The 144,179-nt window shown below is 41.5% G+C and overlaps 1 protein-coding gene across 1 annotated transcript; it reads right to left on the bottom strand.

Annotated features, from left to right (window-relative positions):
* Positions 1–94,825: 94,825 nt before the first annotated feature.
* Positions 94,826–142,933, bottom strand: TMEM182 (transmembrane protein 182). Its single transcript, XM_040994149.1, has 5 exons — positions 142,651–142,933; positions 142,384–142,483; positions 140,530–140,628; positions 111,723–111,860; positions 94,826–95,441 (listed from the first exon to the last, which is right to left on the bottom strand). The coding sequence occupies exons 1-5, from the start codon at positions 142,780–142,782 to the stop codon at positions 95,221–95,223; spliced, it is 690 nt and encodes a 229-aa protein (XP_040850083.1). The 5' UTR covers positions 142,783–142,933; the 3' UTR covers positions 94,826–95,220.
* Positions 142,934–144,179: the final 1,246 nt, after the last annotated feature.

Below are 144,179 nucleotides of genomic sequence, written 5' to 3'. Positions count from 1 at the left end.
GTCCCTGGAACCTGCTGCAATTTGAATTAGCATAGTGTTTGACTTTGTTCTGATTTTTTTTTTCTTCTCTGAAGACCTCTTATTTCCCCAGGCTTTATTTAGGCACAAACCACCTGCTGCTCTATTTTGTGGAGAAGCCATATGAGTAGCCCAAGACCAAGGTCAACTTTAAATCATTTGCTGATGCAGTAGTGAATAAATCTCTACTCGTATTGATGTTTATTTTTATTTATTTATTTATTTATTTATTTGCAGAATGAGCTTAAGAAGGAATAAGTAAAACTTTATGCTAGGTATGTGCTTACAATGAAGGAATCTCAACTGAACTTGAACTGAGGTTATGCAGCAAGGTGGAGGAATCCACTATAGGGGGAGGGATGTGGGAGGGGTGGGAGGAATCCCCAGTGCCTATAAAACTGTATCCCATAATACAATGTTAATAACAATAAAAAAATAAATAAATAATAAAAAAAGAAGGAATAAGTAACTTTATGTGTTCCAAATCAAACAGCATGACACCCAGGGAAGAATCAGCCTGCTGAACACTTTCTTAAGAGGACAATTCTTGACAGTTTCATCTTTTTTCTTTCCTGAATGCATATTTCTTTATTTGTCTTTGACTATATCTCTTCTTTCTGTCTTTGGGTGATTGCTTTGGCATTTTAAAATATGATTCCTTAATATAAGGTTAAACTAATACTTAGATACAATAGGAGCCTTGCAATAATATGCTGCCATTTTCATTTGCCACCTTCTGTGCTATTGTCACAAATATTTCCTCATGTAATTACTTTCACCTAAGGTAACAGTTCTTTTTAAATAAGTCTGCAAATAGAAAGAAACAGATAAGTTCACCAATATTTACCACCCTTTATTCTTTCTTATAAATCTGAGTGTCTTCTGATATTATTGTGGCCTAATCAAGTGCCTTTAGTTCTTATAGCTCAGGTATGTTGTTGACAAATTCTTTCAGTTTTTTTCTTCATTTTACCCACACTTAGGAGACCATTTTACACAGTAATGTTTTTATAGCATTTTAAAAGTGTTTCATTGACTCTTACATAATTTCTAAGAAGAAACAGCATGAGCTTTTATTTGCTTTTGCATAATATGATTTAATGTGTTTTTTTTTTTCAATTCATTACTGCTTTTCGGCAACTTGATTACCAAGAATCTTGGTATTCATCCTATTTAGGTTTATTGAACATCTTGGATCAATGATTTTATAATTTTAATTATGTTTGGAAATGTATATGCCACTTAAAAATACTATTTCACAATCTCTAATTTCTCCCCAGGACTCCATGTCTGCACATCAGAATCAACAACCTAATTCCTAGATCTGTTCATATTGTTCAAATTTTTATTCTTTCCTTTTTCGCCCTGTGTTTTGTGTGGGTATTCTTTCTGAAATCTTGCCATCAACATTGTCGATCTTTTCTCCTATAGTGTCTAATATGTGTTATCCCGTCCTGTAAATGTCTCACTTAAGATTTTTTATTTTTTCTGTCCTTTCATTTGCTATTTTTTTTGTATTTCCATATCTGTGTTCACCATGTTCTTTTATATTCCTGAGTCTATTTATATGAGAACATTTTAATGAAATCACTTATTATTTATTTGTTTCTATTGACTGAATTTTTTTAATTGTAGGTCATGTTGTCCAGCCTGGTTTTTTTTTTTTGAGATTTATTTTGTTTTTATTGGAAAGGCAAACTTATAAAGATACAGAGAGAAAGATCTTTCATCTGCTGTTTCACTCCCCAAGTGGCTACAATAGCTGTAGCTGAGCCAATAAAGTCAGGAGCCAGGAGCTTCTTTCAAGTATTCCACATGGGTGCAGGGTACCAGGACTTTGAGCTGTCCTCAACTGATTCCCCACATCACAAGCAATGAGCTGTATGGGAAATAACTAATGTAGCAACCAAACTGGCAGTGCCACCTTATCCAGACTGATCAGACTCCCCCAGGCTGAGTCTCCACTGAATCTGTGACTCCACCGAACAGACAAGCAAATCTGAGCAATATGGTATGTTGGCAGGTGGAAAACTTTCTCTCTGTTCTGCAAATTCCGCCCCCTCCCCCCCATGAGGCTTCCTCAACTTCCAATTCTCTATCTCAAAAGAAAATATTTCTCCTAAAAATATATCTCCGGGGAAACACGTTCCTAATATTGTTCAGCCAGTTTAGAATACCACCTAAACATCTACACGATAGTTTTGGAGGTCTATTTGAATAAAATCATAATGAGATTATTTGTGGAATATTTTACTTTTACATTTGAGTCAGCGGATGGATCGATTAAACCATTGCGCAGGCTGACTCAGAATTAACTCTAGTTAATGAAAATAAAACCAAAAGAGACAGCCTGATAACTCTGGTTTAAATGAGAGTTACAAGCATGGAATAGTCTTGTATGATGGGTATGCATGAAGTACCCTGTTTTGTAAAGGAAGTAGCTGTTTATTATAGTGTTAAATGCAACTCATTTTAATGCATAGTGTAAAAACCATATGAAAATGCAAAATTCACTGAATAATTTTTCTTCTGGCCCAAAGTCATTGATTCAAGAGTGTTAAAAAGGACCAAACCCTTTTAAAACACAAGCACCCAATTTACTAATGATTTGTACCTATGCACAAATCAAATTAATTGCACTATTTCTGGAAATATTACAAGAAGAGAGAGAAATTTCACATTCATCAAACCCATTTAAATCCATTTGGAACCCTTTTTTGAGAGGCATTAAGAAGATTTAACTGGTTAAGGAATGAGCAAGGCTATTTGGACACAATTATTTAAAAGTATTAAAACATGCTCTGCTCTCCCCTAAATTTAGTAGCTTGATGCCCTGGACCCCTTACTGCACTCTCTTATACAGCGAATGTGCCATATGTTTGACATTGGCCTCCGTTGTTTTATTTTAGCAAAGCTTCTGGCATCCTAAGAGCTCGAACCACTTTCCTCTTCAAGAAATGTATATTATTAAGTCTCTAATTAGAAAGGGATCAAGGAATAAGCTGTCAGCTGAAATTTACGATTACTTATAAAATGTGAAGGGCCACAATGGTTCATTTCAAAGTGTTGGTTGCCACTAACACTTCCTTTCCTCTTGCTGCAATCACTTAGCAAAGACAAGCGTTTCTGAGCCACCAAAATTACATCTAAAAACTCGCAAAAGTGATCCTCAGCAAAGTACTTTGCAGGACACAGTCTAATCATTCTGATGGGATTGGGTTTCAGTCTCGCTTACCAAGTCTCTGCTTTAGAGGCCCCTGAAGACCCTTTTGGATAAAAACACAACCATTTCCCCAAATTTCAAATGTCCTAGTTCAGTGGCATTAATAGACATATATGGTTGAGGCTAGGAGGGGGCAAAGTGGATGGGTGAGGGAAGCGAGAGATGCCTTGTGCACGGCAAAGTGTGCTTAACAGCATGCCTGCCATTTCCGTTAATAGAAATCATGCAGTTATAGCCCCCATTCACCCAGTGGACAAATACAGTACCCCAGCTTGTCCTATTATGACTTCTCATTAGGGAACAACCACATTCCTCTCCTTTCTGCTTCAGACACAGGCTACCTACTCTGTGAAACAGGAATACACAAGGTATTGGAATGATGTCCTCGCCACAGCTTCAACTCTATTCTCCACCCACTGCAATGCAGCTCTGCTCCATCACGAGGCTGACATGTACAGGCAACAGGCAGCAAGTCCCTGCATGCAGAGCCTAGCCTTCTGAGAAGGGCAGCCCCAAGGGTCCCGGCACAAGGAGCCTTGCCAGTTGCATTATTGCACCTGTTCTGGAGACTCTCACAAGCACAGCCATTAACAAAAAAGTTTCCTGGGAATGTTAAATTAAGGGGGCCCAGGAACTTTTTTCAGATATGCGTGTCCCTAAGTGTATATGAATCTGAACAAATCATATAGACAGATCTAATGTGTGTTACACAGAGAGAGTTTTCTTATACTGGTTCATCCCCCAGATGGCCACAACAGCTGAATTGGGCCGGTTCAATTTAAAATTCTGGCATTCCATCTGAGTTTCTCATGTGGGTGGCAGGAATTGAAGCCATTACACCTGAGCAATTATCCCCTGCTTCTCAGACACAACAGCAGAGGCTAGAAAGGAAAGCAGAACAGCCAGAGCTCGAACTGGCATTTCAATATGGAATACAGGCATCCCGATGGGCAGCTTTAAGCAGTTATAGCACACCACCCAGTCCTATTTTTCATAATATTTCAAATTTACTATTAAAATACATGTTCATGATTAAAATTCTATAGAAAGAGAATGAGATCTTTTTATATGCAGCAATGTCAGCTACACTGCTCATGTCTGACAGATTCTCTTCGATATCTGAAGTGTAAAGAAGCCATTAGTTTATCCTTAGACTGCGTTCAGATCCAAATTCATCTGTAGAGTCAACTTTCTTTAGCGAGAAACAGCTAGGCTGTCTGAGTAATAACTCCTGTTCTCTAGAGCTTTCAGATGTGGCTGAGGTTTTCACATAGCAAGCCTTAGCTCGTGAGTTTTCTGGTCACTGGGGGCAAGTGTCTGCACCCTATGGGCTGAACCAAATAGCATCTTGCTCACAAGGTCAAGAGATACTAAACTCTCCTTGTTCCTAAGATCTCTCCACCTGCACAGCCCAGATCCAGCTCAGGCAGCAGTTACTTTTCATCCCACCCTGGGACCTAATGTACTTCTTCTGCCCCCAACCCTCATGCCCCATCTCTACTACATTCTCCTCCTTCTTCGTTTGCCCACCCACACTAAACAGTCTGCTATTCCTCATAAGGGAGAGTGAACTTCCGCAGAACATAAATAAGTAAAAGGCTACCTCACTTCATCTCCAGTTTTTCCAATACACAAACCAAAGGTGAACAGCGTTTTCCATGGTCATTGATTCTTCAGGGATAAGTCTAACCTTGGACAGTCCTTTCCCTGCACCAAAGCTGGGTCTGGATCAACGCCCAGTTACTTGCATTTATATGTGAACCCAAGTACTTCATGATGATACCAGCTTGCTTTCCAAAACAAGGAGAGTTCCTTTGTGCTCCAACTGAATGAGGGATAGGTGAGTGTGCCAGTTATAGATGCCATGGCACACAGGGTTTTTGGTCAAGGACCAAAGCCACTCCCATCACAATACTCATTAGGACAATCATAACAAACAAAACGGATTCGCTACCAACTCTGTGTTCAGAGGGTTCATCTCCTTTAGGCAGAGTGTTGTTGTGCTTTTTTGGTATCTTCCACCATCCACTCAATCCCCTTGACAAAGGGATCAACAGGAAGACCAGATGCCTTGTGTGTCTGAAAGAGCTGAGAGGCTTAGGCATGCAAAGAAGACTGGAGGAAAGGAGCTGCCCGACGGGACATGCCCATCTCTAAGGAAGCCTCCGGATGGGGACTGTGGTGGCAATAGTGTAGCCTGGAGAGGCATTCAAGAGACCACCTTGCTCCTTCCTCCTGATGCAGCACCTTCACATGGCAATATCTCCAATGCCCCAGCCTGCTTATTGCTCTGTGGACATGATGCAGAGAGCCTGCCTGGGGGAAAAGTCTGTGCTGCATAAATAGGAAGTCTCCTTGCAGCTGCTCTGTGCTTTTCACAGAAATGATACTGACCACCGTTGTTGCCATCAGAAGAATCCCACATTAACAGCCAGCTAACCATCACCTGTACACCCTTCAGATGTGTATGCCACCTAGTAGGGGACTGTTGGTTTTCCAGACTTCTAGGTTGGTATCCATGTTTAGCCTTGTGTTCTTTCCCCTTGGGAAGTCAAAGGCAGGTGTCAACGCAACAGGCTAATCCACGGCTTGTGACTCTAGCCTCCCTTATCGGAGTGTGGTTTGAATCCTGGATGCTCAGCTTCTGCTGCAGCTCCCTTCTAATGCATCTGGGAAGGCATCAAAGATTGCCTAACTACTTGGGACCAGCCTCCGTCGGGGAGACACGTATGGAGTTCCTGGCTCCTGGCTTCTGCCTAGTCTAGACTCGATAGCTCTGACAATGATCTCTCTCTCTCTCTCTCTCTCTCTCTCCCTCCACACACACACACACGTATACATACAAATACATATATGTAGTTGAAAGGCAGAGAAATATATCGATATATGCATAGATATAGTTACAGATCTATATATACATAGATATAGACCTACACACACACACATACATATAGCTCTGCCTTTCAAATAATTACAGAATAAAGATTTTTTTTTTAATTGAAAAGGTGAATATACAGAGGAGGAGAGACAGAGAGGAAGATCTTCCATCAGATGGCTCACTCCCCAAGTGAATACAACAGCTGGAGCTGAGCCAATCTGAAGCCAGGAGGTAGGAGCTCTTCCTGGTCTCCCACGTGGCTGCAAGATCCCAAAGCTTTGGGTCGTCCTCGACTGCTTTCCCAGGCCACAAGCAGGGAGCTGGATGGGAAGCAGGACCTCCAGGATTAGAACTGGTGACCATATGGGATCCCAGTGTGTGCAAGGCAAGAATTTTAACCACTACGCTATTGCACTGGGCCCAGAATAAAGATTGAAAAAAAAAAAACACAGTTCAACAGTGCTTTTGAAAGTAAGGGTCAACTGAGCACAGTGCAAAAAAAATAGTAATATGATTTTCTCATCGTTTTTGTTGTTTTATATCAGGGGAAATGGTGAAATAAAACCTTGTACCTATTGACAGAAAAAAGGTGTACTTCTAAAAAACCAAGTTTAAGGGCATTTTACAAAGTTCATGCAAGATGAATTAAAAATCACTTAATTTTGGTGCAAAACAAATTTTGAAATGTGTGCGCACACAAATGGTTTTGAAGAAGCAGCTTACGGAAAATGCATAACATGAAGAATCAATATGTGGCTTTCAAAATGTTTGCACCCAAACTAACTTCTTTTGAATCTTGCTTTTCCATGAACATTCTGAATTCCCTGCATAGATTTTCTTTCCAAATACAAAGAGTAAATTCACTAATGTCATATCCCAACCATCAACATTAAGAAATGCAAAGATTTATATCTTTGCGGGATCAATTTCCAAAGCCTCCATAGTTAAGTATAGGAACAGGTGTAGATTACTACCTTTAAGACATAGGGACATAGTTTGTGGACACAAATGCTGTTTCTCTTATCCACACACATTTACATGTGAGACAGAAAGAAATCACACACATACACACACACACACACACACAGGCTGCTGTTGAAATCTTGGCCCAGAAAGCCGACTATATTTTCCCATCGGCCGAGGCTGTTCTTGCCTTTGAACGCATTGGTATTTTTACGCATTTCAGAAACAGTTGCAGAAACCATGAACGGTTTTCTCAAGAAACATAAAGTAATCATTTGCATTCAGGGTCTGAAACGAAGTGCAAGTAGGAGCTGGCCTCCCATAGTGACATTTTAATGAGATGGCCTTTCTTTTTTTTTTGTCATCGTTCCTAAACGCAGAAGGATATGCGATTCGCTTTCCTAGCTGGGTCACCTTTAGGGCCCAGGGATGGCAGTTGCCATTGCATTGCTGGCCAGCCCTTGCCAGAGACGTCTGCCCGTGCAAACCCGGTGACAATGGACTGAAATGACAGCCCTCTGACTCACTCCCACATTGTGTTTGTTTAGGAAGGTCCTAGAAATTGTATTTCACCAACCACATTCGCTATCAACACACAATTATCTGGCTTAATCATGTGGAACAGTGGCAAATTCACCTGGGGCTTAAGAACTAATGACATTCCCGTCTGAGCTGCTTTAGTGAAATGGCCTAGCACCTGAAGCAGGAACAGCAAGATTGCTCAAGAAAATTTGGTTTTCTGTTTTCATTTCACAGCATAGGGCCTCTGCTCAAATCAACAAACACTCCTGATTAAATAGCTGTGGTAGTCGACTTCTTCGCACTCGTGTGCATGGCGCTGAATGTACATTGAGCCCCCCCTCAACCTTTACAGGAAAAGAATTGTCTGTGACTCATGGGTGATGCATTGTCTTTTTGATGGCAAAAAAAAAAAGTAAATGAATTGGCAATGCATAATTTGGATATGATCACGGTTATTAGTGTGGCTGACCCTTGGATGGCTCGTGACAACTCCCAGACAGGAGCCTCTATGTGCACTAATAAACTCAGGTATATGTTTTCATTTCCCCTTGCCATCTGCAGCGAGGGCATTAAGATTTCGCTTACTCCTGAAAAATCCAGCCCCTACCCTCGGCCTTAAACCCCCAACGTGCAAGGGCTTTGTGGAGTCACTGCTGACTGCGACTAAATCCCAAGGAGAGGAGAGGCCAATTTTCAAAAGCTGGCAGTGGCAAGAAATTGAGTGTGCAGACTTCCAAACGCTTCAAAGAAAGGGTCAGGCGCTGTGTTCCTCCTGAAAGGCTGCCAGAAAAATGGCCTTCATTTATCAGAAAAATGATTGATTTTCATTAGCATGCAAAGGTCCAACACAACCACACATCAGATTGCTCGTTTCTCTCTTGCTGTGTATTCTCCATCAAATGTCTTTTTTTGTTGTTGTTGTTGCTATTATTTTTTTAAATGGTTGTATTATTCTTATTATCCAGGACCATGGGGCTCAAGACTGATAAGCAGAACCACAGGATGCGTTCACTTTAGCTGAATTGTTTGGTGTTACTCCAGGCTCTGCGCAGCGTTTGCTGTCCCAGAGCCCTAAGCCTGCTGCCTCAAGACAATTCTAAAGTTCTTAGGTTTGCCAGTCGCACATGTCGCTTGTGAGCTCTGCCTCTGGTTATCCGCCCCTAGCCTCACAACCCCTAACTCCTCCAACATCACCTTTCCCCTCCGCTCCCAGCGCAGAAGCAGAAACACAGAGGGGTCTACTGAAAGTTTATAGAAAATGCATATTAAGAGAACACAACGCCCAGGTTGCAAAATTCGTTTGTACCCAAATAAATTTATCTTCAAAGTTCAAAAAGTTCATATCACCAGTAAAAAGAATAGTAACACAATTTGAGCATCCCTAAGCTAAAAATCAGAAACCCAGAATGATCAAATCCAAAACATTTGGTTCATCAACATGATGGCGTAAGTCGAAAATTTCACAGTGTGCAACTTTGTTTCGTGCACAAAATTGTAGAAATGCCATGTGAAATTATCTTTGACTCTACACATAAGGTATGCGTGAATCACAAATGCACATCGTGTTGTAGGCTTAGGTTCCGTCTACAAATAGATGGTTATGTTTGTACAAATATTCTTAAATGTGACAACATTTACAACTTGGGAAAACTGCTGCTCCCAGCCACTTTCAGTAAGAGACATTCAATCTGTAATCGTAAAGCCCAAACCGTAAATATTCAAAAAGAAAGCACAAAAAAAATGTGGGAAAGATTAAAATTTAGTAAGATTTTTAAAACATACTATCACACGGATGTGTAATATTGCTCTTGTCTTAAAAATAGGGCATTTTTAGAGAAACGTTTTAGTCCTTGTTGAGCTAAGGATTTTTTAAGCCGGGCTTCAAAACTAACCTGCCCTATGATAAAACTCCTTCTTGAACAAACAGAGGCACTGTAGGACTCCAGGAGAGGCACATGTGCTGTGCTGTGGTTCACTGCTCAAGGAAAACACATGTGGTTTCTAGGTAGCTACCTGCCCATGAGGCTTTTTGAATTGCTCTGAGATAAACATAACCAAGCTTTATTGTACAGTGTATAAATACACACCTCAAACGGATTACATTGGCCAAGAGAAGCAGCTTTTAGCAAGCACCAAAAAATGGAGTTATGCGAAAAAAATAATAATACAACTCCTGTCATTGTGTGTTGGAAATCCACTGGGGAGATAGAAAAATATTTTTACAAATTAGATTGCTACAAATTGTGTTGAGTAATATAAAGGCAAAAAAAAGGGGGGTTCCATGAGACAGAGTAAGAGGAGCATTTGGGCAGTGCCAGGCCTCTCAGCAGAACAGGCCCACAAGCTCGGCTATCAGTAGGATGGAAAAGCAAAGTCAGGTGTCCACAAGGGAGAAGCATTGCAGGCAGCGAGCAAGACCCCAGCCCAGTAAGGCTCATTCAGCCACTTGATGAGAAGCCCAACTGAATCCCAGCAAAGGACAAAACCTTGCCAAGGCTAACACCACTTGGTGTTTCACACGGGACTGCATTCCATCTTCTCACAGGTTTGGGGAACATCCAGGCAACAAGCTACAGAAGCCCCAAGAAGTCATTTGGTCTGGCCCTGACAAGACAGCCTCTAGCCAGTCTTCAAATTTAACGTTATCTCTGGCAGGCTAGTTTTTACGTTGATAATTTTGTATAGTCCGTGAACGATGCTGTAAATATCCAATGACCCTTGACAGAAAAAAAAAAAAAAGGTCCCCCATCCCAGAAAGGAAAAGAATAAATAAGAAAAAACACTTTCAAATCTGCTCATCAAATTCTAACTAAAATTCAGTTTGAAAATAAAAAGTCTCTTCAACTATGGCTGTCTATTTACATCATCAAGCCATTTGTCCCCATCTTGGACACAATCCTGCAGCATAAATGATCTCTCCTGCTGCCTCAGAGTAAAAATTTTTTTCAGCACTTCCCACAGCAAGTTCTGCTACAAACCCCATATGATGACCACGCTTGACACAAACTACTTGTCTTAAAAACAAACAGAAATAAAACATTTCAACTCCTTCCTCTCTGCAACTGAAGTCTTTTGTATTGTTCTGTAAGCCACAAATCTCAAAAATTATCTTGTGTTCCCTAATTATAAATACCCACACGAATCCATCATTCTGCAGCTTCAGCAGCATAACTTTCCAAAAGTTTCAAAAGCAAAGTAGCACTCATATGTGATAAGCTAAGTCAGAACTGGGAGGTAGGCAGAGGGAATACATTATAAATGAGAACCAGGAGAAAAGTCAGTGTTTGGCTAGGTGAGAAAAATCTGGAGTTAAGATACTTAGAACTCTGGGCACTCTCAGTTACTCACCAACTGTACAGTCAGAAATAATCCACCTATATCTCATGGCTGTTTTGGCTACTGATTGCCCACCAAAAGTACAAGGTCTCTAGTTCCCCAATCTACCAAAGATTAACTGTGGTTAAGAAACAGATAACTCCTCGTATCCATCTCACCAAATCCGTTTAAGGTTACAATTTCATCATCACCATGAGGTGTGTCAAACAGTAAAAGATAACACAGACACTTCCATCCATCTATGTGACACTCAAATTCAAAAACTTGAAAATGTGCATGGTACTACACATAAATCCTTCCACATCTTACCAGGTATTCTCCTTCACAAATCAGTTCTAAAGGAACTAGTGTGTATGAAAAAACATCAAGTAGTCTGGAAAAATGGAATTAAAAAATAAGCTTGCATTGCTGCAACCATTTTTTAAACCCATGCATTTTTTCTGGTAATATTTGCATCTTCATAAACTTTTTAAGAACCCCCTTCTTCTGCGTAACTTTTAAAAATACTTTAAAATTTATATTTTAAATGGTCTCTTTGAGGATTTCTCAGATACTTCCTCATCCTTGGCCAACAAAAAAATATTTTGGTCAATTTCTTTAAATTGAAGACTATGAATTGTCTAAAAGTTGTTGACAAACTCTTTCAACTAGGAAATTATAAGAGCGCGTTATAATCTGACAATAGTAATTAGTCTTGCCTAGCTGGGGAAGGGTGGGGATGAAAGATGAGGCTGGGCTGACAGGAATTGGACACCACAGAAGGAATTCAAGCAATATGCCTTGCAAGAGTGTGAAAAGTTGCCAGATGTTCAGCATCACCAGGTTGCTTGTTAGAGAGAACTGCCTTCACCTACAGGTCCAGCTCCTGGAGATTCCCATTTGGTATCTCGAAAGGAGGACCTATAAATAAGGACATTAACAAGCACTCCAGGTGGCTTTTGCTGTTAGACGGGTGGGAGAAACCTCTGTGCAAGCCCTGCTGAGACACTGGGATCCTGGCATCATCCAGTCTATGCTGAAACTACTTTACAAATGGCATCACCTAGAAAGCATCATCATTTATAAGAGATTGATTTCTTAGAATTACCCAGAAAGATGTAAGAAGTCCCAGTGCCCAAGCCAAATCTATCCAGGGCAAATCACAACAGGCCATCTATAGGAAGGAGGCAGGCACAGTATCGTTAAAGCTGACCAGGGGATTCCGTGGATAGGCAGAACAGAGAAGTGATGGAATAGTAAGCATGGCCATTGGCTGGGACACCTTAGCATGCTGGACCACTCACCTGTCTGTTTCCCAGAGGATTATACCTGCAGTAATGAACAGTCAAAGTTCGTTAGCTTAGTTTTGCTTATCTTTTGCTTTACCTTTCTTCATGGAGTCTTCCATTACTTAAGATTTTGATATAAATAATATTTACATATTATATGTTTAGCAATGCACTCATAGGTGGGAAACTACACCTATACTACCAAGTCACTCTCTTCTGAGAACGCATGGTTGATTATATCCAGGGGTAATAGTATCTAGTACTGGAGTAGTAGTAACTAGCCTATTATTGAAAATAGCTTTGCGTTGCTATTGAATATTAATATTATCTTTGAGTATTTACAGTCTCAATTAGCTGGTGAATGGCAAACATTGCTAGTCCATATAATCTTTAAAAATGTGATAGTTTTTCAAGATAATATTGGAAAATGATTAAGGATTAAGAACTTGTTGGCAATAACAGGAAAAGAGAAGAGAGAGATCTTATCTCAAACACAGTCCTAATATTAATAATAATGCAGACATATTGGAAATTAATTCTACTCTACTTAAACAGAAAAATTCTCATAGATAACTAGTCATGATTAAATTTGTATACCAGAACGTCATTTAAATAATATTTATTTGCATCTAAATAAATGCTTTGCACTCACAATCACTAATACCTTTATAAAGCTTAAGTCAAACAAACACAAAACCTCAATCCAATTTTACTTAACAGAATTCAGTGTGCTGCATAATGCCATCTTGTAAAAACAAAAAATACCTATTCTTCACTTAAGGGCAAGGAGTTGTATTCATACTTTTATTTTTGTGTTGTCCATTTGTTTATTTTCATTTTAAGTATGACGGAATATCATTAGAATTACTTTATGTTGACATACTGATATTTCCTTTTTGAACAATAAATTTTATTTTAAATGCAATCTTTTTTAATGCATATTTAATATTGCATCACCCAATAAAATAATGGCAAAATGTAAAATGCCAGCTTAATCGAGCTTTTCAACATGTGATAACTATGATATTAACAGTAAGCATAAATTGTTTTCCACAGAGTGGATGCACTCCGATTCTTTTTTTTTTTTTTTTAAAGATTTATTTTTATTATTTTTTCATTGGAAAGGCGGACATACAGAGAGGAGAGACAGAGAGGAAGATCTTCCGTCCGATGATTCACTCCCCAAGTGAACGCAACGGGCCGATACTATGCCGATCCGAAGCCAGGAGCCTCTTCCGGGTCTCCCACGCGGGTGCAGGTTCCCAAAGCTTTGGGCTGTCCTCGACTGCTTTCCCGGGCCACAGGCAGGGAGCTGGAAGGGAAGCGGGGCTGCCGGGATTAGAACCGGCGGCCATATGGGATCCCGGGCGTGCTAGGCGAGGACCTTTAACCACTTGCGCCACCGCGCCGGGCCCTGCACTCCGATTCTTAATGTGATCCCAATAACAGGTACATTTGATTACAATATGAAGACTTAGGTTATCAAAGGGCATGGTAACAGATAACGTGTGTGTGTGTGTGTGTATGTATGTGTGTGTGTGTGTGGACAGATGAACAAGAAAGATTGATATTCCAAAAGACTTCAAAAGTACTTTTAAAGTACTTTAAAAAACTAATAGTGATGCTTTCCCAGTAGTCATGTTATGCATCAACTTGGAATTTTCGCTTTGTTTTCACATTACAAATAAATATGAAAAGTTTCTTTGGGGATACCTCCAACTGAACTGTGGATCTCAGAACTCCAACCAGGAAGAGAAGTGCAAGTTCTGTGGTCTGGCCATGGAGTGCATGTATCAAGGCCCAACCTCCTCAGAGGTTCAGACAGAGCAGCGGACAGCATATCCAAGTGCACATGGAGGAAATGGTGGTACATCAGAGCCTGCAGAGGGCACCTGGCACCTCAGCAGAGGACGGAGGAGAGAACAAATTGATCATCTGCCCCAGCCATGTGTTGGAAGTGAAGATCAGAGCACGTGGAGACTCTAAGGTGAACTATATCAGCCAGTGAATGCTACAGAGATTTCAATGTGCTTGGAATGGCAAGATTGGCAGCAATTCAGAACTGTTGACCTATCAAAACCACTTGAGCAGGACCCTCGGAGCATGCCCCACACCGGGGACCCTTGGATGAGGTGGGAGGTTGGGTAGGGCTTCTCCTTTTAACTTCCCCCCTTACCCCAGGTACAGAAAAAAAAATGTGGAAACAATAGTCTTACCCACTTTCCTGTAACCCTTGACCCTTAATAAATTAATAAATTAATTAATTAATATGCTATAGTTGAATAGTAAAAGCAGTGATTTTTACTCCATACCCCATTATCCATTGAAGGATTTCAAAATTGTGAAATTACAGGTGGCTTTAACACGCTCTTCTCTGTGTTCCATGGATGCGGTTGTACCTACAAACATGTCGGCCGGTGACTCCCAACACCCAGAAGTCAGGCCCTTTGCAGTACACTCCTGCTGGGAGTGAACAAGACATAACTGATCTGCTTCTGATGAACAAATTACAACAGATGTTTGGATGTGCCCTTCAACACCAGATTTGAAAAGATTTACTTCCAGCTCCAATGTCTTCTGCCTGTTTCTTGGGATGCTTGGGCTGGGGAAACCAATGTCATTATTTTGAGGCAGTGATAGGAGCAGTTGACAGAGTAAAGGACCATGATCCCTCAAGTGAGCTTAGACACAAATCCCAACTTCCTCTCGTCCCCCACTTGCCAGAGGCCACTGTCTAAAAGTCAGCTTGAGTATAGCCTTAAAAGAGCACAGATGTCAGACACAAACAGCAAAACTGAACCCAGATCCTTGTCTCATAAAAAGAGGTAAGAAATACTGATATGTGAAGATACTGAACCTAGAAGTAATTTGTTGTAAGTCAATAGCTCATTAGCTCTCCTTGTTGAAATACATTACCATCACCATCATAAACAGAGTTTGCGTTCATTGGTTGGCCTCCCCATATCTTAGTTTCACTATTTTTTTTCCGTTTGTCTTTGTCATTTTCCCCAAAATAATAAAGCTGAATATGATTCCTGTGGACGGCAAATATCTAATCCCAGTAACTTCTGTTGCATTCAAAGTCCTTGTCCTTTTATGCTGATTTTCACTGGGCCTTCCTTGATGTTTTTCACCGTCAACAATAGTTAAGATCTATATAATGTATACCTTATGCAGGCAGTATAAAGGAAGCTCATTTTCCTGAAAGCACTCTTCTATTGACTAGCAGTCTAATATTTCCCTACCAATACAACCCATCCTCATCGTAGGGTCACCTTGTGAGCAAATAAGCGAAAGAACCCCTGATATGCAGATTTTTGCCTTGATGTCAATCATAATAAAGCTAGAGCAGCATTTTCTTAACAAGTAACATAATGAATGGATTAGGTTCACCTGCAAAACTAAACAAGAGTATCTGTTCCTTGCTATAGTCAGAGACACCGAAATTGGCATTGTAAAGATGAAGTGGAAATGATAGAAAGCGAGAAGGAATCCATGTGATCAGACATCTAAATGGAGGTACGCAAGCATGTCCCATCATGGGTGCCACGTCCTGCACAGAAGCTCCTCCACACACAACACTTATCACCGACCCCAGATGCCATATGACATGTCTGAATCAGGAATAATACGGTAATTTTCACAGTTACAGAGTGGAAAATATTTATGGTGTAGCAGCTGAATGTGTCTTTATTTCACATTCTAAGAATCATGCCACAGCATAGAAGGAAAAACATTTTGAAGAAGATGTGGGCAGGCCCCAGAATTCCTGCGCAAAAGTGAGATAGCTTTTTGATAGAAAACACTCTCCTGGTTCATCAGGGTTGCTAGCCTATGGTGAGCTTAATTAAAATCAATGGAGAAAAAAATTGAATACTGAGAAGTACAATTGGGGGCTCATGAAATGTAAATGAGTTCAAATATGAAATACTCAAATAACCTTGGGTCATGGAGTTTGTTTAGGGATGACTATATTGATCCACTAAATGCAGACTCTCTCCTTTTTCCTATCTCCCACTATCTCTTGGAAGAACAGTGATGATGAAACTTTGCTCTTAAGAGCTGGAGCAAGTGTGCTGCCACTTTGGGCCCCAGTGTCTCCACCTTCCAGGTCCTCTGTGCTCTATTACTTGATCAGCATTTTCCCCCTTGTCTCTGCTGTTCTTTATTTACATCACCTTAGCAGAAGTGTGCCAGCAGTCTGCCAGAAAAGCTTGAGCTTTCTAGTGGCCTGGAGCTGAACAGATCCCTTGATTCCAATATGAGGAACATGCACATTTCTTCCTTTTATGTCATTTGGATACAAGAGTTCCATTTTATGCACATGTAATTCATAACCATAAAGAAATAAGCTGAACTCCAAGTGCACTCAATTTGATGTGACTGACATTCCTTTATATTAAAGGGTTCCAGTTAATAGCAATGTGTAATTTATTAAGATGACCTAAGTTTTTGTTCCTCCCTCTAGCCATGTCTTTTAGCACACGACTTTGGTGTTCTTCCCATAAAAGCAAAATCGATCCCTCTGAACCCTCTGTTTTGATTGGGGCAATAGAAAATGCAGTGAATGTGTTAGTTCTGAGCCCAGTCCTGGAGAGCTGGCAGTTTTCCAGTTGTGACTTCGCCATGAAAGGGGTCTCACTCAGACCAGGATAATGGAGGTTGAGAGGAATGTGGAGCAGAGCCATGTTGCCAGACCTGTCCACATGCAAGCCTTCCTGAGTCATGTCATCACCGATCCCTGGGCTTGTGACTGAGCCCAAGCAAGCTCAGCAGTGCCACTTGGCAAACCCCAGGTGACCTCAGGCATAAAAGCAGTATATACTGTGTGTTGGATTCCATACAAGGCTTTGGGGTTTGTATAATTTTTCAAAGTCGACTGATAAGGCGATTTCAATATCAACTCCCAGTAGAAATAGAGTCTATTGTAGAAACTGGTTTGAGAAATAAACTGATATATGTAAGTATGTCTCTCTATCTCTTTCTTCCTTTCTCTCTCTTTCTGTGTGTGAAACACAGAAAGGACATAGTCAACGTTTCTCTACCTGGAGGACTACAGGCTAAATTTATTTCTATAATTTCAACATGACCCTGGTCAATCTCCCATCAGTATACTCACTCATTCATTTATTCCCTTAACTATTCATCCGATTGCTACAACACGTTAGACATTAGGGATAGAAAGGTAAAGAGTCTATGGTCTCTGTTTCTGAGGATTCTTCTTTCAACCAATGATACATTAGGAAATGTAATACAATGGATAAACTTTCTATGATTTTTCTACATGATACACAAACACTAATGCTTCAATATAGCTAATACTCGACTTTGTAAGTGATACCTTCAGTGTAATTACCATTGAAAAAAGATAGCTCAAATAAAAAGAAAAAAGAGACAACTGTCTATCTCTCCATAGCGTTAAACCTCAAAGTAAGACTCCCTTTAAAATTTCAAACTCTTGACATTGGCAGTATGGAAAAATAAAGTACATGTCGCTCAGTGGGTGCCAGGGACCTATATTATGTCCTACTGTTGGTTACAAAATTTTCAATATTTTCTTATCCTTTTTCACTCATATGTACTGCAGCTTATAGCAGTGGTAATCATTTCCTGTGTTTGAAAAAGAGATGAAAGCATTCATGGATGAAAGCAAGTTGGATTTAATCTCCTTCTCTCTCATCCAGTGCACTGTACTGATCATTTTCCAAAAAAACAAGACTTAAGCTCATTTTTGTCATGACAAAACTAGTTTCATAATAATCAGATGGCAATTCCTAGTGTACACAATTCTAATATAATTACCAGGAGGAAATGTAGAGGGAGTTGCAGGTTTGAGATAAAGAAAAGCCTGTGAATTTTGTATTAATGTCTCAGACTCTCTTATTTGTGCAAGTAATCAATCTTTCAGGGAGTAGAATAGTAATTCTTTGTGAAAAAAAAAATGACAAGAGTCAGAGGAAGAAAGAAGATAATCTGAGTTCCATTCGGTACACAGCAGGTCAGCTGTGATTGACAAAACTCATCACAAAACTATAGCTCACAGAGTAATCCCAGTAGCAGAGTCTCATTTGCAGCCGAAGCAGTGTTAATGACATGTTTAACAGCTGCTTGTTGAAGTTTGGAATCTGCATTAACCCGCAGAGCAGTGAACAGAGAAATGAGGGAAAGTATTGAAATCAAGCCTTCATTATTCTGACAGCCCAGGTGAAAGGGTGTCCAGGGGTTGTGAAGAGGCGGGTGGGAGGGTCTGGAAGGTGGAGGGTTCAATTGCATGTAAGGACCATCTCAGAGATGACAGGCTGTGATCAATAAACATCGAAGACTACAAAAGCAAGTCAACATGTTCAACTCAGAGACAATGAGACAAGTCAGGTAGCCAGAATGAAGTCACGGCTTCGGACACCATATGTTACACGAACCTTAAGATCAACAGGGATCAGCTCAGGGTTAGATTCCAAAGGAGTGTGTCCCATTAGGAAGATCAAGCGTAGGTGTGTCTGCGGGCTCCTTTATCCTCAGAGGTAATGCTTATTCACCCAAGCTTCAAGAACAAAAAGAGCATACGTATCACAACGTATTTCCTAAACTTGCTAAAATAGAATGGGTTGAGTCAGCTTGAATGAACTAGCAACTAGATTTTCTTTAATGAACTACAGAGAAGGGCCCTTTTGGGCCCATGGAAGTGTACCCCTGACTGAAGGCATACAGCATCAAGGAACAAGGATGAGGAGAAGAGCAAAGGTCTGCAGGTTTGGACAAATTCCACCTCCTCCCTGCCTTTAAAAAAAAAAAAAAAAACTTAGACAGTGTGGGAAAATTTTGTGAGCCACAGTGCCCTTCTCTGTAAAACAGGAGTAATAATGCCCACAGCATGGTGTTACGAGGAAGAAAGCAAGATGCACAAATGCACGTGTAGCCTCTTCAGATAGCGGCCATTATTTTTACTAAAGATGCTCACTGATGGTGAGCCAGATGTGATCACTCTGTTCCAAAGATCTCATGGGCATATGCTGGCACAACATTAGCCTGTCTTCTGCTGGATAAACGTCACCAATATACTTTTGAAATCTACTCTGCTTGTTGATCAACCCAAGTATCTGGGATCGGTGACTGGCTCATAATAGCCTGTCAAGAAATATTTGCAGGTGACTCAGCCGGTTGGAACAATCTGAAGATCTTTGGCTGCATTGTCTCAACCTCTGTTGAAACACTGGAAAGAAGAAGAAAGCTAGAATTACTGAATTGTATAGCTCTACCCACTCTGCCCCAATGACCATGATTTTGCAAATAACAAACCAAGACCCACAGAGATGGATGTGTATCAGGCCAAGGGAAAAGTAGGGAGGTTCCCCCGCCCCTTAGGGTGCTTCCTATAAGATGATGTGGTATTTTTTTAAAGATTTATTTTTTTTTATTGGAAACTCAGATAAACAGATAAACAGGTAGAACAGAGAGGAAGGTCTTCTATCCAATGATTCACTCCCCAACTGACTTCAACGGCTGGAACTGCACCAATCCGAAGCCAGGAGCTTCATCTGGGTCTCCCAAGCTGATGCAGGGTCCCAAAGCTTTGGACCAGCCTCGACTGCTTTCCCAGGCCACACCAGGGAACAGGATGGGAAGCGGGGCTGCCAGGATTAGAACTGGCACTCATATGGGATCCCGGAGTGTTCAAGGTGAGCACTTTCGCCAGTAGGTCACTACGCTGGACCCAAGATAATGTGTTCTAACTGTGCCTTGGCTTTAACTGACATTAGGTGATGGGTTTTCCTGGCAGCTTCAGTCATTAAAACAAGCCTGCTCCCAAGGCATTCTTCCTTTAGATTCAAGTCATTTTACCTTTCATGTTTTTTATGTCCTCACATAAAAAGAGAGATGACTGAGGGAAAAGCCTCCATTTCACACCATTTCCCTGGAACTCAGTGGTCCTGGGGAAGATCTGTGTGGGAATGACTTAAACCTGCCTGCCATTTTTGTATTTCCAGTTTAAATAAAGCACCTCTTTTTAAACAAATACTTTACATACCCTTTAATGGAATATTTATTAAAGATGAAAAAATAGTTTCGCAAGTTAAATAACATGGCTGCATGGTTTCTAGAATAACTCCCCTCTGTCCTGAATGAGAATGGGAAGAGCAAAGTCAACCCATTGAGCAGCTGTGCGTACTGAGCGAAACATCTATCAGCTTCTCTCTGCCAAGGGACAAGGATCAAAACAGAAACAGCAGGAGAGGCGGAGGAGGATGGAGGGTAGAAAGATGACAAGAAGGGAAAGGCAAGAAAACCAAGGCAAACAAGTTAGAAGAAGAAAGTAAAGAATTATGTCATGCCGGAGACCAGCTCCAGCCGAGTCCGGAGCCTGGGGAGGGTGAGTGAATTGGTGGGAAGGAAGAAGAGACATGGACCACTATGGCATGATGCTCACAACGGACAACTCAGAAAAGCTGTCTTTTGTATTTATACACAAATCATCACAAGCTTTTGCACAACATCCAACTGTTTTGTTTTTACCTCATAGTTAAAAGAATAATTACAGAAACAATCCTAAAAAAACATTATTATCATTTTACTTCAAAGAAAATGCTCTTGCAAACCATGACTCATTCTAGCCTGCACTGAAGCCAGGAACTCCACGGTTGGCAGCACATGTGGTTACATAATGAAAGGTAGTTTACTTCTATCCAAAATCAATTTTCACTAAACCTAACAAATATTACTTAAGATATCAGGAATACAGAATTAAATAGAAAGCTTGTAAATGAAAGAAATTTATAAAGACATGTAGCATAGATTTTTTATTAAATCTTATAATCAATCACACACTAATTACCATCGCCTTCACTTAGTACTGACTCAATTGTGTTTTGGTTCTTTTGTTAAAGGGGACTGAAAAGAATTAGGGTAGCTCAGTCTTTCAATGGATGGAGGTTCCTTCACAGGAAACTTCTTTTTATCTTTTTAAACTGTTTCCTTTTCCTAAACTTAAGCACCAATATAAGGTAGAAGTTTCAAACCTTTTTGCTCTAAAAGCTCCCAGTACTTGTCTCCCTTTAGAAGATGCCCCATATACTTTCTGGTTTCATGGTGGGAAGCCAAAATGTGTCATTCCATATAATGTGACAGTTTGAGGCTGTGCAGTAAGTAAACCCTTTGTACCTCCACGATTGCCATCTGTTTCCAAGATACTGCCAAGCCATTTCTCAATGAGAACATTATGCATTTTAGACTAAGTTCCAGGATAAAGGTGGGCACATAATAAGATGTTTGGGAACGATGTGGGCTCAATTGTACTATTGTTTGCTTTTAGCTGTGTGTCATTGCCTTATGTTGCTAAAGACCCTTTTAATATGATTGATCAGTTTCAGGTGTTACAACAGTTACAGGAATCATTTTGCATTTACAGAAAAACAACAACTCAGAGAATTCCATGAAATATCAGAGAAGTGATCGAGTATCCATACCATGGGGTGAAGCAGCAATGAGGTGATTAGAGAGACATTCTGTCTTCTGTCGAGCCTTGCCACACAGCCAGAAACTCCTCGCAGCCTTGCTAGCCTTGAAGCTGTGCTTATTACTCCCTTGCACTGTCTGTCCAAACTGCATGACTTCCTGCAAGCTAGTATTTCCAAAACCTTGCATCCAAGTATTTCTGCATCTATGATGTCTTTTTTTAATTTTATTATATTATATTTTATTTTATTTATTGTATAAATTTTATTTTTATTACTTTTTACATATTTGATTAGGGTTCAAGGGGTTAAGGGCTAGAGGAAAATGAGTGTGACCATTGTTTTGACATTCTCTTTTTCCCTTCCTATATCTGGGGGAAAGGGAAGATATGAGAAAAGCCACGCCCAGCCTCCCAACCATCCCAAGGTCCCCGATGTAGGGCATGCTCTGAGGGCACTGCTTAAGTGGTTTTGATATTTCAGTAGTTCTGTATGCTGCCAATCTTGCCATTCCAATCACGATGAAATCTCTCCATACTCCACCAGTTGACATAGTCTAACTTAGAGTCTCTGCCCAGGTATTCACTACCAACTCTTGGCAGGAGTACTTGATCAATTTGTCCTGTCCTCCATCTTCCGGTGTGATACCAGGTGTCCTCTGTAGGCTCTAGTGTACTGCCATATCCTCCATCTGCATCTGGATATGCACAACCTGGGACTTCAACGTGGGCTGGTGCAACAGTGTGACCCCAAAATATATTCAGGTTTCTCCCCTCCAAAGCACCAGGTCTCACTCCCTTTGCTTACCTACAGCCATTTTCTTTAAATGTCATAAAATTCCTATAAAGTACCAAATATATAGATTACTGTTCCGCACCCCTTAATTATAGAGACAAGTTTTAAAAGACTTATCACTAGCTAATTCTAACATTGTACAAACATAGAGGATACTCACACAAACAAAAACAGGATAGCCTACCAATGCCTAGACCATAATATATTTGTGTGTGTGCGTGAGTATATATATAATGATAGAACTAAAAGATTGGTTATTTTGAAACACGTTTGATGTGTATTTTCATGGACTTTTTCATGAACTGCAGAAGAGCCTGTGTGTACCGTATGGGGCTGTGCATGGGTGTGCTTTCATGGCTGTGTGTGCACAAGCATGTGTTGTCACTTTGGTTCCCAGGTGGCATATCTGCATAGCATGTTACTGTGCTGAAAACTGTGAGCAACTAGAGCACAGCAGGACTTATTTGTGCATGTAAACAATTCTAACACCCAAAAAGATAAGCAAAAATGCCGTACGCATTCCACTGTTATGTCGTATTTGACACCACATCCATCTATCACTTAGGGAAACTGAAGTTCCAAATTAATGCTCAAGGTTCTATACACTCCCAGTCCCAGCAATGTGGGGTGACCATCTGGAGTTCTTTCACGTAAGTAGTGTGTCTTTATTCACAGTTACGCTTCGAGGATTTCAGCTATGTGCAGTAAACCATGATTTGAAAGTCATAGAGAAATTTCCAGAAATAGCCAATGCATAAGTAGTTGTTCTGAGTAGCGCATGTTCTGAGTTACATGGCAAAATCTTGTCCTGCTTCAGTCTGTCCCCTTCCAGAACATGAATCATGCCTTTGTCCAACAGATCTAGACAGTATACGCTACCCTCTCGTTAGTCCCATATAGATGTTTCCATTCCCGGATTGACTGTCACACTGCTTGTCTCCAACGAGTCCTTGTTTTCATTGGTCATGGTCCCAAAGAGCAATAAAAATAATGCTGGCAATTCATATATACTATGGAGAAATCACTAGTGAGACAGTACATGTTCTTAAATAAGGAAAGTAAAAAAAATCTCATATTTTTAAGTTGCTAAGAGCAATCTAAAAAACACATATTCTTACCTATGAAATTATGAAAAAAAGGAAAAGAAACCTTTGCTACTGTTGATATCTCACCTCAAACAGCAAAGCTACGTCTATAGTGTGTGATAAGAGCTTATCACTCACCTCACTTCATCATCACATAGACATCATGTCATCTCACACCATCACAGGAAGGATGAAGCCAGGCCAGGAAGGCATTTTGTAAAAGAACTAGAGAAAACAGGACAAAAACATCATTTTTGGTACGGTGCATTGTTACAATTGTTCTGTTTTATGGTTTATTATTTGAATATGTCACTCTGCCTAACTTTTTTTTTTAAGATTTATTTATTTTTATTAGAAAGGCAGATTTGCAGAGAGGAAGATCTGTCTGATGGTTCACTCCACAAGGGTCCGCAATGGCTGAAGCTGAGCCAATCCAAAGCCAGGAGCTAGGAGCCTCTTCTGGGTTTCCAACGCGGGTGCAGGATTCCAAACCTTTGGACCTGCTTGACTGCCTTCCCAGGCCACAAGCAGGAAGCTGGATGGAGAAGAGCGCAACCGGGGTGTCAAAACTCTTGGGGACACTCACGGGGACCTCCTTTCCCATGACTCTGGTCATCTTCGCCATAGCTGCCATCTTGCCTTTTAGGAGACCTAAGTCATATGGAAGAAGCAACATATTTAAGGTGATAACTCTTTCTCCTACATAATGCCTGGGATGTTGACATCACTCAAGAAAACCTATGAGCATCCTGGTTAGCCACAGGACACCTTTGTTTGCAACCTTCTTTCCTCTGCCAAATGGAGCACAGATCTTTTGCTTCATGCTGCAGTCAAAACAAATGCTTCTGGGTTTAGGTCCCTCTTCTTCACCAGTATGTATTCCTGGATAATCCTGAATTTGTCTTCACACTTTCATCTCTTTAACTACTTATTCACCAACTTCTCTGAAACAAATGTATACCGACCAAATCAAGACAACCAGTCACTTCACTCATAACTCATTTTTAAAAATCGGTTGTGTTGGGTCTGGCGTGGTGGCATAGCAGCTAAAGTTCTCACCTTGAACATGCTGGGATCCCATATGGGCACAAGTTCTAATCTCTGCAGCCCCCACTTCCCATCCAGCTCCCTGCTAGTGGCCTGGGAAGACAATCAAGGATGGCCCAAAGCCTTGGGACCCTGCAGCTGTGTGGGAGACCCGGAAGAGGCTCCTGACTCCTGGCTTTGGATCAGCGCAGCTGCAGCAGTTGCAGTCACTTGGAGTGTGAATCATTGGACAGAGGATCTTCCTCTCTGTCTCTCCTCCTGTCTGTATAGTTGCCTTTCCAATAAAAATAAATAAATCTTAAAAAAAAATAAACAGATTGTGTGGGGTCAATGCAGTGATATAGCATGCCAATCCTGTGCCTGCAGCACCAGCATTTTATGTAGATGCTGGTGTGTGTCTTGGCTGTCCCATTTTTTATCCAGCTCCATGTTTATGGCCTGGGAAGGTAGCAGAAGATAACTCAATGCCTTGGGCCCCTGTACTTACATGGGAGATCCAGAAGAAACTCCTTGGCTCACTGTTTTGAACCATCAGAGCTCTGCCTCTTGAGCCCATCAGGCAGTGAACCAGTGGATGGAAAAAAAAATCTTTCTTTTTCTCTCTATAACTCTTTCAAGTAAATAAAAAAATATTTCTTAGACAGTTGAAAAAAGATTGTGTTAACATATTTAGGCAACAGTTAAGGCTCAATGACTTCCATCACTAGGAGTTTAAAATAGGTAATTTGTGTCCCTGCCATTCCAAAGACCTGAAGATCCATTTTCAATGCTTAAAATGCTTTCAAATGCAAATGGACTTAATTTACTTTCTTGCATACATCTACATATATGTTATTGCAAAAATATTTGTTTCACCCATGCGTCCTTTAAAGTATATTTAAGAAGAAGTACACCCAACCTTTTATGGACACCGAATCCATAGTCATCTGGGATGCAGCAGGAAAGCTTTGGGGTCTCCCTTGGTTTCTTCTGCTCTTGTACAGTTTTTCCCTGTCCCTGAGGGCTGGTCCCACTATCACCCATTTGTTTTAAATCATCACTCCATCTGGTATTCATAACAATACCTACATATCATTGAGCACTCACTTTGTTACAGACACTGTGCTATTTGTTTTATATACATCATCCTATGATACTCCTAACTATGGCATCGTTATTATTATTATCTCCCTTTCAAAAGCAGAAACAAATTTTTTTGAGGTTAAGGACATAAATGAAGATATTTCTAAAAGGTGTGGGAGCATTGCAACTAAAAGGATTGTTCATATTGGTCCAAATATTATGAACTTTATCCACAGGCTTCCTTTAAGTTTTTTTTTTTAATTTATTTTTATCTGAGAAGACAAAAATAGAGAGCTCCCATTCATGGGTTCATTCCCCAAATACCTATAATGTACATTTTTTTCCAAGATTTTCTTAAGAACTTTTGATTTGTTCAAAAGGGAGGGAGAGAGAGAGAAAGAGAAAGAGAAAGAGAAAGAGAAAGAGAAAGAGAAAGAGAAAGAGAAAGAGAAAGAGAAAGAGAAAAAGAGAGAGCTATATCCATAAGAGCATTTCCATAAGCAATTTTATTTGCAAATTTTCACAACAATTAAGGCTAGTTTGGGACTGAGCGAGAGTAAAACTAGGAGTAATAACTTAATATAAGTCACCATTGTGGGTGATGAGATTCAGTTACTTGGGCTCCATGTAACTACTGCTGCCTAAGGCCTAGCTTCTTATTAGAATAAGCTAGAATCAAGAGCCCACGTTCAAACCTAGAGCCTCTGGTATTGGACATGGGTATCTTAGGCAACAGTTTAATCCCAAGACCAAAGACCTACCCCACCATTCCTTCTTAAAGATATCCCAGAGAAGGAAAATGATCAGTATTCAACTGCACACTAATTCCTTGAAGCTCATAACATTCACTGTTGCTCTGTGTGTCCTGCTACCACACTGCCAGGAGCTTACATGTAGACAATGTCTAAATTCATTCATTTAACAAAATGCTTATGCAAACATGCCTTCTGCACCAGATAATCCTCTTCCTTAGGTGTGGCAGTGGATGAGACTGACAGCAACACAGGCATCCCCAGAGCTCCCACTGCAGTGGAGAAGCCTGAGCAAGGAGGAAGAGTACCTGATGCGTGAGCTCTCATTTCACAGGGGATTAAGGTAGAATCTTTTACAAATGGAAGGATGCTAACATTTCATGTCGCCCCGGAAGCTCTTTTCCAGACAACAAGAGAATGACTTTTAAAGATGGGCCCAGAACACATTAGCCGATTAACAAAAGGTCTCCAAGAGAGCTCCCAAATTTATAATTTCTGCTGCCAACTTTTCCCTAAATCCCTGCCAAAAATGATTTTCCTGCCTCATAGTATATGTTCATCTTTACAGTGAGAATGTGTATTCTGCTATTTAGGCTGGTCTTGGATAAAGTTCACCTAAACAGGGCAGCCAACAGGCACCATTCAGATACATATGAGGGGCCCATGCAGCAGCACAGTGCGTTAAGTCATCATGTGAAACACCAGCAGCCCAGGAGCACCCAGCTGAGAAGTGAGGCAATGCATGCAGGATTCTCTCTGTATGTTGCCTCCTCCCTTGCTGCCCAGTGTGTGTGTGTGCGTCTCCTGCTGTCCTTCTCTCTCTCCGTAAGTCTAACCTTTAAAATCAATCAATCTTGTTTTGAGTAAAAGCTACATGTGAAACAAATATAGAATTCATTAAGCAGAAGGTGAAAGGCCAGCAAACACTCAACACTTGGCAGGGTGACCTACAGGTCACCAAGAGCATTCAGATCAGGTGACCTGGCAGGTTCAGAAGACAGATGCAACTGTTGTCTCTGAGACACGTGAAGAAAACAGGCACAATGTAAGCTATTTTACCAAAATAAGATAAAAAAAACAAGATGTAATTTACTAGCACCAAATTATTACCAAAACACATAAAGAATTAATTGTCAAGGGTTGGATATGCTGATACTAATTTTCACATAATAAGATTGCTTCAACAAGAATAAAATTCATATTCACTAGGGGTGTTATTTTCAAAATGTTAACACTACCAGCAATTACTGAGTTAGCTACTCACAAAATAGACACAGGTCATGCATATCTTGCATTATTGATGATGAACTACTAGCATTCTCATGCATAGTAACATTTACCAGTTCCTCATCAGGGTTCCAAGTAAGAAAATATTTAACTTCTAATCACCTCTCATAAAATGGAATAAAAATAAACTTGACATATTGACCACATTTCCATTAAAATTCATATTCCAATACTGTCTTCATACAACATAAGAATTCACCACTAGATATTAGTAAAAAAGAAAAATAATAAAGTGAGGGAAAGCTACCTTGTATGCTTAAGATAATCAATTATTTCAACTGAAGCTCCTTTTCTTATCCCAAGCAGATTTTTAAGATCCTCTTACTATGGCAACAGTGAATGCTGTTAACCAAATAATGCCCAGACCTCTGCCTTCCAAGCATGGGTGGGACTAGTTTTAGTCATTGAAATATAGCAATAATGTGACTTCCAGCCAAAAGCTATAGAAGCCTATGTGTGATTGAACAATGTATCATGCCTTTGCAATAATGATGCTGGGAGTCAACATAGAGAAAGCTGGGAGTCAGCCTTGGCCTGACTACAAGGAACTCAGCCCCAGGACTACAACACATTCGCAAAGAGAGAGAACTGTGGTAACATAGTCATGGGAATAGGAGAACTAACCAATTCAGCTGCCAAGTACTATGTGTCTTGAAGTCTAAGGACAAATGCAAAAGAAAACTAGTTTTTCATACTGTTGATGCTGGTCATATCCCTTCGATGCACTGGTTACTCTGATAGGAGATTAACTCTTGTAACATAGACCCTGTAAATGTAAAACAACTGATTTCAGAAATCTTATTCACATCTTGTTTTAATATCCTTGTCCTCTATTCCTGAGTTTCACCTCGTCTCTTCACTCATGGGACATTGGTATTGTAGCAGAAAGCCCAGCTGTATCCCACCTCCATCCCTCGCAAATAGCACAGAGATGTTATAAGCAACTTACAAACCTGGGACCAAAAGAAAACGTTGGTTAGAGCAAAACATTTTAAAATCTATTTGTGTGAAAGGATCTCAACAAGTTCATGTCAAATAGATCTTCTTCAAAAAGGCTTCATGTGCATGGAATGCAAACTACAGCAAAAAAAAAGGGGGGGATGACTTTTAATTCCATTTCATTCCATTTCCACGAAATGTTATTATTTTTTAAATAATAGAGGGAAAGAGAGAGAGTGAAATACAGAGAGAGCTCCACTCCATTGGCGAAGTGAACAAATGCCAGGGCTGGGACGTGCCAAGAGCTGGGAGCTGAGAATTGAATCCCAATCTCCCAGCATAGTGTGAAGAACCCAATGACTTAAGCATCACTGCTGCATCCCCTGCAAGTCGGAGGCAGGAGCTGGAGCTAGCAATTGGTCCAGGTATTCCTATATGAGGAGTAGATATCTTGACTATTAGGCTAAATAACCACTCCTCAGTCAAGGCTTTTGCAGAATCCTTGTACATAACATTGTCATTGGATCACTTCCTGCACTCAAATAGAAATCAAATCATTATACGAAGTCAATTCTGTATGCTGCCTCCTGCTGTTCTTAACCTTTCATTGAGGAGAAATAGAGAAATGTAAGTTGAGGGTTCTATGGTTGGTTCTGTGGTGGAATGAATTAAGCTACTGTCTACAGGGCCAGCGTCTCATATAAGCAATGATTGAAAACCCAGTTGCAGGTCCGGCATGACAGCTTAGTGCCTAAATCCTCACCTTGCATCCACCAGGATCCCTTATGTGTGCTGATTTGTATCCGGGCCACTCTATAGGCCTCCATATGAGGGATCTGGAAGATGCTTGAGGCTCCTGGAGGTTGCCTAGCACAGTCACCGCTGCCATAGTCATTTGGAGAGTAAAACCGATGGAAGATTTCTTCTGCAAACTCTCTCTCTCTCTCTCTAACTCTGCCTTTCAAATGAACTACAGGCACATGAGACTGCATAAGTCTGAGAAAGTTAAAAACTTTGGATTTTATATTCCCAAGTTTAGAAGTATAATTCCTGAACATAAATCTAAATCTTCATTTCCATTCTCTCTATATATGTACAGCTCAAAGAACAAAGGGAAATTGTGCTTAAAAGTGACCATTTTGCTTTTTCTTTGAGAAAAAGAAACACAAAACAAATTAATCCTGTCTCTTTCCTACTCTTCGCCCAGATTTCATCACATGTTGTTCATAGAGAATCTGCTTCCTTCTCTTAGATTCTGAACACACAGCAGTTTGGAAAGAGGAAATGGGTAACATGACATGAAGTGGGAGTTTCTTGTGGTCCAGCCCAAGACCCTAGAAGAGCCAGTTGAGATGGGCATATTTAATCTCAGAACAGTAAGTAGCTAAACCATCTGTGTTAATTTTCTGTCCTTGCTCTAACTGATCACATATTTCATATCGCAGTTTAAGAAATACAGATGTTTTACCTTGCAGATCTATAGCTTAACAATCCTAGTAGCTTTAATGGTTTGCTCTGCTTTGGGTCTCACGAAGCAGAAATGAAAATGGAAGCTGGCTTAAGTCCTCAGCTGGTGGTCCAGCGGAGAATCCACTTGCAGTTCATCCAGGATGATGGCAGAGTTCGGTTCTAAATGTTGTCTCCTTGCTGGCTGCAAGCCAGGGTCTTTCTCAGCTTGCTACAGTCATCTACATTCTCTGGCTGCTAGCTCCCTTTGTCTTCAAACCTAGCAACAACTGAGTGACTCTTTTTTTGCACTCAAATTCCAACTTCTCTCTCATCTCTCCTGTACATAGCCAGAGACAGATCTGTCCATTTAAGAGCGCATGCAATTAGACTGAGAACACTGGAATAGTGTGGAATTATACCCCTGTTTTTAGATTCATTATCTCAACTATGTCTTCAAAAATAGTCTTGCATGCATTGTGACACATTTACAGATTTTAGAAATTAGCACATGGACATTGGGGAGCTGGCACATTCTACCTATACCATTCCATTCATATCTTTCTTGCTAAGGGTCAGCCATATTCCCATTATGCAACTGTTTTAATAGTAAGCCCCCTTTGGTATACATAGTAGGAATCTAGATGGTGATTGGAAAAGGGAAGATATGAGGGACAAAGGGAGTGTGTGAAAAAGAAAGACACAGAAACAGAGATCTTCCAATCCTTAGAGCATTCCTTAAATGGGAGGGGTGTGTGTGTGATTGAGGGAGAGAGAGAGAGAGAGAACAAGAGAGGCAACAAAGGAGAGGTCTACTTGAAAAAATAAAGGTTGATACATGTCTACATTATGAGAAGACATAAAGTGATATTTATTCCCATTGCACATCAAACGATGAGGCTCTGTGATCTGAGCAATGATGAGAATCTTTTTGGAATGTTGATCTTTGTCCACGTGATTTGAGAGGATCAGAAGTGATGCCCCTGAAAATCTGAAAGCAAGAGTCGTGTATGGTCAGAGAGCGATGAAGAGAAGCTTCCAGGACATACACTTGCACCCCTAATGGTGGGCAGACCATCTTGTGGGCCTCCTGGGAGAGTGAAGTCAGGGAAAAAAGGAATTAGCAGGTAGGAGAAAGTTAAGAGTTTCACGGGAGTGAGAAAGAAAACATAGCGACCAAGTTGGTAGTGAGTGGTGTATAGGACGTTTCTCTGCTATGGCCACCACAGGCTCATAAACGTGTCCCATGAGAGAAAATAGCAGCGTTTGACACTCACTACACAGGGAACACTGCACTGTAATTGCAACCCAAGACAAGAAAGAATTTACCCTCAAGCCTCTATCCCAACCCTAGAAGAACTTGAAGCAGCAATGTAAGCACAGAAGCTTAGAGAAACAGAGCAAAACAAAGCAACTTTCCTTCTGTCTAATGCTCTAAGCTTGGGAGTTTAAGTCGGGGGCAGTGGAGGAGCTCTTTCTTGGATAATGAGTTCAAGGCTTGATTTGGTTCAAGTTCTGATTTGACGGGGCTGAAGTCTGAGGACAGAGTGCTCATACCACAAAGCAGCAAAGCAGAGACGAACTCACCCTGTGTGTTGACGCTGCTGTGCACAGGCAGTCCATCAGGACTCATTTGAATTAGTAAGGAGATGAATCAAGTTTTTTTCCCGCTTGCCTATTAAGTTCAACCCCGTCAGATATCTATTCACTTTCCTTTTTTTTTTAATATGAAGAGATGGAAATTCACATAAAGATATACAATGTTATATTTGAGCTTTGAGATGTAATATTTTATTGGGGCAATCCCAGAGAAACTACTCTATAGGAATACTTACATAATTGGAGAGGACCTTCTGGCACATTCCGCCCTTCCCCCCTACACTTCAACTGTTACATTACAGGGTCTGTACCCAACTGCAGGAAGGAACTCTTGAAAAACATTGATGTATGTCCATTGTTGAGAAATAGCAGGAGGCGTTGAATACGGGAGCTGTATCCATTGCCTTCACGTACCACTAAAATCTCATCTTCTTTCTTTTTGCAGGTGATCAGAAGAAGAGCAGTATTTATAGACTTTTAAGTTCTCCAAGTAATACCTATAATCTCACAGCCTCAACGTTATTTATTTCTTTATTTTTTAAAAGATTTATTTATGTATTTATTGAAAAGTCAGATATACAGAGAGAAGGAAAGACAGAGAGGGAGATCTTCCATCCATTGATTCACTCCCCAAATGGCCACAAAGGCCGGAGCTGTACTGATCCGAAGTCAAGAGCCCGAAGCCTCTTCCAGGTCTCTGATCTGGGTGCAGGGTGCCAAGGCTTTGGGACATTCTCAACTGCTTTTCCAGGCCACAAGCAGGGAGCTGGATGAGAAGCATGGCTGCCGGGATTAGAACTGCTGGCCATATGGGATCTCGGTATGTGCCAGGCAAGGACCTTAGCTGGTAAGGCTACCATGTCGGGCCCTACTTCTTTAATTTTTAAAGATTTATTTTATTTTATTTTATTTTATTTTATTTTATTTTATTTTATTTTATTTTATTTTATTTTGAAAGGCAGAGTTACACAGTGTGGAGCGGAGTCAGGGAGGGAAAAGTTTCCACTCACTGGTTTATTCACCAAATTATCAAAACTGCAGGGCTGGGTAACGCTTAAGCTAGGAGCCTGGGACTTCTTCCAGGTCTCTCCTATGGGTACAGGGTCTAAAATACTTGGGTTAGCTTTTACTGCCCTCCAATGTACATTAGCAAGGATCTAGACAAGAAGTCGAGCAGCCCAGACTCAAGTTAGCACCTGTCAACCTGCTATGGCACAATGCCATTTCCATATTTACTTTTAAAATATTTTTCCCCTCCTCATCATTTTTGAAAAGTTCAGAAAGTACTTCTACATACTTGTCTAGCTCCTGCTAGCCAGGACCAGGCAAGCCATGCCAATATCAGTAGCCCAGAACTTCATCCAGGTCTCCTCCATGAATCACAGGAATCGGAGCACTTGAGCCATTACCAGTAACTCCCAGATTCCCCCAGCAGGAGCAGGTATAGAGGCAGAGGAGCTGAGAATCAGTTCTTCCAACAAGGGAAGCATTTTTCTATGATACCACTGAACTTGAATCTTACTGATTTTTTACTTGATAAACTTCTTTTTTGGTGAAGCCTCAAGCCCTTTTACCATAATCCAAATTTAAAAGATGTCATGTCGAAAACTAAAGGAAAGAAAGGAAAAAAAAGGGGGGGGTCAAGGAAGATAGAAGAGAAAAGGGAGGGAAAGAAGGAGGCAGAGAGGACAGGGATATCATTATATTCTTAGAATTACATCTACAAACTATTTTAAATCAATTAAAAGCTAATTAAAATTTATTTTTTAAGAAATTAAAAAGATTCAGCCACTGTTCAAAAAACCTGCCCATAGATTTTATTTTTAACTAATAAAATAGTAATATTAGTGTCAAATTTATAGGGATAGTATATTAAATGCAATCAAAATATATATGAAAGATTGACTGCAGTGTATTGTAGGTGCTCAAAAACTACAGATATTTACATGAAAGATTCTGTTGCTGGAAATGTACCAATAGTGCAATGATCACAATGCAAGTAAATTGGAAGCAAATTCATTGTACAAACTTTTTCTGAGCATCAGTAGTCTGGGATACAAGTCTGAGAAGATGCAACCCCTATCCTAAAACGTACAGGTATTAACTTATACTGAAGAGACAAACATAGAATGCATTGTTAGTTCACCATTAGAGTCTGATGTGTAAGTAGACAATCTAAGGAAGAGTGACAATTATCATAGGCAAGTGTACAAGTCACTTTGAATGACTAACAGAGCTGGAACCGTGAAAGGGAAGATAAGGGAAGGTGAGAAGAGGCAAGGCAACAGAACGGAAGGGAGAAATGCATCTCAGAGACAAAGTTTTCCTGTGAGTCTTGAAGGATATGGGTAGCCAGTGGCCAGATGGGGAGCCACGTCTCAGTCTACAATGTGCCAAAGACATTCACTATAAAAAAGATTGTATTAACAGAAGAGAAAGTCCGGATCAAATTTCTTTGTTTGAACTTTTTATAAAGCTACAGGAAAAAAAAAAATCTACCAGTTGGAGGAACTTACATATGTCATATACATTTTAAATAGATTGAACATATTGACTCCACAGAGGTATTAAGAAGGCATGCAAAAACAGCCTTCTATTACTGATTCTGCAGTGGACATGTTGGTCCTCCAAATGGCCCCGGAAGTAAAAATGCTGGCCCTTCCCTGGACATGGTCTAGGAATGTTCTTTTGTCTCCTGATAGACAGAGGCCATTTGGGCTTACTTCCCTAACAGATTCTATCCTACCGGATTCAACGAATGTTACCTCAAACCATGTGGCCGTACAACAGTTGCGTTCAGATTATCACATGGGATAATTGGCTGTGATTAATACTGTGGAATGATGGAATATTGCTAGAGAAGAAAATATGTGTCCAGTATTGATGTTTATTATTACGTTAAGTGATAATAGTTCATTTGTATTTCTTAGGAATACTGAAACAAACCACTTTTAAAAATCACTAAATCCTAGTCACGCTCAGTCTGTAGCTTTATGCAGCACTCAGGCCCCTTGAAGCCTCTTGTCACAATGCCTGTAGCACAAATGGCTACTTCAGGCAAAGTATCCTCTTCTAGCCTCTTTATTAATGTGCAGGGCTTCTAAACGGTAGCACTTTTTAAGCAGACAAATTTATTTACACACACCAGCAATAGCAAGACTAATGTCAAAAGAACAGGACAAAAAATGCAGAGTGAATTTCAAACTTGCCACAGAAAAACCTTCTTGGAGACACCTTCAGCAACAGAGCGAAGCATCCCACTCACATCTCTTCACTCTTTCTAGTGATGTTTGACACACCTATTCAAGATTCTGCGTCCACCTGCGTGCCTTCCCTCTTGTGAGCCTACTGTACTCCAGCCACCAGGAAAATCCATATAAGCAACAGAATTAAGTATCAGAATAGCCCTTCAACTTGCACTGACTGGCAAAATAGTGCAATCCTTTTAAATTGTCTCTCCTTTATCTCAGAAACAGAGGGCATGGCAATGGAATTTGGTCTTGGATGCATTCCTAGTGGGGTAAGAAACATTTCTTCTAATTTAGCGGCTTCCCTGGAAGACTTGTTGTTCAGGTGCACCTCTTTGTTACTAAAAGTGCAAACAAGGATCTGGGCCAATGGAAGGGTTCAAGGCTGCTGCCATTTCGAATGTTCCAACTCTTGTGGTCAAGGACACGGAGCTTTCATCTTTGGTGTGGTTGCAAAGTTCGGGAAGGCAGAATTAGAGGCGTTCTTAAGGATGTTCCAAGACACTGAGCTAAACAGAATGGCTGGAGTTGGTTACACCTTCCTCCTACTTCTCAGAATTTCCAGCTTGGACTAAGGTTCCTCTGCCACTGATTTCTCCTGCCGTTACTTCCTGTAAGTCCACCCTAAAACTGTATGTTGATGTCCTAAACCCTAGGAAGCCAGAATACGAGTATATTTAGGGATAGAATTTTAAAGTCTTAATTAAGTTCAAACGAGGCCATTAGAGTGGGTGTAATATGAGTCTGTCCTTATTTGAAGAGATTAGATCGGAAGCACACACAGAGGCAAGACCTTGAGAGGACACAGTGAGAAGATGGTCATTTCGGAGCTAAAGGGAGAGACCTCAGGAGAACCCCTGAACTCTTGATCTTAGACTTCTGACCTCCAGAGCCCTCAGAAAATAAATTCCTCTTGTCTGTGCCACCAACTCTGTAGTACCTGGAGTGACAGCCTTAGCAAATATCTTTCTTTGAGCCAGTGTGACAGGAGAATGTTGTTTTCATAGAGATTTATTCTTTATTTAAAAGTCAGGTTTCTAGAAAGAAGGAGGGACAGAGAGAATGATCTTCTGTCCTCTGGTTCACTTCCCAAGTGACCTCAATGGCCAGAACTGAGCCAACTCAAAGCCAGGAGCCAGGAGATTCTTCAGAGTCTCCCATATGGGTGCAGGGTCCCAAGGTTTGGGGCGACCTCTGCTGGTTTCCTAGGCCACAAGCAGGGAGCTGGATGGAAAGTGCAGCAGCTGGCATATGAAATGTTGCATACATGGCATTCTGGTGGACACAGATGAGAACTTAGCCACTAGACTATCAAGCAGGCCCCTAGGAGAATATTTCCTTTTTTTTTAACATTTGTATTTATTTTTATTGTAAAGTCAGATACACAGAGAGGAGGAGAGACAGAGAGGAAGATCTACCATCTGTTGATTCACTCCCCAAACAGCCGCAATGGCCAGAGCTGAGCCAATCCTAAGTCAGGAGTCTCTTCCAGGTCTCCCACACAAGTGCAGGGTACTAAGGTTTTGGGCTGTCCTCAACTGCTTTCCCAGGCCACAAGCAGGGAGCTGGATGGGCAGTGAGGCTGCCAGAATACTAACCGGCGCCCATATGGGATCTGGGTGCTTGCAAGATGAGGACTTTAGCATTTAGGCCACTGTGCTGGGCCTGGAGCATGCGTTCTTAATGCAAATCCCTACCACTGCCCTTGATTGAGTGTTGACTAGGTGCTACAAGCTTCACCAGCAAGCTCTGTACCGTATGCTGTCATCTGCAGCATAGGGGAATGAATCATGCCAGTCTCACCGTAGTGTAGACTGGGCATCATTGTCCTGCATCACAGCTACACTGCAAGGAGCTTTGCCCCCATTTTACAGAAACACCATCCAGATTCTCCTGACAAACTGAATCCCAAACTTTCCCTAAACAATTAAGCAGCAAGTTCGCCAAAGAAAAGCCTCAGGCCCAGGGATAGGTAGAAGACTGACGGCACTGATCTGCTCCACTTACATCCCAGGGTTTCTGGTCCAGAGTCACCTGTCCTCACTGATGTCTCACGGCAAAACAATAGGAAGGTAGTAAAAAAATGTGTGATTGTTGATGTTTCAAGATCTGTACGCAAAATTTTAGCTCTTCGTCGACCTGAATAATAGGCACTGACATGGAGACATTTAAGCATGCACAGCCCAGATCTCTGGAATGTTCGATTGGTGTTAGTGCTAACCATTAAGCTCAATCTCGGTTCATTTAAGATGCATAAAGCATCGATGACAAAACCGGTGTTTGATCTGTTGGGATAAGTAAGCACGCTTTGATGAAGTAGACAGAATCACAATGAGAAGTGGTAAAATGTGTTTATATTATCCCTCTGTAATTAAACCAAAATAAATGATAGTCATGAATCTTTCAGCTAAGAAACTAATTTAATGTCTTAACAGATAACCAGAAATGGACAAAATTTTTTAAAGTTATTGAGCTGAACTTACCACCATGATAAAAAAAAAAAAAACCTTACTCATAAGAGAAATGTTATAATTGTAATTGCAATAGATTTGTGCCTGGTTTGCTTTAAGACCAATCTTGGCCTAGTGCTTAATATTTTAAAGGGTTTTCTGCAAATGTTTATCACAATAAAATACTATTTTTTTCCCTCTCACATTATTCCAATCAGCTAGTTTAATGTGACGAGGCACGTATTGTAAGGTAGTGAGTACTATGTTATTAGCTACCAAATGCTCTGCGAGATGCCACAGTGTTTTTCAGAAGCAAAGGGCACATGGAAATCAAATCACCCAGAAAGTGTTCTTACGCGTTTAGATCCTACAATAGCAATCAGGGCCTTGGTGCTGGTGTTTCATAGGAGCACTGACTTGGTGAGGCTAACTGCCTACAGCATGGTTGAAGGCCACCAATTCCTTTCAGCTACTTATTAATCCCCAGGAAATTTCCCACATCCTGGTGGTTATTGTTCAATCCTTTGTAGATGATTTTCTAAGTATTTTCGGTGCTTGTTCTCACCTGGAACATCTAACAGCCTCCAGATTGTGTTTGTGTAGAGAAAAAAAAAAAAAACAAAACTCTTTTTCTCAAAACTGGATTGAATTTCAGCCTTTCTATAAAGACCTCTTGTGGGCCACTGGCTCAGAAAAAGCCATTTTAATTGCATTTTGGCTTATTTATTCCCCGTGGGGGTAAGTGGGTGGAGACGCTGGGGAAAAGATGAAGAAGCGAAGTCGGATGTGAATGAGGAAGTAGAGAATTCCAGCCACACTAGTTGTTCCTGGCTCCCAGCAACTATGCTGTACCAGTGCAGCTGGGCTACTGGTGAGGAAAAGAATGGCCCAGAAGGAACAGCTGTCCCAGGAGGGAGGCTCACAAAGCAAACCAGCTGGTACCCTACATAGCCAGAGCTGGGCACAGCAAGGGCCCGGGCGAACTGGAACCTCTGTTCACCTCAGGACACAGGTGTCAGCTTCAGCCAGCTGTGAGGGTAAAACCATCTTCATGGATGCATACCCAATGCCGTAAGGAAAAACAAATGGGACAGTAAGAATTTGTCCATTGAGGATACTCAACAAAATTAAACTTTTTGGTTCTTTTCCCAAAGAAGATTGTATATTTTATCTTGACGATTAGTATCTTCTGCACCAGAGCTCTGTATTTGAAAAAGTATTTAAATAAAACAAATGATCCTACAATCACAGATGACCTACAGCTATCCAAAGCACACTGGTGAGTTAAATTTATTGTGTGTATGTAAGAGAAAGAGAATGTTTTTCTCTAATCAAAGCAATCCTTTGTATTTTATACACTAATATGATTTCTCTACTCGTCATGTGTGTCCCAATAGAAAAATGTCTTGGATAGAAGCGCAGGATCTTGGAACATGCGTTGTTAACAGTCATTACATCTCCATTTTGACTTCATATTCTTGTAGTCTGCCCTCAGTCATTCCAAAGCAAAGATAAAAGCCGAGAAACACGGAAAAGACACAAACTTGCTTTTTAAATCTGAAAAGAAGCAAAGCTAACATCTGCACGCAGAGGATTGCCCGCACCTTTGCAGTTTCACACTGAGATTCTCCGTGTGGACATGAGGCATCCGCTGACACCAGCCAAACGCAGGATCCCACACAGGCTCTGCTGTTCATGTGAGTTCAAGGTACACTGAAGGCAGTTAGGTGAATTGCCTACTCAAAGAGGAAGCAGTCCAAGAAAATATCTTTGCATCATTTTCCAATTTGATAATGTTCACAACAAGCACATTTGTGGTACAGGACATTGCCAGGATCATGCATTTCTCTATCTGACATCAGCTGAAATACGAGGCTATTTGATAAAGTTTATGGAAAACTGGTAATAGATGACAAGTCAATGTCGGGATAAAACAGTCTTGAAATCCAAGTATAATCTTTTTCTTTTTTTTTTAATTGTTATTAACATAGTATTATGTGATACAGTTTTATAGGCACTGGGGATTCCCCCACCCCTCCCCCCATAGTGGATTCCTCCACCTTGCTGCATAACCACAGTTCAAGTTCAGTTGAGATTCCTTCATTGCAAGCATATACCTAGCATAAAGTCCAGCATCTTATTGTCCAGATAAGTTCAGTGAAACTTTTTAAAGCCCCTCTCCATTCAGCCAAAGTGTAACTGAGTGCTTCCCTCTGATTGGGTACTGGCATGGCTCCAATCACAAAACGCTTCAAACAGAGCCCATCACCAAAAATGTGGCCTGGAGCAGGTGTGCTGACCCCATCAGCTTTTAGGACTTCTGATTTAGAAGGAGCACAGTTGAGTTTTCTTTGCTTAAAAAAAGACTACCAATGCTGACTGTGAGGTTACATACTGTCTGTAGCTGCCTCCAGCCTCACACACTGCTGCCCTTGCCCCAAAGGCAGCTGGTTCACTAGCAAAATGCAGCAGATTCCTAAACCTGCAAAGCTGTTTTAAAACAGATGGACCAGCACTTCCGCCATAAGCATGGGACGGGCAGATATATTGTTAATTATCACGTTTTTCTTCACCCATTCAGAATTCATAAACTGTGTTTCAAGGTCCAGGCATGGCTTTCCTGTACCTTGAACAGATCATTGATTGCTGAAATATTTGGGAACTGTTTTTCTAGAGTCAGTACAAGAGAGAGAGAAAATAGTTATGTAGCTCTAACAAAAATCTCAACAGCCCAGTTTGAAAGTGACAGCAAACGGCAAAGCAATATTTGCTCTTCTGAAAGTTTCATTTTTCCTCCCCTGGCCTTTTTGTGAAGCTCTAAAACTTGAATAATTGTTGCATGCCAGACGCTGTGCTACAAACATTATGCATATCCTTAATTTTCAAAGTAATCCTATGAAACAAATATTTCATTACTCTTCTCATTTTACATATCAGAAATCAGAAAATTTCCAAACCTTTGCTGAGGTCATGCAACCATGAAGAAACAAAGCTGGAATCTGAGTCCAGGCCTGTCTTGAATCCAGATCTCTGCATCTGGATGACTGTATGATTTTACAACTGAATTGTGTTGTTGCAACAGATAGCTTTAGATAACAACGATTTGCCTGTCCCTCCCTAGAATCAGGATCGGCCAGAGGATGCTATTATTGCTCTTAAACGCTTATCATGTGTTCCTTACCTTCCCTCTTATGTTCACCAAGAAGTTGATCAAACAAGATGCTTTTCAATACACAGCGGGAAGCATCTTGTGCCTAGGCTTACTTCCATTTTTATTTTTTTTTGTGTGCTGCACAAATATTAATTTTCTTGTTTGTGCTGCACAAAGGGAAGTGTATAGCTACTCTTATTTTTCACAAGCTCTTCTCAACTTTGTCGCCATATGTTATAATTATGATGGCCTTTTTTGTCATATTGCTCCAAGTACTAACTAGAAAACTTTATGCTAGACACTTCCAATGATCAATGCAAAAATGTCATAGGATAAATAAATCCAACCTTGCTCAATCTTTGTAAATTGGGCTTTTTTTTTCCCATCTTTTGCCCAGAATTCCTCCAAAATGATATTCATATCACCACATCCTAGTCCCAACACACGTACACACACACACACACACACACACACACGCACACACACAGAGTGATCTCATCCATAGAGGGAGAAATAATGACTAGGGCGTTTGAATAAGCGGTTAATTAAATGCACTTCACCTGCATTGCTATCAGCTTCCTATTCAGCCTAACGCATGTTCCTTTACCTGCATAATCAAGGGCTACACCTCAGCCTATCAACACCTCAGCCCAAATAATCAGAGCAGCTCCTGGTTCATAAAGACATACGCAAACAGAGCACATCGATATCCCTGTGCATATATGTACGGCCACAAGTACCTAAATATTCTTTTAGTAGAAGCCTGGTTCTATTCTCATTGCCTAGGAGAGAAGACCAAGGTGAATCATCTATGAATGATGTCCTAATCCTGTTGATGCCACTAACCCAAATGTTTATTTTAGAAAATATTTCATGCAGTGTTAAAAAAAAAAGCTTTCATAATAAGATGAAGCCAGACCTCATGTGGAGAAGAATCAAAAAATAAATATGCAATCTTTTACAAGGAGATCCTTGCGAAAGTTCAAATAGAACCATTCATGTGGTAGCTTCAGCCAACTTAATGCTGTCACATGAGAAACTGGCAAATCTGCATTTGTTTTACAAAGGTATTTCACATCGATTATTTTCCACCGGGAAGGAACTGCTGCCTTACTAATGTTCAGTAAATATGAAATGATCCTGGAAGTACAAATGCATAACAAAGGGCAAATTGGAGTTGCTTTCTTTCCCAAATGTAAACTTGCCTATCTGTGTGACCTGTTTATATCAACATAACTCCGAAGGGAGATTTCAGGCATGCATGGATGTGACTCAGAACCAGCGGCTGAAAGGAAAGGCTGTGTGACACTTCTCCATCAAGTCCAAGGTATGAGGACAGCGCATAATGCAGCGTGAACCCCTTGCTAACAAACCACAGAAATAATGATACTAGTGTCGGCAGTTGGAGGCCAGAGAAAACAGTCCTGGAAGCATTACCTTCTTAGACAAACACTACCCTGCAGTTATATTTATTTGTTTCTTCTAAAGTTGATAACAGACTGGGGTTTGTGCACGTGTGCACTGTAGCCACTGACAATATGCAAACTTATTAATGTGTTCATGACCAGAAAATGGGGTAATGGTAAAAATCAGAAAAAGATACAGAAGCACTAAAAAGTTTAAAAATGCATATGCTTTCTTTTCCATTTTACCGATATACTCTTACTGTTTTACTAAGGAATGGAAATGATTAGCACAGAATGCTATAGTAAAATAAAACTAACCCCTGTCATTTTAAAACTATTCTATACCTCCACTGGCAAAACAGAATTTTAAAAATACCTATATGTATTGCTTCAGGACAAATATAAGACACTATGAATCAAGCCATTGTAACTACTATGAAAACTTCTCCTGTGATTTGCTACCTCTAGGCCCCCCCTCTGCCAGGGAAGATCTGGAGACCCTTCTATTTAGCAGACTGTTTTGAAACATTTATCATGCTTTGTGATAAGGTGGCTTAACCATGGCAATGGAGTGCCAGAGGACTTGGTTTATCTTAACTTGTAATAGCAAAGGAAACTTTGACTCACTAGGTTAGGATGAAATGTATCCATATCATAGCAATATTAGGATCATTTAATCACCTTTCCATAAGAAGAGATTAAAATGCCTTAGTTATCTGAGATTAAATGCTCATCCAGTAATTGCAATGGACAGTATGCTTTCAGAGTGGGAGAATTAAATTAAAACAAAGACAACTCTGGAAAATGTACTAGTGGTGGAATTAGAGAATGTTTCATCAGATCCTGATGTCCCTACAGTAATGAATCTGCCAAAAGATAATAATATTTTAGTGAAAGGTGTGATTGGATAAGTCACATTATTTATTAACTGTTACCTTAAAATATCACTTTTGTCTTATCATTAAGAATGGTTAGAGGGCAGCAAGGATGCCTGACACAAAGCATTAAAAATGGATTGTGTCTATCAGGGACCCTGGAGGGCATGAGCTGCAGTGCTCCATCTTTGGTTACAGAGCTTGCTGGGAGCTCATACCCAAAGCAGTCACAGTCCCCACACCCCAGAGGGTTCAGGCTAGCCCCCGAGAGCTGGCCTTTACTTTGTAAAGTTGATTTTTGAAGATTTCCAAATAGGTCGATTTGCAGTGAGACCAGGAAGGTGCATCTTAAGGAAGCTGGCAGAAATGTGACTCCAGAGCTGTCTCTGGGCCTCACTGGCCTTTTCCTGGGAAGCAAAGTTTTCCAGGCAAGCTTGATACAGACTCAGCTTCACAGAAAGCATGCTTAAAACACAAAAACTGTAATGGAAGAAAACATATCCCACTCAAGAACAAAGGAATACAGACTGTTGCAGGCCAGGCAGGATTGGAGGCTAAGGAAGCAATAGACAATATGGTTTCTGAGAGACTGGAATTAATCATTTAGGGGTTTAGCTGATTGCCAAAGAAAACCAAAACAAAATATAACCATTCCAGGATTCTCACAGGGGAGTTTCTTAAGCAGCATGCCTCCTTCTAGGAGACACAGACAAGAACAATGTCAGTAGGATAGAAAGAGTTCTTTCCATATGTTGAAAAATTCTCAGAGCATGTGTATCTGTACTCTTTGTAGATCAGAGAAACTTGACATCGAAAGTCATCCTCACATCAGTAGAAAAAGAATCCTGTTTCAAGTTCTGTCAGGTCACAAGCAAAGGAGCCACACTGCCCTTGGCCCACGTGTTGCCAAGACATCACCAGCTTCGCAAACACTTATCTTCCTGGCCTTCTTCACGTGGGAATTTGTTACTTTCCATCCAGATATTTTGAAATGAATTCTAGCTTGGGATGGACTGGCTGTTAATAGCATCTCATCATGTTGGTGATCCTATTGATCACCACTGAAGAAACTGACGTGTAGTATGGGACACTAAATCCCTGCATACATACAATTGTCAAATACAGTTAAACAAGCTCTTGGTAAATGTAGTCACAGTTTGTCCAAACCTTGGCAAAGCGAGACCTGGAATAATGAAAAATTCAGTAAGCTTGATGCTTACCTTTTATGAAACAAAATCATCTTTCTTCCCCAAAATTCACACAACAATGACTTTTTCAAATTTAAACAACTTCAGGGGCCCAGCATGATAGCCTACTGGCTAGAGTCCTTGCTTTGCACGTCCCAGAATCCCATATGGATGCCAGTTCTAATCCTGGCAACCCTGCTTTCCATCAGACTCCTTGCTTGTGATCTGGGAAGGCAGTGGAGGACAGCCCAAAGCATGGGGACCCTGCACCCATTTTGGAGACCTGAAAGAAGCTCCAGGCTCCTGGCTTAGGATCAGTACAGCTCCAGCAATTGCAGCTGCTTAGAGAGTGAATCAATAGATGGAAGATCTTCCTCTCTGCCTCTCCTCCTGTGTGTATTTCTGACTTTCCAATAAAAACAAATAAATCTTAAGAAAAAAAGACATCTTCAGGATTCCTCATATTTTCTACCGAGACTATCCAATCTGCACTTTTATCCAAGTAATAAAATACATCTCCCTCAATGCATTTTCCGTGGATCAAATCACCTCAGTAAGTTTGTCTGCCAAATCAGTTTAGGAAACAATTCTTTCATCCATTTTATTTTCTGAAAGGGCAGCCAATGAAACAGCTAGGAAATGGTTAATGGCAACAAAGTCAGCCTGAAAGCAACTCCTGCAACCCAGAGCATGAGGTTGACCAAGTGATTTATACAGTCTGGTGCAAAATGACAATGTGGGACCTTGGTTCAGAAAGCAGGAACTAGCTTTTGTGTTTCTTCCACATTCTCACCCTCCCGTTGTATTTATTACTACATTTTTTTTTAACACGGTGATTCCTCTGAGTCCATAGCACCTGGCACTTTCCTGTTTCATGCAAACAACCCTGGGCTGGGGCAGGTGCACCTGACCCTGGCCTTCTCATGCCACACCCAGCTCTCTCAGCAATGCTTGTGTGAGAAGATGGAGATGACAAGAGGCAATCACTCCGCAATCGCAAAGATGAAATCAGTTGGGGAGGAAGAAATGAGGAAGGAGGGAAGGAAAATTCCTGAGTCTATAGCAATTATCATAAAATAATGAAAAAAAAGAACTAAACAGATTAAATGAGAAAAAAGAAGAAATCATCCTTCTAGAAGGCCAGACACCCCTCTTCTGTTGGTTTTCCAAGAATATCAGCATCTCTTCTGTAAAATTCCGAAACATGGAGAGAAGCACCAATCACTGCAGAATTCTGCTTTTTTATTGAAAAATAGAGGGAAACTCCTTGAGTCTTTGTTGAACCTGCCTAAATTTTACTACTGCTACGGAACTTTTAAAAAATCAGATTACATTTGTAGGCTGTGAATGGTGGAAATTTCAAAAAGCCAGTGGCATTGATCCTCCATCGATAGCTCTGCTTACCACTCCTGCATTAGAAATACATCAGGATGCAGAGGGACATTGAAGAACTGGCTCCCACAGCTGTGAGGATGCAAGTCCACGCTGCAGGACAGTTTATCCAGCCGAGCTAGAGACCCAGAGACAAGCTACGGTTCAATTCCAAAGCCATCAGCTGGCAAAACCTATTCTTGTTGGGCAAGGTCAGACTTCATGCCATTCAAGCTGTCATCTTCTTGGAAAAGGCCTGCCCACAGTTGAGGACAGTTGCCCTTCTCAAGTCAGTTGCATCCCAGATACTTACGTGGAAACATCTAGAAGAGTTTGATCAAGTACCTGAGCATCATAGCCCAGTCATGATGAAATATAAACTTAATTATCAAAATCTCCAACAATACTCCTCAGTTCTGACTTGTTGCCTTGAAACTTGGGCAAATAGTATTAGCCTCATTGTCAAAGACAGCATAAAAGGAAAGAGGTTAACCTTCAGATTAAATTGGACTCCCCCAAGTTCCCAATTCTTTATAGAGAAGGAAGATAGGATGGGATTAATATAACAAAGAACTCAGGCCAATTATTTCTTCACATGACCAAATCATTTTAACATTTCAACTTCTGTCAGATTGTAAATAAGTAAATGAGAAAGGCAATGTTTAAAGAAATTAAAACATGCCCATGTTTAATATATTGATGCTGAATTTTAAGTCTCAAACTGATCTAGCACTCATGCTTAGTGTTCTAATGAAATTCTAATCTAGATGTTGCTAGGAAGCTATTACTTAGATGAATTAACGCATAGATTAGTAGGATTTTGAGTGGAGCAGTTGTACCACAATGTGAGTGATCCTCATCTACTGAGCTGAAGGTTTAAAGAGAAAAGACTTAAGTCCCCAGGAAGGTGGGTTTCTGCCTCAAGTTGGACTTAAACACAAAATCCTGACAACATTTCTGTCTGCTCGTCTGAACCTATAATTTGCACTTAGCAATGCAGTCAGTCACATAAGCCAATTCCTTCATCTCCATCTATCTCTATTTGTTTATCTACCTACTTTGCATGTATCATTCACCTGTGTCATCTGTATGTATCTGCACTTTTGTTTCTGTACACACACACACACACACACACACACACACAATGCATGTTGTGCTTTTCTGGACAAGTTTGACCCTCATTGACCCAGGATCTGAAATATTTCTCTATCAAAACTTAACATTAGGGACCTGCGTGGTAGCCTAGTGGTTAAGGTCCTCACCTTGCACACATTGGGATCCCATATGGGCACCGGTTCTAATCCCGGCAGCCCTGCTTTCCATCCAGCTCCCTGCCTGTGGCCTGAAAGGTGAGTGGAGAACGACCCAAAATTTTGGGACGCTGTACCCATGTGGGAGACCTGGAAGACGCTCCTGGCTCCTGGCTTCAGATGCACTCACCACTGTCCATTGCAGCCACTTGGGGAGTGAATCAACGGACAGAAGAGCTCCCTCTCTGTCTCTCCTCTGTATATCTGACATTCCAAAAAAACAAAATCTTAAAAACAAAAAAAAAAATTAAACAATTCTTTCTAAACTCATTTACGTACATATATGTGCATATATTGAATGCTAATTCAATCTTCTACCTTTTAAAAACATATGAAACAACATACATATCAGTGTTAACTGACTTTTGTGTTATAGGAGACATTCTTCACAAACAACTCCCACAAAACTCTCGGAGGAGGAAACGGTAAGTAGGACCACACAGACTTTGCTCAATGCCTTCCACCCAGCAAACATTTCTGAGTAACTTCCCAGAGAATCATGTATCTTGTGCAGTACAATAGAATTGTTTAATCATCTGTAACTGTAAGTCATTTACATGGAGAGGGTTGTATACCATCTGATGTACCTGTGAAGATGTTAACACTAGTTACATCTAGCCATCAAATATTCCATTTATTTTCATCAACCCACCATGCCTCATGCCTAATACCAGCAAGGTTTAAAGATTTCCAGGAACCATATTTTACCTACTAGCTCAGCAATTAACTCCAGACTCCTGTGAGCTAGGCATGAAGTTCACTCGGTGGTACAGAATCTTCCAGAGTTTCTAATTCAGCTGACACAGTTAAACCAAATATATGCACATGCAAAATTATTAAAGATTTGTTTACGTGGTACTCTGATATTTGCCATGAAAATTCCTACAATTAAATTTTGATTAACTGGATAAGAATATTTCTCCCTTTTCAAAATCAGTTTCAAGAAACCCTTGATAGGATCAGCTCATTAATTCCTGGCCTCTTTAACTAATACCACATCTGAAGTCACGTGTCATGAATCAGTTTCAGTTGAGATATTAAAATCAGATTATAAGAGAAAAGCCTTGTAAATATTTGCCTCCAAATGAGTTTAAGAATAAATATATATTCAGTAATTCATCCATATTTAGCAGATATTAATAAGACAAAGCACAGCTTTAAGTTCACTTATCATTTAATACAAAGAAGGAAATAGGAAACGAGGTCTGATTAGCTTGTTTATTCTTGAGCTTGGTAATACCTTATTAAAATCTGAACTTCAAAATTGATATAATCAGTTAAATGTCAGTAGAAATATTTATTCTGTAAATGAAGCTTTAGTTAACAGAACTTTAATTTGAAGTATTTTACATTTTCTTCTCTCCCGTAAAGAAGAGGGAAAAGAATGGGTGTAAGAAACCCTGACAGGAATATGAAATTAACACAGAGGTCTGAGTTTCCTTCTAGGCAGGTGTCAACACCACAGGTCAGCGACTGAACTCTTCATTTACTCACTGGATTTTGGGGTGAATCAGAAGAATCACAGAAACAGTTTTACTAATTATCTCATCTGCTGTCTTTTCACAAGCAAATATACCCAGGGCTCAGGAGGTCTGAGGATGTACTTAAGCTCAAAGTTACACTGAAATGAAACTGAACTTGGGACCCACCTAGTTGAGGACTTGAGGTTGAGGGGGAGGTCTTTGTGGCCACCCTAATCCAGAGGATTCATGGAACTGGGTTCTGTAACTGTGAATGTTCAAATAGGCTACTAGTGTTGGAAGGGGCAGGGCAAGGAGACAGCAGTAGCTGGAAGGACAGACAAACCATGTTCCTGGAGAAAGCAGAAAAACAAAAATCTTCTAAAACCTCCAGTTAGCTCCCAGATGCCTGTGTCTCTACTTCCTCACCACAGGGCACCCAGGGTTTGGATGTGGATTCATATTTTTTCAAATGCCAAAGAAATCTCCCAGTAAGATGTTCTGGTTTCTAATGAGCTCAGCTCCTTACAAGATGTGGAGCCCCATCTGGGGGGCAAGTTCCATTTGGGATCATAGCCAAGCGACTGTGGCACTCTGCTGCCTGGTGGTGCAGTCTATTGGGAATTTCCATTTGTGAGAGCTAGAGAATGTGGGAGAGCAGTGCGGTAGTAATGGAGAACCAGGCAAATGACTAACCTCTAAACCTCTGATTTCTCATGTTCAAATAGGAACTGTATTGCTACTGGCCTCACAGGTTTGCAATATAGAGAGATGAATGTTTTTGGCTAAGTACCTCTTATTTGAAATGTTTAACCAGATTTCAAATTTTGTTAGGATTTTTAAAGATATTTGCATTTGCATAACAGGTGATGTGGGAGAAGAACCAATCCAGTTCTGAACCTGAAATGCATTCATATTTTATATACATCTTATATGCACAGCCTGAAGGTAATTTCAAAAAATATCTTTAGTGCACCTGTGCCTTGACTGAGAATTTTCAGATGAGATAAGATGAACTTCTCTACCCATGTCAACATGTTGGTTACTCAAAAAAGCTTCAAATTCTGGAGTGTTTGAATTTTGTGCTGTTAGATTAGCTATTCTCAACCTGTGTGTATGAAAGCTTATTTTTAAGCAAAAAAAAAAATATTTGAACTTTTTTTATTAAAAATAAAGGCAATGGAAAGCTTTTATCCTAATGATGAGAATGCTCGTGTTCCACACGCGATCATCTGGATTTGATTCCCACTTCTGGTCATGCAGACCCCACAAGGCATTGGGGATGGCTCAAGTCACTGAATCCCTGTCGCCCATGAAGGAGAGCAGACTCAGCCCTGGTCTGAGGACAGCTCAGTAAGCAACCAAAAGATGGGAACACTTCTTCTCCCTCCTATTCTTGCTCTCACTCTTTCTCTCTCCCTCCCTCTTCCTCTCAAATAAACAACTGAACTTTTTGTTTTAGTGGAAGTACAATGAAGAAGAAGTATTCAGTACAGGTTATGTCTCACAGCAAAAGATAGTATCTGAATCAACACAGTCAGACCATCTCCTGACAGCTGCAGGTGACTTACAACCGCTGGTGCCTTCCTTGACCAACAAGGGAAAGAAATACAAACTTGTGCTGGATAGGTCTGTGCTTCACAAAGATCAGAGTTCGATAGGGACCAGTGCTGTGCTGCAATAATGTGGTTGCCACCTGTGATGGTGACATCCCATGAGAGTTCCAGTTCAAATGAAAACCAGGAAGGCAACAGAGCCTCCTCTAGCTTGAGAACGCAGACTTCACCAGAGAAATCAAAGTTGGCTACAACGCTCAGACTGACTCAGGGTTGGAGTGAGACCAAGACAAAACTGGTTAATGATCTGTTCTTACAGGGAAACAAAAACTTCATTGAGATGACTAAATTGTCTACATGTCACCAAACGATCAATGTAACCATTTTTATTAATAAAATCCACCCAGTTCTAGTATTTCAGTACCAACTAGCCATGATTTCAGTAAGATGATTATTAATAAAAATGAAGCTCCGGATCCATTCCAACTAAGATTTGCAAAACGCCCATTTATCTAGAGTGGAAACAGTTCAGCGTTCGCCTTGGAATGCATTCCAAGCTTTTCCTAGGTGGCATGAAGCAGACAGGCACACCCTGCACCCCCTGCACCCCGCCCACCCTTCAATTTGGCTTCATCAGGAGAAACCCACATAGCTGTTTCTGTCACTTCTTTGCTACACTCGACATTGCTACCTTTCCAGAAATGTGAGAACAAAAGAAAACAGAAACTACGGTTCCCGGAAAGGTCGGCTACAATACCAATCTTAGTTATATGTAACATAAACTAAAAAGCAAAAATAAAATCAAATGCCCCACAATAAGTATATGGGGATGATATTTTCAAATAGCTGAGAAGTAGACAGAGACAGAAAGTATTATTAATGAGATAAGTAAGGAGTTATCAAGAAGTTCAGAATATCCTACAATTATTATCATTTGCTGTGTAGATCCTAGATCTCCAAGACCCCAAGAATTATTACGGTTGTTAATACCCTCAACTTTTTCTCTTTTTCAATTCAGTTCAAGAAACTTTTTTAAAAAGAATACCTACCCGTGCAGTAAATAATTATTCTAGGAGATTCCATTAGGTTAATGACGAAGAGCAGTTATTAAAACTTTTGTTTGTTTTTTCTATACCTGCTATTACTTTGAAATATTCCCAGATAAGTTCTTCATAAGACATTAACATCCAAGGCAGGGTATAATGGATAAACCCATTTTGTACTACTTTGGAAATTGGCATCTGACCTGCTAATGAGCTTACAACCTCAGCTTTCAATTTAGGCAACTACAACACTGCTAAAATGTATGAAATTATCAAGCTGCATGGCTCCACACAAAACAAGAGCTATCAGGCAGTGTCGTGGCGGGTTAAAGGGCACTTACGCACACTTAAGCATGTTTGCATGGTCTTCCTCTGTGTGTGTCAATGAGGAAAGCTCTCTGGGTACTGGGACAGAGCGTAAACCCAGGGACACTTCTTTCTTACACTTCTTACCTCACTAAATACAACTGCCTATTTAACATCTTGACTTCAACGCTTCCTTCTCTGAATCCAAATAACATGTTTTGCCTGTACCACTGGACATTAAATGTGATGTTACATTGAATGTAACGTTTTCTAATTGCTTCCAAAAGAGAAGGGTAAAAACTCAGCTCATTTTTCCAAATTAGAGGAACAACACTTTTAGTCCAACTTTTGGGCCACTTTCTAGCTGTAGCTTCTTAAGGAAGTCATTTTTCCTTCACTGCTTAGCCTTTGCTTCTGTAAATGGGAGGAACAGAAGTTTTCCCACAACATCAGTGAGAAGACCATATGCCATGTACCTTAAACTCATGGTTATCATAGCACTCTTACAAGCTGCCCATCCAATATTCACCTGATATTTCTTATTATAGGGCTCCTTCATAAGCTGCCGAGAGTTTCTGTCTGAAGGATCCAGTAACCCTTGCATCCCTAATTCAGAAAGATCTGTTTTCCAGTGCTTATTTGCCACTGGGGCCATAAAATCCATTTCTGATCAATGAATGAGAGACAAAGTTCTTGATTCGCTTATTGACCAGAAAACATAGACCCAGAAAAGTTAAGTAACCAGATATGAAATGCAGAAGAGAAGTGTAAGTAGTGAGAGCTATTGACTCACAGTTCAGGTTTTTCAGCGCTAGACATGAATGACCTCATTTAATTTTTCTGGGGAAAGCGGGTTTGGTTGTGTAACTCCCTCTGTTCTTCTCATCCTCTTGTACTAGCCCTCTCCTAACCCTATCAACTCGCCCAGTTGGGCTAGTGTGAGAGCACCATACCCCGCACTTGAAACGCACAGTAGGAGCTGAAATCAGCCTCCCCAAACTGGACAGTCAAAGTAGCTCCCCTTTGGATACGGAGAACTGTTGGCAGCACCTATCAGCACTTTTTTTTGTTGTTGTCATTCTGATTGAGGGACCAATGTATTACATCCTCAACTCTATGTCATCTCATATCGCATTAATGTGATATCATTTTAGTCTATTAGAGTGCCATAACAAAAAAAAAAAAGAGGTGTTAGAGCATGACAGCACCTGTCAGGGTGTTGCAAATAGTTATTTGAAATATTGAATTAAATCAGTTTCATATGACATTAGTGGCAGCAACTTGTCCCTGCAGATGAAGTTCATTTATTTGCACTGTGAAAATGAAGCTGTTCTGTGCAGGCTATCATTAAAGGAAGCATTCTCTTACAGAGTTATGAAATTCAAGATTTGGGCTTTAATAGACGCCCAGAGGATTTGGGGTTGTAACCAAGCAAGAAAAGCCCATGATACTATCAGGCTAAATGAGTACCAGTTCATGTCCCAGCTGCTGCATTTCCAATCCAGATTCCTGCTAAGGGCCTGGAAAAGGCAGACTAAGATGGCCAAAGTGTTTGGTCTCTCGCTGCTTACATGGCAGTCCTGGATAAAGCTCATGGCACCTGGCTTTCACCTGGCCTAACTGGTTATGACAGCCAGCTAGGGAGTGAACCAGCAGATTGAAGATCTCTCCCTCTCTCTGTGTGTGACTCTGACTTTCAAATAAAAGAACAGGTTGAGGGGGAAATACTCAGATATGATCAATGAACACATTCGACTTGGAGTGCTGGTTACCTCCAGACACTTTACACCCAACTTCTCCCCATGTGCTTGCTAAGTTTTTCATCAACATTGATTAGATCATTCAATCTTTTAACCTAGAATTCCTTTCTACTCCTTTAAGTCTTCTTTAATTCTAATCAAATTTCACAAGTTGGTGTAGTAGTCTTAGATATCTGGGCTAACGTACTTTCAGGTATTATTATGTCTTTGTAGAGGACATCTTTTTAATTTTAATATTCTTCCAAAATAATTTTAGTGGGCCTGGCATGATAGCCTAGTAGCTACATCCTCACCTGCCATCCACTAGGATTACATATAAGCTCCAGTTCATATCCTGGCTGCTTTACTTCCCTTCCAATTCCCTCTTTGTGGCCTGAGAAAGCAGTAGAAGATGGGGGACCTTGCACATATACGGGAGACCTGGAAAGAAGCTCCTGGCTCTTGGCCTTGTTTTAGTAATTAAAATGATACATAGTTGTAAGGTACAGTAGGACAGTTCAATGCACATCTATACTATATAATGATCAAAGTCATCAAGATGCCTGTCTTTAAGACAGCATTTTGCATTCCTTTTTCTAGATATGTGATCCATTGCTGTACACTATAATTATCCCTCTGTGCTTCATGACGCAGGAATTCTTCCTTCCTACCTCATTCCACTCCCCAGCCTCCGTCAGCCCCTAGTCACCCTTCCCCAAGCCTTCGTCAGACCGTAGTCATCCTTCCTCTGTCCTCTGAGTTTCTTCAGCTTCCACACACGGAAGAGCAGGCAGCATCTATTTCCTCCCCCAGTTTATTTAACTTCGCATGATGTCCTCCACATCCATGCATATCGTTACAAATGACAGGATTTCATTATTTTTGTGCGTAAAAAAATATATACCATCATGTACACATTTCACTATCTCTTTATCCATGTATTATAAACGTGGAGAGAAAACATTCCATTGATGGAATCATTTTGTAATTTTTGGATACATACCCAGGGGTGGGCTAGAAGATCCTTTGGCAATGCTATTTCTGGCTGTTTCAGACATCTTTATGATGCTTCCCATATTGTACCGATTCGCATCCCCATTAACAGTATAGAAACATTCCTTTTCTCCACATCCTTGCCAGCAGTGGTTTCTCTCTGGCTTGGGGATAACAGCCATTCTCACAGGCCAGATCAACCCTCACTGTGCATTATATTTGCATTACCCTGGTGGCGAATCATATTGAGAATCTTTATTTGTTGCTAATGTATATTTGTTGTCTTTTTTTTAAAAAAAGAAGTCTGCTCAGATTCTTTTCCAATTTTCTAACTAGTTTGATTGTGGGGTGGTTGGGTTTTTTGAGATTGTTCCATGTTCTGGATATTAAGCCATTTTACTTGTAAGCAGCTTGCCAATATTTTCGCTCACTCTTCTGCATGTCTCTGCTATTTTTATTTTTCCTGAGCTGAAGCTTTGATGTATGTTGGAGTAGTTCTATTTGTCTACTTTTGCTATTGCTGCTGGTACTTACAAAAGCAGTTGCAGCCAGAAAACCATTGTCCACATCACTGTCTTCATATGTTTCCCTTTGTTTATTTTTTTTCCTCTTAATAATCGTAGTTTCACATCTTGCAGTTAGGTCTTCGATGCACATCGATTTGATATTTGTGTATGAAAGGTAGGGATCCAAATTTGCTTTTTTTAATATATATACATATGTAGATTCAGTTTTCCAAGCACCATTTGTTGGAAAGCTTATCCTTTCTCCAAAAGATGCTCCTGGCCCATTTGTCAAAAATCACTCGACTACAGGTGTGTGGATTCACTGTCGGCATCACTATTCTTTTCCATTGCAAGCTTATTTTTTTTTCTGATTCTGTAGAGAATGTTATGGTTGTTTTGATTAGGTTGAATGTGCACCTTGTTTGGGGCGTGTGAAAATTAACAACACAACTTCTGTCATTTCACAAACATGGAGTCTCTTATTTTTTTTTAAGATTTGTTTATTTTTATTAGAAAAGCAGATATACAGAGAGGAGGAGTACAGAGAGGAAGATCTTCCGTCTGGTGATTCACTCCCCAAGTGAGCGCAACGGCCGGTGCTGCGCCGATCCGAAGCTGGGAACAGGAACCTCCTCCGGGTCTCCCACACCGGTGCAGGGTCCCAAGGCTTTGGGCTGTCCTGGACTGATTTCCCAGGCCACAAGCAGGGAGCTGGATGGGAAGCAGGGTCACCGGGATTAGAACCGGCGACCATATGGGATCCCAATGTGTGCAAGGTGAGGACTTTAACCGCCACACTATCATGCCGGGCCCAAATTTTTCATTTCTCATGTGTCCTCTGTGATTTTGATCATCAGCATTTTATTGTTTCCTTTGTAGAAACTGCTCACTTCTTTGGGGAAATGCATTTCTAAATGTTTGTAGCTGTTTTCCTGATTTACTCTTCTGCAAGATTGTTATTTACATATAAGAATTCTGTCGTTTTTGGTACACTGATACTGTTTCCTGCAATTTTACTTAATCCACTTGTCAGTTCTAGCTGGCATGCCTCCATTTTTCCACGAGTAAAATCACGTCATCTTAAAGCCTGATGATTTGACTCCCTGCTTTTCAACTTTATCTCTTCAATGCTTTCTCTTTATCTCTTCGCCTTTCCTAATTGTTGTTGCTGAGATTTGCAATGCAACATTGAATGAGGGGTGAAAGTGGGTGGCCTGTTTTTTTTGTTTTGTTTTGTTTTAGTTTTTTTTTTTTTTTGTAAGCTTAAGTTAAGTGTTTCAGCTTTGTTTCTTTTTTCCTATTCAGGCTCATGTTTGCTTTAGGCTTGCCCCATGCGTGCTTCATTACTTTGAAGTACATTTTTATAACTAATTTGTTAGGAGATTTAAAAACAAGATTTGCTGGCTCATACCAATGTTTTTAAGCATGCTAATGAGATGATGTGATTTCTATTCATTGTATTGATGTATTTTATTACATTTATTGACTTTCAAATAACAACCTGTTTTGCATCTTCTGAATACACTTCACTTGGTCATGGTGCATACTTTTGCATTCAGTTGGCTGAGAATTTTTGCAACCACATTCATCAAGAATATTGATGTACAGTTTTCTCTTTGCATTTCATGTTCATGGTATCAGAATCATATTGGCATTATAAAAAGAATTTGGTGGAACTCAATATTTTTTTTTCTTTTGTTAAGCAGTTTGAGAAATATTGGTCCTTTACACAACATTTTATAGAATAGTCATGGAACCATTGGGTTTTGGATTTTTCTTTGATGAAAAATTTAAACTGCTTCCATGTCACGACTTTTAATTGAATAATTTAGGTTTTCTATATATTCCTGGTTAGTATTTGTAAGTAGCATGGGTGCAGAGATTCACCCATTTCTCTTCCAAGTGTTTCTCTGACTGGAGTTCTTCACATAGGATCCTTTGTATTCTATAGTATCAGCATTAATGTCTCCTTTTTCAACTAATTTTATGTTTGTGAGGATAACCTTGCTGGGTATAGAATTCTTGCTTTGCAGTATTTTCTTCCAAATCCTCACATTTTACATTTCACTCTCTTCCCGCCAGTAAGGATTCCGCTGGGAAATCTGCTGTTAGTCTAGTGGCTATTCCCTCATACAACTAGATACTTTTCTCTCATTTTCTTTAGGACTCTCTTTTTTCATTTTTGACTATTTGACTGTAAAAATGCCAAATGTGCACAAATACACTTTTTGGATAGCATTTGGTAGAGTCCTTTGAGTTTCCTGTAACTGCTCACATTTCTTTGAATACTTAGAAGTTTGCAGGTATTATTTCATTAAATAGGTTCTCAGTATCTTTCCCATTTCTTTCCCAGGTGTCTTCATTTGCTTAACTCCATCCCATATGCTTCCCAGAGTTTCTTTGTTCTTAATTCTTTTATCTTTAATTTTTTTTTTCCTGATGGGTGTTATTTCAAAAGCCTACTCTTTGAAGCAGAAAGTCTTTGGTTTGGTCTTTTGCGTTATTGAAGGTCTCAATTTGTATTATTTGTTCATTTCATCGAAGGTTTTAGTTCCAAGTTTCTGATTGGTCCTTTCAAATCACTTCTACTTTTTGTTGAATGTTTTTGGACATGTCATACATTGATTTCTTCATTTCTTGGAATTGTCTAAGTATACTGTCTTCCAACTCATTATATTTAATCATTTTGAATATTTCATTAATTCCATATTTCTTTCAAGTCAGGCTCTGTTTTTGAAACTCTGCTTTTTGAGCTATCATGCTTGCTTAATTCTTCACACGTCCCATGTCCCTGGGTTGATGACCATGCACTTGGCATGACCGTTACCTCTCTTCGTGAAGTAGCTTTTACTGGAGAAGGATGTGTCATTTGCACAGATGCGAGATGTCTGTTAGGTAATGGCTTTGGATTTGGTTCTCATTTCTCCAGTTACAATCCATGTCAGTGGTGACTCTGACTGTTCCAACTGTTTACTCAGCAGCTGTTGTGGAGGTAGTGGTCTGACATTGTAATGGACACTGACTTCCAAAAGAGTGTGTCCCCAGCCTCCAGCAGGGAACTCTAAGTCCTGACAGGACTTTTGGCACCGCTCGCTGTGATCCTAAAGCTATGCGATGTCAGTGCAATCCTCCTCAGTTCTCCTGGAACATTCCACTGCTACTCCTGCTTACAGCGGCAAGCACAGTTCAAGCACTGTGGGATGTGAAAGGGATTTTGTCCAGCTTCCACAATGTGAGCACAGGCTATGATGAGGATACAGCATGGAAAGCATGGACGGGAAATGCAGGTCCCACAGCATGAGTGTGAAAAGCTCTGGAGATACAGCACGAACAGTCACAGTCCCAGAGCTGCTGGCTCCAGGTAAGATGCTGGGTTTTACCCAGCTATAATGGGGAATAACAGGTTAAGCTAGAAATTGTGTGCTGGCAGCCAACAAACTGGATAGTAGAGTGCAAGTATGGATTATTCCAAGACAGACAGGATGGATGCAGGAAATTTGGGGGACTTAGACACCAATGAACACATTCCACAGCTGCAGGACAGGGAAAGAACCCTGACATTCCAATGGGGAAAGTGCAGGTTGTGCTGGTAGACACAAGCCTGGGGCAGTAGAATACAAATAGGGCCTTCCTAATGTCATGTCAACTCACCTGTAGGTGTCTAAGGACTTCTAGTGACAACAGTCACAGTGCTAAAGCTTGGGGATGTTATGGGGGGTCTTACTCAGGTTCCATGGGGTGAGTCCAGTTATGCTAAGAACTATGCACCTTTAGTCACGGAACTGGCTCAGACAGATGCTGACAGACACTTCCACATGTCTACATGATGATTGTGGGTTGTTCCAGAAGTTACTGCAACAGCCGCAGTCCCAGAACTACAAGACACAGAAAAGGCTGTTTCTGGATCCTATGAGGTATACAAAGGTAGTGCTTGTCTTTATATCTGATTGCCCAGAGCTCTGAGACCCAGATGCAGTGTGAAATTCCCCAGGCCCAATCAGGTCTTGTATATTGGCAGCTGCTGGTGTTCATCATGCCTGGATCATGCAGAACAAACAACCAAGGCTCTGAACTGGTGACCAAAGCCCTACAGTTATGGCTAACAGTGAACAAGCCAGTAAAGCACACTGGTCCTTGGGGGCTTCTGATGGTGACAGAGCTGCTTGCTGCTCCCTAACACACAACAGTGTATAAGAGGTTGCTTTGTAGCAGGTGGACCCTGGAACCTAAAAAGGGGAGGAGATGATGGATCTTCTGTTTCTGGAAAACAATCATCACTTTCTAGGTTGAATGTAAGGCAGTGGGGCCTGTGGGAGTCTCCTGTGGCTTGGGCTTGCTCTCTGCAGTAGCAATGGAAGTGACTACGTTTTGCAGCTTTCCTCTCCTGGCAAGGTAGAGTATTCCAGCCAGGGAGCTATATTAGGAGTCACAGGAATCCCTGTTCCTCTCTTTTGACGAGTTTTATGAAGCTCTGTGCACTTTAGGGTTCATGGCTTTAAAAAAAAATGATTTATTTATTTTTATTGGAAAGTCAGATTTACAGTGAGGAGAGACAGAAAGATCTTCCGTCCCCTGGTTCACTCTCCAAGTGGCCACAAAAGCAGGAACTGAGCCAACCTAAAGCCAGGAGCCGGGAGCGTTTTCTGGATTTCCCACATGGGTGCAGGCTCCCAAGGTTTTGAGTCTTCCTTCTTTGCTTTTCCAGGCCAACAGCAGAGAGCTGGATGGGAAGTAGAATTTCTGGGACACAAGTCAGTGTCATATGGGATGACAGCATTTGTAGGGGGAGGATTAGCCAATTGAACCATCACAGCAGGCCCTAAGTTCATGATTTTTAAAATAATTATCATCCTTATCTTATTTATTTGAAAGACTACGTTACTGAGAGAGGACGGGAACAACTGGTTTTCGTGGTCAGGACTGGGCCAAGCAAAAGCGAGAAGCCAGAACTTGTGCATCTGCCAAGTGAGTACAGTGACCCAAGGCCATCCCCTGATTCTTTCCCAGCCATGCGCAGGAGAGATGGGTTGGGAGTAGAATAGCCCAGAGTCGAACCTACAACTCCTAGGGATGCTGGTGCTGCAGGTGGCAGCTCAGTGAGCTAGACCACAACACTGCCCAGGGTTCCATAACTAAAGTTTCTCTCAGTCAATCTCCTTCAACTACGGCCCTTTCTTGGCTGTTCTGGCTCTCTATGACAGAGGCAAATGCAGGGTCTCTCTTTTCAGCTATCTTGAATTCTCAATAGTTTTTATTTTCTAGAAAATTTTAAAGAACCAATATTTGTGACTGTTTTGTTTATTATACAAACACTTCGTGTACTTTTTGTTATACACTGAAAGATCCAAAATCTGTAAGTTGAATTCCAAAATCCCAAGGCCATGTCCGTGGAAAGTTTTATCTGCAAGGTAACTGGCAATAGATAAGGTCACAATGGAGTTAGGTATCCTCAGAAGAAGAAGAAAACCAATAAAGGCATGAAGAAAAGACCACACAAGTACAGCATCAGGAAGCAAGAACTCAAGATCTACCAGCACCTGCATCTGAGACTCCCCAGACCTAGGAACTGTCAGATAGCACAGTTACTTAAGCTACTCAGTCTATGGTCTTCTGTTACAACAACCCAATGGTTTGAAATGAACGTGGGCCAGCTCTCACCGAGCATATTTATTGATTATAACTTATTGACGAGTCTCCTAGTATTTCTTCACATATTTTTCAGATGTTTTTATTCCTCCATTTGAAAGGCAAAGTGGCAGAGGGAAAGATAATCTTCACCTGCTGGTTCAGCCCTCAAATGTTCACAATAGCCAGGGGTGGGTCACATCAAAGTTGGGAGCCAGAAACTCAATACAAATCTTCCACATGGCTGGCAAAGGATGAAGGACTTGAGTGGTCTTCTGCTGACTTCCCATGAGCATTAGCAAGATGTTGAATTGAAAACCAAGTGGCCAGAACTGATATCAGAATTCCAATATTGGATGCCAGTTTAACACGCTCCACCACAAGATGGGTCCCATTCCTGTATAAACTATATTTCACCATGTTATAGTGATTTTTGTTACTTATCATTTTTAAATAGTTATGTTTTTAAATATTGCTTATGGTCCAGTGGCCTAGCGGCTAAAATCCTTGCCTTGCACACACCAGGATCCCATATAGGCGCCGGTTCTAATCCCAACAGCTCCACTTCCCATCCAGCTCCCTGCTTGTGACCTGGGAAGCAGTCAAGGATGGCTCAAAGCCATGGGACCCTGCACCGGTGTGGGACACCTAGAAGTTCCTGGTTCCTGGTTTCAGATCGGTGTAGCACCAGCTGTTGCGCTCACTTAGGGAGTGAGCCATTGGATGGAAGATCTTCCTCTCTGTCTCTCCTCCTCTCTGTATATCTGACTTTGTGATAAAAAATTAAATAAATTTTTGAAAAAATAAATAAATATTGCCTATTTTACCACTGAAATATATTAAAAAGGATATTAAATAAACAAGATGATAGAAAAATTCTCGTCATTTTCAGATCTCAAAGAAAAAGATTTCACATTTTATTCCAAATATGGCATTTGCGATAGGCTTTTTATAGATGCTTTTCAAGTTAAGAAAGTTTTTTTTCTCCTACTCCCAGTTTGTTGAGATTTTCTAAAATTATAGATGTGTGTTGAAGTTAATCTAAAAATTTCTGCATTTATGCAAACTATCTTACAATTTTTCTTCCCTATTCTGTTAATATGATGAGCCACACTGCTTGATTTTCAAGCGTTAAATCAACTTAACAAGCCTGGAATATACACAGTGTGTCATCATGGGTTCTCTTGTTTACCATTTGCAAGATTACATTTGATATTATTGTGTTCAGAATCTTCATATCTATGTTCAAAACTAAAAATGATTTGTAATTTTCCTAGCAGTGCCTCCACGCAGTTTGATGTTAAGGTTGCCCACGTGGCATGAACAAAGGTGGAGAAGGAGGAGGCGCACAGTTCAGAAAATAAGAAGAGGGAGCCAGTGATACAAGATAAGATTCTAAAAGTAGGACGCCGGAGTGTAGCCTCCTTCTCTGGTGAAAGAAGACAGGACAAGCCTGCAGGCTCACTGGATCAGCTCACTGAACTGCTTATGGCATAAAATCACAGGAATTGATGCAGCCCTAATTTTCATAGCCACACCCCGTGGTAACCAGCTAATGCATGACGATCAGGAAGCAACAGTGGGACCCAAGTCCAGAAGTCATTTCGTGACTGTCTCAAGGATACTCAAAAAAGGGTCTTGGCCTTGGGCCATTGCCCACTGCAGACTAGTGCCTGCATGCCTTGACCTTGGTCTCCAGCACCAGCAGTCAGCGAACTTCAGGTTCCAGACACAGTTGACCCTGTTCTACTTTATTAAGTCGAGCTATCTTTTGTAAACCACCTGTGGACACAGGGAGTTCTGCGATGGTTGCTCTTGTTCTCATTATTCTCTGTCAGAATGTGCAAGATTGACATTCTGCCTCTCTCTCACCCTACCGCTCTGCATCGCAAAATTCTAACTCCCTCCAGATGTCCAATGAGGCTAAATTAAGAAATGGTTCTATCGTGAAGGGTAAATCAAGGCTGCAGTCAACAAAAGTGGCATGGAGAGGAAGCCCAGGTCAGCATTATAAATCTCCTGGCAATACCTTAGAAAGAGCAAAGCTGGGCCCAGCGCAGCAGCCTAGTTGCTATAGTCCTCACCTTGCATTCATTGGGATCCCGTATGGGTGTTGGTTCTAATCCCAGCTGCTCCACTTGCCACCCAGTTCCCTCCCCGTGGCCTGAGAAAGCAGTGGAGGATGGGCTAAAGCCTTAGTACCCTGTACCTGCATGGTACCCTGCTCCTGGCTCCTGGCTTCAGATTGGCACAGCTCCGACTGCTGTGGCCACTCCAACTGCTGGTGTCTCAGACGACTGTCCAGTTACACAATGGTCACTTGATTAGGGGCATGTCTCATGGATACCATCCTGCGAGCAGCAGGCTCGCCAAAGAGCTTTCCGACTAATCTCCCGGGGATAGTAAAGCATGGTTATTGTTCAAAGGAATAACACAACAGGGATATTGTGAGGAGGCCCGCAAAGCTCTTGAGAGAAGCATGGTAAGAGAAACTAATCCATTTGGATTGAAAAAACTACTGCCGTCCAAAATGAAAAAAACAGCATTGGAGCCATTCCCTTCAATTCCACGCAAAAATCATGTCTGAGACCACCACTCAGTTAGACACAAGTTCTTCTTCAGCTCATACAAGGAGAATTTTTTTCCTAAGGCTTGAGACCTAATCAGAGTTTAAAACATATTTTTAAGTAGATTTAAGAATTCATGGGAATCATTTGCTATAAATATTTAGTTATTTTCCTCTGCTTGAAAGGCAGGGCAACCAACAGGTTCATTGTATAGGTGTCTAGCACTACATTCCTTCTGGCTCCCAATGCACCTGGCCCTTCTGGCATGCAACGTGCATCCCCATCAATATCCATGATTATGATCCCATTGCAATTTCAGCTCAAAGTTCAGAAATTCACTATTCCAGTGAGGTTCAAGTATGGATAAAGTGCCTTCCACTGTGTCTAAGTTGAACTTGTCAAGTACATCTCTTCGCTATCTGTACATAGGACAAACCAACAAGAGAAGTTATCTGTCCCTGCATATAAGCAACATACAACGCAGTGGGGTAGGGTAGGTACAGGAAAATTTCTATAGATGTTCTTATTCACAAAAGGAAAATGCGGGCCACAAATAGGTCACTATCTTTTCAATCTAGATTTAAAAATGGATTCCTACCAGGAGGGACACTGTGGCACAATGGCTTAACCACTGCCTGGGACACTTACATCTCACATCAGAGCCCCTGGCTCAAGTTCCAGCTGCTCCGCGTCCAGCCAAGCTTCCTGCTAATGCATCTTGGGATGCAGAAAATTATGATTAAAGTGTTGGGGCTCCTGTCACTCACATGTGAGATCCTGATGGAGCTCCAGGATGCTGGTTTCCATTTGGCCCAGGCTTAGCAATTGTGCCATCTACTGCTTTAGTCCAAGTGTGCACAATGAACCTCAGATACCTGCGGCTCCTATTACTATTATCCTGGACTGATACGTCTCTGGGAGCATAGCTGCATTTTACTGCAGTTAGAGAGAATGCCACAGGAACATGGGGTTTTTTATTTTGAAAGCACACTTCCACAAGGATGATGCTTACTGTCTCTGGAACCCTCTTTCACACTCTTTATCGGCTTGCTCAAAGGAAAGCTGTTGTCACAGTATGAGAGGACCTATGGAGGGCCTCGATGACAAGAAACTTGCGTCTCTGACCAAACACTGGAGAGAATCCAAAGTTTACCAGCCAAGTGACGTTAGAAGCAGATTCTCCTCCAGCAGGCCTTCAGATGACCAGCTCTGGTCAGTATTCTGATGGCAGTTTCATGAATTACCTTCAGCTATTGATCCCCGGTCCACAGAGATCACGAGATGACAAACATCTGTTCCGGAGTCTACCTTAGTCATGGATTTAGCTCCTGTAGTACAAGCTACCTATTGTCAATCATGTTTCAAAAATTGCAAATGGCAAATTCTAGAATGAATAGACATTTTAAAGTCTTGAAAGAATTATTTGAGGGCACAGTAAATAAGTTTCCGCCTGTGATGCCAGCACTCCATTTAGGTGCTTATTCCTGGTCCAGCTACTCCATTTCCCATGTATTTCCCTACTAATATACACAGGAAAGCAGCAGAAGGTGGTCCGGATTCTTGGGCCACTGCCATCCACATGCGAGATCTGAATGGAGATCCTGGCTCCTGCTTTTGGTCTGGCCCAACCCTGGCCTTTGTGGCCATTTGGAGAGTGAACCAGTATGTGGAAAAATCTCACTTTCTCTGTCTCTCTCTATATATAGATATATATGTGTGTGTATATAATATATAATATTACATATTACATATATATAATATGCATATTATATATATATACAGATATATTTCCTTTCTTCCTGTGTGTCTCTCTATCCCTCTGTGTGTTTCTGTTTCTGCCTTTCAAATAATAAATAAATATTTTTAAAACTTTCTTGATTTTATTAGAAAATACAACAGAGAGGAGGAGGGACAAAGATCTTCATTCTGTTAATTCACTCCCCAAGCGGCCACAATGGCCAGAGCTGAGCCGATTCGGAGCCAGGAGTCCAGTACTTCTTCTGGATCTCCCGCATGGGTGCAGGCTCTGGACTTTAATGTCTTGCTTTCCCAGTCCACAGGCAGGGAGCTGGATGGGAAACAGGGCTGCGGGGATTAGAACCGGCACCCATATGGGATCCCAAGTGTGTAAGGCGAGGACTTAAGCCACTATGGAGATGGCATCTATGCTGAACTCCTCACCATGAAATGCTCTGATCCCCAGTCCTCTAAACTTACGTGGAGACTCAGAAGAAGCTCCTGGCTCCTGGTTTTGAATCTGCTCAGCTCTGGCCATTACAGCTGTTCAGTGAGTGGACCAATGGATGGACAATCCTTCTCTCTGGCTCTCCTTCTCTCTGTAAATCCACCTTTCAAATACAAATAGATAAATCCTTTAAGGAAAAAAGGATGTACATTTTTTGTTTTCACTATAACGTATCATGTTTCCAAAGATTTATTCATTTGTTCTTATTTGAGAGGCAGATTTTTTTAAAGATTGTTATTGGAAAGACAGATTTACAGAGAGGAGAGACAGAGTGAAAGATCTTCTCTTTGATGGTTCATTCTTCAAGTTCCGGCAACAACAAGAGCTGAGCCAATTTGAAACCAGGAGCCAGAGGCGTCTTCTGGGTCCCCCCATGCAGGTGCAGGATCCCAAGGCTTTGGGCCATCCTCTATTCCTTTCCCAGATCATCAGAAGGGAGCTGGATAGGAAGTGGGGCCACCAGGACATGAATTGGCAGCCATGTAGGATCCTGGTGCACACAAGGCAAGAATTTAGCCACTGAGCTGTTGCACCGGGACCCAGCCATCCACATTTTCAACAAATTCCAAATGGTTCTATTTTATGCAAATTTGAGAAGCACAAGCTCAGGTTGACAATGTGAACTGGAAAATCTTGTTTGCTCAGTGGCACATCACATCCTGAGTGATATCCAGGATCATGTATCTAGTAACTGAAATACATTTCTGCCTCAGCACATCCACTGAGCAAAGGAAATGCTGCCCCACACGTTTGTCATGACTCCCACTTTTCTTCAAGAGAATCTTTCCTACATTGCTTCTTCCTAACTTAGAGCAGCACTCAGGAAACGTAGCTTTCTTCTGCAGCGCTCTGCTCTTTGCAGAATGGGACCGGCTTTCTGTTGAGCAATCAATTCGTTCTACCTCCCGTTCCACCTTCCTTCTTCACCCTTCCAAGATGTCCTCCTTCATAATGACTACTTTGTTTCAAACAAAGCCCACTAAGCCCACGCTTTAGACTTTGGCCACACACTTGGAAAGTCACAGAGCACCCATAACGTTCTGACAGCCTCAAGGTGGGAAGCACTTGTCTGGTCTGCAATGCTGGCTGCAAGTTAGAATCACCCGGGAATCACACATCTGAAAGAAGACAGTTCCTGAGTCTTTGTGGGAATATTCCAATGTGAGCCAGTTTGACAGGTGATCTTAGTCCAGCAGTAGCTCAGTGCACCAGTTATTTTAATTCTCAAACGCTTAAGCCTTCAGGCAAACTCTCCGACTTATTAGCATGTTTTCGCCTTCCTAGGCAATTTCAAAGACAATTTCAACGGATGGGCACAACTACTGCTACCTCGCCATAATCCGGATGAGTTCTAGTAAACTTACACCCTGAAAGCTCAAATCAAAGAACACCCCAGGGCCCGCTTAAGATTACGTTCAACCAGTACCTCCAAAAGATACCAGACTTTCGGGGCCCGGCGCGGTGGCGCAAGTGGTTAAGTCCTCGCCTTGCACGCCCGGGATCCCATATGGGAGCCGGTTCTAATCCCGGCAGCCCCGCTTCCCTTCCAGCTCCCTGCTTGTGGCCTGGGAAAGCAGTTGAGGACGGCCCAAAGCTTTGGGACCCTGCACCCGCGTGGGAGACCCGGAAGAGGCTCCTGGCTTCGGATCGGCATAGTATCGGCCCGTTGCGGCTCACTTGGGGAGTGAATCATCGGACGGAAGATCTTCCTCTCTGTCTCTCCTCTCTGTATATCCGCCTTTCCAATAAAAAAAAAATAATAAAAATAAATCTTTAAACAAAAGATACCAGACTTTGGATTTCATTAAAAATGAACCAGCCACCTGCTGATGGGAATTTCTGTTGCCTCTTCTTCACGGCTCCAGGCTGTAGTCAAAGACATGTAAACTCCAGGAATTCCGGCCCCAAGACTGCACGCTGCTGCTTCCCAAGTTGGACCACAGAGTGGAAGATCTCTGCTCCTCCGTCTTCATACAGCTTCTGGACGCAATCTCGGAGTGTAGGCACAGCTCTGGAGAAAGACCACAGAGGCACACATACGCCTGAACCAACATCCGGGAGTCTGCCCCTCAAGTCTTGGCCTTATCCTGCGGGTTGGCTTGAGCAGAAATTTTTACGTTTGATTCACACCTTCTATTCCCTTAGCGAAAATCCCATTATCTCTAACAGCTGTGTGTCAAGCAAAGACATGAATTTCGTGTAACAACAAAAGGATTTTATACTTGTTTCTTCAGGTAGCCTTAGGCAAAACCATTTTATCTTGCTTTCTTGGTTTAGAGCATAAAGACTTAACTTCCTGCAGAAACGGGGATAGAGACTTTTAGAGCAGAAAAGTTTTGAAAGAACAGATTCAATCTCTATGAAACAAAAGAAAGTGCATTATTAGGCATTTGTGTAAATATATATGTATATATGTGTGTGTGTGTATATATATGCATATATATATATATATCAGTTTGGACAAAAAGAAGAGTAAGCATGTACCATTAAAATATGATTTGAAATTTGCCATTTCTAGATAAATTCATAAAGGGAAAGAAAACCAGGAAGGTGACATACACTGCTTGTGTAAACCTTGAAATTGATTTCCGAAGCATCGGAGCTCGCTACAAAAGAACTTCACAGTTTAATTAGGATGGCTCGAATCCAGAGTCTATATTTAGGATAAGCTGGAAATTACAGAGTAGAAATGAGAATTAGCCAGTAAGAGTCTAAGCGTGTGTGTGTGTGTGTGTGTGTTGAGTAAAATCCCTAGAGAAAACTCCACAGCTTTTCTCAGCAAACCGTGAAATGTCTTAACTTTCATTTTGCACTGGACAACAAACCACATAATCTCCGAGGATCTTGTCTGTGCACCAGAGGGATGTGTTTCCACCAAAATTCTCTAAATAGCAACTGAGAAATCTGCCCGCAGACACCTCCCCAGCATTCCCAATACCTGTAAGATCTGCACAAGTGCAGACAAATTTGGCATTTCACGCAATAACACAGCGAAGGCATCTCATTAAAATTCTGAATGTATATAAACATAATTTATATCATTAATATGTTGGCTTCCATTTTGAAGCAGTTGGCAGAGGACTCATGGCACTATAGCGTTAACTTCTTAAAGATCCTTGTTTTCCTCTCATCATTGGTGTTTCAGCAAATAAATTAGTTCAAACCCAAAACGTGACAGAAAAGGCCATATGATTGATTTTTTTTTTTTTTTTACATTTTTACTTCAGAAATGTTTTAAATGGTTTTGTGCAACTTATGGTGGCTTAGTATCCAATTAATTATTAGGATGAGCACATGGTTATTTATGACCATAATTATGGTTTTTGGATGTCGAGCAAGAGTATTCATCTTCTTTTTCTTCTTTATGGTGACCTAGTGCTGAATTTAAATATGCTTGTCAGTAATTTCCCCTAAAAGCAGTTTAAACGTTCTAAATAATATACTCAAAACTGGTAAGAAAATAAATCGCTTTAGCATACTGACCCCGGCTACAAAGATGCTCTCAGGCTACGTGATCCCACTTGCACAGCCAGAGATAGGCAGAGGAAATGAGAATCACAAGGGTGGAGCTTGAAATTCATTCAAATTAAAGTTGGTTGCCTTGGCTGAGGGTTTAATTTTAAATTACAAGGAAGGAAATACTCCAGGTAAAATAGCTCTTACCTAATTCTAACTAACAAATAAATTACAGATCCTAGCTTAGAGCTTTGGTGCGCACTAGTCATATATTAGTGAATTGATTTCTCTTCATTTATTAATTCCGCAATAGGACAAACATCTTTCTGCTACATTATTCTATTGTCATGTTTCCCATTCTGCATGAAAATTCACACTTTAAAACACCCCGGAATTTCGCCAAAGTCCAACCTGAAAGACTCAATGCAATGCAATTGAATTCACTCATTTGCATATCAATGCTAATTAAACAAGTATTCCTCAAGTGCACAGATTAACTCATTCCATCCTTACCACCTTGCTTGGCAATTGTTGTATATATCCTACACAAGCATGAACCGCGGTTAATCATAGTTGTAGCAATCTGATGCAGTTTCACTGTAGATCCCACTTCTGGCTTATTGCTGGTGTTCCCAGAAGCTGTGCCAACCACAGGTAGGGGTCTCTGATGAAGCAGTTGTAGAGACATATGGCTAAGTGGTTCTGCGGTAGCAGCGTGGCATCTATGTGAGAAATGAGCCTCTTTTTTTCCCTAAAACTCTCTTAGCCATTGGGAGATAACGCCAAAGAGCACAGCGAATATCTTTTGTGGAGAGAGCAGGAAAAGTGCTCCCGGCTGAAGTAAAAGTTCTTCAGAATCAACCTTCTCTAGTAAATTACTTGTTGCTTGAAGAACTGAGAAAATCATCCTGCCTGTGTTGATTCCAATGGAAAACCATCAGTCTGCAAACAAATAAACAAACAAGCAACAAATCTCGTCAACTGCCAAGCTAATACTCCACAGGAGAGCTGGTGGTACCTGTGTGATGGCCCTGTGGTTAGATCCTCACCTTGCAGTGCGGTAATCCCATCCATATCCCAGCTGCTCCACTCCCATCCATCCCCCAGCCTGGGAAAGCGCCTGAGGACGGCCAAAAGCATTAGGACCCTGCGCCTGTGTGGGAGAGCCAGGAGCTTTTCCGTTTCATATTCACTCAGCTCTGGCTTCAGATTGGCTCAACTCTGGCTGTTGTGGCCACCTGGGGAGTGAACCAACAGATAGAAGATCTTAATCTCTCCTTCTCTCTGTAACTCTGTCTTTCAATAAAAATAAATATTAAAGAAAAGATTTAAATTTAAAAATATTTAAATTAAAAGATTTGAATACAAGGGCAGGTAAGCCAGACTGTGTCAGCCATCCTCACCCTGGGTTCTAACTAGGGCAAAGGTAAGTCATGACCCATCACAGCCTCCAACTACGAAAGCCAAGTTCATCCTTGCCATCCGGATGGCAAAAGGGACACCCACAGAATGAGACCATGTTTATGCTGCAGTACTTCAAGAAGTCTGCAGAAATTGGATTTAAAAGCTCAGTTTCTTCGTGCAATAATTGTTTGAAATTCTTGTCTACTTGCTTCGTAGGACACATTTTTTGAAGACCACTCTGGCTCATATTTTCAGGACATGAAGCAAATCACAGAATCCTCATGAAATCGCGAACCGGGTTGCTTTGGCTTTCCTGCTCGTGTTTCCCAGAGGGAGAACTCTGACCAGTGTACAGCCCTCAGCTTACCAAAGGTTAGGGACATGAGGAAAGAAAATATTCCGAACAGGAACAGAAAGCAAAAGATTTGTTCCGTGGGCTTTAAAAATTCCATGGAACCAAAACTTAAAATGTTTTTTTTTTTTTTTTAAATCTTAGTTGTCGGCACTCTGCTTTATTCTGCCTTCCAGAGACGCTTCATAAACAAAGCTGTGTGATTTCATAAACAAAGCAACTCCCTCAGATTCTTGCGTGACAGGTCTTCTCACTCATCACGTGTCTTGCACTCCTGCGTCATGAAGGCCCCTTCCGGGGTTCCAAGGTCTTGGAGGTCCCACCGCTTCTCCCTCATTGCCATTTCTACCCTCCCACAAGCAGGTTTTATTTCACGCTCCTGAAGGACCCCCATTTCCAAGCACCTGCCCAAGAGACACATTAAAGGGCATCTCCCCTGGGTGTTACCTGAATCACCCCAGCACTGGCACTCTTGTAGTGCGCCTGAGTTTTCACCAGTGAAGGGCAAGTCAGAGCATCTGTGTAATAACTACACACCACTCCTGCCGGGGCAGGGAGGAAGGCCTCACGGTGCAGGAACACCTGTCATCCCTGAGACCAGGCACACACTGGCCATGCGCACTCTACAGAGTGATGGTTGTGCAGAGGGCAGGGTGAGACAACGGCCCATCCTCTGGGAGACGCGCTGGGCAGCTGTGGCTGGCAGGAAGGCGCTTCTGTGGAGATAGCGTGCAGTTGTAAACACCGGGGAGGTGATAAAAACAAGAAAGACGCACAGACAACAGCGGCTCCCGAAGGATTGTTCGCCAGCACAATGTCAAGTAGTCGTTACCTATCAATTCTTCTAACCCATCCCACCATCCCAAAGAAAGAGCCATTGCAGTTATTCCCCCACTTCTCAGATGAGAGAGTTGATATGCAGGGAAATGAATGTCCCAGGCCGCTGTGCCCATGAGCAGTGGAGTCGTTTATGGGGAAAGGAGAGTAACCCCGGACTGTTCTAGGCTACTTACAGGAGTACTCATGTTTTTCTTAAGAGTCTCTTCCGAACAGGAGCTGTGTGGCTTCAGAGAAGGTATCTAACTCCACTGTACCTCTGTACAATAGAATTCCTGGGAACCCCTGCCTCATTGGTGGGGACAGTAATGGACAAATCTCACAAATTCTTGCCTCAGGACTTCTAGACCCCAGCACAATGACTAATACCCCCAGAAGCTTCTGAGGAGCTGCTTCTTATGTCAAGAAACCAGGGTGACTTTGGAGTCCTAGCAGAACAGAAGCGACGGGCACTCACAAGCGTGGCATGATGTGTCCCAGGACCCTTAGCCGCCAGACACTCATTGCAGGAGGAGTGTGGAAGCCCTGACCCGTGGCCAACTTTGCCCCTACAAGGCCATCAAAGACGTCTTCAGCCTGAGATGTCATCAGAGGGCAAAATAGGTCCCCATAAATGTCAGACAACCCTGAAAAAAAAAAAAAACAACAACAACAACACTAGGCCCCAGGCACTGGCTGGGCCCAGCCTGGAGTGACCATTCCACGTAACGGTCAGGATGGATGGCAGGCAAGTGGGGCCTCCCGCCTGGATGCAATTAGCTGTTCCAGCGGCTCTGAGATCTGCATGCAAGGGCGCCACAATGCAACCTTCCTTCTGATCCAAAGCCATCATTTTTTTTTAACTTTCATGCAGGAATAGAAATATCTGAGACAAGGTGGTCTCTGCTGACCACCAGGTCACGGTAGAGGTTCCTGGTCACAAACCAGTATCCATTAATCACCCTGACAGGAGCAATTACACAGCAGACATTCTACAACAGGAAGGCTGCATTTCCATGCTACGTGGGAACTGATGAGGGAAAGCATAATTGAACGCGTTTTTGGAAAAATGAATACTATAATCCCCAATTCCCTTTAATTAGACATATAAGCAGGTATGCTTTGCATCCATTCATTCAATAAATATTTATAAGGTGTGATACAGTAGGAGACAAACATTTAAGCAAACTACTTTTATGAATATGAGTTGTGCAGAAACATACAAGCATCAAGCGTCTAACAGAAAAATCTTAGCAAGCACATGCAAGACCCAGGTCTTTGCTTTCAGGTGGCTTGCAACTCACTGGAAATTGCATAATTTACAGGTAAAAGGAAAAATGAGCCCACATATGATACCTTTTCAGTGGCTGCATCTTCTGCACAGTGAAAGAAAAGCATGGAGGAGTGAGATGTTGTGGTAAGATAGAGAAATTTGAGGAGGGGCTGGGCCATGAGGGCTTAGACAACCTTGAGTAACAGCAAGGAGAAAACCGCATGCAGAAATGAGACTCACTGGTTTTACTGGTGAAAATATGAGATTTGTGGGAAATAGCTTGAACTGGGCAGACTGGAAGTATATCATGAACAGACAGAATTCTTGAGCATGTCTGATTCTGCTGTGTCAACTGCCAGCCTAAGAGACCAACTCTGAGCAACTAGAATACAGATGAAAAAGAAGAGGCTGTTTACTGGAAGGCTGTGTGACACCTTGGGATGAGCGAGAGCCGGGCATCCAAGGGGATGTGTGTGTGTGCTTCAACATCAGGAGCTCGGCATCATGAGGGGGTTCTTGCCCAAGTGCCCATGATACTGATCTCAGCAGCTCTGCATTCCTGATCTCACCATCTTTGGAAATAACCTGTGCTGGTCCAAAGAGCTTATGTATGGCTGAGGGGCAGTGTCCATGTGTGAATCAGAAAACTCCCCAAAGTGGAGGAAGCAGCGGGGAACTGGGCAAACAGTCAGAGACACTCACTGCTGTACGTGCAGACCTAATATGTGCCAGCTGTGCACACTGTCCCTGCCTTCCCAGAACCTAACAGGGAGGGACATGATGTGACTACAAAGTCTGTCTTAACAAGTGAGAAATCCCAAGGATGGGCAGAGGGGAAAAGGACATCAGAAAAAGGAGACCAAAATGACCTGGCAGGGATGCACGTGGTGGATCTGAGGTTAGGACTGGATGTGATAATAGGCGTATCCCCCAAGGAGCCTGGAAAGGTGGAGTGTGTGTTAAAACCATGCCTCCTGGGCCCCTGTGCGCCCAGGTGAGGCTCCTGAATCCATGTTTGGGGAACGTATCCTGGGAACAGAGGCAGGGTCAGGATCCAGGGTCTTGCTCACCAATACAAAGCAGGGGACTTAGAGGCAATCCCCATGCAAGGTACGAGAAGAGGGGACAGCAGCAGCAAACGGGAGAAGGGATCATGCAGAAAGATGTGGGGGTGATTCTGCATTAGTGCCCCCAGCAGGGCATCCTCTTTAAAATGGCTCAGGAGTCTTTGGGCGCTGCAACCCCAGGCCAAGAGAGACAAAGGGGTCATGCACCTGCAGCTTGCAAGTCCCACTCCTGCAGCCCAGTAGGAGCACAAGTTATTCACCACAAAATTAGTCTAGAGAAGTTATCATGAAATCCAACCAGTGTTTCCGTGATGCGTTTGCATTCAAATTTAACTAACCATACTAGGCTCTTGCAGGACCACTATTTTATGTAACATTTGCAATTACCCTGTCACAGAATGGAGTCTTCAAGCACTGCATTATGTAAATTGCCCAAAGGAACAGAACACCTAGGAATGGTGAAGAGAGGCTCTGAACCTGATTTCCGAATTCCTGCTTTCTTTCCAGGACATCCAGTCGGGTCTCCAAATTGAAAACAAACAAACAGAAATGCCTTCCCAACACTCAGCAACTAGGAAATAAATTTACATCACCATTGCCACTTTCAATGTGTCTGTGGGTACTTGTTCTGGCTCCAGTTTACTTTGGGGGGTCAGGTGACCTTATTCATGGAAAGCTCACCATGCCCTGGACTCAGCAAAGCAAGTCTTTCAAATCCCAATGTGTCATGGCCAGGGACCCTGTGAGCAGTTTTGGTTCAAGGTCTTTTCCTTGGTCAGCTTGCTAAAGCGCAGTTCCTTTTCTTCCTTCAATTCCACAGTGACACCTGCTGGGAGAAAAGCGCAGCGCAGGCACCTGGCCGCCTAGAGCCGATTCCCAGTGCTGCAGAGTCATCTGAAAGGCTGCAAAACGTCCATTGTCCCTCATCTTTCCGCACTCCCCTGGGGAAAGCATAACTCTGTGATATGGAGCATCCCACACCTGGGTGCTCCTCAATACTGAATTGGAGTTCCAGACTCATCCCAAGTCAGAAGGACTCCAGGTGCCTGCCAACCCTGCACCCTGTCTCCTGGCCCTGCTCCCTCCTGGCTGCCTGTCCCGCCTCTGCAGCAAGCCCTTAGCTCCCTCCAGACACTGCTGTTTGTTTCTAGGCGGCTCGCTGTGATCCTGTGCTTAGTAACAAAGTGAAATGGGAAGCAAGTCCCTTGGCGTAACTGAGACAACGACGACTTCCGCGGAAAGTGCCAAAATGTTTTAGAAATAAATGGCAGACAACAGAGCCGTTGCAGATTCCACCAGGCAGGATAGTAATTTATGTAATGTATTTTTAACTGTGAGAAGTGACGGGGAAACCACTTAAATATAATGTGAATTGAAGATTTGTCAGTTACGCGGTTCATGCAGTGGCAGATCTAGAAAACGTGATAAAAAAGGAAGGCTTACCACCAGACAATGCCTGAACTCACAGCTCTCCTTGGAGTTCTAGCTCCCCGCGTGGCTGGGAAGTTTCCGCCTTCTGTAAAAGGAATCAGTAACACATTGCCAGTCATGTGCTCTTTTTAAAATCAACCTTCTTCCTCTTTGTTTTTACCTCTCAGCTCTTTGAAGAAAAAAAAAAATAAAAATATGTATTGAATTCAAAAACACAGTGACACAAAGACCCCCCACCCCCCATTGGTTTATTCCTTCAATATCTGCAGCAGCCAGGAGTGTGTTAACCCAATGCCAGGAAACGGATCCCAGACTCCTGTGTGAACGGCAAGGACTCCAGTTGAGCATCACCAGGCAGGAAGTTGGGCTTAGGAGTACAACTTGCACTTGAACCCAGGACCTGATATGGGATGTGAGTACCCCAACCTGACATCTTGACCACCCAAACCCCCTAGGCTTTTTAGGAAAGCCCCTCTTCTATGCTGAAAGGCCCTAAGAATAGCTCTGCTCCTCACTCACAATTCGCCTTACTTGACTATCAGTGACCTGACCCCACCACGTGGCTTTCTTGTCCATATTTCAGGCAGAGTGGCCCCTAGGAAGTGGGAGTGTATTCAGCAGATCTGGATCCTTCCAATGAACAATTTTATGAGCACAGTTGGTCTTTGGTCCAGGAATTCTTACTCGATGTGGAAGTTGCACCAATCAGGAAAACACAGCCTCTGGCACCTATAAGGACTACACACGGAGTCTCGCTTTCTTCCCAGGAGTTATCCCAGAAGGGCTGTCCCTTCTTCCTTCTGTCTCCTCCCACCTGCCACTCCCTAACTCGCCCTATTCCTACCACCTTTTGTGTTTGTCCCGAAGCCTTTTGGATAGTTCCCGGGGTTTTTTTCCAGAGGTTTCTTTGTAGATGAAACGCTCCCTCTTGTGGTGACTTTGAAGGTTGCAGCCGCCGTTCATGTTTTTTGAGGGTGCTGGTTGCAAGTGATGTGTTGAGAGCTAGTTCTGTGGCTTGCCGCAAATTCCAATTTCTGTTACTGCTTCCTCTCAAAAAAGTTTTACTGTATTTTTTTTCTGGTTTTTAACATCCTACCTTAGCTCTTTAAAAAATCTTTTTGACTATCATAATATGCGTTACCTATTCTCCCAGTGGGCTTCCAGAAAATTAAGGTTGGAGCTTCCAGACACCTTCATTTCGCAGTTGTAGAGCAGGGGAGTTCCTTATTGCTGCAAGCACGGAGGGAACGCACTGCGCCTGAGCACGGTCCCTCAACCAGGACCGGCTGCAGAGTTTGGTTGGCACCGCAGTAACGCTGTATCTGAGTTTCATAATGTTTCAAACATCAACTCCCAAACCGTGTCATTCATCCCATTGGTCATTTCTAATAGCTGTAGACTTTAAATAATGTTCCACAAAGACAAAAATCTGTACATTATGGACGGCATGCAGAGAAGTCCTGTTTAAAACGTTAAAATACAGTACTCCACCAGCTTGATTTTAACCATTGCATGATGTCTGCAAAGCTCAGAGCATCTCAGCGTGCCACCCAAAGAAATGTTGGTGGTAATTATGAGCAACAAATCAAACCAGGAGCGTGCATTTGTCCTTGCACTGAAGACACCACTCCGGATGCTTGCCGCCTGCCCTGGAGAGTCCGCGTTCACTCCCTGGCTCTGCTCTCGAGTTCAGTCTCTTGCTAACATGTACCCTGGGAGGGTCAGGTATTTGAGCACCAATCCCTCATGTTGAAGAGCTGAATTGAACTTCCTAGTTCCCACTTTTGTCCTGTCTAGCTTCAGGCTTCTTGAACATTTAAGAAGGAAATAAATTAATCAGAACTCCTCTCTCTTCTCTCTCTCTCTCTCTCTCTCTCTTCCTACTTCACTAATGAATATTTTTAAGGATGTTTAGTCATACACAATAGGCATGATGTGATGCTGATCAAAGGGAAAGAAGTAAGTAATTAGGTTTCTGGACCAGCTATGTGGTGAAGCTGGTAAAGCTGCCACATGATATGGCAGGAGAGCACCCAACTGGGATGAAAAGGATAAGTATGCCTATTCAGTACATATACTTTTTCATATCCGTTTATTATTTGAAAGGCAGAAGCTTGAGGAATTGGGGGAAGAAACAGAAAGACCTCCCCTCCACTGTTTCATTTCCCAAATGGTCTCAATGACGAGGGCTTGGCAAAGCCCAATCCAGAAGCCAGGAACTCCTTCCAGGTTCCCCACATGGACACAAGGGTTCACGCATTAATACACTCTCTCCTGTATTTGCAGGTGCATTAGCCGGGAACTGGATGGGAAGTAGAGTTGCTAGAGCATGCATAAACAGCCAGATGTGCTATTGGTACCAGAAGTGACTTAGCCCCTCCACACCAGAAATGAACAAAAATTATTTTCAAAAGTTTTCCATTCATGGTTAGTTGAATCAATAGATTTTCAAAACCAGCAGATACAAGAATTGTCATTCCAAAAGGAAAAGGCACAATCCAGAACTTGAACCCAGACCAAATGTCTCCCTAAACAAGTTGAATTGTTTTTTTTTAAAAACTTAATCCACTTATTTTGAAAGTTAGGGTTACACAGAGAGAGAGAGGGAGAGAAGGAGAGAAAGATCTTACATCCACTGGCTTTCTTCCTGGATAATCACATTGGCCAGGACCGAGCCAGGTCAAAACCAGTATCGAGGAGTTTCATCCAGGTCTTCCATGTGTGTGCATGGATCCAAACACTTGTTCCATCTTCCATTGCTTTCCCAGGCATATTAGCAGGGAGTTGGATCAGAAGTGAAGCAGTCGGGACACAAACTTGTACCTGTAAGAGATGTTGGCCTTACCCACTATGTCACACACCAGCCCCCTCTACGCACTTTTATAAGTGACCTGTCATCCACAGTATGCGTCTCAGCCCGTTATTGCTTGTGATTCTCTTTTCTCCAGTTAAAGCCAATTCTATTTTTTCATTTGTCTTAATGAACAACTTTATAACTCTTGACAGCTTTTGAAATGAAAGCACCCTACTCTGAGAGGAAAGACCAAAAGTTCACCTTCTTGGAAGTTCACAATTGTACATTTGTCTGTAAAATTGAATTGGGCTGGAACTAATGTTCTAAGAATTCTCTATGACATATGAAAAAAATTAGAAGCACCACAGGGCACCCGAGAACTGGGAATGGAAACTACCTAAGATGACAATTAACTTTGCAGGGAGGGACTGTAACGACACGGAGCTCGCATCTGCAGCTGGTGCACAAGCATGGGGTAGGCAACATATTTCAACGGGATTGAGAGACGATGCTCAACTTTATGTGCTATACTCAGAAGTTCTCTGTCTCTAATCAGAGGATTATCCAGGGTGAAAAAAAAAAAGAAAACCTACCTAGATTTCAAATTGTTCTTATACCAAAATATACTTACCTTTCAACTACGTTTAGTTGTTGTAACTTTTTGAAGTATCCTCGTATGAAGTCCACAGTTGCATGGTTTCCAGTGGGGGCAGGTGGCTGAAGAGCTGTGAGTGGGACAGAAGATGCAGACAGGCTCTCTTCCTGAGTGATCCTGGGTGAGCCCTTTCACAGGCCAGGAGGCAATGCCCTCCTTAGAGTAGAGGGCTGATGAGCAAACATTGCCCTACAAGGCTGAGTGACTTTGCATTCCACGAAGAGTACCTCTGACCACTTGGCCTTGAGCTTGCTGTCTAGAGAATGTTAGACCAGCTCCATAACCTTTGTTGACTTAGTTTTTCTAGAACAGGAAATGTGCCTCATAGGATTCTTATAGGAATAAGATGAGGTGACTGTGTGAAGTAATTGGCCCATAACCAGGACATACTAAGCATTTGTGCATGCCCCTACACACTTACAGTACATTGGTCAAAATCCAGTATGCTGATGGTACCAGATACTGCTTAATGTCTACCAACAGGATCTCTTACCCATTGCTGACGCAAGTGTGAAATGATCCTGCCACTTGGTGAGATGCTTTGGCAAGTTCCTACAAAACTAAATTTACAGTAAAACCCAGTCATTTTACTTCTTAAATGAGTATACTTCCAAAAGCTTGGGAAAAAATATATTTAGGTTTATTTGGTATAAAAAGTTGAAATCCATGCATAATTTAGTCATAACACACATCTCAATAGGTATTTGAAGACCAGACAATCAGATATTGTTCAGCACCAAACAAAATGATTAGTCAAGCCATGACAAAGACATAGAGGAACTTTAAATGCATATTATCAAGTGAAATCAGCCATTCTGAAAAGGCTATGTATTATATGATTGCAACTGCATCTCTTTCTGGGAAAGAAAATACTACAGAAGCAGCAAAAAGACCAGGGCTCTCAAAGGTTGGCAATGGGGACGGATGACGAGGTGGAGCACAGAGGAACACACAGGGCATTGAAGCCACGCTCTATGGTATTGCAATGGCGCATGCATGTTGCTGCACATTTGTCCAAACAAGCTTGGTACAAATGGCAACAAGAGCGAACTTGAAGGTGGACAAGAGCGAACCTTTGGGTGACAGCAACTGATTAGTGCAGTCCGTCTGTTGCACCAAATGTGTCACGCTGGTGTAAGATCTTGACAGCAGGGGAGACTATGCCTGTGTGAGGGCAGGCAGCATTGGGGAAAAGTTTTACATCTTCTGCTCAATGTCGTTGTGAGCCTAAAGCTGCTAGAGAAAGAATGTCTACTCAAAATGTTGAGCTGTGGTTGTTATCTAAAATCCCTCCCAGCCTTAGAGTCTGAAGCTGTAGGTAGCCAGTATATATTTTTGAAGGAAGTTAATATTCACCAAGCATTGGTATGATCCTGGCCTCTGGTGGTGAATTTGGGAGATGTCATCATTCTTACTGCTGCGTGTAGCATTTTCCATGGCACTTTTCCCTGATTTGGGTTTTTTGCTGTGTGCAGTCGCAATTATTCAACCTTTCCTACCCCAACAATTACCTTATGTGCATGCTGATTACTATTATTATCCTAAATTTCTGAGGGAGGAAACAGGTACAATGGGTACTCATCCAGAACGTGTTGTTTGAGCATAAATAAAACCTCGGGTGAAGCAGGTGAGGCACCATTTGCATCTTGGCATTAAATTAGAGATCAACCCCAGGGGTATTTTATTCCTGAGATAACAACCACCAAGTGGAAAAAAAAAAAAAGAGTGATTAACTAAGGTTCCTTGGCTTTTGTAATAACTTGGTAATTCATTCAGACGTTGAGCCACCTGCTTCTACAGGGAATCCCTCTGGATCTGGGAGGCCCGTAGGCATCCTTTGCTGCTGTGACTCAAGTGAATTAAGCACCAAGGCCCTGCATCTTGTGACCAACTCTGCAATTATAGCCATATGGCCTTGGCAAATTCCATGAACCTTTCCAATCACCAGTTACATTTTTTCTCCCCCCCCCTTTTTTTGAGATTGGTGATGAAATTCTTTCTGACTTGTCCATTTCTTGAAGTTTACCTATGTTTCTTCAACTCAGAGTGCTTGTAAAAGTGCATTGGATAAAGTCAACATCTTTGTGTTCTGCGTTAAGCCAAGACCTATACCACTAGCATATGAGCATCGATTCATGCTTTAGCTTCTCCATTTCCAATCCAACTCCCAGATAATCCACCTGGGGAAACAATGGGAGATGGCCCAAGTACCTGGACCCCTGTCACCAACATGGGAGACACAGAAAAACCTTCTGGCTCTTGGTGTCAGTCTGGTCCGGGCATAACCTGTTGTGCCCAACTTGGATGAGAACCAATGGCATGCAGATTCTCTTTCTCTCTTTCTGTAATTCTGCCTTTCAAATAAATAAATAAATACATCTTTTTTTGAGAAAAAGAAAGACTGGGGTGGGAGGGCCCAGGCCAGTATCACACATTCTGTTTCATTTCTTCCACTTGCCTATCATCCAGATTTCTCTTTACAGAGGAGGGCCCCAGTGGAAGCTAAGAGAGAAAAAAGTAAGTGCAATGTTGAGAAAGAAAAACTGTTGAGTCTTAGGATGACACATAGAGGAGGTGGTTTTCCACCGGGTGGGCAGGTGGGCATGAAATCTGTTGGGGGCCACCAGCTTCCCTTAAAGTCCTGGAAAGGGAAGGAAAATGCTTCCTGTGATGGCTGCCAACCATTGCAGTGCCACAGATGCGTGTGCACATATCACAGAACAGGGAGACCAAAACTCAACCCTTGCTTAATATGCATACATTCTACCTAACCCAGATGTCTGCTAAATTCATAGTTGAATCGTCTTTATGCAGGTTCCATTCATATCGGTGGAACGTAAGGACATATGTCGTTAACTGAGTAGATCTCTCATTTATCAGAAGATCAACGTGAGAATGACCATTACGGGGCATATCAAGCTCATGCTTGTGTGATCCCTGAAGTGGTGTACTAAGAAGCCATCATCTCTGTGACACTCCCTTACAAAACCCAAGATTTCCATCCATCAAAATATCAACCAGAATTAAAATAGGACACACTTGACAGGGCACTCAAACAGTATTCTTCAAAGATGTCAAGGTCATGAAAGGCAAGGGAGAAACAGAAGAATCCTTATATATTACAGATAAGGAAACCTTGCAAGTAAATGCAATGTAGGAGCATGGATCCAATACTAGATTCAATATTGGAGGAAAGACTGGCGACATCCAATCAGCTGTATACTTTAGTTGGTGGTATGCTATTAAAGTTTGTTTCTCCTTCTCAAAACTTGTAATGGTGGAAGTAAAGCAGGTAAGGCTGTGTGGGGCCCTATCCTTTTTCATCTTTATAGCTGGTTTGTATGTTTACAACTTATTTCAAAAGTAAATAAAAAAATTTAATGATGGTATAATTCCAGAGGGAAGCTAGAACCAGGATTAGATACAGTGAGTGGGGCGTAGTGGGGATAACTAAACCAAATTGGTGAAAGATCAAAATCTCATGGGCTGTTATCTACTGGACTGTGAATAAATAACAGAATTCATCTGATGAGCACCTGCCAGCAACCCTCATCCCTCTACACCTTCCATCTGCCAATGAAAAGAGGAGCCCTCTCTGAGATGTTAGCATGCTCCTGTCTTTGTGTGAACTGCTGCATTGGGACAGACTCTTTTTCTTTTTGCCATTGTTCCAGGAAGTATGCTGTTAGGGGTTCAGGATAACAACAAGTGCTGTCATAATTCAACTCTGGGAGGTCTTTCAAAGACTCACAGATATTAGAGATGAGAAAGACCCAGCGGGGCATCCAGGCCTGTCTCCCTGCCAGTGTGGGATGGCTGCATGCAATTTGGCAGATCTGCTATCAGCCTGTAAAAATTCTAAGCCATTCAAAAAATTAGCACATTGTATAAGTTAAGATAAAAATTTTACCTTTTTCCTGGACAACTCTTGAGTGTAGGGAAGGGGGGGGCGGGGGAGTAAGTCATTGAACAGCATTCTGAAAACAATTACTGTCCTATTTAGAATATATTTTCCAAGGTGAAAGCGTGGCTATTTTCTACTCAGTGTGACAGCCTGCGCTTATTGTTATGCAAGAGTTGCCTGCCTGCATCTGATCATTTAGAATTTAGCACTGACCCCAGCTGTCCCTCAAATCATATTATAAATGTGGCTTGCAATAATTCCAACTTCTTCTGCCTTTGATACAAGCATTAGACTTGAACACAGTTGTACGTGAACACATGGTTCTTCCTCTAGCACAGACATTCCAGCCCCCATGGTTTCATTTAAGAATTAAGAGAATGATACTCACAGCATCACACTATATTATACTTGTTAGGGTCTTAATTTTCTGTTTTGCTTTTGTTTAGAATTGGTGTGATTTTGGTGAGATCATGATTGACATACTGACATATAATCTCAGAAAATGAGGATGGTGACAAGCTGAAGAACCCCAAAATGAGAAAGTGTGTTCATGGGATAGAAACAAGACAAACACTGAAGAGAAACGCTGAAATGGGAGAGTTTGTTCATAATACAGAAATACAACCCTCGGTTTTGATCATGATCAGAGCAGAAACATAACCATGCAAAGGATGCAAGGAGGTAAAATCCAGTGATATTTATAACTACAACATCCATCCTGAATGGATGTCTGTCTGGTACTCTGGCACGCTGTGCCTGGGAAGATGGAAAAACAACATAAACTTTGTCACTATTTCTCTTTAGTTACTTGACTTTTCTCTAGTTGGCATACGCAGCTCAGCTTTATGCAACACATTAGAAATGTAGGTCTTAGACGATGGCAAAACCTGAGCCTCCACCTTCTCGAGCAGTTTTGTCGTCAGACACACCGCATTTGCAGTAAGTCAGGCCAGAGACACACATGAAGAAGCCCATACAAGAACCAGCAGTACTGCATCAGACATTCTTCACACAACTGCAAGGAAGATGGAATGGGACTGTGCCCTGATACAGAGATTTCTACTTCAGGTAGATAAAATAATGTGACAAGTTGGTACAACTGGCTAAATCTCCACTTATAAGTGCCAGCATCCTAGACGGGCACCACTTTGTGTCCCTTCTGTTGCACTTCCCAGGCAGCTCCCTGCTTGTGGCCTGTGAAAACAATGGAGGATGACCCAAAACTCTGGACCCTGCACCCACATGGGAGACCCAGTAGAAGCTCCTGGCTCCTGGAGCTCAGCTCTGGCTGTTATGGTCATTTGTGGAGTAAACCAGCAGATGAAAGATCTTTCTCTCTGTCTCTTCTTCTCTGTAAATCTGTCTTTCCAATGAAAATGAATAAATCTTGAAACAACAACAGCAACAAAACCTTGCAATGTGCTTTCTCAAAGCTCTAGTGTTGTGAATATAAAGTTTCCTGCCCAGGTTAGCACACAGATTCTGTTACTTGGGATGGCTTCATGACCTTGACATGTTCTTGATATGTACACAGGTTTACATTTCTTGTGCTAAGCCTCATGAATTCACACAACACTCATGGTTTATGCAATCATCTAACATCTCTGAATACTGAATGCCAAGTCCACGGGCAAAAATGAAATGGCTCTTGAAAAATGAATTGTGCATTAAGTCAAAAGACCATGATACTGAAAATAATGAGTAAAGATTTAGACACATGAAAGCAGCAAAAGTAGTAAGACATTTCTTTGGCCATCATGACAGACAGAGAACACACTAGCAAAAAGGATACTACTGTAGGAGACATAAACCCTTACATCAGGAGTTATTCAGGTCCCTCTGGATCTCAAGAGAGCTCAGGTGTTCACTAAGGAGGCCTCTCCAATCCACAGAAAAGCAGCTTTTGGTCCTGCTAGCAAATCTTCATGTCTCTTAAGACATGAGTCTTGGTCATTTTACGCCCTTTTGAATGTACACCCTGTCACCATTTCTGCTACTTTCATGCAGACTCTTGACACCTTGTTTAGGCTGTGTCTCTAGTCCTCACACCCTGAGCTATGTAACCCAGTATAAATCACTGCCAGCATAGATAGTGGGAAAGAAAGAAAAAAAAGTGGGAAGAACTTAACTCCTGTTCTTCCTTGTCTCTGGAATATAGGATAGACTTTAGATGGGCACATTAGCATATTGGTCATGTGAGATAAACTGGCAGCACCAATTACCCATAACCTCAGAATTGCTCTGAAGCTCTTCGTGTGTGTGTATGTGTGTTCATACGCTGCTCTCTCTATTGCTGGAAACTCTTCAGACAAAATGTCTAATAATGTTATTGTATTTTCAGGTGCCATCCGTAAGCCTTTATTGTCCAGTGTCTTCTACATCATCGGACACAATGATGCTGTTCCAGGCCAACACTTCACAGAACCGTGATCTACCCACTTCAACATCATTCACCTTAACCATCACTCTGATGAGTGAGCTACCGTGCCTATGGTTAGATTCCGTTAACTGCCTTCACCAAATGAGTAATAGGCACTCTTATGTCAGAACAAAATGAGCTGCCAAAACAGTTAGCAACTTAACTGGCATCTTTTTTTTTTTAATTAATACAACATGGGACAAGCTAGGACATCAACTGTTACCTGTTTTCTCAAGTTTCCAACTTGAATTCTTCAGTGTCACGGGTTAAAAAAATACTGTCTTTCCCAAGGTGATCACAAATACCAGAGCTACCCAACATTCTGTGTGAAATGCATATTATAAAAAATATGCATGGGTTTCAGCTTTTGTTTTAGTTTTTGTTTGTTTTGTTTTCACCAAAACACCCATTCTCCTTCAACTTCTGGAAATACTCTCATATCCTGTCCCTAAGCCTTCTAGGGTGCTGGCAGCTCTGTGTATTTCTTCTAACGGTGGTAAATTCAGTTAGACATGCTCTGAGACCTTCTGATCACTTATCAGGGACTCTGATTTCTCTTATGGGTTCAAAGATATGGAAAGTCATCTCTCCAAGGCAAACAATGCTAAAAGGCATTTTTACGTCTCTACCCTAAAAATCGCCAGTCACTATGACTTATTATGTATGTATTAGCCACATCTTTGTGGAAGCTGCTTGTTCTCCTTGAAAATCCTTATAAGGGTCCAGCCTCAAGCATGATACTGAAGGTGAGGGTTAAGCTCAATATTCCGGGAGAGCCACGTGGAGTTTCTGGTTCCTGGCTTGTCCTCACAGCCTTGTCTTCACAGGCACAAGCAGAGCAATCTTTTGCCAAGAACAAATCGCCCAAGATCATTGATACACAAATTGCTTTGCTTAAAGAGGAGGGGAAAGTGGAGAAGGTGAAGAGGGAGGAGGAGGAAGCAGATTGGCTCTGGGCCAACCCAGAAACAGACTGCAGGACCTCCAAGTTGGGGAATTTTTTTGAAGTTGCTCACAAATGCAGTATCTATGCTTGACAGGTCACTTCTTCCCATTGAGCGCTCTCAAGTCTCCACAGAGCTTATAAGCTCTTAAACAAATGTAAATGGGAGGGAAAGCTAATGTGTCTTATAACACATATTATCAGACGATGAGCTCCTGGGGCAAGATGCTGTAGCAAAGACAAATACTGTACAGAGAAGGCAAGAGGGACCAGAGAGAGCACACCTCCACTTTGAGTTTCTGAGGAGACCTGAAGTTGCCTTCTGCTTAGACGTCTGGTGTACCAGTTGTCCTTGGGTGCTTGTCCTCATCCCATTGTAGCATGATCCCTGCCTTCAAGAGCTGCGAATTATCCATGTGGTGCTTGGTGGCCTGCTCTGGTTGGCCACAGAGGGGCCCTTTATGAAGAAAGCCATGGAATAAGAGGATAAGCAAAGCTGATGCACAGAGGAACCATTTTTCATATACTCTTGCTACATTTTCCTTCTCATAGCTACTTGCATTCCCCCTTTGAAAAGGGTGCTAATTGAATTCAAATTGGTTTTCTCCTGCTTTGCCAACTACATTTAGAAACCCACCCATTTCTGAGCCGTTTTCTCTCTTCTGGCTTTCCTGTCTCCTTCTCGAGTGACGTAATATTAGCATCGTTCTTCTCTCCCTCAAGTTTTCCTGCTTGGTTCGTATGGCCAGGCAAATTCCGACTGGCATACACTGAGACTTTGGATGTTCCCAAGGTCACAGCAGGGAATAATGAGTCCTGGAGAGTGGCTAGGGGCTGGCGTCGTGGTGCATCAGGTTAAGACTATGCTTGCAGTGCCAGTATCCCAAATCAAAGTGCCAGCTCAAGTTCCAGCCACTCAGCTTCTCATTCAGCAACTGCTTGGGCAGCTGGAAGGAAAGCAGTGACTAGTAACCCAAGTAGTTGGGCTCCTGGCATCCATGTGTGAGTGCCACATAGTGTTTCTCACTCCTGGCTTTAGCCCTGCCCTGCCCTGCCCTGGTCACTGTGGCCATTGGAAGAGTAAACAAGCAGATTAATATTTACCTTTCTGTGCTTCTTCACTGCCCTTGTCACTCTGCCTTTCAAATAAATAAACATTAAATTAAAAAAAAAAAACTCTGTTCAGTGGTTTTTTGCTAAGGAAAATAAGAATTTACGGGCCAGGGAGTATAGAAACATGATAATTCAAAATTAGAATCATGCTAGTCACAGCAATAACAACAGCAGACAATGTATTGAGTACTTGCTGTGCAACAGGCACTTGAGGAACACGTCTCTGTCCTTGGAGTCCATGGAAAAGTAGACTGGGGCTTGCAGAGGTTGCCTAATCTTAAGGTCAGGCTTCCGAGATTGGCACTTGGAGTCCAGCTCCGGCCATCCCTCTCTGCACATCCTTCTCCTCATTGGCAACACCCTGACCAATACTGATCAAAAATGCTTTTCAAAGTTGTCTCCTGAAGTTTGCTCCCATTATACTGTTTGAAGGGAAATGAGGCTCAATAACTTGCCCAAGGGCACCCAGATGGGCATCTCAATCAGAAACTCACACTCCTGCTATGCCACCTAAGCTGCGAGCATCCAGGTACACGGCCAACAAGGTCTGCCAGGAACAACACCAGGCAGTCAATTCTACAGACACCATCTGCTTTTTAAACAGTTGACTTTTTATGTGTCTCTCAGAGGGCTACCAATCACTCAGGTGGTTTCACTCAATTGCCTCCCAAGCTGCCAAGACTCCCTATGACACCACCACACAATAACCAAAACCCAATGGCAAAAGACATGCTCAAAAGAGCACCATTGTTCACTTTTTCTTGACTTTCATCTGGTGCAAATAGAGACAGCACTTATGGTTTTTCCAAAAGGGCTTCTATTGCCCGTAACGATTTAGCTCACAACAAGCTTGGGTGATTTGAAACATGTCAACAGAGGGCTCAGCAATGGCACTCCAGCGACCAGCAGGTTTCCTGGGTCAAACACTGAATAGGTTCACTACCAAATTAGTCAGTAATGTCTGGGCTGGACTAGTATGGGCATGGTCGAGATGATCAGTGAAATATCTAAAGCAAGAAAGTGTTAAATACATAACACTGAGCAAAAACACAAAATTTTCAAAAATTTGCTCTATGTGACCCTTCTTTAGTTACCAGTTAAAACTAGTCCGTGCCTTCTCATGCTGAAATTATGAGGGACATTTTTTTCTTGTTTGCCAGTCCTTTGTACATTTTGAATTCTCTGCTGAATATGTATTACTTTTTTTGAAAAGAAAAAATGGCTTGGAGAATTAAAGGACTTCTTTAACATTTTTTGTTCTCCGTTGTGTTGTATCTTTGAGTAGACATTCACAGACCTTGGAAAACATTTTTCTGAAAGATTGATAAGTGAGATTTTTGGCTTTGGGGCTGACTTTTCTTTAATGCATTTGAACAACAACCCATGTCACAAACCGATTAATTCGTAATGTCTTGTTCTCTCTGATCAATCCTTCCGGATGAGGAGAAGTACTAGCGCTGCTATTGCCACTGCCTTATAGCAGCTACCATGTTGTAGCTATACACAGCCACCGACCTGACTGATAGTCATCTCACCAAATGCAGAGTGCCAAGACAAGATTTAAATTTTAAAGATGTATACCTAAGTCTTCCACAATATATGTTTTCTGTGAACTTTTTGGAGATTACCTCATATTCATGGATTTCCAAATATTCTTGTACCAGAATAAATGCATATTTTATTCCATTTGCTATCCACGTTTGATGTTTCCCCATATTATCATATAAGGATAAACTACCCTGGGACCAGAGTGGTAGCTCTGCCAGAAGCATCAGCATCCCATATGAGTAAGCATTCATTCATGCTGCACCTACTCTGCTTCTGGCCCAGCTTCCTACCTTGACCTGGGGAAGTAGCAGAGGACAGCCCAGGTCTGTGGGCTCCTACTCCCACGCTGGAGAGTCAGAGCAGGTTTCTGCCTTCAGATTGGCTTTTGCGGCCAATTGGGGAATGAAACTGGATGTGGAAGATCCCTCTCTGTCTGCCCTTCTGTCTGTAAATCTGCCTTTCAAATAAACACAAATAGATGTATTTTTTTAAATAGAGAAATCTCTTTAGTTCTAAATTGAGCTTAATTTTATAATATAAAAAAGAGAAAGAGATCATTCTCTGACCCTTTAACAGCATTCTTGTATAAACTACACTTTTCATTTAAAAGCACTTTGCTGATTTCTGAGACACAGAGAGAAAGACAGATGGAAAGACAGAACGACCATCCACTGGCTCACTCCCTAATGACCGGGAGTCACTGGGTCACCCTATGGTAAGCCATCAACTGTTACCTCTCATGGAGCACTCAGTGGAGACTTGAGATCACTGGAAGGGTCAGGACTCAAACCCAGACATGCTGAGATGGGAAGCAAGTATCCCACCTGGCATCTTTATCACTGCATCAAATGCCCAGCTTCATAGTTTACCTTTTGATTATTCTTAAGAGGAACACTGATGTTGACCATGAAACCACTAGATGGCTTTCTTGCAATCCCTGGGACTCTTCTAGACAGGACTAAAAGTAATGGCAATAGAAATCAACAGGAAATTTTGCTCTCAAATGCAAATCCAGGGAAGCCAGGCAGGAGGCATTTCGTGTCACTAGCAGTGTGCAGTCTCCAAGCTATGCACAAACACCCGACCTGTCGAGAACGCTGTCAGTGTATATTACTAGTTAAGAAGCTGAACTTATCTCTCCTTCAGCTGTGTTGATGCTCCGGGTTCTTACTTCTGCACTTCACTGATAAGCAATGAAGACTATTATATTTGTGTGTCTTTCTGCTCTTCCTTCTGCTCCATTCTTAGGATCTGCTGAATATCCGGTTCTACAAGGGCACAGGGGGACATTCTCCTGATGGTCTTATTTCTCCCATAACTGGAAATGTGGTGACTCCCCAAAAAATATCTCTTAGCTTAGGTTGTTCCTCTAAGCTCCTGATGGCTGTACCCAACTGTTTTCCTAAAACATGACAATATCAAAATGAAACATCTTCATGCAGTACATGACTGTATACGTGAGGAGCCTTCACACAATTCATGGAAAATGTGATTACATTTGATGTCGATTTTCCATGAGAATTTATATTTAAAAAGTATTCATTTTTTATCAGAAAGGCAGATTCCCAGAGAGAGGGAGATAATAGAAAGACCTTGTATTCACTGCTTCTACTGAGTCTCCCGTGTGGGTGCAGAGTCCGAAGTTTTGGGTCATTCTTCACTGTTTTCCCAGGCCACAAGCAGGGAGCTGCATGGGCAGTGCAACAGAAGGGACACAAAGCATATCCATCTAGGATGCTGGCATTTACAAGCAGAGGATTAGCCAGCTGAGCTATTGTACCAGCCCCCCGTCACATTACTTTAACCACTTGAAATACAAATCTTTGCAGCCGGGCACAGTCCAATTACATCTTCCTTGCAGTTGTGTAAAGCATATTTGATGCATTACTGCTGGTTCTTCATTTTTCATAATTTTAAAAAATTTATTGGAAAATCAGATATACACGGATGAGGAGAGACAGAGAGGAAGATCTTCTGTCCGTTTATTCATGCCCCAAGTGGCTGCAACGGATGGAGCTGAGCTAATCTGAAGCCAGGAACCAGGAGCCTTTTCCAGGTCTCTCACGCGGGTGTAGGATCCCAAGGCTTTGGGCCGTGCTCCGCTGCTTTTTGAGGCCACAGGCAGGGAGCTGGATGGGAAGTGGAGCAGCTGGGACATGAGCCAGTATCCAAATGGGATCCCTGTCCCTTGAAGGGGGAAGGTTATTCAAGCCATTGCTCTGGGCCCATTTTTAAGAAACAGATCTTCCATTCGCCAACCATTCCCCCAAATAACCACCATGATTCAAGGCCTGGGGCTTCTGCTGGGAACCAGAAAGTCCACCTAGATTACTCATACAAGCAGTCAGAACCCAACTCCTTGAGGCATCCCTGCTATCTCAAGGGGTCTGCTTCAGCAGGAGGCTGGATTCCAAAACTCAGGCTGCAATTCAATCCATGTACTCCAGTGAGAGATGTAAGGTTCTTAACAGGCTGTATGCTTGTCCAATAAGCCTTAGAGAGCACACACACAGAAATATACATACATGCAGAAATATGTGTACTGGTATATCAAATTCCATTGATACATATATACATAGAACACAAATGTCTACATCTATAGAAACACACATAGTTATATTAGCAAATGTACACATACACACAAACAGGCTAATGCCACTTGTTACTTCACGTCTCTTCCAGTTGATTTACATATACCTGCAGAAACCAGGAGGGGAAAAAAAATGCCCTTTGTATCTTCAGAGAGGAAAATAACACATTGATATTTCTTATAATATCTTTGTATCTGCTACACCAAAACATGAGGCATTAAGTGGTATTCTTTACATATGAGTCTCTTCCTGAACTATGTTGCTGAAACATTTATTCTTTAGAGTTTTTAGGGCCATTGGTGAATTTTGAACAGTAACAGTCTCTCTTCAGAATTAATGGAAAAAGAAATGTTAAAAGAGATAAAAGGAATTGTCATAGAAAGGGAGAACTGTCCTACATTTTCTGTGAATTATGCCACAATAACTCGTGGACTCCCACAAGAAGGAGAATATTAACATCTTTGCTGTGTGTGCACTTATTTTATCCCGTGGAGACCTCTCCCCCTAAATTATCTACATAATACTCAGAAGCAGCGCAGGACGCCAATTACTCCAGCCCTATTCATTTCATAAAGCCAATCGAGACTCTTCCTGTCATTTGTGCCAACCAGAAAAAATCATTATCACTTGAAGAATCCAAAGTCATTCTAATTTAGATACTTACAAAGCTCCATTCTAGATAAATTGTATGAAAATAGATTATAGGGGTAAGCTATGCAGAAGTTATTTCTATGTGGATCAATTTAGGTTTGTGGTTTGTTCAGATACAATGAAATAAAATCGCTAGCTTTGCTCATAAAATGTGATTCTTTACGTTCTGTGGCAGGTGATTCTTTAAAACTTAACCTTCGACATGTCCTTCAGCTTACCTTTCACAGCTACACTCTGGCTGGGTGCATGATCCATCCTATCAGGACCAGAGTGGGCCCTTAGAGAATTTCCACTATTGTTTCTAATTTTCTTAGAATGCATACCCCTCTCACAGGCTAGTTCCGGCTGGATTTTGTTTTCTGAAGTTAGGCCTCCTAACATTTGCCTTTATTAAATAATTCAGAAACTCTAGGCTCTCAATGAACATTTTCTTCCTTTCATCTTTTTCTTACTAACTCCAGTAAATAGCTCTTTGCTCAGTGTCTCCTTGTTAAAATAAGGCAGATCTCAATCATTTCCCTACTCCTTGTTTTAAACATATCCAAACATGTTCTTCTTAGTTTCTTGTTGGAATTCCTCCATCTATGTTTGATTACTACTGGGGAAATTTCTCCATATACTTAACTTTTTCAAGCATTAAAAATTCAATTATCGCCCGGCGCGGTGGCGCAAGTGGTTAAGGTCCTCGCCTAGCACGCCCGGGATCCCATATGGGCGCCGGTTCTAATCCCGGCAGCCCCGCTTCCCTTCCAGCTCCCTGCCTGTGGCCCGGGAAAGCAGTCGAGGACGGCCCAAGGCTTTGGGACCCTGCACCTGCGTGGGAGACCCGGAAGAGGCTCCTGGCTTCGGATCGGCATAGTATCGGCCCGTTGCGCTCACTTGGGGAGTGAATCATCGGATGGAAGATCTTCCTCTCTGTCTCTCCTCTCTGTATATCCGCCTTTCCAATGAGAAAATAATAAAAATAAATCTTTGAAAAAAAAAATTCAATTATCTGTGCAATCCCTTGGGTCTAACACAATCAAATCTGGTCTTGGAGCCAGCACTGTAGCATTGTACTGGTGTTCCATTTGGGCACTAGTTCCTACCCTGGCTGCTCCACCTCTGAGCTACAGCCCTGCTGATGTGCCTGGAAAGGCAGTAGATGATGATCCAGGTCCCTGGGCCTCTGTACCCATGTGGGAGACCTGTAAGAACTTCATGGGACCCTGGCTTTGGCCTTAGGCACTTGTGAGCAAAGAACCAGCAAATGAAAAGCCCCCCTCTTTCTCTCCCTCTCAAACTCTGCTTTTGAAATAAATAAAAATAAACCTTTTAAAAATCTGATCTTGACTTGTTGATATAATCTTTCCATGTCATCCCAGCACTGCCGGGCCTTTACTATATTTCTGCTCACCTACAGACTCATGTCCAGCTGATTGTACCTACAACCTGTATTTGTTGATTGTTCCTGTCATTCTAAGTCTACGTACGAGACAAATTTGGCTTCCTTCATGATAATATAAATTGGATTTTGTGTTGAGCAGAATAAACCATTTTAATTGAACAAAATAAAGTGGTACTCAGGGAAATACAGCTTCATTACTGCATACTGAGAGAAATTGATATTTAAATGTTGCTCAATTGAAATGTATTGATTTTTGTCATTCATTTTTATCCTTCTAACAAAACTTAACAACTATTAAAACATACCCACACCCACCAACACATACACATGCTCCCATATATGTTAAGGATCAATAGATCAATAGATGAATAATCAAATACTGATATCTCCTCCAACAAAGTCCTTTATAATGATTTTGATTCTAAACTTCAGCAAATGAACCTGTGGACTAGTGGTTAAGTGTCGCTCTAATGACCATTAAAAGTGCACTTATTATTTTTTTTAAGGAACTTGATAATCAGCTTCTAAATTGAACCACATGAGTAAGCTTCTCTCTACTTGAATAGTTTCCCGCAGGTAGTTCCAAAGCCTGTACTCACTGATGCCCAACTGAATCCAAGACAATCAAAATTTCACCAAATTCCAAGGGCACAGCTCACCACCCTCTTTATTCACTTTGCTTAGAAGTATCACTGAAAAGGTTTCTTATTCATTAAACTGAAATTTCATATTGCACAAAAATCAACACATTTAAGAAAGATTTTAACACTTTGTTGCAAGCATTCTGAAAAGAAATGGATGCAGTAAGGACTTGAAACAGAGTATCCCAAATCAGATACTAGGCTGTTACAACAATGTGCTGTAAAATGCTACTATTTTATACATTGACATTGGAAATACAGCTCACCTGCCTTCCTTCCTTTTGTAAAACAGACCAAGAAACAACTTTGAAAATAATCTGCTTGATGTGTTGCAACGACAAAATACTTCCAAGGTGTGTCTGTGTAAAAATGTCATCTATATCGGCTATTCTACTAATTGCTTTAGGTTAAATATATAGCAGCTGCATACAAGTGTTAGAAAGTTAAGGCAACTGTCTGCAATGAACAAATGTTTACACCATTACTAAGTGCAGTTTGTATCTGAAATATCAATGGCTCTCAGTGTATCAGAAAACGATCCCATGCCAAAGATCTACACTGAAGAACTGTATTTACAGAGGACATGAGCTAATCAAATACATCTAGCCTCGTCTGGAAAACTTAACGGTGTGCTATAACTTAATATTGCAATCACTGTGCCTAAAAGAACCCATAATTCTTTTTTTTCCTTGGATTATCCCGGACATGCACAACAGACCTCAGCAACCACTGCATCACAGGAGCAGGTGCAGGAAAGCCAGAGTCCATCCATGCCAAAGATCCTTCAAGGCGGGTCATTCCTCTGCCTCCGAGCTGCGTCTGCGGCTCTCACCACTGCGGACTGGAGCAGGCCACCTCCAAGAAAGCTTACCAGCTGTGCAGTTGCTCTCTTCCATTGATTTTGTCCATGGTGGAAGTTTCCAGGACACAAAATGACATAGGTCTCTCGGTGTTACTGCCAAAGGAGAATCTTTAAAATGCAAAATGTCTAAGTGAACAATTGACGACTTCTTTTCCTCATGAAATCTCCCATGAGGTTAAAGGATACTTCAGATCAGTAAATGTTAATACGCCTACGGTAACAATGGAGAGACTAAGAAACAAAAATTAAGGGACTCAAATGGTCAGAAGAAGTAAAAGCTATAAAATCTCTAATATTCCAGAGTCTTTTCATAAAAGGCTATTATAACCCTCATATGGAAGTATTTTGAAAGTTTATAGCTAGAGAATATTAAAAGCACATTTCATTAATAAATTTTCACATGCTGAACATCTTAGCAATATAATTTTTTAAATGGGAATTTAAAAATATTGAATACAATTATGTTAAAAGTTCAGGGACTTGGTTTTTATATATTTTAAGCTGTATTACATTATACAATTAACCTACATTAAGTTCCTAAAAATCTAGTCAGCATTATGTATAATTTAGTGTAGATATTTTCTGTTTAAATTTAGTTTAACATTTATGTAACCATGCAGTTTAGTTAACCAAACTAAGAAAGCAGAAAAAGCTGTTGTGGCCCATTGTAACCATCTCCCACCCACAGCATGCCAATTGCTGTGTATTTTTAAAGAATAAATCATTTGCTCACAGTGGTCTGTGAATATGTATGTGGCTATGGATGTGCAGGGAAAAGAAAGGGAGTGAATGCTTTGTGCTGTTTGGCTTCAATTCTTAATTATTCTCCAGAGTTTATTTTTCAGTTAAGAGCAGAAGAGACTGCGCCAAGAAGACTTGAAACCAAATTTTATTTTGCCCAGGCAAAGATCATCATACTGTCAACAGGACTTTGCAAGGTGCTGTGAAAGGCAGAGCCACCTCTCAGCTCCCTGAAGGGTTAGGTCCTTGACAACACTGGGATAAGAAGTACGCTGCTTTCTGAAGAGATCCTAGGACCTTCATCACAGGGTAAACCACTAGTAAAATTGTTCAATCAAATGGCAACTTATAAGATACGTCCACTAGAACCATGCTGGGATCATTGAAACAAAAATGAAAAAACAAAACAAAACAAATACACTGTGTTTTAAATTTCTCAAGAAAATACCAGAGGCAACAGTTTGATTAGTGATGGATCTGAATGTGCCGTCCAACAATGAGAAATAGTAATCCGGCTAGCAAAGAGAAGAAGATCCCAGCCGGCGCCAGGAAAAATGACCAGCCATACAGAACAGAAGGATGGAAATCCAAGCAATCTTGCATTTTCATGTTTTTGTAGCCTTCTATGTCGGCCACAGCCTGGACCCAGATCACGTACAGCAACACCACCATGGAAAACAGGATTCCTGAGGAAAACAAGCAGGAGACCGTTAGCCTTTTCCAGAACAGTCGACTCAACCAACCATTTGCCCAAGAAGCTACCTCTAAAAACATATTTGCAATTAGGTCAAGTGCAGTCTATCCAGCCCCTGGTTATTCAGGAGCATCGGGGAGGAGGCTACAGCTATAGGACATCAGCTGCAGCTGACAAGCATCTGTTGAGTATTCTCTAAGTGCCACAGACTATACCAGGTGTATGTGAACACAGCAAAGGCCCCAGACCTCTGTACAGTCTATATTCTAGCATTTCTTACAGTGTGTCTAATTGGGAATGAGTTCTGCAAGGTATTGCGTCACTTAACACACACAAAACCCAATGAAACAAGCACTCTTACTCTCTGGTTTTAAGCACATGGAGCCAGAGCTAGTGGTTTTCAAAGCTGATTTTTTGACTCTGCGTATATCACAGCTAACTAGTGCTGGAATTAAATATATACATGAGAGAGAGAGAAAGTCTTGGTGAACACCAGATAAAAGCAGCTCTGAGTTGACATAGAATTGCATACAGGATGCCTAACTGAAATATACATATATAATTATATATACATATATACATATATAATTATATGTTATATATAATATATATATTCAAGAAGGATCATGCATAATGGAAGCATTGTCTTAATGATAAAAGAGTCTGTTGTATAGAGAACCACAGATTGGGGATCAAGAGGTTTATGAAATAAAAATAAGAGAAAGGAAGCAGGGAGGGAAAGACGGGGGTAGAACGCTTAATGACTATCTAGAAGGCAGCATGACAATTGTTCATTCATTCCATGGACTAGCTCAAATCATTGCTGGAGTCATTAAAATAAGCATCATGCTATGCAATACTGGATCTTAGACATCCATCAGTGATACAACAGAAAAGATTCAGGAATCCCGAAACTTCCAAAACATGCCAAGAATCCATACTGGCATGTAAGTATGATTTTTCTGTGGCCAGAAGAGAGTAAAACGCCTTCACACTGATGTGCAGGTAGTTGTGGTGACTTACTAATGCAATGATAGGCTGCACCTACACCAACCATGTAGATCAAGAGCCTCAGATCTGCCCCAAAGCAAAACAGAATTGAGGGTGCATGCTAATTCTCTGAAAAGTCTATCCAAATATGCCAATGATCTATTATACCTGTTGAATGAGTGGGGTGAAGCAGTAGGGTCAAACACTTCCCTCTCTAATTGCCACAATGTCAGAAATGTAGGCAACCTCAGGTGAGTAGGAGCAGAAAGAGGCACTTTGGCAGAAGGGGGCACCTGTTAATCCAGCCATTGATCATGCTCTTCCCATTCGTTGTGCTCCTATAGTATTTTAAATACCCTCTCTGGATGGTCCATCAATTTCATGAGAATCTTGAGAAGTGAACACAGAAGAAGGGCTCATAAATATGTCCAAGGTGTCAGTACTGGAGTTTCAACTTTCTTTTAATCATGATTCTAGTGATGCTGCAAGGTAGAGTCAAGGTGGATGCTTCACTCACAACAAAGTACTTTATACTGTGATCTGCCAATGTAAATGCACCCATAATACAGCAACAAAACTACTGAACAACAACTCTGTCATAGAGAAATACTAATCCATAGCCCAGATGCCTTGCAGAGCCATGCCTCAGAATCTGACAATATGGCCAGGCCGTGCACTGTCGCACAACTTTAAGGTGTTCAATACATTTTCTTTAACCAATTACAAGGACAATGTTTTCTGTTAATGTAAAGATTTGGCCAAAGCATTTGCATAATAGCATTTGCTTTATGCAAAAAACCATGCAAAACTTTACATTATTGGTTGATGTGCTTTTTTTTTCTTCCTGTCATCATATGGATCTCTTGTGCCTTTAGATATTTTTGCTAAAAAATGGAAATTGCATTTGTGGAAAGACCAATAACTTCAAAGGAATTTCTAAAAAATTATGAAACCCACTGTTGAAATGAGTAGCAAAAGAAAGCACATTGAAAGTAATCATGAGGATCGGCTCTGGGGCTAAAGTCTCGCATTGCATGTGCCAGAATCCCATACGGGCACCACTATGTACCCTGGCTGCTGTTTGTGGCCTGAGAAATCATTATAGGGTGGTCCAAACCCTTGAGATCCTGCAGCTACATGGAAGACCCAGAAGTAGTTCCCGGCTCCTGGCTTTGGATCAGCTCAGCTCTAGCCATTGTGGCCACTTGGGGAGTGAACCAGCACATGGATCTTTCTCTCTGTTTCTCTTTTTCTATGTAAATCTGACTTTCCAACGAAAACAAATATCTATTTCTTTAAAAAAGAAAAGAAAAAGAAATTATCCATGCAAGTGATCCTTGGTGCTGGAGTTGTTGCATAATGAGCTCAGGTGCTACTTACAATGCCAGCATTCAATATGGATACCAGGTCAAGTCCTGGCTGCTCTTGTTTCAACTCTTGGGATCTCTGCACAAACACAGGAGGCACAGCTGAAGTTTCTGGCTCCTGGCTTCAGCCTGCCCCTGCCCAGGAAGTTGCAGCCATTTGGTGAGTCAACCAGCAAATGAAGATCTCCATCTCTCTCTACATCCCACTCCAACTCTGCCTTTCAAGTGCATAAAATAAAATTTTTATTGAAATCACAGACAACATAATCTTGAAAATTTCCCTATAAAAATATGGGAAAGTGACATATTTAAATATGACTAATCTTTAAAGAGGAACCACTTCCTATGGCAATGAATTCCAGTATTTCTATCACTAGGAACTTGTTCAGTATCTGAAGAAGTTATAGTCAACATCATTGCGTCAGATCAGTATATGACATATGCCTCATCTGTGGGCTCAGCCTGTGCCCCTGTAGCAGTTACATTGCCTTGGTTGTGTATTTGATTCTGGATGTAGGTGGATAAGGAGAGGGAAAGAGGGAGAGTGTAGAAGAAGTGAAATAACATGGGGGAACTATTTCAATTAAAGCATAAATTCTAGCTGACATGTTAACAGGAATTTATCATGGGCTTACTTGAATGGGGTATGTGGTGAGAGAAGGACTCAGAATGTTGCCGCACACATGCAGGTGCCCTGAACCCCAAAAATCACAGCATTAAAAGGAGTGGGGCTTGGGTGTTTCGCTGCCAGAAAATTGAGTTACAAAGTTATTCAGAGGAAAGCTGGGACAAGAGGTTTTCAAATGACTAACTAATCTATCAATAGATATTAGAGAATAAAGACATCCACATGTGTGTATTCAAATGCATATGCTTGTGTATGCTGGGACATATTTCCAAACTCATCTCCTAAGAAGATCTGGGAACGTCAGCACTCCCAAAAGCTTTGCCACATCAAGCAGCCAGATCTTGACTTCTAAATGAGAGGAGACAACACTTCTCACGGAAGTGCATAACTATACCTTGTGACACGAAGTACTCTAAGAGCCCAGAGCATCCTACACACAAGAAGGCAAAAACTTTTTAAAAGAATAACGAAGTGTTGAAGGGACCAGCCTGATGAAGCATCCCCATAACCCAAACAGACACAATTTGATCATCAAATAAATAATGGTAGCGTGACATCATCTCACTGAATAAAACAGGAACTCACAGTAATGCAAATAAGTGAATGAAAAAAAATAAGGAAATAAAAAAGATTTTTTTCTTAGAGAACAAGCTTGTAATTTTAGAGAAAATGGTAGAATTAGGAAATTTCTCTTTGGCAAGCATTTACATTGCAATTGAAGCAAGAAACAAAAGTGGATTCATAAACTAGTGGATGAAACATTGGATATTTACATAAGCTCGAAATCTCTTCCCATGAAATAGTCATCAATTACAGGGGGAAAGTGTAACTTTATACTAAAGAAACACAGCAAGTGCTGCTTTATTCAAATGATCAAAGTTAACCTCACCCATGCCGTGACAAATCCATGCCACACATCACCTGATGAAGTGCAGCGGAAAATACAGAGCCACGGACATGATGTTGCGGCCAAAAAATGCAGAGTCTGAACCCAATCATGGAAAACATCAAACAAACCAAATTCAAGACCATCCTACAAAATCACAGGTCTATACTTTTCAAGAGAATCAAGATTCTGAAGGTCAAACAAATTGTTCTGGTCTGATGGAGACCCAAGTGGCACTAAAATGAAGTACAAGGCACAGTTAAGGATGCCGTTGGGGTATACAGCATTATTGGTAGAGTTAGAAAAAAAGCAGAAGAAACTGTGGGTGAAAGCCGTGCAACTTCTATGTAAAATCCATGGTATCTGAAAGACGGACAGAAGGAATCACTGCACGGCAAAAGTGGAGTGGAAACCTGTGGCCATGTGTGTTGGGAAGACCACGTGTCTGGCTCAGCCAGGGCATACCCAACAGAGTCCCTGATCTGTCCCATCTGTAGTGAAATGTCATCGCTGGGGCAAAACTACTCCCAGAGGAAACTGCTCCTTGTCATCCCTGGATGTTTTTAGACTCTTGATAAAACAAATGATAACTGACCTCAGTCACAAATGAGCAATATTCAATCCATTTGTCCCAGTTATTACAGCTGGAATGTAAAACACGAACATTCAGGGAGCCCTGTCTTGCATTTTTGAATAGAACTGTATTTAAAGTTGGTTATCTATTTTGAAGGCACAGCTTTTTAAATTAATTTTTATAAACTTTATCAATTATATTTTATAACCTCATACACTTTATTTATGCTTTATATTTTATAATTGATAAAATTATAAATTCCCAAATAATTTTTTTATTGATTACATTGCATTATGTGACACAGCTTTACAGGCATTGGGATTCCCCCCACCCCTCCCAAACACCCCCCATGGTGGATTCCTCCACCTTGTTGCATCACCACAGTTCAAATTCAGTTGAGATTCTTTCATTGCAAGCATCTACCAAGTATAAAGTCCAGCGTCTTATTGTCCAGACAAGTTCACTGGTTTCCTGGGGAGACCATCTCTGGTCTGAAGGTAGAGCTGGCAGAGTATCATCCCGATCAATTAAAAGCCCCAACATTACATCAGCAACATATTGATATATTTTCTAATTGATAAAATTATACATTCCCAAATAATTTTTTTTAATTGAGAAAGCAAGAACAAAATAAAACAAAAACCCATGAAAGTGCCCACTGAAGAAATAAGCTTTGCCCCAAAGTCTGTGAAGACTTATGACCAACAAACAATTGGGTCACATGAAGAAGACGTTGAATCTCTATTTATCGGCAGCCTGTGGAGAAATCACGTACACTGATAACCATGCATGGATGTCCTTACAAAGTTGAAAGCTTTTTCCTTTGAATGTCCTGAATTCAATTTGCAAGTATTTTTGTGGGAAAAAAAAAATCCACATAAAACTTGGTCACCAATGTCAGCTAGAAAGGCAATTGTTGAAAATAAACTAAGATGGAAGCAATCAAATTATGGAAACAAAAACACAGATTCACCCAAGGCCAAGGGCATGACTGAGAGGTTAAATTCCATATTATCAATATTTCAGAAAAACAGCAGATGACAAAGGCACATGTAAAGATCTGTTTATTACAAAAAAAAAAAAAAAACCATATTGAAACTACATCTCAAGTGGAGGACGTTTAGCCAGAGAGACGAAAATGTTCTTTTGTAAAAAGGTTCCCAGCTGTCCACCTCCTGTATTCTTGCTTGGAAGCGCATCTACATGTATTTAAAAATAAAAGTTCAGCTCCATGCAATGATAATCTTGATCTTTAACTACTTAAACATAACTAAATTGCTTTTAAATGTGCTTAAACCAAGTGAGTCATAGGAAATGAGAATTTACTTGGGGAAGAACTGTGCAATCAAGTTAGAGATGTTTTACTAGGCTTTGTGATAAATTGAGTGGTAGAGCATTTTACCCTTCAAAGGGTATAAGGATGGCCATAGAATTCCACCATCAATAAGATACGGTCTGAAAGAAGTGAAGGAGAAAAGTGAATTAGGAACAGAAAGAAAAAGGCCTTTCTCTATTTGGGGGATGCGCACCCAAGGGCATTTGTGCAGAACTAGAGTGTAAGCATCATTAAACTTCAGGCATGATAGGCTCGGGCTACTCTGTGTATCCAGGAGAGGAGAGTCCGCAACAGTTAATTGTCTAGCAAGGTGGAACATTTAGCCTGTGGCTCAGCTCAGATGAAACACCCAACAGCTGTGGACACACATTAACCTGAAAACAATTCTGAGACATCCTGCAGTTGAGAAAATCTTCCAAGGAAGCCTGGAGACAGATGGCTTTTCTAGGTGGAACTGCTTGGAAAAGCAGGAGAGAGTTGCTGCAACGTTTAAAACCGGGGGGAAGAAAAGGTAGGGTTTGAGTAAGCATGCTAAATACAGAAGGCTCTGTGTTGGAGCGAAGGAGATGATGTGTATTTATTATCAGAACTAGCGAGTCACTGTGGACGCTGTCATGAGTGACTCCCATCAGTCTACGTAGCGACTCTGAACAGCATGACCGACAGTGTCTGCGTAAGGAGCTCCAGGAGGTGCTATGCAGATCATCTTCACATAGATATGCTTAAATTACCCCATGCCTAGAGCTGAAAGATATTACATGAGACCTGAGAGTTTTCCCAGTGTCGTTTTATCTTCTAGCGTTTTAAGTGATGTGTACTTTACAACAATAAAGTATACGAGTTTCAAATGTACAATTTGATGAGTTTTAACGAACGTGAACCTCAGGACGGCCCCAACCCCGTTAACACTTTCACCACTCAGAGTGGTTCTTAAATATCTTTTTACTCTCCATAAAGCATCCATGAATATCACCAGAGCCTAGTTCACCATAGCAGTGGGCAGCCTTTCATTTCTTGCTGGTTTGACTCATCATAATGTCAGAATTGATCCACGTGGGTACATATATTAGTCATCCACCCCTCTTACGGATGAGTAATATCCCATTGTATGAGCATACCACGACTCGTTTATTCATTCATGTCCTGCCGAGCACTGGTGCTGCTTCTAACTTGCAGCTTTCACCGACTGTGGAATATGTTACTATGGAATACAGCGATGTGATACCTACAGCTTTTAAATGATGGAGAGCATTTCTTTAGATAAACTTAAATGGTCCTGTGTCTTATTGGCGCTGCAGTGGAGTTGAAGTGCATCTGCTGAAGGCTGTCTCTTCTTTCCCATCCCAATTCCATAGCAGCCCTGCTAAGTCTGAGAGTTTACTTTTTTGGCAGTGAGGTTTCACCTCATTCTAGTTGTAACGACTATCATTCAAAAACCTAAAAAAGAAATAAAGTTCTCTGAGGATGTGGGGGAAAAGTACCCTAATACACTGTTGGCGGGAACGTGAGCTAGTGCAACCATTCAGCAAGATACTGTGGCTCTTCTTCAGAAATCCGATAATCGTCCTGTCAAATGACGCAGCCATTCTAATGCTGAGAGTTTACCCAAATCAAATCAAATCAACATATGAAAAAGTGACATGCACACACCTGTTTATAGCAGCTCAATTCACACTAGCTAAGGTATAGAATTGACCCAGATGTCTATCAACTGATTACTGACTAAATAAAACTTGGTATATAAAAAGGATGGAATACTACTCAACTATAAATACAATAAAATCCCATTTTTTTTTGGAAACAAAATGGATGCAACTGGATACTTTTATGCTTAGTTAAATAAGTCAGTCCCCCAAAACACAAATATATGCATGGTCTGATAGGTACTAGTAATACAGAATACAAAACAAATGCATAAGAATGAAACTGATAGGTTACAATTGGATTATTACATAGAGTCCATGTGTTTTTGTGCAACAGTGGTCTTTCCACTTGTTTAACATCATGGCTAGTGGTGCACTGAGCCTGCAATTATGAAGTAAATTGAATGTTTGTTATTGAAAAAACCAGAGGGGCAAAATAAAGGAATGTATGTATCTTCTTAGAATTATATCTATGAAATATGAGATCTGTTCTTTTTATATTAATAAAAAAAGTTGAAGAAAAAGTGAAAGAAAAAACCCACCGCCTTATTTTCGTCACACATTTGTTTTCTAGGCAAAACTTTTGACAATCATTCCGTGACATGCCCTGGGAGATTAAGATTTCCACGTGCTTGCAGGACAGGGACTGCTTCGTGGAGAGCAGTTTTCAGTTTCTTCCTTCATTTAATTTTCACTGTGCATTATGAGAAATATGTAGAAATAATTACAGAAACGAGTATTATGAATCATGGTCACAAAATGAAAGCCAGTAAACTGGTCCCACCCCTCGGAGCCAAAACGATGACTCTCTTCTGCACTGCTTTTCCCCTGGGACTTCTTTGGGAAAAGAGCTGTCACTGTGATACACACAGGGCATTTCAGCTTCAACCTAAAGGATCCCAAATCACCAGCAGGGAGAACGAGCTGGGCTCTTCTAACAGCTTCTGTGCATGACCGAGCGCCTCATGATGGCATCACAGTGTCCTCAAGCTGTGACCAGCGATGGAGAACATGCCAGTGGACTGGCTGAGCCCCCTCTTTCAGAGAAGACTCCCAGCAAGACGTGAGATGGTGTCTACAGCTTCTGTCACATCCTCACCGCCCTTGACCCTTGGCTACCCTGCAGCCAGCTGTGCTCTGACAATATTAACCAGACTGTTCAATAAGCAGGTCAATCAGATGTTTTAAATATCTTTTCCTACAGTGTATCAATGGTAATACTTTAGTGTTAGCTTTGTTGCTTTTTTGCTTGTCTCTTACTTTGCGTATGTTACAAATTAAGCTTTCTCATAGGCCTGTATGTAGAAGGACAAAATACTGTGTGGGTTGGCACTGTGTGCAGCTTCAGGCTTCCCCTGGAGGTTTTGGAATACGCCCCCTTCAGGTGAGGAGGACTGCTAAATGGAGGGTTATTCACATACACTTGCACTTTAAAAAATTTTTTTTTAATTTGTTTATTTAAAAGGCAGTTACAGAGAGAGGGAGCAACAGGGAGAGATACAGAGGAAGAGAGCTAGCAAGAGAGAATGAGAGTGAGAGAGAACGAGAGAGAGAATTTTCCATCTTCCAATTCACTAGATAAATGGCCCCAGCAGCCAGGGCTGGGGCCAGGCTGAAGGCAGGAGCCCAGGGCTTCTAGCACTCCCACATGGGAACTCACAGTTGTGGACCTTCCTCCACTGCTTTCCCAGGCGCATTAACAAGAAAGTGGATGTGAAGTGCAGTAACGGGATTTAACCTGGCAATTACAGAGGGTGCCAGTAACACAGGTGGCAGCTTGACCCACAGGAGCACATCACAGGCCCCTCATATGCCCATTTTTACAACATAGGCAAGCTTACCTGCTCTCACAAACCCACTCAAGAGACCAACAGTCCGACATGTTTCCAGCACAAGATGTGCAGGAAAAGAGGCAATTTACCAATTCTACATTTGCTAAAGAGCAGTGCTTTTTATTACATTCAAATAAATTTCAAATAAGTCTTATACATTTTATGACATTCAATTAAGAAAAAAAAAAACAAACTCTCTGGGAAAATTAGCTAAATCTTTTAAAATAGTTTATGTTTCTGTAGTAATTCTTCTTTACATGAATATGCTATTTCTTACAACTATGACCAGAAATTACAAAACCAACATTGGTCAACGTCATTGATGTAATAATGACTTTCACTTTCTGGTACTTGTCTCCCAGTGATGTCTCCCCAGTCTTTCTGAAGTAGCATTCGTCTTAGTCACGCCTTTCTGATGTCAAATGTGCTTTGCTGGGTGCACATCATGCTATGTTCAAACGCATTCATTTCCTCTTCCCTTTCATGTTCTGGACCCATATTTTTAGCAACTGAATCTGTGCAATATGCATTGAATTTCTTAAACTATTATAACTTTCTTAGATTGGCATTATGATTTTCAGGATTAAACTTTCTGCTTACTCGACTCAATGGAGAAATGATTTTAACAGAGAATGAGCATGTGGTTTCATCCATCTGTATGCGTCGGTAGGGCTCTAGTCTGAGAAACAGTGCCATTCGGCAGTGCTCATGGTGAATACTCGTCCTTCAGCAGACAGAAACTGATTGGCAAGTACAGGATTCTGACTGCCCCTGTTCAAATCCCTCCTCGGAAGCTGACTAGCTGGAGAACTACACATTTAATGCACTTAAACACCTTATACGCGAGTCCTGGGTGGCTTCCTTGGTTCTTTCCCTCAACAACATATGTCAGCTAACTTAACAAAATATATCAGAAAGTAGACACGAGAAATCATCCTAAAGAATTAGAACTAGAACAATGCCTGGAACATGTCAAGCACCTACAAGGAACTGGCTTTTTGCTGTTGTTGTTGTCATCTCTATTACTAAGCTTTGACATGAACTCCTGCTAACGACTCACAGATCACTCTCCAAAACCTTCTTCTGACTCATCAAAGTTTCCTTCATGTGACTGGACTATTTGGGGGCTTGGCCAAGAGACAAAAGAACAAGGCTACCATAAAAAGCTTCAGTTCTGGTCACTTCCAATGCCCGCCCTGATGTCTTACCAGGGCATTCCACCAGGTGGCACCAGTCAGCCCGCAGTCTCATTGTCACACATTTTGCCAAAGGATACAAGGTGAATCCAGACACATGTTTACTCATTTTAAGAACATTTGCTGTTGCAAGTTTCCATTGGAGCCAAGCTCCACGCCTCTCTACCAGCCCTTTACATGTGCAGGGCATAACTGCTTTCTAGGATTGGCGTAAGTCTATATGGTCATTTCTCAGCACAGGTTTATAGACATCCAGGTGAGTCAATTCTACTTAATGTGGCCCCTTTCCATGTAGAAAGTGCAAAGGGAGAAACAATAAGATTTCAAGGAGAAAAAAAAAGTCACAGAATTTATTGAAGAAAGCAGTATCGAACTCCTTCATCCCTTCTAGCTATCTCTGAGCAAAGCAACTATTTAATGTGTCACGAAAGGAGATATTTGCAAAGAAATTAAATCCTTCCCTATGCCACATGAGGAAAGCAAGTCAACAATATGCATACCGTGGGAGCTGAGCTGAAAACAGGTGCACTTTCCTCATGGCTTTCTACTGTGACATCTCATTCCAGGCCAGCAGTGTGGCTCAGAGGCCAGAAACAATCTTGTCATCTCCTATATCTGAAAACTCCCTGAAACTAAATCAGTTTACTAGTGAGCAACTCTCAAAGTGCTTGATCTTTTTGAATGGAGCAAGGGAAAAAAAATCCCACCAATTCCACTTCCTTCTGAGTCACTCTAGCCTGCTGGACAAGAGAGGATGGGGACATTTTATTGCCTTTATTCACACTCACATTTCTTACACTGGTTTTTCTGCAGGCTCCCCCACAACCTTACTTTTAAAAAGTTAACTCCTACCAAGAGAGGATTTGCTTTTTTAAAAATGGGGTGCTTTGACCCTGCAGTGGATGTATGCAACTCTTTCCAGCTCCTCTGTCCACATCACTGGCAGGTGAAAACAGTTCACCCATGAACTTGGAAGGCCAGCAGCACACACTGGGGACACAGAATAGGGTAGAGCGGATGGGCACCTGCAGGAAGAACACAGCTGCTCTGCCTCCTTCAGATCCTAAAGGCCTAACTCACATTGCATGCATGGGTTCCCTCACCTCCAACAATTCCTCTAACCTTATGGGTCAAGAAGTGTCCATGTCAACTCCAGCCCAGGGTCTAGAGAGGAGAAGAGAGTGGTGCAGGGACTCTGCAGGCTTGTGCCCTGGGTGAGTACACTGTCAGAGAAAAACTCAGCAGACATCCAGGAAAATGCGCCAATGGAAGCAGAAAAATATTTCCGCCTGAAAGTACTAACAAAATGAGGACTTCCAGTTTCTATGTCTCTTCTACATCACTGTTTTCCCTCACATAGTCAAATCCCTACGCATGCGCAGTTTCTCTCATGACGTCACGTTGCCCAAGGACCAGGAATATTCAAATCTTTTTCACATAATCTACATAGTAAGAACATCCCAGGGAGAGATCAAACTTATCCTCCACCTGCGGCTGCCAGCATCACATATGGATACCCATTCTAGTCCTGGCTGCTCCCTTTCTGATCCAGCTCTCTGATAAATGGCTCAGAAAAGCAGCAGAGGACAACCAAAGTTCTTGGGTACCTTCGGCTACATGGGAGGCCTGACTGCCAGTTGTGGACTGGTCCAGCTCTGGCCACTGTAGTTATTTAAAGAGTGAGTTAGTGGATGGAAAATTCTCTCTCTTTCTGTAATTCTGCCTTTTAAGTAACATAGATACTTAGAAAGCAAAAATATCCCACCTACATCATTCCAGCTCTTTCTGTGTCTTTGCTGTCACATCTGATAGCATAGGGTCAGGAGGTAACAAATGTAAAGGCATACAGAGGTGTGTGATGGCTCTCTAAAACTTGAGATCTTAGTCGTAACATCATGAGAATTAACATACTCTGCCCAGAACTAACCCACTGCTGGAGGTCCAGCCTTCCTAAGGAAGGGAAAGGTACTACGAAAGGCTCCCAGAAGAAATTGAAAGCTAAGGTAAGTTTATTTTAAGGCAAAACAGTTTTGAAAGCTCTGTAGAGACTTCCAACAATCAAATTTCCCATGAATTTTTTGCCGGTTCTCATATACACAGATTTCAAAACTCTTAGCACCAAAATTAGTTTATCATTTGCTTTCATTCTTTTGCAAACTTTGTCAAGGGCGTTCATGCCTGCCCATGTGCGGGGTAGAGTAACACCTTCTCTTCATTCCCCTCTCTGAGCATGTGATCCCAGCAGGGAGAATACAAAGGGCTTCACCCTGACTCAGACCCAACAGCTGTGATATCAGTGCCCTCTGCCAAACACGAAATACCCCGAAACACTCTTCTGGCTCATACCAAAGCATCCTTCCATGTACTCTGGCCCAGTAGCGACCATTTGGAATGTGACTGCCCTTCCCTAAGGCCATCTGTCCAAATAGAGAAAGAGCATCCAGTCGTGTTTGTGGCATTGACAAAGCAGGCACAGCCTCCCCGAGCCTAGGCAGCACCTGTTTCTAGCCAGCAGAGCACAGTGTACTGGCACAAGGCAGGAGATGGGTGAGCCGGACAGGGAATGATGCCATAAGCCCTAAAAAGAAAGGAATTTGGGAATACTTGGCAGATAGCATGATATCCCTTTATTGTGCAAATACAAAATCCACCCAAGGAAAACACTCTAGATTGATTTCATTTCACTCACTCAACGACTTTCTACTGAATGGTTCTGAATTAAAGGCATGGCAAATAAACTTGGCTGGATGACACATCTTAGACAAAAAGATACTCTGTATTTCTTCATATTCTTATAGAATAATGTAACTTTTCACTTTCAGTTTTGAGTAGTAATCATAGACAATAACAGACTTAGTATTCTCTGTTATTAAGTGTTCAAATTTAAGGATGTTGTTTTGGTTGAAGAGATTTGCGTTTCACGATGGAAACTATTAGTAAATTGCAAATTCTAGTTTTCCCTGAGTACACCACGTTTCCTGTTCAAAGTGAAAATAATAAAGAACAGTGTAATATCTCTTGCAACAGCACCCTTCTCTCTGTTCCTAGGAAATAAATGATAATATACAAGCAATATAGAATCATGTCATATGATGAAAAGTAAAATTAAAATTTAGAGGTTGCCATGGTAGCTTTGCATATTAATCCTCCACCTGCATTTTTGGCATCCTGTTTGGGCACTGGCTCCACTTCCAGATGCTTCACTTTCAATTCAGCTCCTTTCTTATTGTCTAGGAAAGCAGTAGAGGATGGCCCAAGGCCTTGGGTCCCTTGAAGCCTTGTTGGAGACCCAGAAAATGCTCCTGTCCCCCAGCTTCAGACAGGCCAAGCTGTGGCTGTTGTGGACCTTTGGGGAGAAACCAGAGAGAGAGAATTCTCTGTATCCCGTGTCTCTCTGTCTCTATCTTTGTATTTCTTTCAAATGAAAAATAAAATCAATCTTTTTTAAAAATAGTCAAGTTTAAAGGAACTATCACGCTCATCTAATTTAGTGCCTTGCCAACTGGGCTTCCAGATACTTTAGACACTTAAGCGCTTCCAAGAAGAGGCTTTTGTTTGAAGTACTGACTGGGCATGATCTCAAGGGCATGAAAGATTCATCAACAAGAGAGGATCAATGGATCATCTCTGACAAAGGAGTGCATGGCATGTATCAGACGCCTCTGCAGAGTTCTCTGTCTCACAGAATCCATTGGCTTTATGCCTTTCTTTCACAAATTATAAGCTGGACAAATAGCCAACAATTGCTCAAAAATACATACACGTATATACAATTCTTTCATAGCATCAAATGCAGGATCAAAGCACTTTTGAACTTATAACAGCTGTGTGTCCATAAAGCGTTAGTACTAAAAATCTGCCACTGCGTTTTCTCCATGTCAATGAACTGAGATTAAAAACATGAAGAAGACATTACAAAACACAAGATACTGATACATATAGAAGAGTGGCACTATTATCCCATCGGCATTCAATGCAGAACCTTGATGAGACAAGGGAAGAGTGTGGTTTGGAGGAGAAAAAGTATTGGCAAAGGTGATGGTCAGTTTTAAGGGATTTCAGGGATTGGTGTCACAGGACTACAGATTAAAGCATTTAGAGTTCACGTCATGAGACATAGAATACAGAAGCCAGTTGGGAAAAGCCACACATTACATGATTCCTTTTATGTGAACTATCCAGAAGTGGTAAAGCCATGGAGGCTAACATGGGGTTTCTCAGAACAGCAGGTGTGGGAGCAGAGGGCCAATGCTTCTCTGGGATGGGATGAAATACACTCTGAAGTCAGACAGTGACGATATCTGAGTGCACTGACAAGAAACACTAACTTATCCATTTCAAAATGGTAACTTGCATGCAATGTGAATCACATCTCCATAAAGTGACCATTAAAAATATTGAACAGGTAGATCCAATGAAAGAACAAAGCTGAAATAAGAACCACGAGGAAGTAGGCTAACATAGGCTCTTCTCAGAGGGAGTTTTTTTAAGTCCTTTAAACAAAATAAGTATGTCTGGCTATTCCTCTTATTCCCTCTGCACAGTATTACACAGAGAGTTTTGTTAGCTAATCCTTGATGTGAGTAGGTTGCGAGCTGGCTGTACAATGGCTGTCATGACAGGGCAGCTACAATTCTGCTCCTTTCCTTTCATTCTCCCAACCATCTCTCCCAGCAGCATGGCCTTTCCGAGCTGATGCTCCAGGGACACGGGCCACATGCTGTTCAAGTCGGTCACGCTGATATAGAAGTTCATCAACTTCATTATATTTACAAGCAAAAGCCTTGTGTTTAAGTTTTCAAGTAAGCTGTCTGGGTTGCTTCTTAACTAAAAAGACTTAAAAAAAAAAAAAAACAAGTTTCACCTACTTGGTTATTGTATTTTCACCATTGATCATTTTAGCAGTAATCGGAAAGAATAGTTGGCAAGCTGACTAGAATAAACATAAGTTTTACAGAGAGGTGCATGTGTTTCTGTAAAGCGTATGAACAATAATTAAGAAAATTGAAAAGTGATGATACAGAAAAAGATGATTGCCCTACCCATGATAAAGAAATCATGGTGCAGAGTCATCAAGAAACACCATGACAGGGTTATCTTATCTGCCTTTGAGGCTTAGTGGATAGATGAAGTCACCACTTGCAATGCCAGCATCCCGCAGAGGAGCCAGCTGGAGTCCTAGCTTTATCCACTTTTTATACTGCTCTATTTAAGGTGCATGGAAAACCAGCAGAATATGGCAGCAGAGCTCAGACCCCTGCATCCACACAGCAGACCTGAATGAAGCAGTTGGCTCCTCCAAGCCCCAGCCATGGCAACCATTTGTGGAGTAAAGCAGTGAATGAAAGATCTCTCTCTCTCTTCCCCAACCCTGTGACACTACCCTTCAAATAAATAAATAAATCATTAAAAAAAAAGAAAAAGAAATAAGAGCACACACAAAAATGTATCTATATCCTAAGACATTACTATGAGATATGATTTACTCTTATCTATACTCAATTAATATAAAAGATAAAAATTATCTTGCACACCTGAGAATGAGCTGATACTGCAAGAGTGTTCACCTCTAAGACTTGACTTTCTCAGCATGTAATGGGACTGCAATGGGCAATGACTGTTAACAGGACATACATGTTGACACATGGAGACTAGGTCGTCCCCAGAAAATCTCTGACATACTCTGAGCGCTCAAGAATCACTGTATGCAGACCTTGCACTGATCCCACTACTAGAAGACTGACACTGAATCTGTTTTGGAAATTGTGATCATATGGCGGGAAGGCATGGCAGCACAGCACACTCGTTGCGCAGTACTCACCTGCAGCAATGTATGAGCCTCCCCCAGCTTTATAGAGAAAGTGGCTGGCAAAGGGGGCTGCACAGACGATCAGAAAGCTTGCGGTCACCACAGCGACTACCCCCAGGAGCATCAGAACCGCCCAGAAACCTCGGTAAACTGCAGGTGCCGGGAGACAAGAAGAAAAGGAACACACGTTTAGGTTGTAGACACGGTAGACACGACACAGCAAGATCGTTCCCTCTTCATTTCTCTAATGTTAGCCAGAGCACACAGGAATTCCAGGCCAACAAGCTCTGATTCATCTTCTATAGGAAATCTGATCAAGTGACCTTGGACTCAGTGATTCTAATGTTGGTGATCTTCAATGAATGCCTTGTGCTTGCTCTCTGCACCACACACGTTTGCTCTACTGCAGAGCTCAGCATTCTGAGTAAATTTTCTGTTTTTGAATGTGGAAACACCTTAGAAAGAGCTCTCCTAAGTGCCCGGGGGGTCATGGGCACTTAGGCTTCCCATCAGATGAGCAGGAATGGAAATGTGTCCGATTACTTACAAAGCATTGTCTCATAGCTCCTGCTAAGCTATATTTGTATCACCGTGCTACTTGGAAAGCTGACGATAACCCCAAACCCCAACAACAACAAAATGCACTTCTGGGACAAGTGTTTAGCTTACTGGTTTAGATGACCACGTCCCACGTAAGAGGCTCTGGGTTTCACACGTGATTTCAGTTTCCGACTCCAGCTACCTGCTAACGCCAACCCTTGGAAGTAGCAGTAGCTGTGATGTAATTGTGCTTCATCTACTCCCACTGGATACCCACACTGAGTTCTCAGCTATGAGGTTTGATCCTTTCCAACTGGGCAATTGACCAACAGGTGGGTTCTCTCTCTTTATCTCTTCCCCCCTCCCCTCTCCTTTCCTCCATCTCATTTTTCTCCCAGTCTCTCTTTCTGCACCATCCCTTTTCTTTAGATATGGCTTCTGTGGGAAATATTCTAATACAATAAAAATTGCAAACCAAACCGTTTAAAAAATGATGCTTTCCAAGTAAATCTGAGAATTTAAATTTGGTATATTGAAGGCATATCCCTTTGGTTAATTCTTAGATTCAGAGTGAAAAATCCAGGAGTCTTCGTCAAGGACAAGCAAAGCTGAATTAATGGATGCAGCTGGTGATAAATGGACTCTGGGTTTGGTGATATATAGTAATCAAATAAAAAGGAATTCTAATGATCACTTTTGAGCTGGGTAATTACCAGTCTATTAAACAAATTCATCATTTCCCAAAGGCTAAACCACAAAAATAAATTCTTGTTGGTGCTAATAACGGGGGAAGGCTCTGTGAAACATATTAGTCAAATTATAATATTTGATGAAATAAACATTCCAAGAAGGCAAAGGATGCTTTTGTTCTCAACAAGGCTGCCCGGCAAAGAAGCAACGAGTATGTCAACTAGAATCTGAAAGCAAAAAGGACTGGGGTGCACCTTTAAGAACAGGAGCCACCTCACCTAAGTAGGAAAACTGGGCTGGTGTGTGTATACGCTAGACTGAGTCCTAAGAGTCAGAATAGAAGGCCAGCTCTGATCTCACATGCCAGTGCTGTGCACTTGGCTCTGACTTTGCGGTGGACAGTGTTGGGAAATATGCTGAGGTTCAGCAGGGATCAGAGCAAAAAACCAGTCAACTTTGAGTCCATGGCATCTGAGTGGTAAACTGTGTCTGGGCCAAATCCCAGGACAGTACAAAATGATCTTAGAAATGGAATTAAACAGTTTATTTTGTGTAAGAAAAACTTGGCAATCCATACACATGGAAAAACCTTCAAAGAGATCATTGAAAAAAGTTTGCATTAATTTGGAAATACCCTTTATTTGCAAAATAACTATGAGTTTGCTAGAGAACTGATGGATTTCACATTTCATATTTTACTCATTTCACTTATGCAAAGGTTAGGGTTATCTATTACATTGCAGGTTGTGTGCCAAGTGGTAGGTGTGCAAACATTAACAAGTGGCACTCCAAAGCACAAGAATTCCATCCTGATATTGCCCTGAATGCAACAAAAAAATAGGTCAGTGTGGCAAACAGCTGGTGAGGGTCTCTAAATCTTAAAAATCGCACGTTATCTGAGATGGGAACTAAATATCAACTCAGTATAAGAAGTTTTCTACATTTTTTTTTCTGTTTTCCTCCTCCTGGGTTTGACCTGAAGGCAAATTAAACTGAAAACTGTAGATAAATGCACGCAGCAGTAACCTGTATTTAAGTCTTTGGTGACAGCTACATATCAAAGAAAAGGGTTTCACTGGAAGGCTGAGTTGAAGAGCAAGCTTCATGTTAGTTTTTCTCCTATTCTCCTCATCTGGATCTAACATCAGCCCAGCGTCACTTCTGCACCACTATCCCTGCCAGTGGTGGTGGCAGGAGGGGGCTGGTGGATACTAGGGAGATTCTGGGCACCTATGAGTCCAACCTTCTGCATAAAGCAACCCAAAAAAACAAACAAGAAGGAAGGATGGAAGGAAGGAAGGAAGGAAGGAAGGAAGAAAGGAAGGAAGGAAGGAAGGGATGGAGGGAAGGAGGGAATAGGAAGGAGGGAAGAAGGAAGGAAGGAAGGAAGGAAGGAAGGAAGGAAGGAAGGAAGGAAGGAAGGAAGGAAGGAAGGGAGGGAGGGAATAGGAAGGAGGGAGGAAGGAAGGAAGGAAGGAAGGAAGGAACGAAGGAAGGAAGGAAGGAAGGAAGGAAGGAAGGAAGGAAGGAAGGAGGGAAGGAAGAAAGGAGGGAGGAAAGGAAGGCAGGAAGAGAGAGAGAGAGAAAGAAAGAAAGAAAGAAAGAAAGAAAGAAAGAAAGAAAGAAAGAAAGAAAGAAAGAAAGAAAGAAAGAAAGAAAGGGAAAAGAAAGGAAGAAAGGATGTAGGAGGGAGGGAAGGAGAGAAAGAGAAAAGAGAGAAGGAGAGGAAGAAGAAAGGAAACAGAAAGAAAAGAAACTTGCTGTGCAGAATGGGAAGTGCACTGTTCATTTCATTCATTTTTCTCTTGTTGTTTTACTATGTGGTGCAGTTCCACCTTACAGAAAGCAAAAAAACCAGGAACCAGAGGAAAATTCCACAGCGGTCATAGCAGAAGAGCCTGAAACATTCTATATGAACCTATTCAAGCACCAAGTTCACCTGCAACTTGCAAATGTGCACACACACACACACACACACACACACACACACACACGGTGAAAAAAGGATAGCAAATACTTTGAAAACCGGTTGCCATGTGAAACCCCCAAAAGCATCCTTAAGTGGTGCCTGCTCCAGGGTACATGACTCAAACATCACAGCAAAGAGTTTGAAAATCAAATAGCTGAGAATCAAACTGCCTCCACAGAGGAAAGGGACAGAATGAGGGGCTGATTTCCTGCTAAAACAACCACAACAAATTCACATTCTCCAAAATTCCAGCAGTGTGTTAAGTCTGACAACATAATATTCAAAATGTCCAGGAAACAGCCTAAAATGTGTTGCTACACCAAAAAAAAACATAAAACATGGCCAGTTCTCAAAGATTAGGCAATCAGCAGAGCCGGCAAAGACAACCTGAATATGAGAATTATTACAAAACGCTGAAGCAGCTACTATAAATTGGCTTTCTATGAACTGAGAACACCTTTTTTTTAAAAAAGATTTATTGATTTTTATTACAAAGTCAGATATATAGAGAGAGGAGGAGAGACAGGAAGATCTTCTGTCTGATGATTCACTCCCCTCAAGTGACCTCAATGGCCCGTAGTGAGCCAATCTGAAGCCAGGACCCAGGAGCTTCTTCCAGGTCTCCCAGGCAGGTGCAGGGTCCCAAGGCTTTGGGCCATCCTCGACTGCTTTCCCAGGCCACAGGCAAGGAGCTGGATGGGAAGCAGGGCTGCTGGGATTACAACCAGTGCCCATATGAGATCCTGGCATGTTCAAGGAGAGGACATTAGCCACTAGGCCACCGCACCAGCCCCAGAGCACCCTTAAAATTAGTAGTAAGAAGGGCTGACACTAGGATGTAGCAGATAAAGTTACCACATGCATATGGAGAGTTTGAGTTCTAGCTGCTCTATTTCCCAGCCATCTTTCCACTAACATGCCTGGGAAACAGCAGCTGACTAACTAACTGCTTGGACCCCTGCAGAGTCCCTGGAAGACGTTCCTGGCTCCTGCTTTTGGACCTGTGGCTCCCAACCCCAGCTATGGCCATTGCTGCCATATGGGGAGTGAACCAGTGGATGCAGTGATGGGATAGTGTTCTTTCTCTCACTCTGTGTGTGTGTGTGTGTGTGTGTGTGTGTGTGTGTATGTGTAATTCTGCATTTCACAAAAATTAAAGTTTGGAAATCTTTGAGATTTCAAAACAAATCTGTCAGGGCCCAGCATGGTAGCTTAATGGTACCATATGGCACCAGTTCTAATCCCAGCAGCCCCGCTTCCCATCCAGCTCCCTGCCTGTGGCCTGGGAAAGCAGTCAAGGACGGCCCACAGCCTTGGGACCCTGCATCCGCGTAGAAAACCTGGAAGAGCTCCTGGCTTCTAATCAGATCAGCTCCAGACTTCATGGCCACTTGCGGAGTGAACCAGTGGACAGAAGATATTTCTCTCTGTCTCTCATCTCTGTAAATCTGCCTTTTCAATAAAAAATAAATCTAATAAAATTTATTTTAAAAATAAACAGATAAATCTTAAAAAAAAAATTGATCTGTCCTATGACCTAGCCATCCCTCTGCTGGGAATTTTTCAAAAATGAAATGAAAATCAGTGTAAGAGATATTTGTGCACTCATGTTTATTGCAGCCTCCATTTGCCATGGCTATGATATGCAGTCAACACAACTGCCCATCGGTGGAAAGCTGAATAAAAAATGTGGCATATGTACACCTAGGAATAACAGGCAGCCATTTGAAAGCATGAAATCGTGACCTTTGCAACAAAGTGGATGCAACTAGAAACCATTATGCCAAGTGAAATAAACCTGTTGCAAAACAAAAAACAAAAAACAAAAAAACCAAAACAAATAGCACATGCTTTCTCTGACATTTGGTAACTAATGCATAGATTATAAAAATGCAACCCATATGAGTGAGCTTGACAACTTCACATTTGGTTATTGTACATCATCCATGTCTAAACCTTGTGGAGCAGTTGAGTTCCCCCACCCCCACTTGTCATTTGTTGAAATCTTCACTGGATGCAATGCTGAGCTTGTGATTATGGCATGAAATGAAAGCACAGAATTGTAGACATGTAAAAATATGCATAATAGGGCCCAGCGCGGTGGCACAAGTGGTTAAGGTCCTCGTCTTGCACGCCTGGGATCCCAAATGGCCGCCGGTTCTAATCCCAGCAGCCCCACTTCCCATCCAGCTCCCTGCTTGTGGCCCGGGAAAGCAGTCAAGGACGGCCCAAGGCTTTGGGACCCTGCGCCTGCGTGGGAGACCTGGAAGAGGCTCCTGGCTTCGGATCAGCATAGCAGTGGCCATTGAGGTCACTTGGGGAGTGAATCATCGGATGGAAGATCTTCCTCTCTGTCTCTCCTCTCTGTATATCCGCCTTTCCAATAAAAAATAATAATAAAAATAAATCTTTTAAAAAAATATGCATAATAAGGAAAAGGGTCAGTGGGGAACACAGCTAGGAAGAAGGGCAGGGTGAGACGTAACACTAGAATCCTGAATCTATATTGCAAAATACATGAAAAGTGTTCACTTTGCACAAATAGAATACATTCTTAAAATATAAATTGATTCCCATGAACTGTAAAAGAAAAAAAAATTAATATGAAAGAGTCCCTCCCCCCAAGCAAATAAACAAAAGAACTAAAACAAATATTTAGAATTGGAGAAGATATTACCTAAAGTTTAAAACACACATGATAGGGCACAGATAGGTGATGAGAAGAGAATGAATCAGTGAACTTGAAGAGAACAGTAGAAAGAAAGCAAGAACAGGGCCCAGCGGCATGGCCTAGCAGCTAAAGTCCTTGCCTTGAACGTGCTGGGATCCCATGTGGGCACCGGTTCTAATCCCGGCAGCTCCACTTCCCATCCAGCTCACTGCTTGTGGCCCGGGAAAGCAGCTGAGGATGGCCCAAGGCTTTGGGACCCTGCACGTGTGTGGGATATCCGGAAGAGGTCCCTGGTTTCAGGTTTCAGATTGGTGCAGCATCTGCTGTTGTGGCTCACTTGGGGAGTGAATCATCAGACAGAAGATCTTCTTCTCTGTCTCTCCTCTCCGTATATCTGACTTTGTAATAAAATAAATAAATCTTAAAAAAAAGAAAGCAAGAACAGAAAGGGGAAAATATCAAAAACAAATGAATGGAGTTTCAGAAATTGTGGAAAGATATTAAAAGTTTTCACATTGGTGTCATTGATGTCCCGAGTGCATACAAAAGTTATGAGTACATAAAAACATTCAAAAAAAATCCCCGAAAACTTCCCAAATGGGAAGACAAATTTACCAATCAGAGAAATTCAGTGACTCTAAAGCAGGGAAATTCAAAGAAATCATCACATCCCTATAAAGTGAGATAACTGCACAAAGCGAGAAAAAAAAGTGGTCTTAAAAGCAGCTTGAGAAAATGTGACATGTTACACAGCGAGGTGTAGCGAGCCCCAAAGACCCAAGTTCCTCATCAGAAAGCAAGGGAACAACAGACTGTAGGGTATTATTAAAGTGCTTTAGTAAAAAAAAAAAAATCATCCCACAGAAAATTCTGCATATAATGAAAACACCTTGGAGAAATAATAGGCAAAATAAAGTCATTTGTGAAGGAGTGAAAGAGAGAATTTGTCACTAGCAGATCCGTTGTATGGCTAAGTGGGAGATGATTATCAAAGAATACTTTCAAAGTGAAGAGAAAAAAGAAATGGTAACATCCATATTAATGTAGTAGACTACTTTTCTCTTAGTCTTTTAAAATATACTTGACTTCTAAATTTTTTTTTTAAATCCAGCATAATGCAGTAACAAAATGTAGATAATTGGAACCCAAGTGACCTCAGTATGTCCCCCTTTTTTGCTAGACAACCTTGGACCAGTTGCTGAAGCTTGCTGAACTCCTGCCTCTTCTGTGAAGCAGCGATGACTACCCACGTTTTAGAACTGTTAGAAGAATTATTAATAATGCATGTGAAGTGTGTGACATATAATAACAGACCAATGAGTGGCATTTACTTTGTGGTTGCTTTTATTGCTGTTATTTTTAAAATTGCATTATCAGTGCACAGCAGGTGGCATTATGTTCAGCAATGGGAAAATAAATTATATCCCTCAGAGAGCCCTGTACCCTGCTTTTTATGTACAATTGACTTTGGAAAAATCACTTTAAATTACAGCTCACAGTGCGACACAGAAGGTGTGTTTAGGCAAGGTAGCCGACCAACACAGAAAGTTCCATGAAGTTTTTATACGGTCTTTATGAGAAATGTCCCTGATCATTAACCATTTATGAAGACACCGGCTGGGTTTGGCGCGCGTTACTCTTCCCTTAAGTAACTAATACAAAAATTCACATGGGAGTAGATACTTTTCATAAAGAAAAGCACTATATGGTGATCTCTGACCCCTGTCTTATAACCTACACATTGGGAAAAAAAAATGAATTGGGATAATCACTGTGATCCCTTGGGAATGAGAAAACTAGGAAAGTGCCATGAGGGACAGCAGTGTCGAAATAAAAACTAAGCACAGACAGCTGGGTCCAGATGCACGCGGGGAAACCAAAGCCACAGATCAGCCAAGAGCTCAGGGACTGTGAATCAGCTCCCACACAGGGTGAAGAAGGCAGGCTGAGCCTCTGCAAAGAAGAAAAAGGAGACAGAGGAGAGGGAGAGAGAGAGAGAGAGAGAGAAAGCACATGTGTGGGAGAGGAAAAAGAGAGCAAAAATAGGTATAAGTGTTCCCAGGGCTACTGCCATTACTGCCAGTACTAGTCCCTGTCCCCATTTTTGATGAATAACCTGTTAAAGGCAGGAGCAACATGGTGGTATCTGGAAGGGGGCCTGCCCTTCTGGAGTTCTGCAATCACACAGAAATGACCTCCAAGGAAGACTCCAGAGCTGTCACTTGGTGCTCTACTTCCCCTCCAGTGCTCCAAGGAAGCACAACTCCAGGCCTGCTACAAAGTTTCAGGAACTTCTTGTCTCCTTTTCTGACTCTATTACATAATTTGTATGTGTACCACACTCTGTTTCCAAAATTAAAGTATTAAATCATAACAGAGAAGATCTACTGGAACCCAGAAGTTTGTTCACTTCTCTAAAGTAGAACAGAAACAATCAGGTTTCCACGTCAATACAGTGCATGGATTTTGAGACCCAAACATTAAGGGGGTGGGTAGCTCCTCTGTTTAACTGGCAATCCCACAGTTTTACAGTGCAGATGTATTGAAATAGCATATGAAAACTGGCTAGAACAGTCGGCACTCAGATACATCCCTATGCTTATTATTAATTATTAGACCTTGTAACAAAGCATTGTTGTCAACAGTGCAGTTGACAGTAGCAGGCACCTTCTCCTCTTACAGTTGTAAGCTGAAGAAAGGCTCTCAATGCTAATAAGCTTGCCATATGGCTTATAGGCTCTCAGAACGTATATCTGCACGTGTTCTCTATATATCACAGATGTATACACAACCAACTCCAGATCTGTGAACTCCATGTCCAACCGCACGTCAAAAATGCTCAGGAAAATAGCTCCATCTACACTAAACATGCATAGATTGCTCCTCGTTATTATCTCCTGATGTAGTTAACAACTAGTTACATCATAATTAAATTACTCTGAGCATTAGAAATCCTCTAAGAATGATTTAAAGCATACAGGAGAATGTGGGTTCCATACAATGATGTTGATATTTAACGTAAGAAACTTGAACATCCTCAGATTTGGGTCTCTGAGAGGGTTCTGAAATGAATCGCCAGCAGGCAACGGGGCATGATTCAGACTATGCGTGTATGTAGAAAGATTATATGTGTAAGTACACAAGGAATCAAAAGATAATTTTGGTGCAAAAATGATATCCGTAATGAAAACGTTATTGAGACAGATTTTCCATTTTTCCATGGCCTTTTTTGAAGACTCCCTTGTATGAAAGAATTTTATAGGCAAAATAAACTTCTCAATCAATTCCATTTCTTATAATCTCTGAAGTTCCCTCATACACTTAATTATGATATTTTGAGAAAAAAAAAGTTTGTTTGGTTAATGATCCATTTCAGCCCCTTACATCTTAAACATGAATAAGAGTTACAGTGTAACCAGATTTACATATAATCTAAATGATCACAATTTGTACTAATCAAAGGAAAACTTTATCTGAATCAGTAAATGGTCAAGAGTAACGGGGCCCAGCGGCGTGGCCTAGTGGCTAAAGTCCTTGCCTTGAACGCACCGGGATCCCATATGAGCACCAGTTCTAATCCCGGCAGCTCCACTTCCCATCCAGCTCCCTGCCTGTGGCGGGGGAAAGCAGTCGAGGACAGCCCAAAACCTTGGGACCCTGCACCTGTGTGGGATACCCGGAAGAAGTTCCTGGCTCTTGGCTTCGAATCGGCCTAGCATTGGCCATTGTGCTCACTTGGGGAGTGAATCATCGGACGGAAGATCTTCCTCTCTGTCTCTTCTCCTCTCTGTATATCTGACTTTCCAATAAATAAATAAATCTTTAAAAAAAAAAAAAAGAGTAAAACCTGCTTTCAAAGAATTTAAGTTGTGCTGATTTGAAATAAGTGGGTGAATTGGCCCAACAAAGTGTTCATGAGACATGTGTTGAAAAGATGGCCAGAATTCAGCCAGATTACTGATGTTACATAAATAGTTCTTCTAGGTTACTGAGTTTATTTTGACAAACAGATTAAACTCTGACACTTACGGCATTACTTTCACTGCCAATTTACTTAGTGATTTCATTCTAATAGATCTAGGCTGAAAATCATCAGGCCAAAGCAATATGATAGCATATTGTATACAAGTATTTCCTTTCCTATTTTTATAGCATTTCCCCTTCTATATAATATTTTTCAATTTTTACTTGAGGAGTATACAATTATTCATAAAGAAATGTGTCTTCAAGTCATTTGGAATTTCCTCGCTTATTCAACAAGAGTGTATAAAGAAACCTCAAAAGTTCATATCATACTGGAATTAAAGGTCAAGTTTATTTTGCTGTGAAAAGTTTGAGATCCATTCAATGTCTTTCTCATAATATGCATTTCCATGAACTTTTGGAAGTGCCCTGGATAAAAGGAGTGCAAAGCTATGCTGGTGGAGTCAGAGCCGCAATCACAGAACCTGCATTGCAAGTTCAGATTTCATACATGCATACACTAAAGGATGGGGAGAGGCCTCAGGATAGGCCTGGGGGGTCAAATTCCAGAGGGACGGCAGACAGTGTATGAGAACATCATTTATGAATCCACTGCCAACACAGCACAGTGAGCGCCATCAAATAGAGTGGGCTGGTAACCAGGCAGACAAGTGGGGTGTCTGTGCAAGTGCGTGTGTCCATGAGAGTATGCATATTTGAGCACATGTTGCTCTGTGCGTGCCTATGTGTGTATATGAGTGTCACTATGAATAGGCATATCCATGCTGCTCTGTGTGTGTGTGTGTGTGTGTGTGGTATGTCTCTGTATATACAGGAATTTCTGTGCCTGTGTGTCTGCATGTCTGTGCATGTGTGTGTGTTTGTGGTTTTTTTTAAGCTTTATTTATTTTTATTGCAAAGTCATATACATATAGAGGAGGAGAGACAGTGAGGAAGATCTTCCGTCCGATGATTCACTCCCCAAATGATCACAATGGCTGGAGCTGAGCCAATCCGAAGCCAGGAGTCAGGAGCTCTTCTGGGTCTCCCACACAGGTGCAGGGTCCCAGAGCTTTGGGCTGTCCTTGACTGCTTTCCCAGGCCACAGGCAGGGAGCTGGATGGGTAGTGGGGCTGCCGAGATTAGAACTGGTGCCCATATGGGATCCCGGGCGTGTTCAAGGCAAAGACTTTAGCCACTAAGCCACCATGCCGGGCCCATGGGGTATGTTTCTTTGCGTGTTTGTATTTGAGTCCCCATGTGTATGTGTAGCTGGGCGTGTACGTGTGTCTTTATTTGTTTCTGTTTGAATGAGCCTATGTGTCCCCACAGGAGTCCGCGCATGTGTGGTGTGCTGTCGCTGCATGTTTATGGACTACCACAGACAAGAAACTAATGGCAGAATAGGCATCTGTTCTGAAATTCATGTAAATTTTAGGAATAAAGAAACTCCCACTATAATTGCAAGAACTCATGTTCCAACATGAGTACAATAAAATTTCACTGAAACATCATGAATTTGATTGATAGACAAAACGAGTGTGAAATCTTAACTCCAGATTAGTCTAAAATAATTGCATTCCAAGCCGTTCTTATCCATCCAATAACTCAAACTGGGACCTCACCAGGGACCCCTAAGAGCAGCTCTGCCAAGCTGGCTTAGCAAATGGGTGTTTGCCATTTAATTTAGCAAGCATATGCTGACAGCTGTCTGTATACAAAGCATCAAAAACTGCTGATGCAATGTGCAGTCTTTGCCCTGTCAAGTTCACGCCAGCAGGTGAAAAGCAAACGTTTAGCCCTGCGTGATGAGTGCCTTGGTAAAAGTCTGCATGAATTGTGTGATGCTGAACAGATTCACAGAGACAGGCTGTTGCCACAGTGCTGGGGAACAGTGAGAAAAGCCATACTGTGCTGGGTCTTGATACTAGACAAGGACTCCCCAGAAATGAACTGGAAAGAAAGGAAAGGCCTCAGATGTCATTGCAAAGAGCTGGTACCATTCCAGACTGGTGATGGGGAACCACTGAGGGTGGGAGCCGGGAATAGCGGTTAAACAGGCATCAGGATCTCTGTCTTGTCACTACATTGTCACAGTGAAAGAATGGCTTGGGAAAAAAAAAAATTGAACAAGACAAACTAGTTAGGTCATTTTGCAGCAATCCCTGTGGGAGCTTATCATGGCCCAAGTTAAAGTGGAGTGATTAGAAATGAAATGAAAGTGTTAATACGCTTGTCATAACAGGAGGTGAGAAACCAGCAGGAATAAAGGGTATGTTTCGGGGTTTTCATTTGCATGCCAGAGCAGCTTGTTCAGTTAAGTTAGGAACAAATCCCCCCTCGTCTTTGCACAATCTGTAAATGATATAGGACGCACCTCCTTTCAACCAGAGCACAGAGGAAAACGCTGACTCCGATGATCACAATTCCAAATCCGTAGTGTTTTGATAAGTTCTTTTATTATACATGTACAAATGTAAATATTTTATTTGCAGCTTAAAGATAAACCTCAGTGTGACTCATTTTTCAAAACTTGCTATATTTCCTCCCCAATGCCCACCACGCTGGTTCGGGAAGCAAATTCTCTGTTTCGACACATCCTCAAGTGCACAGTGTGAAATGCTATAAAAAGTTTCGAACACAGCCAAAACAAAACACACCACCCCTCTCCGCCTTCCTCCACAGCAAAGGACGGCCCCCGGCATATGCTGCAGTAGCTTTAGGCAAGACACACCGCCACACAGACCAGATCGGCTGTCCTTCATCTCTGTGTGCTGCTGGTGCTGGCAGTCTCAGGCAGGTCTAAAAATACAGTGCCGCCCGCAATGACACGGAGGGACAGGCTGTACAGTATGTCCGCATCTGAACTGCACAGCTGGGAGCACGCCAAGCCCAGCCAAGGGCTCTATAAAGGCCATTGTTTTTTTTTTTTTTTCTTCAGTACAAAAAGCACACTGAAAGATCTGATGTGCTTTATCTATCTTCCTATTGTAAACCCAGGTTAGCCCTGGGAAAGCTCCGAGAGAGAGAAGGGCAGGGCCAACCTTCAGTTCTGGCCATGACCTTGGGAAAGTCCTTGAAGCAAGAAAAAGGAGAGATGTTTTCCCATAGAGTAGAGAGCTTCCAGGCTGGAGATGGCATCCATGCTCAATATCTTACACACTCCCGCTAAAGAGTATTAGCGGCATGGGAGGGGAGGTTCCTGGGGCTGGCTAGTTATTTTGCAACTTGACAGGTATTATGGCTGGTGGCCGCAGGACAGAAAGTCCCAGATTTAGATTCTGTACTAGGGATTTTCAACTTTAGGATGGTGCATAAACAACATGAGATGGGAATGAATAAACCGACAAACTTGGAATTCTGGCTTTTTCCTGCGTCTTTCCATTCTTTGCTTTGGTTGCAGGGGCAGCCACAGTGCCAGGCTGCCCACCTCCCCACCCCACCCAAGGACTTGAAGGGCAAGCACTGATCCTGTACAGTGTGCTGAGCTGCTCAGACAGCATGTGAATCAGATTGGCAAAGGCAGATAACGCTATCTTTTTAGTTTATGTTTAGTTTATCTTTTTAGTTTAGTTTATGTCTTGTGGGTTAAATAAAGGGACCAACAGTCTGTCACTGAAGCATCTGCAATAGGTGACTGGGGTTGAGTAGCAGCAGCAATCAGCAGATAGACCATGCATAGAAGCCACTAAGTGCTCCATGTGGAGACCAAGGGCGTCCCCAGGATCTGATCTGCAACATCGCACTCAGCCCTGCCCTCTCTGCTATGGCAGTGAAGGAGAGTCAGGTGTCAGGTCAGGGACTCCCATCCCTGCCTGCAGAGAGAGCCCCTTAAAGAACTTCAAATAGGCCAATTGTGGAAGAATCTTGGAGTGGGCATTGGTCTGTCTTTCCCAGGTCCACTAGAAGACTGATTAACAGCTGGGTTGAAAACCCCTGGAGCCTTGGTCTCTGAAGGCTGCCACTTTGGCTGAGAAGGAATCCCACGCCACACAGCGGCTCAGCTTTTACACACATTCATGCGTCAGTTAGCACAGCGCTGTCGATTTCATGTTCCATAGATGAGGCTCAGAGAGAGTGGGCCACATCTCAAAACTTCAGCAACCAGTGCATAGCACGGTTAAGGTTTTAACTCAGGGCTGTCGCGAAGCAATCCCATCCATCACTGATCTCTATGCTTGTTACACCTTTCAAAGACATCGGTTTGGATCCACCTATGCCTTGTGGGTCCTTCTACCTTATCCTCTAGCAATGTTGAACTAATCATCGCAGTTTCCAGTGAGGGAATGATACTCTCAGGTGTTAAGGCCATTGCGATGCTCTCTTTCTGCTCATTAGAACCAATAGCCTGTGGACTGTCACAGACAGTATTTAGGAGTCCCTGTTGTTGCCCCCCAACAATCATTTGTTGAGCTCCTCCTCTCCCCTACACAACAGCTAGAATATGGGAAGGAAATGCGCACCAATAAGATAATGAGACAGGACCCTCCTGATGGGATTGGTGGCTTAATAGGAAGAAGAAAGCAGAAAGCACTCTCTTCCTGACGTGTGATGGATGACAAAGGAAAAGGCAGGGCCTTGGCACCCCTGAAGAGGGCTCTGCCCAGAACCTGACTATGCTGGCATCCTGATCTTTTATTGTATTGTCAGTATCTTCTTCTTTAGAATTTGACCAAAAAAATACCAAAACAAAACAAAACAAAACAAAACAAAAAAACCCAAACAGTTTCTTTTATATATATCAAAAAAGTTAGGTTAGGGATTTTATTGAGCTAAAATCAGCTGAACTTTCAACACTCTATTTGCTTCATTAGACAGCCAATGAGGGAAGTGGTGAACAATTAAATTGAATTTCATCCTTCATTCACCCAAGTTCAGATATCAGTGATAAAGCCTACATTGTATCAGGAACTGTTCCAAATTAGCACTCATTGATCACAGGGCATAGAAGATGTGAAATGCACGCCACAAAGCAGCCTATTGGAGGGGAGCGACCTACCGCCCTATGCACTGCCAGCCATGTCCCAAGAGAGAACAGAGCTGGTGTACTGTGCAAGAACACAAGAACAGCAGTTGATTCATCTTAGGGTATCGGTGTTCTGGGGTGTGTTCCTTAAGGAGGAGAGCTGAACAGTCGGAAGGAAATGGAGGCATCTATAGAAGAGCTCAACAGCAGAAACCAAGGAAGAGTGGTCCACACACAAAGCCTAGCGTGGCAGTGACTGACACGGAAAAGCTTGGGCTGGAGGGAGAAGGCTGCAGACGCGTTAGGACAGTCCTTAAAAAATGTGGTTATCCTCCAGTGGGACATTTTAGTCCAAGTTTTGTAAGCTCTCCCCCCCAACAACTATGAAAACATATACATTAACACTTGAAAATTGGCTTTCAGTATGTACAAAGCATCAGTTAATCAAGCGTGGGGTACTTCAGTGAGAAAAATACATGAAGCAAAAGGCAGAAAATCACACACCACAGTCCATTTTCTTTCTGATAAAGTGTTCAGTTTTCTTGATGTTTATTCTCTAGAGGGTAAAATATCGTGAGACAAAGGCATCAAAAATTCTCACAAAAACCCATGGACACAAACTTCCCTCACAGAAAAAATGAAATGAGCTAGGAGAACTTTCTCAAGGAGTAGAATGGAAACAGGACAAGTTTCAAGGAAGAAAATAAAGACACACAGAGATAAGTACTCATCTGACATGACTGGGGTACAAAAAGGGGTGCCAGTGAGTCATGACCCATGTCTGCTAGCAAATGCCTTGGGGAAAGAGTTGGCCGTTGCAGATTCAGGACTTGCGTAGGTTGGGAAGTGAATCACGCAGGCAAACAGAGCTAACCCAGCCAGTGTAACAGGAGTATTTCACTAGAACAGCCAACACAGCTGGCCCTCAGCTGCTCTCCTTGGCAGGCAATCACACCACACATAACTCCGAAACAAACTTCTGCACTTGGCTTATTCGGGATAAAGGATTTGGGAGATTATCAACCCAAAATATGGCACAATGACTATTTCAAATTAGAGAAGCTTAGAGATTGTTAGATATTGAAAGAGGCCTTACTTTGCTGTCTTTGTGTCTGGACCTATTATGGAAGGAAACCTCTAGTCCAGTCTCTGGGTTGTCACTAACAAAACCAACCTTGAAGAAAGCAAGCCTGGAGTCTGTGATCACTCCTACACAGTCCTACCACAGTATACTGCCTCTACTTCAGTGAAGTCATTACTCCACAGAGAATTCATTATATGCAGGCATAACCAATGTCATCCTACATGGTTATATGGTCCTCCAAATTCATTGGATTCCCCTAAAAACTGTCTGCATTGCTCATTTTCATTTTCCTCTTCCCCTGTGGAAAAGGGGGTGCATATGTTTCTGAGTGATGTTGGGCTTGTGGGTAATTACATTTTGTGATTGTTTCTGTGCACATAATAAAACAGTGTATCTTGTCTCCTACTAAATGTATTCTCACTTAATTTCAGCATCAACAATGAGCAGGATGACACGTGAACATGGCTGCTCAAAATCAGCCTTTGCTGACTATTGCTCCAGACACTCCTGGCATCCTTCACTGACTTAACCATTTCTAGGGATTGAGCAGAAGGGATGCGGTGGCAACGTCTGTGGGAATCATTCGGATCTCTGAATGGATCAGACAATCATTTTCTGTGAGTTCTTTAGAATTGAGTCCCTCAGCCAACAGTCTTGGTTTTCTATTTGTTTCTCCAGAGAAGGGCAGAGCCAATAGTCTCAGAAGCCACTTCTGCTTCTTTGCAAGTAAATTATCAATACATTCCTATTTTAATAGCAAGCTGTATATGCTAACCATCTAAGATCTCACTCGAGAGGACTAATCTTCAAAAGCACTCATTTTAAATTTAAATCGTTGTGAAGATCAAATGCAGTGTTCCTGTAGGTACTCAGCATAGGGTTTAATAGAGGCTATTTTCACTTATTTACAAGAAGTGACACAATACATCTTGGGAAGAAGTCCCTCACTTGCTACTCAACACATTTTCTTACAGGAAATACCCTCCAAGTTCCACAACAATAGCTTTTGCTCTGGAAACGAATTAACTTACTGCTAAGGACTGCAGGGACCAGGGTGTCAAGGGGGACATGGTAGGCAGCAGGGCTGGTCAGTGTCCTGCTCTGATGCCAGCCTGGCCTGCAGGGACAGCCTCATTTCTCCCTAAGGATGAAAGTCTGGCACCAGAACGTCTGCAGTGCTGGGATGAGGAATGGCCTCACTGCCACCTGGCAGGGATGGAAGTTCAGGCTCCTTCTCCTGGATCCTCTGCTCCACTCTGGTTTCGAGGGGTGAGTGTCATTAAGGACTCATTACAAACCATGGAGAGAAGGAATACGTGCTTCCCTTCAACCTTGTCAGGGTAGCTCAGCGTGTGTAGCAGATAGAATACATTAAAAGGCAAACGTAAAACTACTCTACAGAGAATCTTAATTTTAAAAAGACATATTATATATCTGTCGTCTAGCAGTGAAGAAAAGAAAAACAAAAGTTAAAAATATAATACCATTTATAGTTGGCTAACATTGAATTAACTAACTAACTTGACAAAATGAATGTTGTAGAGAATGCTAATTAAAAAAAGATGTTATTTAATGAAGAGACATACTATGTACACAGATTAGAAGACTCAACACAATAAAGATATGAGTCTCCTTAAAGGGTTACACAAGTTTAACAAAATCATTACCAAAACTCAAGTAATAGATTTTTTGCAGATATAGAGACAAGAGTATTCTAAAATATTTACAAAACTCAAAAAAATCAGTATTGATGGATTAATAACTGAGAAATGCTGAAAAGTACAGCTACAATAGTCAAGATTGACTGGTACCAGCAGAGAGGGCAGATACACTGAGCACTGGACCTGAACACGAGATCCAAAAACAGTTTCATCCAAATATTCTAAACTATTTTATAAGTGACTTAATAGAGGAAACAAAGTCTCTTCAACAAATAGTGCTGGAAAAAATTTCACACACATCATCAAAAAATGGGCTTCACGTCTCGAACCTTAACTCAGATATGCGATAAATTTAAATGTAAGCCATGAAACTATATAACTTTTTAGAAAAAACAAGAAAGAAAATCTTTAAAGCTTAACTATTGCTGGGTGGTTCTTACATGTGATACGAAAATAATAATCTGTTTTTGCAAAAAAAATCAGCCAGGGGGACTTTATCAAAATTTGTGACTTTCATTCTGAAAGAAATATACATGTGATAGGTAATGCAAAGACAAGCTACATCACAGGAAACGTTGGTAGACCAATAATAAGCAATTCACACCTAAAATATACACAACACTCTCAAAACTTCAAAAGTGATCAGGTAAATGACGTCTGGGATTTTATCCGTGCTAAAGTAAAACTTATATCTACACAAAAATAACACACATATAACTGGCCAGTATGGCCCTAACTGGAGACAACCCAAAAGCCTTATCATGGGCAAATGTAAAACCGCAGAACAACAAAAACATATATTAATACATGCAGCAAGTTAGATGGATTGCAAAAGGCCACACATAATGTGATTCCATATACATCATCTCCTAGAAAGGACAAAATCATAGTCATAAGAATAGATTAGTGATTTAGAAATGATGACACAAGTAGGAACTTTCTGTTAATGGAGCAGTTCCGTGGCTTGATAACTTACATCCCATTAACCTACTTGTGAAATAAATGACACAGACCTATACACATCTACTGCACTGATGTCAGTTTTCTGGGATTTATTTATTTGTTTGTTATTTGAGAGCTGAGAGGGAGAAAGAGGTGCTGTTAGTCACTGGTTCATTTTTCAAATATTATCGACAGCCAGTCCCGGGCTGAGGAGAAGGCTGGCAGCCAGAAACTCCCCAGGTTTCTCAGCTGGATGGCAAGAACTTGGTTAAACTAACACTGATGCCTCTTAGGGGCCGCAGCTGAAGTCTAGGAACCGATCCCGTCCCTCGGTGAGAGCACAGGTAACTTAACTGCTGGTCTAAATGCCCACTCAGGCTTCCTGGTTTAGTTTTTGTAATGTTGGAAAGTAACGGGGAGCCACTGAGCGAATCCTGTGAGATAGAGTACAGGAGACACCTGTATTATCTTGGCAACTTCCAAGAAATCTATAATTATTCCCAAATAAAAAGTCTAAAAAATGCAACAATGTAGATCAGAATCTGTTAGAGACCTGTGCTAATATATTTATGACGGAAGTTGTTTCATTTGGAGCCATTACAACTGCTCAGCTGGCTAATCATATCCTTGCCAGTTCCGGCATCCCATATGGGTGCTGGTTCATGGCCTGACTTTCATTCTTCTGATCCAGTTCCCTGCTTGTGGCCTGGGAAAGCAGTGGAGGACGGCCCAAAGCCTCGGGACCCTGTACCTGCATGGAGACGTGAAAGAAGCTCCCGGTTCCTGGTTCCTAGCTCTTGGCTTCAGATTGGCTCAGCTCTGGCCACTGTGACCATTTGGGGAGTGTGCCAGTGGATGGAAGATCTTTCTCTGTCTCTCCTCCACTCTGTAGATTTGCCTTTTCAATAATAAATAAGTAAATAAATACATATGTAAATCTTTTTTTAAAAGTTTTATCATTTGGTATTTGTTTTAAAATAGTTTCTTCTGGGCCCGGCGCGGTGGCACAAGTGGTTAAGGTCCTCGCCTTGCATGCCCGGGATCCCATATGGCCGCAGGTTCTATCCCGGCAGCCCTGCTTCCCTTCCAGCTCCCTGCCTGTGGCCTGGGAAAGCAGTCGAGGACGGCCCAAAGCTTTGGGATCCTGCACCCGCGTGGGAGACCCGGAAGAGGCTCCTGGCTTCGGTTCGGCATAGTATCGGCCGTTGTGCTCATTTGGGGAGTGAATCATTGGACGGAAGATCTTCCTCTCTGTCTCTCCTCTCTGTATATCCACCTTTCCAATAAAAAAATAATAACAATAAATCTTTAAAAAAAATAAAATAGTTTCTTCTCGATTTTTGGTACAGATTTGAATACATATATGGACATTCTGAAAAGATGTTGACAATGATTGAAGGTGGGTGATGGGAATATATGAGCTTATTAGACTGTTTACTTCTGCAAATTCTGGACAATTTCCAACAAACAGTTTTTAAAAACCATGAAACAAAACAAAACATAAAATCCAGAATCCAGGATGAATATTTGGAAAGACATAATATCCCAAACACCCAGACATACAAAGTTTGGGGGAATGTCCATTTGATTGCTGTTAAATATTTTTAATAGAACTCTTCTAGAATTATACATACTTTTACTTCTTAGTATTCCAGTCTTGGTCTACTTGGACTTGAAAAAGCTCCTAAATGGGCTCCCCAATCCCATTTTTACCTTCCTCAACTTCTAACATTGCAGTCAACATGAGACATCCCTTTGCAATATGAATCAAGTGGAAATCTTTCAACCTTGTCATTTCATTTAAGATTCAGGCTTTGGAGACACCTTGCAGTGTCCAAGATGCCACTAACATCCCATCTTGGGTTTTGTTTTTTTTGTTGTTGTTGTTTTTTTTTTTTTGGTTTTGTTTTTGTTTTTTTTTTTTTTTGTCTACTGGCTTCTCCAGTTCCATTCTAGCACCCTACTAACATTTGAGGAAGCAACTAAAGATGGTCCAAGTGCATGGAATGCTGCTCTCCATAGGGAGGCCAGGATGGGATTCCAGTCTCCTGCCTTTGGCTGGATCCAGCTCTATCTGTTTTGTGGCCATTTGAAAAGTGAGCCAGCAGATGGAAGTTATTTCTCTTTCTCTGTGTGTGCATAACTCTACCTTTCAAATAGTTAAATTAATCATGATAAAAGGACTCTTACCCCATGTCTACAATAGCTGTACCTCTGCCAGTGTGTACCACCTCTGGGTCACATCCCCTGCTCTTCTCCCACTCCCTGGACTCCACCTGTACTCATTTTTTCTCTCTTATCTTTCCACACATTAGGCATATTCTGGCCCCTGAGTCTTTGCTTTTGTGGTTCCCTGGGCGTGGAACATGCCTCTGTATTTCACATGGCTCACTGCCTTACCTGCTTTGGTCTGCACTCAGCTGCCACCTTCTCAGCCCTCTGCTTTCCCTGTGACTATATGACAACTATTGTGTATAACCCAGGTCACCCTGGGGCCTTAGAGTCCAACCTTTTCTCCTGCTTTACTCCTCTCCAGAGCACTTGTCAATATTGAATATGCCATATAATACGTTTGCTTGCTTTGTCAGCCTTGCCTCACTTGCTTATCAGTCCCCCAAAAAGTTAGGAATTTTTTTCACCTTTTTGGAGAAAAAGCACTGGACACACAGTATGTGCTCCACAAATATTTGCTGAATTGTTTTTAACCAGAATCACTAGATGGGGAGTGGAATCTTGATCAGTGGGGGTGGTATATTATGAATTATCATGTGGTAGGATGGTGATGATACTGATAATATTAAGGAACATTTATTTTTGGAGCCCTCACTCTTTCTGAAAAGCTCTGACAAATGTTTGATGCTGCAGACACACAAACACTTCAGAGAGCAGGAACATTTCCCCAGGGAGAAGCTGCACTGACTCCGTGAGCCTGACGACAACTTATTTTTGATGCTCTAAATTGGTGGAGCCTCCCAAGAGCAGCTGACATTCACTGAATACCAACAACGCACCAAGCACTCTGCCCAGCACTGGCGTTATTCTTTCTCTTCATTCTCAGAGCAACGGCAACAGATACTGTTCTTACTTCCCTCTTGCAAACCCATTTGCTCCCAATTCTGAGTTAAGCAGCGGTGGCACCAAGGGATGACACAGAAAGAAAGACTAGCTTGTAAACTCACATAGCCCTGACCACAAGCCTGGCTGTGTGCTAAGCATTCCTTGCACGGCATCTCCTTAGTTCCTGGAGCCACAGCTGAGCTCTTTGGTGGAATCTAAAATGAACCAAGGACCGTGCAACTGACCAACTTCACTATGAACTCTCCCTGGAGAGACCTTCCACATAGCACCTCATCCCCGATGACTTCTTTTTCTTACCTTCTGCCTCCCCCATGATAAGGAAAGCCTAAAGGGGCAAGAGTTTAGGGCTGACCTGGGAATTCCCACAACAATACCTAGCGAACAGTGGGCACTGAAGCTTGTTTCCCCCAGTGAATATCGTTGTTACTCTGAACTAAGAAGATCCAAAGTCTGAGGCAAGAATACTAACCCTTAAAGACAAGAGGGGCCTAGAAGTGCTTCCTGACGCTTCTTGGTTTGAATATTATACATGAAAAGGGTCGCAGAACACTGCTGTTATATTTCAGATCTAGAGTTACAACTAGGCAAGGCACGTAGGCAGTGAGTATATACTCAGCACTCCGTAACCACAGCTTCCACATAAGAGGATTCAACCAGGTGTGGACTGAAAATATTTGCGAGAAAAACATAGCTGTGCTGAGTGGGGAAAGTTGTTTGTTCTTTCCATCACTCTGTTTCTTAGTTTACCTAGCATTCAGATTTTATTAACTCAAACAAGTAATTTAGAAATAATTATTTAGAAATAATTCAAATATACAAGAAGATACACATATTATGTATACAAATGCTATATCATTGTATTTAAAGGCATTGGGCATTTACAGCTTTTGGTGTTGGAACCAGCCCCCTACAGATACCAAGGGACATTGTAATTCCAAAAGGCAGCTTGGACCCTGGGTGGGAAATGCTGGGAACAGACGATCACAATACTTTGTGGTCCTCAGAGAAGGGCAATGCTTGTTCTCTCCTCACTCTTGGACATGTGACTTCGCTCACACTTGATAGCTCACAAGCAGAGATCGGAAATACTACGCAACATCCTATAACAAGCAAGACAGTGTACACAGTAAAGAACGTCCTGGTGTGAAAGCTAAGGAGGCCAAGGCTGAGGACCCGGCTCTATTGTCCTCACGGGAGCATCCCCCTGGTGAGTGCTGCTGGCATTGAGTAGCCTTGCAGTCTTATTTAGCAAAGGCAATTGCCTTCCATCCTTGGAACATTGTCCCTAAGCCACCAGCCAATTCTGAGAAGCTCACAAATAGACTCTAAGAAACATGCAATAGCACCTTCAAAAAGGAAAAAAAAAAAAGCAATTAATAATAGAACCCTTCATCTTGGAGTGTGGAAGCCCAGAGCTGATCAACTACAAGGTAAAACAAATCAGAGTGCGCATGTGTGGGTATTTGCACTTCAGGGTCCTGGGACCTGTGCAAATCCCTGGGGAGGGCATCTGTCATTCAGGAACTACAGCCACTCCTGATATTGGGGAGTGAATCATCAGGCGAAAGACATTTCTCTCTGTCTCTCCTCCTCTCTGCATATATCTGACTTTCCAATGAAAATAAATAAATCTTTTACAAAATTAACTAAATTACATTTACATTAAAAATTGTGGTGCCTTCCCCCCTACACACACAATGAAAGCAATAGAAGAATTTTAAAGTATTTAATAAAATTAGGACCATGACCAGAATCACCATATGTAAACACACACACACACACACACATCAGACTCAAGTACACCAGAACAATTAATCTGCCAGCTGAGGACGCATTCCAGGGAGATTGGTTTCTGATACCCTGCTACCGTGTCCCTGTAGTTATTTAAGCATTTGCACTTATGTCAACTCTAAATCAAGTTCTCTCTGTGTGGTTTCAAAGCATCAAATGTAAGGATATTCATTGTTCTGCTTTAGTTTGCTTTGCACTGTGCAATAAAGCAAGGTTTTCAGTGTGTGTGTGTTTGTTTTTGGTCAGGGAGTCTGCTGTTTGTGGCTCCATGTTCTTTCAATTGCTATTCCAAGCCTGTGTTGGCTGACTGCAAAGGTCTCCACTTTCACACTGCCACTCCCTGAACATCCCCGAGTGAGGTTTCACATTCCATCTCACAGTGACCAGCCCTGGGTTGAGGGTCACTGTCTCCTGACCTGATCTATCAGGAAAAGAGACGAGAGGAAGAAACCTAGGGGAGAGTTTAGTCTCTAGAGGAATAGGAGTTAAAAAAAAATGCGCAGAAAGAAAAAATGGAATAGGATTCTGGGAAGAGAAAGGATACAGCTGGCAAAAGAGCCCGTCATCTCTGGTGCACTCCAGGAGCACGGACAGCAAGCTGGAATAGGGCAGAGAATGTACTGCTTGTGTATTTAGGGGTGGAAGTCCCTAGAAGGAGGAGGCTTTGTGGGTATTTATAGTGGAACCTTCAGTAGAGGGCCACCAGGACTTTCGCATCATCAGCATGTGACCCAGCTTGTTCTCACTGCTTTCTCAGCCTTGGTTCTGCATCTGTGGTTGAAGACAACCGCCCCTTGTCCTGGCTCCCTCCTGTCCACCAACTCCTTTGACACCCCGCCACATTGCCCATTCACCCACTGCTCAGTACCTCTTTCATTTATTTACTTACAGGCTGTCCTTGTTTCTTACCTCAAATATAGTTGGTATTTGCTATCTTCTGCCCCATGATTTCTTTTCTTAGAGATTATATCATTTACCAAAAACTACCTCTGCAGGCTCCCACCAGAGCCCCTTGCACATTGAGGTGGGCTCTGAATTAGTTCAAACTCCTATTTTGCCACCAAGTCAAGTTTAATACATGTAAACCATGGTCTGCTCTTCAAAATTAGTCCTTCTCTTTACTATCATCCTTCTCACCAAGTTTTCTTCATTGCAAATCATACACAGGAAAAATGAGGTTAAAAAAAAGGAAAATATTAGGTAAAAATCCGTAAAAGTAGAAAAGTAAGATATACATCTGTATTTAAGACAAATAGAGCTACATATAATATGCATAAAAAAAGAACCAAACAGATAGACCTCTAAAATACCATGAATTGTCTTGAGGTAAGTAACTATGTTATCTTTCAACATATGTTGTTTAAACCATATTATATCTTCACACAAAAATGTGCTTATCATCCTAGAATCCTCTACTCTTTCTTCCGTTAACTCTCCCAATGTCTGTCACAGCCATTACTTCTTCTTAAGCTTTGCTGACACACGCCGGTTGCACTCCTGATGACCCGTAGGTATGAGAGCTAGTCCCTGAGTTGGATTCTTCTGGATGACTCACTAAGTACTTGCTCACTCCCAACCTTTCGTGTCCTTCATCCATACCAGAAAATCACAAAGTCTAGGTCTAAACCCGAGGGTAAATCACTGACAAAAACCTCGTGGCAAATGCTGGGGAACTCTTCTACTTTCCCGAAGATGGAGGATCACAAAGGCATCAGTCTACCTGCCAGGGATGGTGGAACCAAGGCTTGAAAAAGCCTCCATCGCTGAGAGCATTCTTGGCAGCTGCTTCTAGCTATGGAAAGCAAAAAATAACCCTTGTTTTGCAGCTTCTGTGGGTTTCCTGACGCTTACAGCCTGAAGCACTGCTGACTAATTCTTCACTCAGATGCCTTCCTGCTTCTATCTCACATGATTCAATTCAGCTTCCACTTTTTATAAGGGTGAAGAAGAAGGAAGTCCGGAAAAGAGTATGTATGAGATAAATAAACACTGGCGATAAAAGGACAGCTGACAAAACTGAAGACAAAAACATTACATAAAGAACACGCAATTTTTAAAAAGAGCAATCTAAGTGCATTCAGTAAAGAATTCAAGAAACCCTGAGCTCATCAGGAGTTACTCAGGGCACCGATGTCAAAATCAACCCACATGACCATGGTGCAGCATTGCTAGGAAAACTCATTGAACACTTAGTCGCAATGGATTTAATGAATGTACAGATATAAAACGTGGCTTCAAAAAAAAAACTCATAAAAAATAAAACTGAAAGATGAGCTCATTTTGGTGCAAAAAAAGTGAAACTCATACACGTAGGAGGACTACAAGTCTAGGGAAAACATCCATCATATAAAAAATGTCTACAGCAAAAGAAACGTTATCTTTAATTCAAATTTCCACCTTTCTTGAAGTATATAGGGTCCTTCCTCAGAGAGCTTAGAGTTGAATGGAGAAGCAAATGCAGGAACAAGAAAGAAACATGACTGATGTAAATAATCAAAACTTTGGGTTAGCTATGAATGCCATGAAAGAAATAGATCTTTAATGAAGCAATGCCTGATGTAGACAATGTGTTGGTGGCATAAAGATTTAGCAAGGGGGATTTCTCAGAAAAGTGAAGTTTGAGGTTGCTCGAAGGAGTCTGTTTTGTTAGAGAAACGAGGAGGGGAAGAGATGGAAAGAGAACCTTAGGGGAGAGACACAGCCCATAGCAAGATCCTGAGTCAAGGGGAGTGAAGTGCTGAGTCTGAGGGCACAAAGAGGTCAGAAGAGCAGTTGAGGCAGGCATGCTTGCAAGGAAACTGCGCTCAACATATTCTGACTGAGAAGAATGATGAGACTGCAACTTAGATTTTAAATGTTTTTCTCTTTTAAAAAGTTAGTTTATTTCTGAACATAGTGTGATTTTTGTCACGAAGTCATCTTGTACACCTTTGTAGGCCTCTACCAACTACCAGGCGCTATGCTGAGATTCCTGGAGACACACATCTGGGTAGGTTGCAATCTGCACCTTTAGGAAGTCCAGGGAATAATGCAGACACATAAGGCAAGCAATTACAGTAAAGTGTAATTAGCACTGCGACTGAGAGGTGGTTAAAGACTAGGGGGCCTGAAGAGCAGGAAAAAAAAAAAAAACTAGCTCACTCAGCAAGGAATTGTTTTGAAAATTAATTTATGTTCAGTAAATCATTACCAAATGAATATCAAATAAATGAACTATGACTGAATCTAAGTATAAAACAAACCAAAAACCCTCAACTCTGACAGATCTCAAAAGGTAATGGAATTGTTTAATGGACTTTGAAGAACACAAGCCTACCTCAAAAACAATTCTGAGAATTCGTCTACTCTCACTAGGCTTGGGTGATCATTCAGATAACTAGATAGGAGAATAATTGAATTTCAGGATAGGAATTTGAGATTAAAAATTATAGCAAATGCATATTAGAAAACATTGTATACACAGGTCAAATTCAGATAGAAAGATGGGAAAGCCAACGTAAGTTTACTTCTTATTTTTTGCTAAGACATACTTTGCAGGAGCAAGCCCTAAAGTCTATTTTTCAATCACTATAGTTGATACACCTGCCAGTAAAATCAAAACTGGAGACCTGCATTTCTGCATTGGTTCTTCCAACAATCAGCTGTGTACACAGAGAGCCCTGTGCCTCAGTTTTGGTCATTTAATCAAGAATTTCCTACTATTCTAAAATACAATTATAAAACACTATATAAAAATCACACAACCTCATACTATTTTCACTGAGTTCAAACTGAACAACTGTTCTCAATAGAGCACAAAGATGCTTTAGATGCTTTTTTTCCAGGCTAAGATACATTTTATGAACAATAATTTCAGCTTACCAAAGTTGAGTTGGCAGACATAATAATAGCTGATCATAAGGAAGATTCACAAAGTTAAATAGTGGCTCTAGGGTCAAATAAAGACTACATAATCTCACTAACTATGAAACACATAATATATTGTCAGGTAGAATAATTTTGATGAAATTAATAATACCATTCTCTTGGTTATAGGAAGCATACAAAAATGTAATCATACAAGCATAACATTACACATCCTTTCAACTGATAGGAATAAAACAAACTGGTAAACACTATTTGTTGTGGGACTTAGTTTTATTAAAAATGTGTGACAAAGTTGTTTAAAGTGAATGCATCATTGCAACTTTTGTGGCAAAGGAGAGTCTGATCATTTAAAGAACTCAATATGCTTTTTTCACTAGCGCAAAAAAAAAAGAAAAGAAAAATGACAAACTAATTACAGGCAGTGCTACATAATAATTCTAGGTGTAATTGCGGTGTAATCTTTCTGATGTGTATTTACTGTCGTTCTCCATCGTAATTATTATGCACAGGCTGTGCTGCCTTCTCATCCAGGTCTCACTCTCTCCTTCTCAAATACAGAGATTTCTTCCACACACAGAATGCTGACTGGTCAATCTGTCTCATCATGGAACCTGAATCATGAATGTCAACAGTACTAACATTTATGAAAATACTGAATGTCCTAGAAACTCGATACTATGTCTTCCTAATATACAGAATGCCATGGAAGGGGCATCATTTTCCTAATTTGTCTCTCAACCCAAATAATTTGCTGTGCTCTTTCCTGTCACCACATGTGAGGGTGTCCGTATATACCAGCAATGTGAGTGGACACGCACAGATTCACTGGCCACAGTGCTTTGACCCCAAAGAATTCCATTGGACAAGCACGGCTGCAGGTCAGTTCATCCCTTTTCCTGTCCAGATCCTACATCCACTGACCATTAACAAACCGTCATGTTAACCATGTAGTCCAAGCAAATTCCATGTTCTCTGGCAAACTGCAAACAAAATTATAACATATGGAAAATTGACAGAAATGTGAAAAACAGAAGTGTCATGTAAAAATTGTTTCATCTTATGCTGGGTAATGTCATCTGTCGCTTTGCTTAGAGAATGGCGCCCAGTTATTGGATTAAACAGCAGGCTAGCTGTTGCTGGGAATAAGCAGCACTCACAACAAAGTAGCCATTTAGTGTGAAGGCAAGGGCACAATCATATTGTCATGGGTATCAATTCCAAAAAAAAAAAAAATATGTTTTTCAAGTATGCACTATTACATCATGTTTTCAATTATGAGACCAGTTTCAGTTCAGTTAAACCCCGAAGGAGCATTTTTTTCTAATAAGTATCATTACCTTCCTACTGGAAAATACATTTCAAAAATATTTGTGTCACTAGGAAGTAAATTACTGGTTTTACTTTTAGATCAAATTATATTTTATCAAAAGTATAAATGAGGTGTTAACATGAATATTGTTTTTTTTAAATATAGAACAGGAAAAAAAATGTTGGAATTACAGGGTTATTTTCTGCTTTCTATTGTCATTTTCTGACTGGCATGCTTCAGCAAGAAAGGCCCTTTGGGAAAGTAGCTTATGGACAGAGAAGTACTCACTAACGGCAGAGTCGTAGGCGGTGGAATTGTGCTCTCCCCTCATGAAGGGATATGGCGACAGGTAAGCGTGGGTACAGTTTTTGGATGATGGTTGATTGGCTGGAAAGGAAAGGAAAATGGCAATTTTTTTTTTTATTGAGGAACTTGGTGTTAAGTCATTCCCAAAATGGGACATGATCACAGGAGACGGGAGGTACACAAGAAAAATAAAACCACTGACTTCATCAACACATTTAGAGAATTATTGTGTAGGGGAGAAAATCCTCCTGTTAAAAAAACCTCACATCAAGAACCCAGGGAACCTGGGCAAGTGGAATCATCTAGAACATCGAGCGAGTTAATTCTGTGGGATCATTGTAAATATCTTTTTCTTAAATTAATTTATTTTGTGATTTCATGACACAGATTCATAGACACTGGGATTTCCCTTCTCATCCCCAATTCTCCATCCCCTGCCTCTCCGCTAATTTTCCCCCATGTCATTACAATAGTATAGTCCTTCACAGTCAATCCCAAATCCATCATTCTGCTATTTAAGTGCATCCTGATATTGTAGGCATGGCCGTAAAATCCAGGGGATATTAATTTTCACAGATTCTCCACAACCCAGCATAATTTTTGGCATGTAGCAGCTTTTCAAAAGTGACTTTTGTTCAAACTCTAATAAGCTTTGATTTAATCCTGATTATTTTCAATTGACAAAACTTTTCAATTGAGAAAACTTCCTCTCGGCTTATGCTACATTTAGAAAAAAAAAATGCAAATGATAAATCATACAAATTAATAGTCCAAATATGTTTTCAGCATTTGAGAAAACCACAAGACAAAAAGATCGTTTTTTTCTGACACCTTAAAAAAATTAACTTTAAGGTCCTTGACAACAGCTTCCTCTTAGTCCACTCCACAAAAGGTTTAATAGTCTCCATTGTCATTTTGCCTGACTCTTCCATTGCTCCAAATGTACCATAAGACAGTCTCTCAGATGTTACTCTCAAAACACCACTCATCACTCTCCTGTTCCTTTTATAGAAGAATAAAACTTGCCATCAAGTTTGCTTAAGATTCCGGTGAACTCATATTTGTTATTATATGTCCTTGGCTTTGGTGTAACTGCAAACTTTGATCTTGTTTTACAGAAGTTTGATAAGAAGACTAATATTTCAATCCTCTATAATCTATTGGATCATAAACAATACCTCATTGTTGGACACAAGGAAATAAATGTCAGCTATTTCAAGGATCGATTTTCAAAGTTGAATATGATAGAATACAGTTGAAAGAATGCATCATACTTTTAAAGTTTTATCCTACTTCAAAAGAAAACTTGAGCGTTTGTATGAGAGAATGCAAACTTCAAAACAAGTAGTTTTTGATAGTGTCCATAAACTTGGTTAAAGTCCAAATAAAGCCAGCTTTCATCTGCTATGGCTGCTGATTAAGTTTCATTACTGAAAAAAATTTAAACTTTGAAGCTATGAATATAAAATACTATAGCTATTTTTTCTGGACTTTTATATTTGAGATTTCAAGGATTTATAGCAAAAAAAAAATTTTGCAACAGGGCAGTAACAGACACATGAAAAAAAAAAGCACCATGGACTATAGAAACAGTATAATTCAGTTTGTCCATAAATATTCAGACAGCTATTTCACATTAGAATATATAACACTTATTTTGATGGCTTTTTCTATTTACTGAAAATCTATCTTGTCATAAACCTTTTGAAGACCTTATTGAGATTCTTACAATTAAGAATCCAAACGTCTTAAAAGCAACATTCTAAATAAGAGTATGCTAATTTTTTTAAAAAAAATTCATAGCCAAAGGGGAAAACAAAACAAACTTGTACTTACTATACCAGAACTTCCAGATATTGGGGTCATTCTCTTCCACAATTCCATTAAACCAACATCGCCAGAAAAATCCTTCGTGGTGGAAAGTGACATTTTCTATCTGCAGGGAACACAAAGCAACTTGCCATGAACAAGAGGAACAGAATCAAAAGCAAAACGTTCAGGAGACCTAAAGCAAGAGAATTCTCCCCTGTGATTTCAAGGGGGCACCTGCGGCTCCCGAGACCACACTACCAAGCTCATCAATGGTTAGCAGGAGAAACGTACGTGTGGATCACCTGAGCACCTCCCCACTTCAGTCGCAAGGAGCCAATAGTCCGATCCAAAAGCCACCAGAAAGAGCAAAACCCCCAAGGCGCCGGAGAGAGCACCGAAAAAGATGGCGACGTTCAGCCTCATTTTCCCAATCCACTGGTTTTTCCTTCAAGATAAAACAAGAAATTATGACAACGATGAGAACAAGAAGACGACTTGAGGCCGGCAAGAAGCCTGTTCTAGCTCATGCTTTGGTGGCTTCCTGCACTGGGCCTGGATTCCCCCGCCTGTCCCCTGGAGGGGCTCCAACCCAGCAGCTGAGACTGGCTGGCTATTTTAAGATACTGAATGAGGAGCTTCTTTCTCCCCTGGGGATCAAAAAATAGCTGACCTTGTCCAGAGCGGAGTACCAGGAGCTAGCTGGGATTACCATTATCGCTGTTGGATAATCCATAGAGGCGGAAAGAAGATGGGCCGGCTATGAAGTCACTGACTCCCACAGCTTCCCTGTCCTCACACTCCACCAGGGCCTTCAGCAAAAGACAGGAGGGCACCATCACACACCGTTGCAAATGAACAGAAACACAGAAGTGGCCAGGGCTGTGCATTAGTGAACATTTTTAAGATCTTTATTCTGTAACACACAGCTGTGAAAAACCAGAAAGACTTCTGGATACAATGAAAATTGCCATTAGCTTATTTTTAATTCCATTTGGATACTTTAGGGTAGAAAGCAATTTGGTTTTTAGCCTGATGTAATATAGTGCAGGTTTGTAACTTCAGATACTCAAAAGTGCAGCTAACACCACTTGTGATGCCAGCATCCCTAGAGTTGCCAGTGTTCTGGCTGCTCTGTTTCCACTGCAGCTCTCTGCTAAAGCACTTGGTGCTGGGACCACATGGGAGTGCTGGATGAAGCTCCCTGGCTTTAGCCTAAACTCTGGCTGCTACAGTCATTTGAGGAATGAGCCAACAGATGGATCAGCCCGTTCTCACTCTCCTCCCATTAAGCCCCATGTTACTCTGTTTTTCAAATAATTAAATACAAGTTTTTAAATAATTTTTAAATGTAGCTAAAAGACCAAGATTATTCATATCAGATTTTTTTTTTAAAACAAAAGCAATTCTTGCAGCATATACTAATTCCATTTAGCTGAGTTTTTTTGTTTTTTTTTTTTTTGGATTTATTTATTTTTGCTGGAAAGGCAGATTTACAGAGAACAGGAGACAAGGAGAAAGATCTTCCACCTGCTGGCTCACTCCCCAAGGGGCCACAATGGATAGAGCTGAACCATTCTGAAGCCAGGAGCCAAGAGCTTCTTCCTGGCAGGTATAGGATCCCAAAGCTTTGGGCCATCCTCTACTGCTTTCCCAGGCCACAGGCAGGGAACTGAATGGGAGGCAGAGCACCTGGGACACAAATAGGTGTCCATATGGGATCCTGGCACACGCAAGGCAAGGATTTAGCCACTAAGCTATTGCGCCTGACCCTTACAATTTAGTTCTAGATAATGATCCAAAATGGGCTGATGAAAAATATA

This window comes from Ochotona curzoniae, unplaced genomic scaffold (assembly GCF_017591425.1).
Source record: "Ochotona curzoniae isolate NIBS_2020 unplaced genomic scaffold, NIBS_Ocur_1.0 contig_883, whole genome shotgun sequence".
In the NCBI taxonomy this organism is placed as follows: domain Eukaryota; kingdom Metazoa; phylum Chordata; class Mammalia; order Lagomorpha; family Ochotonidae; genus Ochotona; species Ochotona curzoniae.
This window is presented reverse-complemented; position numbering and strand designations above follow the sequence as displayed.

Coding starts and splice junctions, on each gene's coding strand:
- TMEM182 (XM_040994149.1), bottom strand. CDS start 142,782: ATGAGGCTGAACGTCGCCATCTTTTTCGGTGCTCTCTCCGGCGCCTTG. Junction 142,484..142,650: donor GGTGCTCAGGTGATCCACAC/GTACGTTTCTCC, acceptor TGTTCCCTGCAG/ATAGAAAATGTCACTTTCCA. Junction 111,861..140,529: donor CGCCTACGACTCTGCCGTTA/GTGAGTACTTCT, acceptor CGGCACCTGCAG/TTTACCGAGGTTTCTGGGCG.